Here is a 144,179-nt window from a genome sequence, read left to right as displayed (position 1 = left end):
AATAGCTTAAAAAACTATGAACACAATGATTAGTATTCAACGTCCAAATTACTTACTGCACTGCACTAAACTCAATTAAACAGGACTAATGAACTACACTCTCTTTGTAAGCAAACAGCCCTGTGATGGACTGGCGACCTGTCCAGGGTGTTTCCTGCATTCTGCCCAGTGACTGCTGGGATAGGCTCCAGCACCCTTGCGACCCAGGAGGATAAGCGGCTTAGATAATGTGAGTGTGTGTATAAGCAAACATGCACTTGGAAAGTGTTTTTTCAGTACTGATTATATCCACAATATGATCAGAAAAGCATACTGTGACATGTTGTGAGGTAATTTATCATGATGACGATAAATAGTTATATTGTCCTGCTACTACTGAAGGAAACTGCTGAAATATTTCTACCTGTATAGTTCACATTCTACTTGCTTCTCAAATTTCTCATTTAGTCAATGTGCAGTTCAGTTTTCTGTATTTAAACACCTGCTGTTACATATTTAGAGTCTAGTCTAGCAAATGTCACCTAAAATACCACAGCCAAATTCATAGTACTGGATTGCGCCATGTTGGTAGGTGAGCTGTAACTCTGTGCTCTGATAGAGCTTGTCTCCTCACCATTACTGCAGATACAGCCCTGCAGGTGGATAAAAAACAAGTAAAATAGACCAGAATGGCCATTAAAAACATGAAAAGACATGCGGACACTTTAGATGCATCTCCAGAAAAACGCTACAAGATTAGCTAGACTGGTGGACTGGATCCGTTTAACCTGCACATCTCCAAAGTTCAGAAAATTCCAATCTGTGAGATTTTACAAAAACGAATAAATGTAGCCTCCAAAGCTCTTAAATAGTAAACTCATACACAAACATACAGCTTAAGTCAGCTTCTTATTCACTAGCTTCTCATCTGAATTTTCCATTACACCTTAAATAGTGCTGCAGTTACACTGAGGCACCTTAAACGTAGAATGAATTACGAAAGTTGGCGAATACAAAGCCAGCATCAGCTTAACTCAGTAAATGCATTAATTTACCTCAATAAATGATCCTTAATCAACAAATTCCTCAAACTTTCACAGCAGAGCAGCTGTTGAACGGGCCTCACTGGCTGATCTAACCCTGCATCCCAAACCACACACTTCTGTACTTCACCTAATACACTAATGAGTGCACTCTCTAATAGTATAAGCACTATTCTTACACACTATTTAGTGAGCTAGTATGCAGTTTAGGATGGAGCACTAGTAACACAGCGAGAAATCTCAGCTTTCATTTGTTATCACTACAGCAACAAATCAAATAAAGTCAAAGCAATATACTCAAATATATGCATTAATATGCTTTAAAAATGGGATTAAACGTGTTTTACTGCCTTTGCTGGATCTGTTATGACTTTATTATCTCATTACAAACGGCTGCAGCGCTGCAGAATGAACCTGATGTTGCCTTCCAAAATGGCGGCAGCACAATTGTGACGTCACTGGAATACTGTCAATTGGAAATGATGACATTACAATGGACAAACCAAAGTGTTCTAATCACGTGAAAGGGGCCACTCAGTTTACTGTGAGTGCTGAAACCACCAACTCAACCCACACACACAGACCCCAAAATGGTCCTGACGCGTGCACAAAGAGCACGCAGCGAGCAAGTACGCAGAACACAGCGGCCTCTAGGCCGCAGAAGGCCCAGACATGTCCGGGAATCAGGGAACGTCCCAACAAGGAGGCGTAACCAGTTGGTGGGGAACAGACTCCAGCGCAGACCTCTCTTACAGAACCCTGACCTCATCCGCCGGCCCAGTGCAAGGGCCGGGCGACGGCTACAGCCTCTCCTCGCACACCGGCGCTTGCCAAGGGCCCGAAGACGCTTGAGAAAGGAGAGGACATGGCGGAGGCTGAGCAGGATCCCTCAAGTGAAGAGGTTTTCTGCTGTGAGCAGAAGAGTGCCCACTGGACAGCGGAGGGAATAACACTGCAAGTGAGGTAGCCAGCAGTTGTGGGAGAGTGGACCACGGCTGCTTTGTAGACCTCAATAAAAGTCCTGAAATTCTGCTCTGTAGTTCCGGACACTTTTGTGTAATAGAACAAGCCCAACAGACACATACAGGTCTGTCTGCATAGAGCAGGGGTGCACAACTCCGGTCCTAGAGGGTCCAGCACAGTTTGGTACTTCCCCTTCTCAAACACACCCACTAAATCTGGCAATTAACAGATGAGTGTAATCAGGTGGGTTTGAGCAGGTAAATCATCAAACTCTGCTGGACATCAGCCCTCCAGGACTTGAGTTGTGCACCCCTGGCACAGAGTATCAGGATGCCGGGCCATACATACATACGTCCACATCACACAGGCAGACATGCACAAACACCATCAGAGTAACGCAATATTACACTAGACTAAACAGGGAAGTAAATCTAAAAGAATCAGTGTTTGTCAGCTTGATTCTATTAAACATTAACGTTTTTGGTCATTACACAGCTAATAGAAAGACAATGGCTGACCTAGAGGCACTCATTAACGCTAACACATTTTGGGTCTGTTAACCAGACACTTTAAACTGAGAATTAAACAGGAGTTTTATAGGGAACCTACAGTGAATGTGTAACTCACTGACTAAATGCACGCACATGCACACACACACACACCTGTAGGTCCCTATATGTAATAATGACATGCCCTGAATGTATTATATATATTTAAGGATATATATAGTAATGAATATGCCCCATATATCACACATCTAATCTATATGCATGTATCATTAAAACCACCTCCTTGTTTCTACACTCATTGTCCTTTTTTTCAGCTCCACTGTCCGTATAGGAGCACTTTACAGACTGTAGTCCATCTGTTTCTCTGCATACTTTGTAAGTCCCCTTTTACCCTGTTCTTCAGTGGTCAGGAGCCCCATGGACCCTCACAGACCAGGTATTATTTGGGGGTTGGATCACTTTCAGCACTGCAGAGACACTGACCTGGTAGTGGTGTGTTAGTGTGTGTTGCGCTTGAACGAGTGGATCAGACACAGCAGTGCTGCTGGAGTTTTTAAACACTGTGTCCACTCACTGTTCACTCTATTAACAACTCCTACCTTGTTGGTCCGCCCTGTAGATGTGAAGTCATAGACGACAGCTCATCTGCTGCTGCACAGTTTGTGTTGGTCATCCTCTAGTCCTTCATCAGTGGTCACAGGACGCTGCCCACAGGATGCTGTTGGCTGGATGTTTTTGGTTCTCAGTCCAGCAGCGACAGTGAGGTGTTGAAAAGCTCCAGCAGCACTGCTGTGTCTGATCCACTCATACCAGCGCAACACACACTAACACACCACCACCATGTCAGTGCTGAGAATGACCCATCACCCAAATAATACGTGCTCTGTGGTGGTCATGTCCCCCACATGACCGTTGAAGAACAGGGTAGCAAAGTATGCAGAGAAACAGATGGACTACAGTCTGTAATTGTAGAAACACAAAAACAATCACACACATATTTCACCAACATTTATCTTTGTTTATTTAAACCATAAAAGCAAACCAACACATAAGCCAGTCTTAAAGAAACAACTATTCAGAAGACATTATTATCCTCAGATAAACATGTAAAATGTGCAAGACGACTCTAGAGGAGCAGTCGATTAACAGGGTGATTATTAACGACACTGATGATACTGATTCATTTAGGCTTTAGACTCTTTTAAGCCAAGGCATTACAAGGCTTCATCACTGATAAACTGCAGACTCCCTGCCGTCTGCTCTTTTCTAGAACACCAGACCAGTTTTCTTATCAGTAAAAACCCTCACTGGACTAGATCTGATCAAAGCATTTACCTCTTTCACCTTTCAGGTGCTAAATGGCTCAAAAAAATCTCTTAGTGTTTGAGGAACACAGGTTGACTCGAGGGAACATTAAAAGTATGCAAATTGTACGTTAACACTTCAATATGCATCGACTGCACACAATCATTCCAGAGACGTGGACGCAACAGGACAAAACGGGATTACAGGCTGATAAAAACATACGTTTAAAGGGATAGTCCAGTCAAACAAATCTTACATGGCTAACAGTGAATAAAACAGCAATGACTGAAGTATCCCTTTAAAAGTTATTTGCTGTTGTGCCTCAATGCAACCACTAGAGGTCACTACAGTCACAAAAACGATGACAGTACACTTACAGTTAGACACACCAGCTGTCTTAAAGAGGCAACATGTACCTGAAAAATAAAAACTTATCATTTGTGCACTAAAATCATAGCTTTAAAGCGATAGTTTGGCAAAAACTAGCAAAACAGCCAAAACACTTGCTCCTTTAGTTTTGCACTGGAGGCCAATAACAGTAATGGAAGCTTTACCCCACCAGTTAAACAGCATTGTCCAAACTTGCCTCAAACCATGCAGAGGTGGTAAATAATCTCCAATAGATTTGATCGTGTGGTTTCTGGCACTGTATGATACTCTGTTATCTATAAACATGGACTAAATTCTGGCATCAAACTGGTTGCTACTGTTTTTGTCCATGCCCTGTATTTTTGTCAGTTTTCAAACCTCTAACTTAAAAGTTCTGAGGAATCTGAACGATGCTAATTGGTGGGATATAAGCTTCCATGTCTTGTTAGCTATATTAGCCTCATAGCTTCATTGCTAAAACTAAAGAAGCAAGCTTCATTTTCACCAAACTACCACTTTAAGACAAATGATATGAAGGGAGAGAAAACAGTTGACGCGGTCAAGTCCAGAGAGATGGTTAAACAGTGCTTGTATAGATTCTCTCACATATTAAAATTCACTTACAGCACATCCCATTGGCCCTAACGGGCATCAGTACATGTTAAATATTGCTATAGAGTACAATACTGTACAGGAACACTTCTTTAGCAGTATGAATACAGACCCTGTCTCTAAGCCCCACACACACACACAAACACGCACACCCACTCTTTTTCGTCCTCATAAGCCGCTGCCGCCCGCCCCCACGTCCTCTTCTCCCTTCTTCAGTCGTTTTTTGGCTCTAATCTCGTTCATGGCCTCCTCGATGGAGCGCGTGTCCCTCTTGTTGGCCACAGGGACTGTACAGGTAAGAAGAGATCAGAAACATGTAAGAAATGGACAAAGAAAGTAGGTCAAATATTGTCTTTTGGTTTATTGAGGTTAAAGCTGCACTGTTTTGGTTGAAGCATCCTTACTAAAGCAGGAGAGTAACAACAGGCTAAAATATGGGGAGTGTGCAGTGCTGCGAGTCGCCCTGTAAAGCTTGCAATAATCATTTAATAGTCAGAGGCATCAGATTGGGAGTTTTTATATATTAACATCATACACAGTGGCTCAAAAAGAAGGTCATATTCTATATTTCCATCTTAAAACCCTGTAGTGTGGGCCAGGCGATACGTTTGCTGATCAGCTGTGTTGGGGGGAGAGCCTACATGATTTCGTTTTAGTGTGTGAAGTCGTACCGCAGCCGTAAGCACGGTTAGCCTCCAGTGTGTGTGCAGCATCTTTAGCAGCAGATGTGCCGATCAGGTGGCTGTATTTGTCTCTGTAGTTGGAGCTGGGGGACGGGGGTCTCTTCTGAGTTTGACTTGTGGCTTCCTCCTCCAGTGCGGCCTGTTCCTGAGATACGACACAGCAGAACAGGAATGAGATCACTGCATGTAAAACTGCACGACCAATAGGAAAGACACTGGCACAAAAAGAAGGTTGTATTCAACATTTCCGTCCTAAATCCCTGTAGTGTCGTCCAGGCAATACGTTCGCTGATCAGCTGTGTTGGTTGCTGCATTGGAGCCTGGATAAACTTTTTTTTCATTGAACCCCCACGTTAAGATAGGGTTTAGGGCTGGTGGCTACATGATTTTGTTTGTGTTAGCACGTGAAGTCGCACCACAGCCGTAAGCGCAGTTGGCCTCCAGTGGGTGCGTGTTTTAAAAGGTTTTTGCTTCTCATTCTACTCTTTTGGAGGTGTGTATATACATGAAAATCATAAACAAAAACACCCCAGTTGAATTCCACGTTTTATTTATTTTCTAAGTGTAAATAAGTTAACACATCCTCTACAAAGAACTCACTTAAATAAGCCATTTTTCTGTACATTTTTGTGCACAATTTCTACTTTTGCTGAGTTTAATATATTGGAAAGATTATTTTATTATTTATTCCCCCCCAGTATGTTAAATTTAGTAAATAAACAATAATTGTGTATTAAAATGTGCAGAAGTGTACCTCTGTAGAGGATGTGTTCACTTATTTACACTTAGAAAATCAATACAAACCTGCAATTTGACCAAGGGTGTATGTACGCTTTTATGTATGTGTGTACACAGGCACAGTTCCAGGAAAATATTATACTTATAGAACGTCATGATAACAACAACAACAACAATAATAATAATAATTAATAATAATGACACATGACCTTTGCAAAGTGATGTGTAAGTAATGAAATTATGAAACAACTAATATGAAATCACAACTAAATATTGGCCATATGTGCATGTAATGTATGCAGTTCCTTCCGTAAAGTTTATAAGTTTTAGTGCTGTGTTTTTCACCTTCAGCTTGCGTCTCTCCTCGGCTTTCGCCACGTCCCACTCCTCTCCTCTTCGATACGCCTCCAGTTCCTCATCCGACGGGGCAAATTCCTTTATACACACGCACAGGAACAAACACGGTGGGAGAAGATAAACCACGAAGAACTCTAAACTATCAGTAAATTGGCTAAAAGCCATGTGGTTTCCATGGTAACATGTCAAGGTTTTCGAAGCTCCCATAACTGCTGACCTTCTTGAAGAGCATGACGTATCTGCTCTCTTCATCTTCTCCGAACGAAAACGACGTCAGCCCTGCCACCTCAGCCACATCATGCCTGAGAGAGAAGAGCATAAACAGTGAATACAGGACTTACACATATACATACTTACACTACACTCCATCCCCAACAAAGTGGAGAGGTTACTATGAAGGAAAAACTCATTTTCAACACAAGTTAAAGGCGCAATGTGTAAGATTTAGTGGCATCCAGCGATGATTTTGCAGATTGCAACCAATTGAATCACCTCACCCCTCCTTTCCCAAGCGTGTAGTAGAACCAACGGAGGCTGTCACGTTTTCTGCTTCTTCTTGTTTTCTCTTCTTTGACAGAGAGGATTCACCCTCCCTTGCTTTTTCTTGTTCCAAATAATAAATATGATCCTCCATTTGTCAAAATTTGGGTTCTCAAACTTCTCACAACACAGAACGGCCAGACAGCACCAGCACCAATCACTGATTCTTCTTTCTACGTCTCCCAACTGAAGCTACGGCGTCACCAAATTCAAGCTGCTGCTTCAGTGTAAAAACACGGCAGAAACATGGCAGCGCAACATAGCAGCCTCTGTTGTAGGAGGGGCTGCTCTCTATGTAGATATGAAGGGCTCATTCTGAGCTAACAAAAACACAACGATTCGGAATTACAGGTTATTATACACTAATGAAAACATGGTTTTGTTTACTATATTCAATTTTTTTTTTAATAGACCCTCCCCTAAATCTTACACACTGCACCTAGGATCATTTCTATTGTTCCGTTCATCAAGATGTTTTGACACAATGTAAATAGCACTCTGTGTTTTTATTAATTATGTAGGGAGGAAAAAACCTACAAAAATTGAGACACAACGTTTTGCTTCAGTATTGTATGCAGTCGTATGCAAAAGTTTGGCCAAACCAAATTCCACATTTCTCTAATTTTTGAGTTGCCATTTATGGACATTTACAGCAGAACAAAAAAAATGTGGTAGAAGTGAAGTCTGAATGTTTCCAATCAGATTTATTTTAGGCCTAATTAGTTTTTTAGAGCATTTATTTTCCAAGGTAGGTCAGTCTTATTGTTATAAATGGACTGAGTACACTGACACAGGCCATCTGTCAGTACACATTAAGGGTGGTAAAGGCAGTAGGTGCTGTGCAAACTGCTGTGTGGTCTGTCTAGATGCATTTTGTGTATCTTCACGTACAGGATGCTCCTCTCTATCTTCCCCATTGGTTCGTATTTCTTCTTCTGCAGAGCGCTGTCCTGAATAAAATCATTCACCTCCTTCTCCATCTGACAAACACACAGCAGAGAGGAGGAAAAAGAATAAACACCAGCAATAGGATGCTTTCTAGGAAAACTCTCAGCTCTTAAAAACAGAGAGAATGCCTGTTAGACTCTCTTTTACATGACAGAAAATGCTGTACATGAATAATAATAATAATAACAACAACAACAACAACAACAACAACAACAACATTAATATGCACAGGAAGCACAAGAACGTCACAAAAGTAAAAAGGGAAAAAACAATATACAACTGAATATACTAATAAAGTTCAGTATCAAAGGGGATTTCCACTGATTTTTCCAAATTTCTACATAATTAAATGGATAAGACATAAACAGAGTCATCCAGAGTGGTTTAGTGTGAAAAGCTCAGTTCTAAAGAAACTTACAGAGTCAGAATTGTTCAGTGGTGGTGATAGGAACCAGACGTCCACCTCTAAAAGCTCCCTCACAGAAAGTTATTACATGAAATGGTTATGAATTCACTGCCTGATGCCTGAGACATTGTTTTACAGTAGTTTTAAGATAAATGTGTGGTGGAGAGATACATGCAGGATGTTGTGAGGCGAAATAGTCCCCCCAAAAAACTTATATTTATTACTGTACCATTATGAACATTATATAAAAATCCAGAAGACACAAGCAGGGTCACTGGTGGTTTTGGATAGTAAATAAAATCGCCGTATTTGTGTGACCTCTGGTTCCTATCACCACCCCTGTAAAGAAATCTGAACCATTTCATACTAAACCACTCCGAATCACTCTGTTTACATCTCAAACACTGAAATACTCAGAAATTCTGAAAAATCAGTGGAATCCCCTTTTAACAAACAGAAATCGGGGCTAAGCTAAAAATGTCAGACTGATTAATGTGATTATAATGAAAGAACCAAGACCTTTTTCCTGAACTCTGCTTTCTTCCTCTTCTCCTCCTCCTGCATCTTCTTCAGACGGGCCTGCTGCTCTGTTAAAGCGAACCCAAAAGGTCAAAGTGGGACGCACTTACAGAACCAACTCCAGGACATTAAACTAGCTTCATTTTAGTGAAGATGGAAAATGATCAGACTATAATTTGATGGATGTTTACCGCTCTTGAATTTATCAGTTAAAGTTGTCATAAACTACAGCTGCCAGACGAGCATATGAATTAACCACTAAATAATGTATTAAATCTTAATAATTATTATTATCTTGCTTTACTAACTACTTTTTAATGTATTAAGTAATAATACATATTAAAAGACAATATTTTATTTACTTTTTAATGTTTTAATAATTGTATTTAAAAATTAAAAATAAAATATAATAGTAATTATATTACAACACATTTACTATTTTTAAATGCATAAAATATTAATCATGATTATGTTACAATATCGGTTTGCAGATAGTGACTTGAGACCTGATCCAATGAGCGCCGCCCGCGGCTCCCGCAACAGCGAATCAGAATCGAGTACGGCGCTGACGTCAGCGACCCGAAACAATTTCTCGGGTTACGATTGGATGGTTTATTATTTTATCATTATTTATTTATTTTAAGAGCGAGCGCCGCAGAGGGCAGCGAGGTAAACAACAATAACAAACATCGACCCTCGCAAATTCACATTCAAAACCAAACTGAAGCCTAAAACGAGACTAAAAATGGGGATTTTCAGCGCAGAGTTAGCATTAGCACTGAGCTGCAGTGTAAACTCGGGGTTAATCCGGGTTTGGGGAATCGGTTCAGAGTGTTTCTCGGTTTGTTTCGACCCGAATAAAGCTGTTACAGTGTTTGTACCTCTGGCCTTCCGCCGGCTCTCCTGATCGCCGACTGTTGGAGGCTTCTCCATGGAGCTGAGAATGGAGCCTAGCAGGTCCGCCATGCTGAACACTCTTCTTCTGCGCCTTCTCCTACAATAACACTGCAGACCGACTGCAGAGCAGAACCCCATACCGCCCCTAGTGGACAACAAAGACCCCTACACTCTTAAAAAAGATGATTCTTCAAGGGTTCTTTAGTAAAGGCAATGGATCTATACAGAACCACAAGTTCTGTATAGAATCATTTCATGCTTAAATGGTTCTTTACAGACTGATGGAGAATGTGTTGTATATGGTTCTGTGTAGCAGCAAAAAGGGTTCTGCTATTGTGATGATGTCAGGCTTGCAACAAAAATAAATGTTCTGTATAGAACCATGTACAACACATTCTCCATCAAGAACAATTTCACCATGCAAAGAAGAATGAAATTAAATGATTCTATACCGAACTCATGGTTGTAAACAGAACCATTTCCTTTACTATAGAACCCTTGAAGAACTATATATATATATATATATATATATATATATATATATATATATATATATATATATATATAACTAGAAAGCATTCCCATTCAACCAGCAGTTACAATCTGGAGCCTCAGGCATCAAACCTGCAGCACCATTTAAGGTGGACTGGAAAAAATTCAAAAGAGAAGCTGGCGAATAGCTGACTTCAGCTTTTTATCACTGAAGAATTAGACGTGGGCGATAATAAATAATCGCTGTATCCTCCTCTTTAAAAGCAAACGATGCCCCAAATGCAACTAAAGCCCAGTAGCGAGGTTGCTGACCTTTACCCTCCTCTGCTATCACTGCAGACTGGCAGGGTCGCCTACAGAGAAGCGCTGGTAGCTGTTAATGAAGTAATGTTCTTTTTTATTGGAGGGTCCCATTTCGTAGGGAAGATTTTAACCAATACCCCTTGTAACTCAGTTCCAAGGGGCATGGTGACACTCGAAAACAAGGGGTAGGGGTAAAAAAAAGAAATGGGATTGGGCCTAAGTCTCCACCCATTTGTAAACACACAATATGTTAACCTACAGGAGGTTAAGAAAAAACTACTGCCACAAGAGGGCATCTTACTCCCGCACCTCAGACTGAGCATAGAAGATATGAAAAATATATCCATTTTTCAAAGCATAATGTGCTGTGTGTAAAGCTGGAAGTGTGTTTTAGTGATGAAATGAAACAAAATGTATTGGAAAAATACATTATATTCCCGTACGGCACATATTTAGAAAATAAGGCACACAAATGTCCAAAAGCTATTACGTGAGATGTTAGGATTGTTGTTTACAAATAAACAAAATAAATCGTGTTTGTCCAGTCTGTCGGAGGTGAAACTCAATTGTAGCGACATTTCCACAGTGAAACAAATAGAAAGTTTACTGTTCACCGGTTTTAATAATCTGCAGCACCAGTTTACACAAGTTCAATGAACAATGTCAAATAATAAAGAAAAAAAACACCAACACGCAGGCAGAAAAAAGATTTAATCCTCTCTTTTACATCATGAGAGCTACAGATATCACTGTACGGGTGGGAGTTGTACACTTACTCTGAACCAGCTCTTCATCAAAAAAAAAAACTGATTAGGAGAAAAAAAAACACTAATTCTATTCACCGAGCAGCTAAACTGAGAAAACACTATCAGAAGACCTCTCCACTGTACGAACCTCCGTCAAAGTCAAAAGAGTTGATGACCACAGAACATCTAACTGTGTATTATCTGTCAGTGAATCCCACAGGAATGGAGGAATAACGCTAAGATGGAAATTCAATGCCAATAACACCATCAAACCAAAGCACACACTTAAAAAGATGGTTCTTCAAGGGTTCTTTAGTAAAGAAAATGGTTCCATATAGAACCATGAACACTCAAAGAAACCTTTTCATGATTACAGGGGTCTTTGTTCTTTGAGAAGAATATGGTTCTATACAGTTCCATAGGGTGTATATGGTTCTATATAGCACCAAAAAGTGTTCTTCTATTCTTACGATATCAAGCTTGTAAGAATAGGAGGACACTTTTTAGCGCGATATAGAACCATATACAACAGACTGTCCATCAGGAGAACCCATTTTACTATGCAATCTGTTGTATATGGTTCTATATAGCACATTTTTGAAAAGGGTTCCATATAGCACTAAAAAGGGTTCTTTCATTGTTACAAGCTTGACATCGTAATAATAGAAGAACCCTTTTTGGTGCTATATACCCTGTGGAACCCCATGGAACTATATGAACACTCAAAGAACCCTTTGCATGATTAAAAGGGTCTTTGCGTGGTAAAAAGTGTTCTCCTGATGGACAAACTGTTGTATGTGGTTCTATATAGCACCAAAAAGTGTACTTTTATTGTTACAAACTTGATATCGTAGTAACAGTAGAACCCTTTCTGGTGTCATATAGGACTCTTTCCATAAAGGTTCTATATAGCATCATCTTCAGCACATTATCCATCAATCTGAATAACCCTTTCACTATGCAAAGAACCCTTTAATCATGGGGTTCTTTGAGTGTTCATGATTCTATATAGAACCATTCACTTTAGTAAAGAACCCTTGGAAAACCTTTAAGTGTACAGTAAATGTGAGGTAAGAATTAAAAACTCTAGTTTTTAAGACGTCACTCAAAATGCAGCGAAACTGTTTTTAATGAAAGTACAGTATTTTATGTGAACCGTTTTATCATTTTCACAGTTATTACTGTCATTAATGTCATGGCTGATAATAAAATCCGTGCTTCTTATGGATCAATAATCATAACAATAATATGTAATACACTCTATTAATTAGCTTTTAATTTGTGCTTGGAGTCCCACATTCAGTACGGAACGTCTCTGCTTCAGATCTACAGTTTACTTATATCATGTTCTCAATTTGATCAAGTAAAAATGTTATTAGTACGACTGAAATTGAAAAGGATTAAGAAAAATTTAATGTCAATGTTCAAATGTTACTAGCATGAACTGTATTTTAGTTCTAATAAGTTCTGTTTTTGACTACTGAGAAAACGAACATGTAATAATGACATATTTAGCTTCTACTTCTGAACTAACTGAATTAATGTTTTCAAATTTAGAATTTGCACTAGTGAAAAAAAACATCTCATCCCATTAAAGCAAACCAGGAAAACACCATAAACTGAAATCTCACATTAGAATTCATTCTTACAAGTAAATTTCATTTACTAGCATTGATGACCTCATCATTTTACCCTGAGGTCAAGAAACTGAATTAAAAGTTAAAACAGCTTCACACGATTCCAAACAGTTACAATCTTCAACAAAAAGTAGAGGAGATGAACGAGCTCATCACACAGCGAGCTCAGTTATTATAGATACAGTGGACCACACTGTATCACATGATTTGGAGCGGAACGACTTAGAAAGACAATCTCTTGTGTTCTCCAACCTGAAGTCGGCAGTGAACGCAGCACAAAACCACGTGTGCTTGAGTTAATGTCAGTAACAGATGGAGAGAAGGAGGGAAAAAGAGAGAGAGAGAGAGCGAGAGAGAGAGAGAGAGAGAGAGAGAGAGAGAGAGAGAGAGAGAGAGAGGTGGAGCGATACTTTTGTTTGCTCTTGGGTTTAATGTAAATGTTTACTGTCTGAATCTGCCTAAGTTTTTAGAAGGAAAAAAAAAACAAATCACTCAACTAATCTGTAAGTAAGCATGTAATGATCAGTGGTGGCCATCAGGGGTCGGGTACATCGGGTCCAGTCTGCTGGTCAGTGCGTCAGTCGGTTGAGTTTTGTTTGTGTTTTGTGTGTTTTTGTTTTCTATCAGAGTCCAAACGTCTGCCAGTTTGCCAAATGTAGCAGACGGACGGGACCGGAGTCCCTGAGGGTCAGCGCAGATGCTGGGATTTAGTCCAGCACTTTATCTGAAACTGCGCCCGCCAGCACACACAGGCAATGGTGACACAAGTTCACATCGATTGATCTATAAAGCTCCGCCCACTTTCTCAGCTGCTGTGAAGAGGTTGGAGAGGCTTTACAGCAGGCTGGAAAAATCCTCCCATTCAACCGAATGCAAAAGCGTAGCACACAGCGCTCAACTTGTTACCAAAATTAGTAAATTTAGAGCTGAAATTAATTGCAAGAAGATATTTATTTTGTATGTGAGTGAAGGATTTAGATAGATGGGGTAGTTTTTTGTTGTGTAATCAAGTTTTATTTTGTCTTGTGATCTTGAGATCATGACTTAATTATCATGACTTAACAATGTTATCTTGACATCATGACTTAATTATTCTGCGATCTTGAGATATAAGTTGTGATCTTGAGATCATGACTTAATTATCCTTTGATCTTGAGATAAAAGTTGAGATCTTGAGATCATGACTTAATTATCTTGTGATCTCACGATAGTTATCTTCAGATCAAGACTTAATTATCCTGTGATCACACGATAAATTTATCCTGAGACCATTATTTACCTGGTGATCTCGAGATAAAAGTTGTTATCCTGAGATCATGATTTAATTATCTTGTGATCTTAAGATAACGATATGATCTTAATATCTTGACTCGATTATCTTGTGATCTTGAGATCATGACTTGATTATTATTACAATTAAGTTGTTGTCTTGAGATCACAACACAATTAAGCTGTGATCTCAAGATAACAACCCAGAAAATTATAGCCACAGCTCATGGCCTCTTCAGACTTCAATAATGGAGACAAATAAAGTCAAAATTTAAATTGTATACCATAAAAAATCTCTATAAAAGAGCAAATGATTGAATTTTTTTTATTATTTGGCTGAAAGGGATTTTTTACCAGTTCTCAGTGAAGCTAGTCAAACCTAGCAACAGTTGCTATGAAAGAACACTTTCACGGACGAGTCATGTGATGCTGGCTGGCACAGTCAGACGGTAATCATGCGCAAACTGACCCCTCTGGACCTGGTCCAGACCTCCACCGGCCCAGCGTGAGAGGGTTTCCATGGTAACCTATGAATCCAGGAAGTAGATCCTGTAGAACTTGTTCATCTGCTCGAGGAAGATGAAGGTGAGCACTGTGTGTGGGCCGAGCCGAGCGTAATACGGAGTAAAACCTTTCCACAGGCTGAAGAAACCTTCGTTTCTCACCACTTTCACCAGCACATCCTGGAGAAAGAGAATTAAGTTTGTTGATCACCTGGCTAGCAAGATATGAAATATGTATCTGACTTGCCTGATTAAGTTATATAATAAGTTATATTATTTACATGTGATGTAAACTAAGGTAGTCATTAATGAGATTAAAAAAGTGAAGGTAGCTATTACAATGTAGTACTAGTAGCATATATAGTATTGTTTTAAAGATATTGCTCTAATAATAATTATAGTAGTAGATAGTAGTACGATAATACACAGTCTACACACAGTATAATACACAGTCTACAGTGCAGATTCTTTATATCGCTGCTGTCGGAACAAAACTTCGTATCTCCAAAACGGTAACTTTAGAGGAAAAGAAAAAAACGTACTTTACTTTTAACTTAATTATCTTGTGATCTCACGATAGTTATCTTCAGATCAAGACTTTTTTCCAAGACATTTTGGGTTGTTTCTATTGGCCCATTCTTGAAATTTACAGACAATGTAAAGGGCAACAAATTAAATCAAATTATGCCAAAAACTGAAAAACAACAAAAATGGAAATACAAGGTTTTCTTCCAACACCAGCAATATTTTTAGTTATATTCGTGTTAGACAAAAATGCGTTAGATAAAATACATGAACATAAAAGGAATCAGTCATCTATATTTAGCACTTGCTGACACAGATAATGAAATTGCACTGTCATCCTATACAGGCTACAAGCAGGACATTTAAAAATGTGAGAAATGGCAAAAGTAAAACAGGTGAGAGTCTTTTTCAGAGCTCCTTTGTGATTGCTACCATTTCCTTCACATGGTTCTACAAATCTACTCACGAGTCCGTTCTTGTACTCTGGCTTGCCGTCAATCATTCTCATGTTTTGAATCCTGAAATGGACAGAAAGACGCAAACATGAGTTCAGGCTCTGTACACAACACAGTCAACACCTAATGAGTCAGTGTGCAGTTAGTCTCAACTCCAGAGGCTCAGTGTTTGCACACAAAGCTAGACACAACTCATGGGACTCAGTCAGTTACATTGGCTATCCGCACATCCATGTATGTGCGCCCCCATGCAGTGATTTCATAATTCAGACGGGAAACAAAGTTTTGTTTTTCCGCTAAGTTCTAGTCAGCAATAGCGAACAGCTGCCTGCACTGGACACTGTGTGGAAAACATTAGCCTTTTAATGCAATATGTCTACACTCAGTGTCCATTTTATCAGCTCCACTGACCATATAGGAGCACTTTGTAGTTCTACAATTACAGATGGTCAGGACCCCTACAGGACCACCACAGAGCAGGTATTATTTGGGTGGTGGATCATTCTCAGCACTGCAGTGACACTGACGTGGTGGTGGTGTGTTCGTGTGTGTTGCGCTGGTGCGAGTAAACCTTAAAGTGGGAATGCAAAATTCTAAATTTCTGAATAATTTAGTGTTTGAGATGTAAACAGAGTGATTTGGTCTGAAAGGGTTCAGATGTCTTTACAGTGGTGGTGATAGGAACCAGGGGTCACCATGACTACAACACAAATTTAGCACTTATTTACTGTCCAAAACCACCAGTGAACCTATACGTGTCTTCTGAGTTTTATATGGAATGTTGATGATGGTAAAATAGTGCAAAATCTAAAATAATATGTTTTCTTTGGGGACTATTTTGCCTCACAGCACCCTGCATATTACGCATTATGTATAAAATGAAATGGGTTAAAACACATTTTTAGCTAAAACTTTATCATAAAACTATTATGAAACAGTGTGTCGGATATCAGGCAGAATATGTCTAAAACTTTATGTGAGGGAGCTTTTAGAGGTGGACGTCTGGTTCCTATCACCACCACTGTGAACAGTTCTGACTTGGTAAGTTTCTCTAGAACAGAGCATTTCACACCAAACCAATCTGAATGACTTCATTTGCATCTCAACCCTTTAATTATGTACAATTTAAAAAAAAAAAAGGGTGGAATTCTCCTTTAAGGCAGTTTCGCACCAAAAGTGATAAAGTGAATAAACAACACAAAAATGCTATATTTTTTCGCATCAAAACTACACACACTGGACATTACCCAATTTTTGGGGAAATTAACCTTCTTGTTCGTGTTGTGAAAAAAGACAGAATATCTATCAAAAGGTCATTTGCCTCTCACAAAACAGGTGTGTTTCCACTGTGATTCTCTGCCTCATTCAGAAGCTGAAACATGAGTTCTGTCACTCACATCTCTGCTCTCTGTAACTCAGTCTGAGCTGACTGTAGAGATGCAGCTCCACAGGAGATGGAGCACAAAACAAATGGCACAAAAGTGCACATAAGATCTCCTTCACTCCTTACAGAAGAAGCGAATAGTGACCCTGGGCTACTTTTTATTTTGGACAAATGAAAATAGCACAGGGGCTTTACTGCATCATTTAGGAGCTGGAACTGAGTGCTTCCACATGTCTGTAGCCCAGTCTGAGCTGCTTTTGGAGATTCTGATCCTTATGACATTTGCAAAAAAGTTCTTTTCATTGAGACACAGCCAACTTGTCATCTTGGTTATCGCCATGTCAACACTACGGACAACTGTGATTGGTGAAAGCGTTTGCAAAAAAACAGATAGACGGTGAATAAAAGAGCGTTGCATTTTCACCGTACAAGTGTTTGGTGTGCAAGATCTTCAGTTATACATGTGAATTAATTTACTGCTCTGTGTGCAAAGGCCTTTACAGATACTCGGAAATCAAAATGAGCCAAAACACAAATCCCTAATGATAAGATCAATAAACCAAAGCACAGGTCTGGATCTTTGAAGAGATGAATGCAGGCTTTACCTGGTTTTGGCGATGTCTACTGGCATGGAGGCTGCAGTGGTCACTAACCCACTGATCATACTGGCACAGAAATGAAGTAAGATGTTATCTGAGAAATACCCTGTAAACACAAACATGCACAGTCTTCAGTACAACTGGTATTGTGTCACAAACTGCAGCATTGCACCCACATGAGGCCATTCACTGCCATAAGTCTATTACAGCTAATATCCAATTACAACACTACTATTACAGCAGATTAGCATTCAGGGTCACATTTTTCTGTTTGGCTTAGCCTGCTTACTACTTCGAAATAAAGAAAGGCATTTAAATCAATAACCTCTCATAAAAATGGCCACGTAACACCTTTTACAACTCAGATGACAACAACAACAACAACCTGGTAATTCGCTGCAGGTTAAAAAATGAGAGTTCAATCCTACAGATCAGAAAGTTCTTACAAGTTCAACTTTGTTCAAAGAAGCACTGAAAATATTGCTCAGCATATTTTTCTGTACATTTATCAGATTATTGTCTTTCCTAATCTTTCTGAAGGGTTAAGGTGCAGCACTTGCAGCCTTCAGGGACTGACGAGATAAGGTGTAGGTGTAAGTAAGAACGATAAGGCTGTGAAGAAACTCACCAGTTTCCATAAGAGCTTGTTTGGATTGAGAATATGAAGCCAGCTGTGCTGCGTTCACTACTACTGCACGGGCCATAGTGGGTATACAACCCTGTGAATCAGGAAACACGAAAAGGGAACAGTTCATGTAGAATGGTCAGAATTTCGCAATAACAGCATGCCTATGATACACTCATATACTGGGGCTGTAGACATCAATCAATCAATCAATCAATCAATCAATCCTAATTTAAACGCAGAGTACCCTGAGGGTGACACTCATTTACAAAGTAGCTCAGATTATGCAGAAAAGTAAAAGACTGTAAAAACATACCAAAAGCTTTGACAAAGACATATCAAAGAAAAAAAATTAATAATAATAATAATAATAAAAATTAAGGAGAAAAAAAATAAAAATAAAAAAATTATCAAATCTGAATAAACCAACAAAATAACAAACGACAAATCAAGCCAGGATAAAATAACTAAAATATTTTAGCATTTTATTTTATTTTTGTTATTTTTTAAACTCTATTGAATAAAACTTCTCACCTTAATAAGTAAAAAAATGCAGGTTTTGTTGTTACTTGCACTGCAAATATTCTATTGATTTATTTTTCTTTTTAATAAAATTAAAATAAAATACAGTCATTGATAATTATTTTCATATCAAGCTGTATTAAAGTGTTGAACTTGGAAAGCAGAGGAAACAACATATTTTTAACCACCCTCAGTGAAAACGGGAGTGCTGAAGGCTTTTAATCTGGTCAAACACTCTTTATTCCAGAGCTTGTGATAACCTCAGTCATGTGGTCTTTTCTACCTGGTACAGTCAACTACAACTAGCCAACATACTCTCTCATTCTTGGTAATAAATGCAATATATGCAATATATCACATAAGTGCTTTTTGGTCACCAGATTGCCACCATGAGACCTAAATAACACCATTCTAACAGCTCTCCTCTTCTTGTGCTGGGGCTGAATCTCAAATCACTCCCTGCTCCTTACATAGTGCACTACGTAGGAATTTAAGTACTGGATCCTGCAGCCCAACAGTGTAAATATAGCTAAGAAATAGTCGTTTGGGACTTGCCACATCCGTACTCGATAAACATTGCACTGTTTGGCTGTAAAGGCTGCAATTTCGAAACTCTGTACTCCCTAAATACTTACAGTTCAAGACTCTGAACTTGACATGTCTGACTGAAACATGGACATCTGAAGCGTGTAATCCATTCAACTGACATTCTTTAGTCTTTTATACTGCCGTTTTACAGTGTATTATATCATGTGTCCCGTGGAGGATAACACCAAAGCACAGGACGATGTTAAAAATGTTTTAGAATGTTTTCGGGACAGCAATGTTGCATACATTACCCTTAAACCATTAATGCAGAAACTTTTAACCAATGATAAAACAGCTGTCACTGTAAACTGAAAAATTAAAATACCAAGTAAATGAGAAATGAAGTAACATATTTTATTAGCTATTTGGGAACTTTATTAAACAATTAAAAGCCATTTTTTTTTTATTCAATCATACTTTCGATTTAGCAGATAAAAACAAAAGTAACAACAAAAGCAATTTAATATTTGGCATGACAAGTAATCATTAGGTGCAGCCCTATCAAATTCCTGCCGAAATAATAACTCATAATAATAATAATACTGTGCACATTATGTAACTTAAATTATTGTCATTGCAGCCCTTAATGATGTGTTTAACGTGATATCTAAAAAAAATGATTAATCATGCAGCCTAAACTACAATATAACATGGGAAAATATAATAATTACACAACCCTGCCACTGTTTCTCTTTTCCAGCCCCTGTAAAACCTTACAGATCGGCCTCTGAGAAACAGTAAATGCTTGTTAGCTCGATTCTGATAAATATTAACACGCTGTGTTCATTATACAGCTAATAGAGAGACGATGGCTGACCTACAGACTCTCATCAACACTAAAACGATCTTGCTCTGTTAACCAGACGCATTAAACACGATTTTTAATGGGGAATCCACAGTAACTGTAACTCACTGACTATTTAACTAACACATACTCACCCTCCACAGAGTTGTGACTCCCTCCTCCCTGGTGATTCTGAAGAGGGCATTGAAGACGTTTTTATAACCTCTCCTCTGGTCTGGGGGCAGACTGAGAGAGAGAGAGAGAGATAGAGAGAGAGAGAGAGAGAGAAGAAAAATTGAAAAATAACACTTCACACAACAATAACACGACAAAATGGGACGTTTTTCCATCGCCACCTCATGATTCAATTAAAAATTATGCCAACGTAACGAGCCAAGGCATGTTTGGTGTCTGAACTTTGCTTCTGTTGGTTTAGTGCAGGAGCTTTGAGGCTAATTTAGCTAACAAAGCATGGATTACTAATTACACCAGCCTCGAAACTAAATAAGCTCAGTCACGAAACTAAATAAAGGGAGAGAATGAATATGAGTTTTCAGTGAAACATTACTTTAAAGATGAACGATTTCAGCAGCCTTCAGTTTTTATACTGCATTCTGCTGAATGTGTCTTCATCAGCAGCGGCCGGGCTGATCCCAGATCAAGACACCAACTCACCGTCCGTCCGAGGTCATCCGGATCAGCGCCACCTCGGCCGGGGTTCCCACGAAAGCTCCGGTCGCTCCGGCTGTCATTCCGATCACGGCTTTCATGAAGAAATTCGGCGGGGTTCCGTCCGCTTTGGTCATTTTCTCGAATAGGACTGTGTAAATACCCAAACGAGTGGTAGTGTAGGTGGCCTGTCTGAGGAGACCGGCTGAAAGGCTGCAGGAAGAGAGAGAAAACAAGACGAAATGTAGAAAAAGAGAGAGAGAGATAGAAAGAAAAACACAAGACAAAAGAAAAAGAGAGTGAAAGAGTAAGAGAGAAAGAGAAAAGGAAGAGGAGACAGTTGGCAGAGGGGGAGAAAAGAGGGAGAGAGTGAATGAGAAAGAGAGAGAGAGAGAAATAGAGAGAGAGTAAGAGAGAGGGAGAAAAAGGGAAGAGGAGACAGTTGGGGAGAGAGAGAGAGACACACACAGAGAGAATAAAAGAGAGTAAGAGAGAAAAGGGGAAAAGGACATAGTTGGGGAGAAAGAGAGAAAGTAAAAGAAAGTAAGAGAGAGAAAAGGAAGAGGACAGTTGGGAGAGAGAGAGGGGAGATAGTTGGAAGAGAGAGAGTAAAAGAGTAAGAGAGAAAAAGGGAAGAGGAGACAGTTGGAGGAGAGTTAGAGAGAGAAAAAAGAGGAAATAGTTGGAGGAGAGACAGAGAGCAAGAGAGAGAGAGAAAGAGAGCAAAAAAGACAAACAGAAACAAGAGAAGCAAAAAATGCGAAGAGAGAGGGAGAAGGCAAAAAAACAGAAGTGAAAGAAAATACGAGAGTCAGAGTGAGAGAAAGGAGAGGGAAAGGGAGAGAGAGAAAGAGTAAATGATCACTGTTATAATTGATTCTAACGTTCCAAAATCAGTTGATTCAGTTAAATGCATCACAAAACACTAGAAATATAACTCTGTACTGTTCTGTATCGAACTGTATGAAATTGTACTGAACTGTATTGAAGCATATTGTGCTGTATTGTGCTGTATTGTGCATGTAAAGTTGTGGCTAACGTGTTAACTTAGGGCTAATATATTTGTAGATTGCAACACTAAAGCACACCCTTCGGTAAAAGCATTAGACTTTTATAAAGTTTACATAAATGCTCTAATAAACTGAAAATGAAAACATATACTGTGAGGCAAGTTTCCAGACACCACCGTACATCATCAAATTACATTATGAATTTTTATTATTATTTATTGCACCCCTAATAGTCACCAAACTGTTGCGGACAGCACTCGATTAAAGCATCTGTTTAAAAGTATTTCACCCCCCTCACCCGGTGTAGATGCCCCGGATCCCCTCGTTGCGGAGGATGCTGACCACAGCGTGCAGGCTAGTCTTATACTCCCGAGCCCTTGAACCCTGACCGCTCAGCTGCATCCTGTTCTTGACCAGGTCCAACGGCTGGACAAAGACTGTAGCACCCATACTGGGAGGGAGGGGGAGGGGGAGAGAGAGAGAGAGAGAGAGAGAGAGGGAGAGAGAGGGAGAGAGAGAATGAATTCCTTTCATATTATTTTGACACTTGGAGATTTTCACTATTTTATTTACTATACAACACACTGGTGGTTTTGTATAGTAAATAAAATGTGTATATTTGTGTTGAAGTCATGGTGACCCCTGGTTCCTATCACCACCACTGTAAAGACATCTGAACCATTTCACACCAAACCACTCTGAATCACTCTGTTTACATCTCAAACACTTAATTATGATGGAATTTGGAAAAAAAATGGTGGTGGACCTCCTCTTCAACCTTGTTCTGTTTGAAGTAGATTCGGCCTTTGGTTTTATGTGTTTTGCCAGATGTAATGGGGAGCGCAGAACAAATACTCACTGCAAAACCTCCAAAATACACAAACACACAGTAAAATCAATACCACTGAGTCCTAATGGTGCAAAAGTGAACATCACAGACCGTCTTATCTCACCACAGACTCGGCATTCTCTTTGTACCAGCAGTCAGCTGGACAGTGCAATACTACTGCTGTTATTATTATTATTAGTAGTAGCAGTAGTAGTACTATTATTATGTGCAGCCAAGTATATTCCAACTCCAATACTTTTAATGTTATTATTATTGTAATAATAATAATTACTACTATTACTATTATTATTATTTCTATTATTATGTGCAGTCAACTGGATTCCACCTCTTGGTGACCATACGGGTATTGTCCGGTCTTCTGTTTGGGTCTTTATGATTCCTCTGATTGTGTTCAACCATCTTGTTGATGGATGTTGTCTTTCTTTTCTACCGTCAACTCATACAAGCATAATTGTCCTTATCAGTGAAAAGGTTCTTCTCACAATATGTCAAAAATAAGAGCTTCAGTGTGGAAATCTGGGCTTCGAGTGAGTGGCTCAAAAATACTATACTATGGATACTAAACAAAATGTCTATATTTGTGTTGTAGTCATGGCGACCCCTGGTTCCTATCAGCACCACTGTAAAGCAATCTTAACCCTTTCACACCAAACTACTCTGAATGACTGTTTACATCTCAGCCACTGCAGGAATTTTGAAAAAATGGTGGAATTCCCCTTTAACTTAGTGGGGCAAAGAAGGCCCGCGTGTTCTGCATTTAAAGACATAGCTTTCCTGCTCCACGGGGCACAGAGTGTACTATTATCTGTGCGTTTTGGGGAGCAGGCCATTCTTAGCATCTTTGACATTTGCTGCAGCAGCTCAGATTGACACGCATGCCTGGGCTAGTCGGGGCCAGCTAGCCCTCAAAGCTAGCCTAGCTAGGGCATCAAAACTACAAAACAACACTTACATGAAAGCCCCAACAACATCCAGAGCTTACAGCTGCGTTTAAATGCTAACTGCTTTGGTGTGGAGGTCAGACTCCCCAGCAGGAGAGCTGTGACCCTCTTACACGCTGAAGGTTCACCTTCCCCGGCTGCAGGGCTAGCTAAACTCCCGCTGCTGGTCAGCCAGCTAAAGCTCCGCTAAACCTCATTTCTCCGGTACCTACCCAGCCAGGCCGCCGAACAGGAACTTTATAGACTTAGGGGATGTTTTGGGCTTGGCTGTGTCCGCCGGGGCCGCCATGGCTCTGCTGTTTCTCCGGTCCTCCGCCGCAGCTTCAGCAAGGTGACACACACTGGCGACGGGAACGAATCGCTCGTGTCATTCAACTCATTTTAGTGAATCATTCGAGCCGATTCGCAGGTCCCAAATGAATCGAAGTTGTTTGCAAAAACCCATAATATAAAGAACCACACTGTAGAGTATTAAGAACCTTGAATGCAAAGCATGGAAAGGAGCTATAGAAATAGCAGTGATGACGATGAGCAACCTTATAATAATTTGCTGCAGACTGCCAGTAATGCAATATGTATTTTTGTACATTTATTTATTTATTTTGTAAACTGTAATTATCTATTTTGTAAACTGTAATTATCTATTTTATAGTCATTTCTTGTCCAAGAGTTACTATGAATAGCAATGTGATTAGTAAGATATGGTTGCTGCTTTTCAATTATGAGGCATTCTGGGTATTCATTTTACTTTACGTTCATTCTCGAAGCTGCACAGCCTTCACCACTATCGTGGAATCCCCAGTTCCGTTCATCGCAATTTTTAATATAAAACATTTTTACATTTTTCACAGTTTTCAACACATTGTTTGAAACCTTCAGATTATTAGCATCATATGAAACATTTATGAACGTGTCTCCTACAAAATATGTTTAATGTTATTTAGTATTCAATTTGTGTGCTGTGTAGATTTTTTAACATCGCCACTGAGATCCGACTAATCATGGGATCGAAAATGAATCGCTTGAATTGGACTGTCGATTCTTATATTCGATTCGGAAAGTTCGAAAGAATCGGTTCAGTAAACAGAATCGAACTCCCCATCGCGAGCCCAAACAGAGGAGCGCGCACGTACATACGGGTAACGACTCAGCCAATCAGGCGCGAGGATTCAGTCACAGGAACGAGCCCGTACACGACACGCGTTTTTCTTAAAGAGACACGCACACACATACTGAACTACCTGGGGGACAGAAATTACCCAGCTGGTCACCTACTGTGATCAGGGAGGTGGGTTTCAAATCGAGCTTTTTTTAAATTGTATTTTATAACATTACTCTATATTTTGTTACCAAAATACTTCGAAAATACAAGTTTTTAAGAACATGAGAAATTATAACGTTATATATATTATTAACATAAGTTTGTTCTGTCACTGGGTTAGGGGGGTTGGGATTAGGATAACTGCTGGGCCAAATCAAGCCCCCTTATTGGCCTCACTTTGGGCATTTATGATTTTATTGTATTATCTTATGGTGCTTTGGATTTCTCAGTTTGGTCTGAATCCAAAAAGCTGGTGTGAAAGATGCCTTGGACCATATTGATCAGACCAAAGTTTTATGTATATATAGGTGTGTGTATGTGTGTGTGTGTGTGTGTGTGTGTGTGTGTGTGTGTGTGTGTGTGTAAATTTGATCCAATCAAAAAGTCTAACGAAAAGTGCTGTCCAGTACATATACAGATACACAGAGCATTGGTAAATGTGAAAGTTTAATCATCTGTAAAATGCGCCCCAGAAGACAAATAAAAAGAAACGCCCTCTGCACAATACATGGGTCATTCTTTAAAAAGTAGACAATGGCCCCAAACCTTCCAAACACTTTTAAGATCACCAGCCCTGGTAAAGGGGAGTTCCACCAATTTTTCAACATTCCAGCACAATTCAGTTCTGAGATGTAATCAGAGTTCTTCACAGTGGTTTGGTGTAAAATAGTTCAGATTTCTTTACAGTGGTAGTGATAGAAACCAGGGGTCACCATGACTACAACACAAATATTGACATTTTATTTACTATCAAAACCACCAGTGAACCTACACGAGTTTTATATGGAATGTAGATGAAGGTAAAATAGTGGAAAATCTGAAATAATAAGTTTTCTTCTGGGACTATTTTGCCTCACAACACCCTACATGTATCCCTCCACCATGGATAGAGTGTAAGGCCAAAATCTTCTCAAAACTGTCATAAAACAATGTTTTAGACATCAGGCAGTGTATTCATAACCATTTCACAAGTAATAACTTCCTGTGCGGGAGCTTTTAGAGGTGGACATCACCACCATTGTGAACAATTCTAACTCTGTATTTCACATGAAACCAGTCTGAGTGACTTTACATTTTAACCATGTAATTATGCAGAAATTTTGAAAAAAATGGTGGAATTCCCCTTTAGCTAATCGTTGGTAACCAAGTTGATGGTAACAGCATTTAGGTTTGTATATAATATATATTATATATAAGAGAGCTGATGTGTTTGGCTTAACAACCCTATTCATTACAAGCAAAACGTCTGATAAAAATACAGGTTGTTCACATTAAACCATCTTTTTCATCAGATCTAATGATGTCATGTCCGAGTTTTAGAACTGTGTGGATTTTTTTAAACAGACTGATACACTTCCAGTAACAGGACTGACTTACAGTTAGGGACACAACAAAGTAATGTTATTTTACAAATTTCTCAAATTATACTCAATATTACTGTTGATTTAAGTTTTTTAAAGTAAAAGAGAACAATTTATTACATTTGGAAGCAGTAATAGAGTTTGACTAGATTGAACATTAGCCTACAAATATTCCATTAGAAGTTCTTCTGGATCTGAAGGGCAAATCAGCGATCAGTGAAATCAGTGAAATCAGTGTTATCAGTGTAAATAATCTCTAAATGCATTTATAAAAAATAAAAAAAATTTATAAAAAATTTAAAAAAATTGTCAGACCATGTGTTTTAAAGCTAATTATTAAAACACACACTACTGTGCAAAGCACATTGTTAAAACGGCAGTGTGTTTTTAAAAGCACCATATCAATAGAACAAATGCAAATAAACATAATAAATGCAAAAAAATATATTTTCTAAAAAGTACTTAAAATCTTTTGAGCTAGTCTAAAGAAGAAAGTTTGGTTCTAGATTTCTCCTAGACGCCTCCAGCCAACACATGGATTTATTACATTCTATCAGCAATGCTAATTACATAAAGCAGGTATTGAGTGATAATTATAAATAATACCCAGGTTTGGAAATGGTAAAATGAAGACTTTGCCGTATGTAAAATCAATACTTATTGTGTTACTTTCACACATACTTCATTTGTGCCACGTAGCATTTTGTTGCTTTGGTTCACTTCTTTAGAGTTTACAAGGAAAAAGAGATTTAATTAAGACAAGTATATATATATATATATATATATATATATATATGTATATATGTATATATGTATATATATGGGTCATTCTACAGAAACGTCCACTTTTTTATCTGTCCATAGGCGTCACTAGTGTTACCAATCCTCTTTGGTGTTACACATAAGAAAGGTAACACCAGAGACATTTTCATAGAAAAATGCATTTTACAAAATAACTGCTACAGAACATCAAACCACATGTTGTCAGTCATGCTATATCCACTAAAATATGTTTTAATCCATTTGTATTCTATCTTTTCACAATTACCTAAGAATAAAGTAGGTCACACCAGTGACTTCAACTAAAAGCTTCATATGAAATTATGAGCTAAATGAGAAAATCTCTGATAACTGAAAGACACAGTGGACTCACCATGAGCTTTTCTTCATAGATCCTCAGAAAATAGGTCAAAAGAATCAAGTGATGTCATCAGTGTGATTTTTACTTCAAAATAAGAGATTTTTTGTGACACAGTAACACCAGTGACACAATTCCTGGGAACGACAACTTTCATTATATATTTTATGATATTTATTTGTTTTCTTCATGTCATTTAAATCATAGATTTTATAGTCATGTATAGATTACTGCAGTTAAAACTGCAAAAAACATGTTTTTTTACCTCAAAATATGGCCTCACCCTTTACACATGATGCTCACCCTTTACACATGAGGACGCGCACTTCTGTGGTGCTTGGAATTCTAGATAATTGATTTAAAAAACAATATTGATAAATTGAGGCTCAAGAAGGTGTTATTATTACAATAACATTGATTTGTTTTGAAATATAAGTAAATCGTAACCCTAAAATGTTTTTCAAGTGTAATATATCTAGGGACACAAAAATCGACATTTTGGAAAATGACATGTATACATCTGAATGAGTTCAAACTGCGCTCCCACAGTAAAAAAGAGCTTAGATATTTACAAGGATTATGTTCTGATCTATTTAAACCTAAGGCTTTATTAGAGATAGTAATAAGCTAAATATATACAAAATCATCATTTATAGGGTGCTTTCTTTTGGGAGGTGTCTGACCCAAACCCTACATTTACACTTCTGAAAATCATCCTAAAAAAAAAATTAATTGCATTTTTGTTTAATTTTTTAAAATAAAAAGTCTCATGTCTTCATGTCAGCCTTATTTTTTAGCCACACCCCTGCATTTTAGAGCAGGAAGTGTCCGTGCCCCTGTCCATAATGGCCACTTGGTGAGCAGTTAAAGCCCATTGTTTTTTTGTTTTACTGAACTCTCAAATGTGACAGGCGATTTTCGTTCTTCAAAACAAAAGAAGACAATATATTACATTCAAGCTGTGGGAGCATAAATAGTATAAAATGTCCAGTAAAATTTAGATAAATGGATCTGAAGGACAAATCAACGATCAGTGAAATCAGTGTTACCAGTTTCAATATTCTCTTAACTTTTAAAACATTTATAGTTTTATGATTGTTTGATATTGACAAAATGGAATGTTTTATAATTTGTTTTAATAAAATAAACATAATTAAGAAGAGTCACTCAAATTATTTAAAAAATAAGAATCTGCTTTACCAAATACAGCTCCAATTGATTTATGATAATATATGAATTATATGAATTGTTTATTTGCTTAATGCTTATCAAATACAGCTTTTACGGACATTGTCCATGACAGTTTTGTGAGTACTAAAACAGCTGCTATGGAGCGAGTCATGGACAAACATCGCCAGTTTCAACTTCCAATCAAAGAATTCTTTCACGATTTGAGGTTTTTGTCTACTGCAGCCTGGTTATGGCAAAGTGTAATCCTCCCTCACCTGAATCTAAACTGGTGGAAACTACAATTAAATAAACATAAAAATGAATGAAAATGTCAGAGCTGTAATGATCCTGTTTTGCTCTTTATTTGGCTGGGTCACACAGGTTAACTGATGATCCCAGATAAACCCAGAACCCAGCATAGAGAGGCTGAGTGAATGTGGTGTGGACGGTGTGTAGGAGGGTCATTGTGTCAGAGACGCTGTAGAAGGACAGAATTCCTGCACTGTGATCCACATACACTCCTATTCTGGAGGGTGACTGACCTGAGATTAGAGTCTTAACGTTATTGTGTTGGAGAGACGGAGAGGAAGGACACCACAGACTCCAGGACTGATCATTATATCCAAACACACACTCGTTACCCCGTCCTCTCCTTTTGATTCCTTTATATGAGACTGATATTAACACTCCCAATTCCCCTCCGTTCAACTCGACTTCCCAGTAACAGCGTCCACTCAGACTCTCCTTACACAACACCTGAGGTGTGGAATCAAATCTCTCCGGATGCTCAGAGTGACGGTATAATCCCCCTCTCCACCACACCTTTCTGTTGTCCATAGACAGGCCGAGGGAATGATATACTGTGTTGGGATCCAGAGTCAGCTGATGCCAGCCTAAAAAAAAAGAAAAGAAATTTGTTTTTTTATCCATAAAACATTTAATAAATAACAAACATTATAAATCCTGAGAAATACATTTGTACTGACATACTTTCACACCTTAATCATTTCTATATTTTATATTTTACAGTTTATCTAGCGTCTACCAACGAACACTGTCGGGTCAGCGGTGAGCATCGATGACCGACTATCATTTGTAGCTTGGGCGGTGTGCTGAACCATTGCTCTAACCAGCATTTTAAGCATGAGAGAAACGAAAGAGTACAAAGGGCACAAAGAGTAGCCTCATTTTTCAACGGCAATACGGATGTTTTATCACCAGGGGAGGCCATTTTAACTATTTTTAACAATATTCAAATGTCTAAATTTTTAAACAAGCAGTATTTGAAAGTCATATTCTTCACAAGAAAATATTTAATATTGTTACAAATAAACACAGAGTGCTCTGATAACACACTAACATATAAAGCATAAGACACTTATTTTCATGAACTTTCACGTGATATAGTTGTAAACCTGCACCAACCATGCATGTTGTTTCACTGTTTGATTTACAAAATATTCACTATTAAACAGACTTTTTATCCAAACATCAGTGGTTTAGCTTCACTTTTACACACAGGGTTTACAACCCCATTTCCAAAAAAGTTGGGACACTGTGAAGAATGTAAATGAAAAATGTGCAAATCACTTAAACTCCTTATTTAACTGAAAATAGTTCAAAGACAACATACCAAATGTTTAAACTGAGAAATGTAATTATTTTCAAAACCTTTATGCCCATTTTGAATTTGTCGCCAGTAACACATTTTAATAACGTTAGGACAGGGGCAATAAAAGACTGGTAAAGTTACGTAATGCTAAAATAAACAGCTCACAACTAATTAGGCTAATTAGCAAGAGGTCAGTAACATGATTGGGTATAAAAAGAGCATCCCAGAGAAGCTGAGACATTCAGAAGTAAAGATGAGGAGGGGTTCACCACTCTGTGAAAGACTGAAGAGCAAATAGTGCAACAATCCAGGAATAACGTTTCTCAAAGTAAACAAGCAAAGAACTTTTGCTTTTCATCATCTATGGTACATAATATCATTAAAAGATCCAGGGAATCCAGAGAAATCTCTGTATGCAAGGGACAAGACCGGAAACCAATACTGGCTGGCCATGATCTTTGGGCCCTCAGGCAGCACTGCATTAAAAACAGACAAGATTCTGTAGAGGAAATCACTGCATGGGCTCAGGAAAACGTCTGATAACCACTGTCTCTGAACTCAGTTTATCGCTACATCCACAAATGAGGCAAAGTGGAACAATAAATCAAAATTTGAAATTATTTTTTGGAAATCATGGATGACAAATCCTCCGGGCTAAAGAGGAGAGGGACCAGCCAGCTTGTTATCTGTACACAGTTCAAAAGCCAGTATTTTTGTTGGTATAGTAGAGCATTAGTGCATTGGTGACTTGCAAATCTGTGAAGACACCATTAATGCTGAATGATGTATACAGGTTTTGGCATCATATGCTGCCGTCCAGACAACGTCTTTTTCAGGGAAGGCTCTTGCTTATTTCAGCAAGAAAATACCAAACCACGTTCTGCATGTATTACAACAGCATGGCTCTGTGGTAAAAGAGTCTGAATGCTAAACTGGCCTGTCTGCATTCCAGTCCGGTCACCCATTGACAACATTTGGCACATTCTGAAACAGAAAAAAATACGATACAATAGGCCGTGAACATGTAAGCATTTCACTTTCAAATTGAGGAAAAGTTTTTAAGTTCGGAAACAAGGTTGTAACTTAAACTTGCATATTCTTTACTTTGTATGTTTCGGTTTTTAAGGTTTTATACATTACTATGTTGTTCCCTTTCACACTGTCGCATTAAAGGCCCACATTTTAAGTTTTATTTCAGCTGTAGTCTTTGCGCTGATTTCACAGGAGACGTGAGCTGATGGTGAACTGTCAAAAGGCAATCATCAATCGGCTATTGTCAGCACCAGTTCTTCCTCCCTAACTTTGTGAGTCTGAGCCGTTAAATGTTTGACAAGATCATCTTTATGTGTGTGTGCATGTGTGTTTTGTACATACACTGCAGAAATTGTATTCTGGTCTTTGGCTCTGATGGTAAATTTCGAAACGCAGCAGCTGAAACAAAAAAGGTCAAAATGAGTGAATTAGGCTCACATTCTCCACCCAAAAAGAAAGAAGAAGGCAGAAGATCTACAGCAAAGCAGTGGCAGTGGTATGACTGCCCACGCAGAATGAGCATTCAAATTTCTTCAACACAAAAACAGAAGGTATGTTGCACTACTAATTTATGAGCGACAAATCCTGAAAACACTGTAAATCTGCAGTAAAACATGAATGGTTTAGTTTTCACAGCTCCATTACATCACTTTACCACTACAGTTGCTACAGCATCAGCTTTCTTTCTGTTAACAGCTCCAGCATATTTTGATATAACCCCAGTTCCAAAAAAGACAGAACACTGTGTAAAATGTTATAAAAAAAAAAAGAATGCAAAGATGTGCAAATCATTTAAACCCTACAAACACACACACACACATTTTCTAAGCTGCTTATCCTTCTGCATCACAGGGATTTAAACCCTTATATTTAAGTGAAAATAATACAAAAACAACATATTAAATGTTGAAACTGAGAAATTTTATTGTTCTTTGAAAATGACATATGCCCATTTTGAATTTGATGCCATCATGTTTACAAAAGGTTAGGACAGGGGCACGTTTACCACTGTGCTGCATCACTTCTTCTTTTAACTGTGTAAGTGTTTGGGAACTGAAGAGATCGACTGCTGTAGTTCTGCAAGTTTTGAAATTTTGATTTGTGGGACTACAGGGCTTTTCCACTTCGTTTTAGTCCATCTTAAATTAGCTCAGGCCCAGAGAAGGCGGCAGCGTTTCTGCATCCTGTTTATATGTGTTTTCTTCTTTGCATGGTAGAGTTTTAACTTTCATTTGTGGATGCAGTGTTGTTTTCACAGACAGTGGTTTTTGGAAGTGTTCCTGAGCCCATGCAGTGACTTCTACTGCAGAAGTGACTTCCACCATCTGAGTGCCCAAAGATCATGGCCAGCCAGCATTGGCTGGTTTCTCCGGATTCTCTGGTGATGAACTCCCCAAGTTCTTTGCTGTCTTACATTGAGAAACATTATTCTTGACTTGTTGAACTATTTGCCCATGCAGTTTTTCACAGAGTAGTGAACCCCCTCCCTATCTTAACTTCTGAAAGACTCAGCCTCTCTGGGATGCTCTTTTTATAACCAGTCATTGTACTGAGCTGTTGCCAATTAACCTAATTAGTTGTGAGATGTTCCACCAGATGTTTATTTTAGCATTACATAACTTAACCAGTTTTTTGTTACCCCTGTCCTAACATTTTTAAATTGTGTTGCTGGCATCAAATTGAAAAAATGGGCATAATAAGCTCAAAAAAACAATACAATTTCACAGTTTTAACATTTGGTATTGTTTGTTGTGTTTGTACTATTTTCAATTAAATATAGGGTTTAAATGATTTGCATGTCGTTGTGTTCTGTTTTTATTTACATTTTGCACATCTTTTTTCATCTGTTCTGGCATTTTTGAAAGCCCGATTTAGGTTTGTGGTGGCATTTGAATTGAAAAATGAAACTCCCATTCTTACGGTGATCAGGCTAAACCACTGACAGAATGCAAGATGCATTACTGTTGGCACTGCCTTTAATAATTATTTAAAGGGCCCATTTCACACCAAATTTCTGATTTTTAAAAAAATTAACTCTTTTTAACCTTACAGCTGATCATAATTCTGACTGTTGGAGCTAACTAATTAGCTGTCCAACTTTAACTGATTTCATCTTCATCAATATCCTTGCAAAGAGTGCAAGTTTTATAAGGAAGTGTTGCATGGTTGTTGGGTTTATGTTAACCCATGTTCTTGTGTGCATAATCTTGTAATGGTTTTGTTTTTACTTCAATAGCGTACTGGAATATGTAGAATGATGAACTCATGCCATTGCTGGTCAATATGCTATTAGCTTTAAGGAACGAGGAAATGTCAACAAAGTTATCTTCTTTCTGAATATACCCCACTTATTCACACTGAAGTTGTAAGGAATGTTTCAACATGGAATGCTTTTTGAATAAGGCACAATACAGGTAGCCAGTCAGCTCTGTTGTATCTACTTACATCAGTCCTAAAGGCACAGTAGGGGATAGAGAGAGAATGGATGCATCAGTACCAATACTGGTATCGGGTATCAGTCTGATATCATGTTATTTTGCTCAAATTCATACTCATAAAAAATGCACCAATACTAACATCTGATTCCACCCGACAACATGTAGCGTAAACTGCGTGAACGCTACCATGCTAATAGACAAACAACTCAGGCTGTGTGGACGAGGCTCTGTTCACACAGAGTAGTGTTGCTACTGCTGTGGAGGTCGGACACAAATTCTCGGTCACTTTAAATATTCCGCCTTGGCAGATTCCCACCAGACATACACTAAGCAATTTTAGCCCGTATTTAAACACATACAAACATTTCCCCATATGGTTGGAGGCATGTAGGCTAGCTAAACTGAAGCAAAAAATTCTGGAGACATCTGCAGAACCAAAGTCCGTATATGCTGACTTTACTCCGCTTGACTGAATAGAACAAAATTTCTAAAATCACAGTGTATGTCTGGCTTTAGAAGACATTCAGCTCCAGCTCAACCAGCCGATCAGCCAAAAAGACTTCAGAAGTAAAACTGGAAGCATGAGCTCCTCACATGTTAGCCTCAGATGTAATTCCTGCTGTCACTGTGCTGCTGCTGAAAGAGACAGATGAGAACCAAAACTATGAAACGTACTTTACTTATAGCTGTACCAAAGCGCTTTTCTGTGGACTAAACCCACTCTTCTCCGCTGCAGCGCTACTCCATCCAAGCTAACTAATGTAGCATAGCTAGCTAATGCACTTCATTTAAAATCAGCTACATTTTAACAATTTATCTGTTAAAGAACATTGCGCTCATTTACGCATTAATAAGTGCTTAGTTCTAAGTAGTTTACTCAGTATGGTATCGTAACTGGTATCGGCAAGTAATAAAAACATGTAGTAGTACTCAGTCTGATAAAATTGGTATTGATGCATCCCTAAAAGAGCTATTGGAAAATGGTCATGTACAAATAAATTAAGGCTGACTGTGGTACATAAACCCTACTCAAATGCTGTAAGTGGACCTAAAATACAAAATGATATATAAGCCAATTAATGAATGAAACACTTATGGTGCCTCTATCACCCCACTCCCCCTAAATGGTGACCCTCTCACTCTCACTCTTTGATTAAATGTTGTGCGCTTTATTATGATTTTCTTTAGTCTGTCAGTGATGAAGACTTCCATCCTTATGTTTCTCAGCAGGAAGCTGCTCTTACCCTGTTCAGTGAATGCTTTCAATTTCTCTAGGTTACTTCTCAAGTCAGAGAAAAATTGGGAAAATGGAAATTTCTTTGATCCAGCAGAGACACAGAGAGTCTGGAAACTCTACACAGAGAAAAAAAAAACACAAAATGAATAGAAATAAAGGTAAACAAGAGTAAAAAATAGACTATAAAGTGCCTTGGAAAGTATTCAACCCCATATCAGATTTGTCTGGATTTCTCTTGACACTGATACTTTGTACTGTTTCATATTTTATTTTAAAAGACCTACCCTCAGAGTTAATTAATTTAAAGTGATATAGGTTTTATGTAAGAAAACATTCTGTGACAAAAATGATTACCTGAAAAAAGTTTGACCGGTCATATTTAATTTTGTGTGTTAATGACATCAGTGGGTGCAATTAGAAAGTCAGAGACACATCTTCACATATTACAGCCAGGGTTGGGATAGCTACTGAAAAATTAGTAGTTAGCTACTTTGTAGCTACTTTCCCAAAATGTGTAGCTAGCTACAATTTAGCTACTTTTCCAGAAAAAGTAGTTGCTACTTTTTAGCTACTTTTTGTAAAGTAGTGCATTACTTTTTAGCTACTTTCAAAGCACGATTGTCAGAGTGTTTGTTGTCTCTACCTGACACGCCAAACAAGCCCAACTGATAGTGTGAACAAGACACTGCATTTAATCATGAGCCAGAAAGAAACTTACAATTGAAAAGCTGCAAATATACAAAAAAGTCACCAAAAAGTGAGTTTAAATGTAACCAATAATCAAACACAACTAAAGGTGTGATATCCAACAAAAATTTAGACTAATGGCAAAGTCAATCATTCCAGGTTCAAATCAACAAAAATAACTGAATAACAATTTAGTGCAAAGCATTGTCAACTGTTGAAATAAAACTGATCCAATTTACATTTTACATTTTACATTTCAGCAAGATATTTACAGAATGACATTCAGACATGACGCTTTGGATACTATGAGTGTTGAAGTCTGATTGGTTGGTTGTTTTCAATATTGAATGAATAATAATGAATAATGAATAATAATAATGAATAATTTGCAATAAAAATACTGGCTGGAACAATCTGTGTAAGTGTCATTTGTAATCCAGACGAATCGGATGACTTTTTAGTCGGTTGAAAATGTTTGCAAGGCACTGTAATGTATATCTGACCACATCAGATGAGTGACAGTTACCTGGAGGAAACGGATGTGATCCTCAGTTTGTGAAAGCTGCTCCACCTCAGTGTCTCTCCTCTTTAGATCAGCGATCTCCTGCTCCAGGATCTTCAGCAGTTCATTAGTTTTACTCAGTTCAGCCTTCTCCTGAGCTCTGATCAGCTCCGTTACCTCAGAGCGCTTCTTCTCGATGGAGCGGATCAACTCAAGGAAGATCTTCTCATTGTCCTCCAGTGCTGCCTGAGCAGAGCGCTGTTAGGACACACAGAGAGAAAGAGAGGGGGAGGGGTCCATTTAAAGATCAGCTATCACTCTCTTACTGTGACTGAAGATCACTGTTTCTTAACACACCCTCTGGAACCTCAGCCAGTTTTTTGCTCCAACCCAACTCTAAGAGAACCAAACTCTTGACCTGTCCCAAAGTCCACACCTGCAGTTTGTGGTTATGCTTAAGGGCACACTAGGGACATGTCAGTTGGACCAAGTGTTTTTGTACAGTGAGTATAAAAATCATAGGCTTTGACTTTAAAGGACATTCAACTACAACTCAATCAGCTAAAAAGACTTCAACAAGACGTAAAACTCATAATGCAAGCTCCTCAGATGAGCCTAGGGTGCGATTTCTGCTGCCCCTGTGCTACAGAGACTGTTGCTGAAAGAGACAGATGAGGATCAAGCATATGAAACGTGCTTTACTTACAGCTATACAGCAGTGCTTTTCTGATGTTTAATAACACCTGCTCTTCTCTACTGCAGCACTAATACACTTCCATTAAAATCAGCTATATTTGAAAGATTTAATTGTTAAGGTACATTGCACTCATTTACGATAACAACAACAACTTAATTTAAGTAGGTTATGCACACTAACGCAATATATATTTTTTTAATTATACAACATTTAAGATGGCACAATCTGTTGGGAAGCACCCAGCCGTACTGACGTACAACTTGGCTCCAGCTCCCCCTGCAACCCAGAAGGATAAGCAGCTTAGAAAATGTGTGTGTAATTTTCTCTTAAATATGTTTTCTGTCTTTTTTTCCCCTGAAACTGAAAAATAAACTTAATGTATTAAAGTACTGAATGTACTTGAATGGAAATAAAATAAATTAGAGGTAGCCTCTGACTTTTTCACAGTACTGATTGATGACTTTTCATGCATTTTAAGTGTGTGAAGTTAGTGCTTTCAGATGTGATGTGACATTATTGAGCACTTTGTTGAACATTACAGAACACAAGTTCTGTAATCTCACAGATCTGCAGCTCTCTGCTCACGACTCACCTTAATAGTGTTCACAGCTTCCTTTAGCTCCTGCAGCTTCTTCTCCTTCTCCTGGAGTCTCTGCTGAAACCCTCTCTGTAGCTCATTTAGCTCAGTCTGAGGAGAAACACATTATACTGCATATAGTATCTTTTAAATATGTTGTTTGTAGCAGATACACAGAGGTTGGTAGTAACTACTTCTATTTACTCAGTTCCATGTACTCAAGCTGGTTTGCCAACTCTCACCATTTTGGCAGGTTGGGGACTTTAAGGGGTGTGTGGGGGTGGGGGGTGATAGGGGGAGGTATTGGGCTTTGGCACACAACGTTTTATTTAATTTTAGGAATATAGAATTTTTTACAATTCCATCTCAAATATTAATATAGTTGTTCATTATGCCATGCTCAAATCTGATCTGTTTCCATATTAGCACTACATATGTGAATTTAATATGAACAAATATTTTTAAACATGTTAATATATAAAACATAATTTAGTATTTAATACAAATATAATTTGATTCTTGCTAAACATACCCATAAAATAATACTCTGTTTCACTGACTTGGTGAAGACTGATAACATTAAAGCCTTCAGAGAAGCAAAGACAGAATGGTGGTAAGTTCTGCTATTGTTCAACACTGATAATTTGATATTAGCTCTCTGCTGAACTGATCAGCCTAATCTAATGAGGGAAAAATATAGTCCAAGTACAGAGAATATAGCATATAAACTAGTTAAAAAGAGTTACTTAACGGTAACCAGTGGTACTGTCCACCCACATTTATCAGTGGCCCACCCAAAAAGATGTTCAAGTTCAGTTCCAATATTAAAGTTTTATGAATAAATAAACCAAAAACACAAAGTCAGTGACCTCACAAAATATCTAACTTATTCAAAATTACATTTTAACATTAACCAGTCAGAATTTCAGTTTAATAAGTAAAAATAAGGGGTTTATAACAAAGTCGCAAACACCTAGCTACAGTTTCCAGTGCATCTAAGAGCTTCTTATCACTCTGGTAGCAGAAGTATGAGTTCATGGAGCCCAGCCAGCTGTGATACTGTCAGCATTTTGGAGATGAATGTGGGAAGGACTGTTATGTTGATTTAGAGATTAGAAGCGTATGAACATGACCTGTTTGAAGCACAAAGGTAGCCAAGCACAGCATAGCAGTAACATTAAACAAAGTACTTACAAATGATCATCCATTGTGGCCAGGGGTGTTGCTAGGCCAGTTTTAGTGGGCTTTAGCCCACCTAAATATTATTTAACCCCCCTTCCCAAATAAATGTACATTACTAGTTCAGATCATCTATAGTTTATTCTGATTTATTCTTCATTATCCAACTGTGCCATTCTGTCTCAAAATTCATAATATTCTGTGATAGCAGGGAGCGACCTGGGGGAGGTGCTGCTGCTGCTTTAATGCAGCGCTACCACTGCTGCGCTACCATTCATGTTAGACCTTGTATGTTGTAAGCTAATGTAGACAATTTACACTCATAACAGGTATGCAAGTGATATATACTTTGTAAGTTGCTGTATTCCAATAATTACTTCTTTAACGGCTTGAACTTGAACTCTGTCTTTTATTATTGCCGCGTAGCCAGATAGCTTTCTGTTGACGTGCTCAGCATTCTCTAGGGAGGGCAGAATATGTCTAGTTATAAAAAGAATTTGAAGTGTAAACCAGAGAGCCTGTTAGCAGCAAGCAGTGATGTTCAGCTGCTTGGGGACAAATTTCAACAATAAACATCAAGAAAAACATTAAGAGCTCTGCACTTTCTTGAGAGGTTTATGCTCGTAAAATTTCTGTTCTTACCGCATTTGTTCTTTACTTGGCTGTAGTGACAGCTACAAACTGAACGTTATCCCAGGATGACTCAGAGACATTTAATGCAACATAAAACAATAACTTAAAGACCAAGCACACTTTCTTTAACTTCACTAAAACAGTAATAAACAATATTTTTGCCATGATCTTACAGTGTTCATGTGAAAAACGTGAAAAGATGGATAGAAAAACCCTAAACTGCTACTTTTGTGCTTCTCCTCAAATTGCTTTAGGAAAGGTACTTTTGCTTTTACTTTTAGGCTACTTGACGCCTCTGCTAAAGAGTAAAATTTTACTCTGTTGCTCTAAAGACAGGTAACACTGCTATGTAAGCAAAGCAAAAATAAAGGGTATTAAAAAAGGGTGGTCTTGTTCTAGGGCAGGAGTATCTGTTCTTTTGCGGAAAGGGCTGGTGTGGCTGGAGGTTTTTCATTCCAAATATTCTGGAGCTACCTGATTCCATTTGTTTACTGAAATGGTCTCAATCTTCAAACAATAGATCATGTACACTCCTGTTCTAGGGCAAACCTTTAACTACATCATGTATGCATTCTTTAAACTTTAAAGATCCATCCACTGAAAGGTTCTTTAGGGAACCAAAAATGGTTCTTCTATGGCATTGGTTCAAAGAACCCTCTTGCACAACCTTTATTTTGTTAAATAACACTGTACTGTAAAATCCTGTAAGATGGGTGTTGGCTGGTCAAAAAAAATTGTTGGCTAGTTTGACTCGTTCGACTTGTTCAGTGCTAAGTGATGACACATTTATGTAACGACTCATTATACTAGGAGCAACACATATATTTTCATGCTAAATACAATTTTTATTATACGGTCAAGATTCCTTTGGATTTTCAATAACAAAATAAGCCTTGAACTTGTAACTCTTAATGCCAGTATACAGTACAAAATGCATCTATAACATCTATTAAGACTTTCAACATAACGCAGATTTATCAGTATGAGATGAATAAAGGTTAGGTAACAGACAATTATCATTTCTCAGTTTACCCTATAGACTATAGACTAGCTGCCTTTCTTGGTGTAAATTTCAAGCCACATGTGATCTGCTATGGTCAGGCCTGTACAGTGAGATATTTTTTGATTGCATTTGAGACTAAATTGTATTCTGTGAAAAAGATTATTTGCATTTTTTTGTTAGTTTTGCTTAATCAGGGAGAAAAATAAACATTACCTATGTACTAATCAAAGCGCTGTAACAAGAGACAATATACTAACTTACTGTATATTATGTTACTGTCATTTTTATGCTAGTGTCCTGCTATGAAGCCTGCTGTTGTCCTGCTGTTGACAAGGGCATGATGTCAAGGAAGTGCCTAAAGTAACTTAGTGCAGTTGTTTCTCTAGCTCAGCTAACAATGAAGTGGAAGAAAAGAGTAAGAAACCATGAAAAGGTATTTTTCAGTTTTAAAAGTTACCTTGGCAAGTCAACATCTTGGCACATCATCCACCGTAGAGAAAAAAGTAACATTTCATTGCTAGGCCTGGGTGATAAGGCAATGTAACTGGACATTGTCGATGATGGACAAGTAACCCAATGGCAGTAAAAAGCGATAATTGCCATTTTGGTAAAAGAACTAAGAGACAATTTGAGAGGACTGCTTTACCATTATACAGCTTGAAAAATACATTTTCACATTTAAGAAGTGTGGAGGCTCGCAGACCAGTGATTAGTTTCTGAGAAGGATGGGGAGAAGGAGGGAGAGAGGTTTGTTAAGAAACTTCCTGTGTTGTTTCTCCCTGCTGCACATTCTAATGCTAGCTTTACTGCATGGATTCCCCTTAATTTGCTTTGTGTGAATGGAATCGAAAATGAATGCCGACGTGCTTTGGATCTTCAGCTCCCCTCAAAGTGACTCGCTGACTGGATATTAGCATAGAGCGGCTAAGTAAACTCCAACCTGGAGAGACAGTTCCTTCGATCCTCATCTACGGCCAGTGTTCACAGAAAAAGGTAATAACTAATATTAAATAAAATGTAAAGTTTTGTTAAATAAAATGTAAAGTTTTATATACTTTTAACCTTAAACACTTTTTGTGGTCTCAGTCTGGGTTTAATGTGAAGTAGTAATAGTAAAATGCTGAGTAGTATAATGTGTTGCTCAGAGAAACTGAACAGTGCTGGAAGTCGCAGAGTGGCAGCGTACATCTATGCTGAATAGTGGGATGCTGCTGGATTTGCAGTGGCCTTTAGAATTTATAAGTGGCTTCAGAAAGATACCTAGTTCTGATCAATAAAAGTTCATTTTTTTGACTTATTACTCTTACATTCCAGTCCAGCATCATAATCAGCAAGAACCGAGTTAGCTCTCACCTGTTTCTGTATTCTTTCTGCTACAGCTGCAACTGTATCGTGACCTTTGTGTTCATGCATCGTACACAAATAGCAGATACAGCTCTGGTCGGTGCGGCAGTAGATCTCGATCAGTTTGTCGTGTTGAGAGCAGATCTTCTCTTGTAGCTGATTGGATGCCTTGACCAGCTTGTGCTTTTTCAAACCAGGAACTTCATAGTGAGGTTTAAGATGATCTTCACAAAAGGAGGCCAGACACATCACACAGGATTTGACAGCTTTGAGTTTTCTCCCAGTGCAGAAATCACACTCCACATCTCCAGGTCCAGCAGGAGAAGTAGCTTGACCTTCTATCTTCTTCAGTTTCTCCAACATTTCAGCTATGAAGTAGTTTCTGCGTAGAACAGGCCTTGGAGTGAAAGTCTCTCTGCACTGGGGGCAGCTGTAGACCCCCCTCTGATCCTCCTGATCCCAGCAGCCATTAATGCACACCATACAGAAACTGTGTCCACAGGGAACGGTCACTGGATCATTCGGCAGATGTAGACAGACTGGACAGATGAACCGGTCCTGATCTCCTGAAATACTGGCTTCTGCCATTTTCCTGAATGTTCAGACTAAGAGGGGGAGAGAGAGAGAGAGAGAGAGAGAGAGAGAGCAGCAGTCTGAGATCAGTTTCATTTTCTCTGAACTGAGAAACTTCCTGGTTCAGTGTTTTGTAAACTATGAAAGAAAGAAGGAGAAAGAGGAGGAGGAAGAGGAGGAGAAAAAGGATGAGAAGGTGGAGATATGGCAAGCAGTTTCACCTTTTAATCCACAATTTCCTGATGTCAGAAATTAGTATTAGTGGAAGCACGAAATTTGACACAGAAATCAATTTAAAATTCAACTTTTACTGGAAGGAGTTCTTTTTGAGCTTGTAAGAACTCAGTTACTACTATAAAGAATTCATGGCTAAAATCATGGGAGGAGCAGTTTTTACTGGTGTGAATTAGATTTTACCCCATGGTAACTCAAGTTTTATAATTAAAGATCAACTGTGACATGTTCAGATTGATAGAGAAAATTCAATTGTGTGCAGATTGAATTATTTCATGTAAATATAGAAAGTTTTATATGTACCAATTTAGTTTTCACTGGTAATAAATCTTGGAATAATTGGTGCAGACAAAACAGAATACAAATATTAAATAAATAATACAAGTAAATCTATTTTTGCATGAAACAACAAAGCAACGCTCACCGGTCCATCATCAAATATTTTAATTCATTTGAAGCTGAAGAATAGTATGTACTCCTGTGACTAATAATGTATTTTTTATAAATAATCCCCAGTGGCTCTTTGTTAGACATATTATGCACTGTTTGTGGACATAAGCCAGTATTTTAAGACCAGTGTAAAGCACTAACCTGCTAGAAAAATCAGCATGGACTGATGTAGTCAGACACCACCAAAACTGACATGTGTTTTGAAAGCTGGTATGTTGGTCAATGAGAAAAAACAGCTTAGATAAGCATGGAATTCAAAGTTTTTAATTTTTTTCAACTGTAATCATACCTAACCACAGCTATGTTGGCATCATGGAGCAATAGCTAGCCATGCAAACTTTGTAATGCTTTTTTTTTAATTAAAGTTTGATCATAGCGAACATCAATTCTGTGAATTATTGCTTTATTTGGCTATTAACAGTGATGAATTGCCTTTATTTATTTAATTTTTTGCTAGCCTTTAGCATGTTAACCAGCAGGCTAGCAGAGTGAAGTGATGAAGTTGTATCAGAGCCTGTTTATGAGGAGCCTGATCTCTTCTTATTTCCTCTGTTATATAAAAAACAGGACTGCAGATTGCTAGAGGGAGCCCTCGAGCAACTCCTAAAAGAATGGGAGTAAATGGAGCTCAATGGCTAAAAACTAAAAGTTGAAATAGTTTCTAATCACTTGCCTAGAACTTTCCTTTAATTGTAGAAAGTAGAAGGATGTATTTCACTAAAATAGCAAAGAAAACTTACCTGTATGTTTCCATTTTTCTACAGCAAACAGGTTTTGGGCAGCAGGACACTAATGTCACTGCTACTGAGTGCTGATTGATTGGCGAGCGGAGCAGCTCAATGGCTGTTCGCACTCACAGACGTCACTGACGTACATGAGGCGTCGTTTTAAACTCCTATAACTCGAGTTTAAAAATTAAAAATGTTTCAGCATTTATAAACTATGATATTGCTCGAACGTACCATCATAACCCATTGATTTTGGACTCGCTCAGGAGCGCTCTAGCGTTTGAGAAACCCAGAATACATTGCAGAGTGGTAATTCTCCTCTCTACAAGGTCTCTGGTTTTCTCAACATGTATAAAAGATGTTGTAGTTTGCTACCTGAAACCCAGTGTGAATGGTTTTTAAATATGAAGTATTTTGAAGTAGTTTATCGCTTGAGCTTATAAACAACTTGGTTCAGGCTTGAAAACAAAACTGTGTGTGGTCACAATGGATTTCCAGGCAAACTTCTGCACAATTAAATGAGAGTGGTTTGGTGTGAAATGCTCTGTTTTAGAGAAACTTACCGAGTCAGAATCGTTCACAGTGGTGGTGATAGGAACCCAACGTCCAACTCCCCCACAGAAAGTTATTACGTGAAATGGTTATTAGTACGTTTCCTTTATAGACACGTTTTGACAAAAAGGAATTCCTTTTTAAAGTGGAGAAACTTTCTGAAGTGTTAAACCAGTTAAAGCAGTCACTTCAAATTACCTTATGCATGAAACACTGCACACTACACACTGACATCTGCTGGTCAATAATCAAAACACCTAAAACCAAACGAATAGCTAGTGCACATATTTTCACTAAAACGTTGTCTACAGTGTCCTGAAATAAGCAAACCTGAATGTGTCTAGAATGTGTACGCCTTCATAGGCAGCTCTTTATTCCCTGCTAGAAAAAACAGCATAAACCATATAGCTGCCCTGATAGTAGGAGGATAGTGGACCACTGTTGGCCCAATAATGGCAAAGCAGGTGGTCCACTGGTGTTTTGCTCAGTGTTTTCTGGGCGGCCCACTGGTGTTATTAGACAAAAGTCCACTTATCATTGCTCATCCACTCACAGTCCAATTTACTTATTTTTCCTTCCTTCCTTTCTTTAGTTAAACTTTGTAAATTAGTTTAGTAAATAATTTAAAGTAATGATAATTTAAAAGTAAATCATTTTAAAGTAGCACAATGTCAGCAACAACATTTTATATAAAATCATTTTATATCAGGCCTAGTCATTTTTTTTTTCTTTTTTAAAAGGCTGCGTGCATTTAAAATCTGTTTGAGGAGATTAAAAACTAGTTAGAGCTTGTATGCAGGCCAAAAATCTGGGTGGCCTGAGGGTGGACCAGCAGTGGGTGCTGACCTTATCAAGCCAGTGGACCGATACATGCTCGCTGTCTGGGGGTCACCTGCAAAATCAGCACATGTTGTGTTTTTGGATGCTGGTAAGCTGGTCAGCAGCAATGGAAGCTGTTATGCTGATCGCCAACAAAACCAGTATAATTGTGTTTTGGATGCTGGTATGGCGGTCAAGTAGCATGACCTTGCTGGGTGAACAGTTAAACCAGCACCAGATTGGAATGCACGCTGGTATGTGCAGTTTTTTTTTCAGCAGAGATGGTTCATATTAGAGGAACTGCAGAAAAGCTAGAATTACTAACTAATCAGTCCAAATCGCTCCAATAAGTCAGTTAGTATGAACTGAATTTATGACAACTGGTTTGACATCAGTAGTTGTTGTATATTTGCCAGAGGTTTGCCTTGAGGTTGTCGTCTGATGGACAAACACCAACGGCCTATCCCAACATCGACACTTTGCAGTCCTGCTTAAGTACACACTAAAGTGACATTTTTTCAAATTTATCAAAAGTGTGTGAGCACTCTTTAAGACCGTGAGGGTAAGGATATAAAACCAGTCCCAAAGGCTGCGCTGAGCCCTGCAGTCCTCCTTAAAGCCCACACCTTGTTGACATCAACATTATGCAGACTTATAGATCTGGGGCCTTATTACATAAACTGAAATCTGATCTGTTTAGTCACCATGATAACTTCAGTAGGACTGAATTGCAGAATTCAGTTCATAATCTTATCATTAACTCCAGATAAGAAAACAGTATTACAGAAACATCCAAACTAACTAGACTAAATCTCCTAAATACCATCCTAACTTTAGGATAAACCCCAACAGTGTCCTAACTTCTATTTTAACCGATCGTTTCTATTGTTTTTAGGCAGCTGTGTCAGCTGTGTCAGGCAACATAGTTCACTACAAGCATAATGCCGCTACATTTATTTATACTGTAAAATGCTCCTTTCACTTGTGAGATGTTTTTCTTCTTTAACTCTGCATTTTAAAAATCTCAGACACTGCAATCACAATCTCCACCGTCCCGAATAAGAGAATGAGAAAAGACAAAATGTGCCTACACCTCTTTGTACCACTTCATAGGAAATTATGCTGCCTTCAAGTCCTTCCCAGAAGTTCCTTCTTACAACTTCGGAGGTCGTAAATACGACTTGATTTGTGTTCAAGTGATTTTGGTTGGAAATAAGATAGATGCACTGCAAAATAATGTTTTTGGTTTCCTTTAGTTTTTCTGTCACCAAAAAGAGTCTGTCTATTTTGTGTTACTGCAACAAAGTAAAGAGCTGTAGATGCTTGTGAGCAGAGTAATGTTTTATGCAGTTAGATGTATCACATAATGAGCGCTTACATCTGTATTTCCATGTTTGGATGGCTTTATCCTGCAGTGTTAAGGTTGTGGGTGATAAATAACTGAAATAGAGTCAGTTTATCAGTTATCAGTGGCTATCATTACTTTTTTGTCGCACGCCCTCAATTCAGAAACTCAGGACACATTGAAAAATCCAAGTTTCCAACTAGTAAATATGACATTGTGGTGGCGTTCATGTGCATTTATCTCGTAAATCTGATCATTCCGACAGGACTTGAAGGCAGCATTAGCTGTGGTAAAATGACAAAGCTATGGTTACATTAGTTAGCTGAATAAAACTAACTAACTACATTAATCCAAAATAACTAATAAATTCATCAAAGCACAAATGAAACATAGGCTGTGTTCAAAACCACACCCCACCACACTGAGAGATATACACTATACTAACGAAAGCTCTATTTAGCATGACAGCGAGCGTTTTAGGACAGAGCCATAGCGATTCAAGCTACCTAGCTAGGTAGCTAACATTACCTCAGAGTTTAGCTATCGCCCAAGCCACTTTATATGCAAATAAAAGAAACCGGCATCTCTAGTTAGCTAACGTTAAATTCACTACATAAAATAAAGCTCACAAAGAACAAAACACAAAAGCAAATTCTATGTTAAATATTAGAGGTAATGTTCAGTAGAGCCAAATAAGTAGATGTAGCGTTAGCTAACTTTACCTAGCTAGCTACACTAACAGCATTTAACCTAAAAATGTAGCTGAACACTAATTACACTATACATACACACTTGTTCTTAAACAACACACGGGTTGCCTATAAAGGGACAATTTTAACCACCTAAATTAGCTTGAAATATTAGTCACCTAACAAACCCAAACTTGTTGGGCAGCTAGGTAACTAGCTAACCATAGCAGGCTAAAGTTATGTGATAACAGTCTTCAGTTGCGTCACTGATACGCATGCGCAGACGCAGCGGGAGCAGGAAAGCAAACCAAACTGAAAATTTCAATCTGTTTAAAAGGACTAACAAAGACAACTGTCTTTTCTGTCTATTCTGTCACCTGTTGTGCTCGTATGACACTGTAAGTAATCGTTTACTTCAGTTTTTATATTTATAACTGTTAACTTAGTAGCTCATCGCTCGGCTGTGTAACACTCATCACTGGTGTTCTGGCGAATTGTGCTACCTGGCCAAAATGTCCAACTGTGGCACATATTTACATGTAGAGCTCTACATAAAATTGTAGGTAGGATATTTTAATAGCTTAAATCACACAAAGCTTCTTATTCTCCATCTTGTTCAAATTTTCCACCATTTTCAAACGTCCCACCTTAAAGGGTGCAGCGGTTGCATTCTGGTGCCTCAGGCCACTGAGGCATTCAGGCAGCATTTAAGGTGGAACTCATTATCAGAAAATATTACCAGCATTAATAGAATAATAGTGTCACTGAGAGCTGAAATTCACTGCTTATTGGATTGTTTACAATTCTGCTGACGGAACATCATTAATTGTAATTCACCTGGCTATTTCCTACTTTTTTCATTATTTTATGTGTCCATGTAATGTTACTAGAATATTATTAATACTGTCTTTTCATTTAATTATAAAAATGGACGTAGTTTATGTTCATTTAACTTTAGGTGGTGATTCTGAATAAGTTTTAGAGAAGAAAGGAACATAGAATAACCTGTGTGTTTGGTCTTTCAGCTCCCCTAGCATGTTTATAAGCCATGTCCCTTGTTCTTGTTGTGTGATATCTCATGTTTCATTGTCCCTGCTTCTCTGTGTATTGTCCCCAGGCTCTGATGACTGGATTGTCCCTCACAAACCTGCTTGAGACCGTAAACTAGTGGTCTCGGTCTCGACCTCATTTGGACTCGGTTTTGTTTCTGTGTTTGGGGTAAGGTGAACTCAGAAATTGTAGTCGAGGCCAGCCGAGTCCGGTGCCCCTATCTGGGGTAACTGGAAGCTGAATCATTATTGAACTTTATCAAAACCAGGATAAACAATTTAAACAGTGCTTTCTCTGTGTACTAAACTCTCCACTCTACGTTGCTCTTTAGCTGTGTCACTAATACGCTCATGCAGACACGTTGCTAGGATACAGACAGAAGCCACGGTGCAGGACAACAAACAAAACTTAAAGTTTCAATCTCTGTTTAAAAGGAGTAAAAAAGACAACTTTCTTTATTCTGTCACCTGCTGTGCTTGTGTGACATGGTAAGTAATCGTTTGTTTCAGTTTTTTATATTTATAACTGTTAGTAACAACAGTTATTTGCACAGTTTAGCTCATGAGGAGGGGTTCACCACTCTGTGAAAGATTGCACGATCAAATAGTGCAACAATTAAGAATTAAGAATAAAGAATAACGTTTTTCAACATAAAATAGCAAAGAACTGTTGCTTTTCATCATCTACAGTACATAATAACGTTAAAAGATTCAGAGAATCTGGAGAAATCTCTGTGTGCAAGCGATAAGGCCAAAAACCATGATCTTTGGGCCCTCAGGCAGCACTGCATTAAAAACAGACATGATTCTGTAGTGGAAATCACTGCATGGGCTCAGAAACACTTCTAAAAACCACTGTCTGTGGAAACAGTTTGCCACTGCATCCACAAATACCTATCAAAACTCTAAAACGCAAAACAGAAACTGTACATAAACAGGATCCAGAAATGCTGCCACCTTCTCTGGGCCCGAGTTCATTTAAAATGGCCTGAGGGAAAGTTGAAAAGTGTCCTGTGGTCTGACGAATCAACATTTGAATTTCTTTTTGGGAATCATGGATGCTGTGTCCTTGCTTATGTCAGCAAGACAATGCTAAACCACATTCTGCATGTATTACAACATAGAGAGTCCTGGTGCTAAATTGGCCTGCCTGCAGTCCAGACCTGTCACCCACCGATAACATTTGGCGCATTATGTAATGAAAAAAATATGACCAAGGAGACCCCGAACTGTTGAGCAGCTGAACGCCTTTATTAAAGAAGAATGGGAAAACATTTCAGTTTCAAAACTACAGCAGTTGGTCTCTTCAGTCCCCAAACGCTTACAGAGTGTTGTTAAAAGGAGAGGTGATGAAACAGAGGTAAACATGCCCTGTCCCACTTTTTTGGAACGTGTTGCTGTGTTCCTGGCATCAAATTCAAAATGGGCATATATTTTTCAAAAAACAATAAAGTTTCTCAGTTTTAGCATTTGAAACATTGTCTTTGTACTGTTTTCCTTTAAAAAATATGGTTTACATGATTTGCATTTCATTGCATTCTATTTTTATTCATATTCTGCAGAGCGTCCCAACTTTTTTGGGAAAGGGTTGTAATATAATATAATATAATATAATATAATATAATATAATATAATATAATATAATGTATACATAATAATAATAAATGTACAATTAATTACAAACAAATTTCTTTTTTTTTCTGAAAAAAAAATCTTAATCTGGTCTCACTTTTGACTTGGACTCAGACCTAGCAGTCTTGACTGCAACATATTTACAACAACCATTGGTTGTTATGTTTCTGTGACAAACCCTTTTGGCAAACAGATCTAAAATCACTTATTGTGTATTGAGACCTTCCTTTAAAGTTTTAGTTTGAAAAAAAAAAATGCTTTGGTTGAATTTGAATTAATCAAGGTGTATCCTACTAAACCCAAGGTTGTAATATGTTTGTCAGACGGGTGTCTGTACACTACAAGTGATTTTAGATCTGTATGTCATTTGAGACGATATATATTAATAAGAAAAAGTAATTAAAATTCAACCAAGACATATCCTACCAAACTGAAGATTGTAGTATATTCATCAGTCATGTCTCTGTACATTATAAGTGATTTTAGATCTATATATCATATGAATGTGTCACAGTAGGAATTTATCACATATGAAAATTTATTAAAATTCAACCTAGGAATATCTTACCAAACTAAAGGTTGTAGCATGTGTATCAGATGTGTCTCTGTACTTTATAAGTGAGTGTAGATCTGTACAGCATACAGATGTTTCACAGTAGTAATTTATTTATTTTTTTAAAAATCATTAAAAATCAACCAAGGCATATCTTACCAAACTGAAGGTTGTAGTATATTTGGCAGATCTGTGTCTGTACAACGCAAGTGATTTTAGATCTGTATGTCATATGGTTAAGTCACAGTAGGTATTTATTACAAAGAAAAAAAAATTAAATTCAACCAAGGCATATCTCACTAGACTAAAGGTTGTAGTATGTTTGTCTGACGTGGCTCTGTGCACTATAAATGATTTCACATATGTACGTAATTTGGATGAGTCACATAAGCATTATTGCTTATAAAAGTTCATTAAAATTCAACCAAGGTATAACTCACCAGACTTAAGGTTGTAGTATGTTTGTCAGACATATCTCTGTGCCCTACAAGTAATTTTATGTCTGTACGTTGTAGTAACGTGACACAGTAGCACTTTATTGCTTATAAAAATTGCTACATGCACATGCAGAATGCCTAAACTGCTAAAAATATCCATTTGTTAAAACTGAGGAAGTTGTTAAAGTTAGTTATTGATTTGTGTCTGCTCTGTTTTATGTATTTTAATAGATGTGCTGAACTGTAATGTGATTTTTAATGCATTGTTGAAACTTGACTGACGACAAACCTAAAAACTGATAAAGTAGAACAAAACATGACCACAAATCAGTTTTTAAATGAGAGGAATAGTAGATGTAGAAGAATTATACAGAAATTTGAGCAGTTGTCTAATCAGGTTTTGTAGTCTAACCGTCTAAGCGATGGCCTTACTGTCAGGAGATCACGAGTTAAATCCCTAGCGATGCCACAGCCATCCAGGAAAGCATCTCTCTCTACATTTTCCTTTCAATAGAGAACTTCCATTCAGAATGCTGTGTAATCCAGTAAATAATAATTGTCCTCACTCTCTACCGAGTGGGTAGAATGGTCGTCCCTCTCCACCCACCACCCAGCACAATGCTGGCCAACACGGGAATCTGTTAGGTGATGTAACAAAATTGTCAGTTGGTGTTCTCCTCCAAGCGTGTTAAGCTGTGTTAGAGGTAAATTAAAGATGTGGTGGTGCTAGGCCTGGTCGATATCTAAAAACATTTAGCGTGATGTTTTCTAATTAAAAAATTCGTGGTTATCAATCAATTATATTGACCCCCCTCCACAAAGCGAATACATGCACTCTGCTGCAGCTTTGACCTTCTTTCTATTCTTATTAGATTTTTTTTTGGACAACCGTTTTAATTAAAATCTCTAATATAACTATAATTTCGTAGTTAAAACTTAGTGTTATAAATCAACACTAGCAAGCTAGGAGGGTAAAAGTTAGTATCCACTCTGAGATAAGTAAAGTGCAATTAGGCCTGGATAATAGGGCGATGTAATCAGATATACAAATACAAACATTACTCACTGTACAAATAATACAAGTAATACAAGTGACCTGTTAGCAAAGCAGAGATAGAGAGAGATTGCTAACATGCTGCCTGTAATTTATCTCTCTGTATTGCCCAATTTACCTAACCCACGGCTCTTTACCTTCTACTTGTTTTACTTCACATCAAGTTTATCTGAAGTGCATGAAGCCAAAAATAAACGCTGACAGTTTGGAGCTTCAGCTTGCTTCAGTGTGACTAACTGCAGTAAAACAAGTAAAACAAACTAACCTGGAGAAAAACATTCTCTCCTCCTTTGTCCGGCCCTGTCTATAGCTGGAAAAACAGGATAAGAAAACGGTAACAAATAATATTTAAAAATATGCACACAATGTTTTATTCATTTTTATTGTTAAAACATAAGGTTATTATAAGACCTTTAAAAGTCATTAGGCAACACTAGAGTAAATTCCACACTATCTCTGCTGTGTGTAACTCAACCTTATTGTCTGAGTAAAATTTGCAGTATTTTCTGTACAGCTTAAGTGGCCTGGTGCTTAGTTAAATTATGAAAACTCTGCAAACTATGAAATTAAAATGCTGCACTATAACTGTGAAATCATAATACTACCAAAGGCAACTATAGTCGAACACTGTGACTCCACAGTAATGAAGGAAATATATATATTTTTTTAAATGTAATATACATAGGCACGATTTTAGAAACCACTGTTTTGGTGGGTGGGGGGTCGATATAATCAACAACTACAATGTTTAATTGAAAAAACCATCATGCTAAATATTTTTAGATATCAACCAGGCCTAGCTCCACCACATCTTTTAATTCTGCCACTAACGGAGCTCAACACGCTCATCGGAGAATACCAACTGCCAATTTTGTTACATCAGCTAACAGATGCCCGTGTTGGCCTGCATTGTGCTGGGTGGAGGGAGAGAGGGAAGACCATTCTACCCACCCAAGAGTGAGTGAGGACAATAATGATTTACTGGATTACACAGCATTCTGAATGGAAATTCTCTATTGAAAGGAAAATGTAGTCAAAAACTATGCTTAATTCCTGACACCAAACCTGCACGTCCACATCAGACAGGTTGCTTGTAATACTACAGATTAATTGTGCTTGTAATGTTAAAAGACAAACCATTCATACAGATTTTCTTTATTATTCTTTTTCATTAGTCATACTACATTTTTAGTTATATTAGTCACTTACATTTCTTCATGATCCTTCTATTTCTACTATTTCTCCCATTTAAAAACTGATTTGTGGTCATATTTTCTTCTGTTTTGTCAGTTTTTAGGTTTAATGGCATTCAAGATTCAACTATGCAGCAAAATCACTTTACAATTCAGTACATCTATTAAAATATATACAACGGAGCAGACACTTTCACTGGATGAGTTATATATTGTAAGTGGAATGCCATACTGAATAAGTTTGATTTCACATTTGCATAATCAAAATTGTTAATGTAATTGTAAATGTAATTGTAAATGTTATTCAAAACGAAACACTGTACAAGCTATGAATAAAATCCCTTTGAGTGCTCTCAAGAGCAGATTTATAAAACGTGTTTCACTACACTGTTGTGGAATTGCAAAAACAATGTATGAAAATTATGCTGTACATTTACAGTACAATACAGCACTTCATACTTTAAACTCGTGAAAATATCACAGTAGTCATTAACACAGTGATGTTCATTCAGTTATTCACTCCTTTTTGCTCTTTGCTGAGGTCCTTCTGCAACATTTACGGAAGAGCCAAGCACACGATTTCACAAAGATGAACGTGACCAGAGCGACTATGGACAGCAAAAAGGCAGCGACGTCCAGGCAGTGGTACTGGTACCAAGTGAGGTCATGGGCCGCCACCCTCAGGTGCTTGGCCCCCTTGTTGCGCATCACAAACTCGATCCAGAAGACAGCCTGGTCCAGCGGCTTCATCGGCTGATCATGGTGGATTCGGGAAAGCCTCATGATGCTCTCTTTGTACCTGACAGAAGAAATGAAGTGAAACTGTATGTCAAGTGAACAGAGAGGTATTAAGCTTTTTGTGCCAGTTTTAGGGGCAAATCAGAGGCATTCAGACAGGGTGTTATGTACAAAACACAATCCTGAACATTCAGTTTATGGGCCAGAGTGTGGAAAAACACAAAATGTGCCTCTCTCTCATATGCATATGCATTTGAAGGAGAATCACGCAAAATGTGAGATCAGGTGTTGAATGGGTGGAGCTATTGAATGTGAACCTGGTTACTCTGCTTGGTCTACTCAATTTTGAGCAACTAGTGGTGGCTCTTTTTTACACATTTTTCTCTGCCACTTCGCTGCAAAGATTAAAATAAAGACTTCATAAATAGTATTCAGGGACTTTTATAGCCTTAAACCACTGTTTTTTCTACTAAAGGCATTTTTAAATTTTTGCCATGGGATATCATTTCATTTGCCTCAACATGAAGAAGTTACAGTACTGTTAAGTTACAGTACTGTTACACTGAGCACCCTTAAAATAATCTCCATCTTAAAGCATCTGCATTTAAGGAAAATACAAGCACAACTTACGACGGATTATTAATAACTTCGGTGAGAGCGTCCTTCAGGTCTTTGGTCTCCATTTTGTTGAATTCAAGCAAAACAGCTGCTCCTTTAGTTTTCATGTGGAACAGATTATCTGACTGGTCACCAAACAGTGGAATGCCCACCATTGGGACACCATGATAAATAGCTTCATAAATTCCATTAGTCCCACCATGAGTGATGAAGGCCTTGGTTTTAGGATGTCCTGTCAGAGACAGATCATTATAAATCATCACTTCAACAAACTGGTATAGTATATACAAGACCAAAAAACAGTGTATATTAAGGTTCCATGGATTTGCTGGCATCGACAATAACATCTATTTAAATGTTTTGTACAAAAACCACATTCAGGAATGTAACACCATTCTGAACAACCAAACACGCCACGCTAAGAGAACTTTTTCTTTTGAAAGTTCAACATTGAGAGTTCATGTTATTTGCTTAGATGGCATTTTCTTTATTTATACTACTAAAGATATTTCCCCTGCTTTGGTCCAGCTGTTATTTGAGATACTGAATAAAAACTGACAGCTGGGGGGGACTAAAGATTGATTGAAAATATTGGAATCTGTTTCATTTCTATCTTAAAATATTATTTTGGAAGATATAGGACAAATCAGTATGACGCCATGTGAACTTGACACTGGTAGCACTGCATTTACATTCATGGCATTTGGCAGACACCCTTATCCAGAGTGACTTACAATTTTTGATCAATTTACACCAGTAGGCGAAGGTAGTTTTAGGAGTCTCGCCCAAAGACTCTTATCGGTATAGTGTAGGGTGCTTGCCCAGGCTGGGGACTGAACCCCAGTCTACAGCATAGAAGGCAGAGATGTTACCTATTACACTATACCAACCACTGCATTGGTAAAACAAACTTAGTAACTGAGTAATACTGGAAAAACAGAATGTCTTCAATGATCTCATAATTATTTACTATTTTTATTTTAGTAAGAATAATTGCACTTAAAGCTGCACTATGTAGATTTTAGGGATTTTTAATTCGTAAATGTGTCACTGCACGTGACATTCAGAAGAAAATTTTGTAATGTCGTTTTTGTTTTGGACCCCTTTTCCAAGCGATGAATCTGATGAATGTGAGCGCATTAAAAGAGCCTTCAAAGAGAACTCAGTCGATTTTTGGACAGGGACGTCTTCTGAGGATTACAGTGATTTATCTGCTATTGTCATCTTCATCAGTATAGTGTTCTTTTTCCATCTGAGACTTTTTTTAAGCCTATGTGTGTGACATTAATACATGAAGACATATGACCCCCACAGCATATGACCCCCATGAAATCCGACACCTCTGACTTTTAAATTATTATTTCAAGCTTCACAGGGCGACACACCTCGGTATCTGTGACAAGCTTGTCATATTGTTTGGGCCCTAAAACACACTTAAATGACAAAACTGTACCTTACCTAGTAAATCATTCTGGGGAATCCAGTCATAGAGTCTTGTATTTGGAGCAAGAGTGTCTGGTTTTTCTCCCATATACCGCCACAAGACCTGTAATTAAACACAGAAGAAATGATAAAAAGGGAAAACTAGTGAGGCTAATGAACCATCACACAAAAACTTTTTTTCTTATAAAGAAAATAAGATCAATAAACTTTACTACATGTAAGTGATGTGGATGGCACTTTGCTTACAATATTTAAGTGCATAGTACTTGTAGAGTGCACTACCAAACTAGAATCATATATTTTATGGATGGAACAACAAACACTATACTATGAAATCAAATATCTGCAGGGTTGTTTGTTTAGTCTATTTCTATTTTTTTTTAAGGAGAATAAACACGAGTCGAATTCAATATGAATCAGCCTTGTATCAAGATGGCTTGTACAACTTGTACGGCTGGAATATTGATTTTCTTTTTGCAGATATAAACATTTCATAGAGTAATCTCAGACCTTTTGTGGGATCTGCCCGAGTGCTGAAGCGATGGTGTTGGCTCTCTCTTTGGGGATTTTCTTTACTATGGAGCCCAGGGAAAACACCACAATGCCATCATCTCCTGAGCTCTGAACAAACTCCTCCATCTCCTACAAAACCAAAAAGCAAAGACAGATACATGTTAGTTCTATGATCGTGTTCCTTAATAAGCTGATTAAATGCAACATAAGGGAGTAGTGACATCCAGCTGCAGCCCCACAGACCAAGCCTCAGGCTGGGCTGAAGGTAGCCAACTGGCTGACAAGCTACTTAAGTTAGCTGGCTGGATGAAGTGTTGCTGAGGCAGCTCACATTAATGTTAGCTTTAAGGTTTGTCAGCACAAATAAATTGTTTTAGAAAAGGAGTTTCCTGAGGAAAAAAAATCAATCTTGTCCCAGACTGCTTACTTGTTTTCTGCAGTACCAGCAGATAAACTGATAGATAAAACCTGTAGTAAGGTTTAGGGTCAGGCACTTAACCTTTGTACATTCAATCATTTTCCGAATTTTGTGTCAATTCTTAATGTGTAACTCAAACATGACAATGTTCAAAAAACGTCCTGACTGCCATAACGGTGATCTTACTTTTGGAAGTGGCTTTGCAGGCTTGCAGTGCAGCCCCCCGACAAATTTGAAGTTCGGCAGTAACGGTCGTGGATACTCAAAGTCCCAGTAAGTTCTGATTAACCAGATGTCCACATTCCCCCAAGTGTCACACATTGTTGTGGGTTTGCCTATGAAGTAAAGTAATCACAAATATGTGATACTAGGTCAGTTTCCTGCATAATTACTTTAATATTTCATATAAAACATTAGAAAAAGTGGCGCTATTTTTTTCTGCTCCTAATTTTCGAGTACAATGGAAAAAAAGCAGCGAGCGATGCTGAATTCAAAATTTTTCCGCCCTAATATGAGCTACGAGCACAAAGTAAAACATTACAAAAACTAAAGGAGGCTTTGGTGCTCCCTTACCCATAACTCTGGTGTAATACTTATCAAACACGAATATCATTTGCAGTTTAAATATTGTGAGCAACATATAACAGCACATTCTCTAACCGCTCTATGAAGTTCATGTGATCAGTGAGATGCCTTTGGGTGGCAACAGTGGGCACGTACAACAGTGGTGCTGGCAACTGACCGCACAATCTCTCCATACTGCATGCCAAAGACAGTCGAATAAACACCAACTGGGGTAAAAAGCAGAATTCCTTCAGCTGCTGCTTCAAAAATAACTCTCAGACTCACGTTCTAAAACAACATCAAAGTCCGAATCCCAGTGACGGGGTGGGCGCAGGTTCGCATTGCCTCGAATCTGTCCATTAACTTGCAAAACCACTGAGGCTTATAAGTACAGTGCTGTGAAAAAGTATTTGCCCCCTTCCCAGTTTCTTCTGTTTTTTGCATATTTATCACACTTGAATGTTTCAGATCATCAAACTACTTTTATTATAAGACAAAGACCAAGTCAACACAAAATGCTGTTTTTAAATAATGATTTCATTTATGAAATAAAATATGCTGTTCAGCCCTACCTACCCCTATGTGAAAAAGTATTTGCCCCCTTAGCTACTAAATCAAACAGTTAACCAAATTCAATTGACTACTGCATTCGATTTAATTAGCCACATCCAGCCAGACCTGTTTAACCTTAATATCACTTAAAACAGAACCTGTCTGGCAATGTGAAGCAGGCTAGCTGGTCTCAAAAGGCAGTATGTGATGCCTCGTTCTAAAGAGATTCAAATTGGACCACACTGAGAGCCATTATTCACAAATGGAGAAAGCTTGGAACAGTAGTGGCCTCAGGCCTCACTTGCCTCAGTTAAGGACAACGTAAACGATACCACAGTAAGAAAGACGCTGGGCAAAAATGGCATCAATGGGAGAGTTGCAAGATGCAAACGACTACTGACCAAAAAAAGACACAAAGGCTTATCTTGCATTTGCCAAAAGTCTGATGAGTCAAAGGTGGAACTTTTTGGAAGATGTGGGTCACGTTACATCTGGCTTTGGAGTGGCTGGGTCAAAGTCCCGACTTTGGACTGTGGGCAAGACCTTAAACAGGCAGTGTGTGTGCTCAAAAGCCATCCAGTGTAGCGAAATTAAAACGATTGTGCAAAGAAGCGTGGGCAGTTAGGTTTAGGTGGGGAGTTACTTTTTCAAATGGGTGATATAGGTTTTAAATAAATCTTAATTTTCAATAAATACAATGATAATTTAAAAGCTGCATGTTGTCTTTATTTTATGTTAGAAATTTGTTGGATGATCTAAAACATTTAAAAGGTGACAAATTAGCAAAAACAGAAGAAATTGGGTGAAGGGCAAATACTTTTTCACAGCACTGGATAAGCTGATCAGTTTTTCCAAATACTGCTCTTAGACGGAAATTGAGGCTATAAAAAAACTTGCTAGATAAGCACTTAAGACCTTGACACTGTAGGGTCAATTTATGAAGCCATTGTGATGTTAATCGTGCTAGTCTTTGAAGATGATTATCACGGGCTGTTTAAGGTGACTGTGAGAAAGGTGCCTCAGGACTTGGCACAAATAGGGCCTGACCAAGTTGGTGCTCATGGTTTCTCAAGACTATTTAACAATATGTGAATTAATTCAAGTTTAAATCAGTGCAGACATCTGTTAAAATAAACAAATAAATAAACTTGGGTGCAAAAAAGGACCTTGGTGCTGCCTTACCTCTTATTTTCGTGTAATACTTATCAAACGTGAACATCATTGACACTTTGTATATCGCTGTGACAGCAACATACAACAGCACATTCTCTACCCGCTCTATGAAGTTCATGTGGTCAGTGAGATGTCCTTGGGTGGCAGCAGCGGGCACATACGACGGTGGTGTTGGCAACTGACCGCACAGTCTCTCCATACTGTATGCAAAATGCAGTCTAAAAGACATCACCCGGGGCAGGTCGAGGATCTCTGCCAACAGATCAGCGCCTGGCGTCACAGGATCAAATAGAAGTACATCAAAGTGTGACTCCCTGAGTGAAGCTATGAGCTCCTGATTGAGCAGCATTTCTTCACATGCTGATACGCCATGTTTATCTATTTCAGACATCATGTTCCAAAACAACGAGAAAACCTGAACCATGTCGAAGGTCTTACTCATCGAAAAGTTAATCAAGTTCTCCCACATGGTCTCAAAATCTTCTTTTTCCAAGCTGACCTTAAAAACAATGTATTTGAAGTTCTCCTTTTGCGTGTAGTTAAACGAAGGTGTCGCTGAGCTAACCAGAACAGTTACACTGTGATTCCGAGCGACCAGCTCATCCACGATTACGCGCATGTTGTACCAGTGACTGTAATAACCAGGGACCACCAGTATGTTACCACTGAGAGTCATTTCAGACCCGCTCAGTATCAAAGCTACCAACGGGAGAAGATGTCTGTATATCATGGTAGTAAGGTAACTGACAGCTCGACTACTTGTTGGCTCCACCGTTCAGCTCACACAGCCCTGAAAACCTCACTGAACTCTGGTTTAGGTGTTACTGAACTGGGACAAAGGGAGCGGGGCGGAGCTCGGTAACGTTGGGTTGATATTGAATATTTAGCGGATATCCGCGTTTCGCCCCTCCTCTTGCTCACAAACAACGTCCTGAAATACCTCAAATTACATTTTATAAGTTGTGGTGAAACAGAAGAACAAACCACAATCATTATATTCTGTCAAAGTTCTCGATGTTTCCATTTGGCCGAGTACATCTGATCAAAGTAGCCGGAATTACTGCAGCAGACGCGCGAAGGGGTGAGGGACCGTCTGAAAAGTGCGGCTACTGTTTAAAAACGTAAAACATTCACAGCGATAATGAACCTGCTGGTGTTACTTAGAAACTATATGCTTGAAACCTACTGAAAGTGCTACTGTGAGACATCCGTAGGACATATAGATCTAAAAATCATTTGTAATGTACGGAGATACGTCTGATAAGCATTCTAGAACCTTTAGTCTGGTAAGATACGCCTCGTTTGAGTTGTAATGATTTTTTTCTAAAAATAAATTGCTACTGCAACCCATCCATTTGACCTACAGATTTAAAATCATTTGTCATGTACAGACACTCCTCTGATAAACATCTAACAGGCATTATGCGGTTTACGCAGTTCATTAAGTTCTTTTGACTACTTTAAGAAGAGATCTTGAAAGCCTGACCAAGGTCTATGAAGATGATAGGCCTTCTGAGGATCTCTTCTATTGTATCTAGAGTGCTCCAGTAATCAAGACGTAAATGAATGAGTGATTTCATCATTTGTGAGAAAACTTCACAATCTGAAGGTCAAACACATTCTGTCCATAAAATATGAACTCTTCACCACAACCTATGATCCTACTCAGCTGAATTAGCACTAACACCTACATCTGCATTCAACAAATTCAACTAAGCAGAGTTGTAAAGGTTGTGGTGAACAATTTATAGTTAATAGTCTCAATGTTCACAAATGATGAAAACTAGAAATTACTCATGAATTTACTTTTCTATCATTGAAGTTCTCCAGATATGATGAGAAAGATCTCCAGGCCTTTTATCTTCCATGAGACTGCAGTCCCATCTGCAGCAGAGGATGACACTCCAACACTATCGGCAGTTGAGGACATCACTGCAGCCCTGTTGACAGTTGAAGATGTCACCTGACGATGTCATGAACTCATCATCCCAGCTGTTCCTTTCCAGGTCCATGGGCAGCTCCAATGGTAGCTCCACGTGTCGCTCCACTGGCTTCCCTGTTGCCTGCTACTCCAGGGGTCCCAGTGTCCTGCTCAGCTGGCCTCCGTCACTGACCAGCTCCTCAAGTCGCCCTCTGTTTTGCTCTTCATCATATACTCTCATGTTTGAGATCGGCCCACTCTGACTCCACCAGTCCATTACTACTCACATTTGTGACCTGTTTCCAAAACTGATTAACTCACATAAAAAGTATTGCGGACATTTTGAAAGCTATTTAACTGGGCAGTAAGTGAATATTTGTGCAGAAAAAACACTAACATTAGAATAAATACAAACAATATTAATACAGTACATAGTGATTTTATGTATGCCAGTGTGCTCTCTTAGCCATTTACAAACCTCTCCTTGTGGAGGCCCAGTATTACTTGTGGTCTGCATTCAACACTGGGTTTGCCTAATCAACCCCTCAGCAATCCATGCACGGGATCCAAACTTTGTTCTTCTAAACCAGCTCACAACATCTCAATTACATTCTCAGATATAAGAAATTCTAGTTACATTTTACTGTATTAATGGATTTATTCTAGCGTTATATGGCGTTATCACAAGGAAAATCAAGCTTACAACCAAGATAAATTCTTTTAAACCTTTTGCTTCAGTATCTAAGGCTTTCTGACAGTACTGCATACCTGTGTGTTTGGTCTTTTAGCTCCCCTAGTGCATTTATTAGCCGTGCCCCTTGTTCTTGTTCTGTGATATCTCATGTTTTGATCCTCTTTCTGTTTCATTGTCCCTGCTTATCTGTGTACTGACCCCAGGCTCTGACGACTGTAAGTGTCGCATTGTCCGTCACAAACCTGCTCGAGACCATGAACTAGCAGTCTCGGTCTCGACCTCATTTTGACTCAGTCTTGTCTCGGTCTCGGGGTAAGGTGGAATTGTTGTCGGGAAAAGCCGAGTCCCGTGCCTCCATCTGAGGCAACTGGAATCTGAATCATGACTGAGTTGTAACAAAATGAGAATATACAATATAAACAGCGCTTTTCTCCGCTCTGCGTCTCTCTGCAGCTGCGTCACTAATGCGCTCGCGCAGACGCGTTGCTAGGATACAGACAGACGCAGCGGAGCAGGACAACAAACGAAACTGAAAGTTTCAATCTCTGCTTAAAAAGAGTAATAATAAAAACAACTTTCTTTATTTTTATTTTTAATATTTATAGCTGTTAGTAACGACGAATTGTCCTACCGTAGCGCGTATTTACAGATAGAGCGCTACATAAAACTGTAGGTAGTGTGTTTTGATAGCCTAAATCACACAAAGCAGAAGTCAGCTTCTTTTTTGCCAGCTTCTTGTTCGAATTTTCCCGTTCCACCTTAAATGGTACGGCAGTTACATTCTGGTGCCTCACTCAGGCGACACATAATATAATATATATATATAGGTAATGATGATAAATGTACAATTAACTACAAACATATTTCATTTTTTTTTCTGAAAAAATCTTAATCTGGTCTCAGTTTTGACTTGGACTCGGGTTGTAGCATGTCTGCCAACTCTCTGCCTGTACAAAGCAAGTGATTTCAGATCTATACATCATACGGATGTGTCACTGTAGTAGGTACTATAGTAGGTAATAAAAAATCATTAAATATCAATCAAGGCATATCTTACCAAACTAAATGTTGTAGTATGTTTGGCAGATCTGTGTCTGTACAACGCAAGTGATTTTAGATCTGTACGTCATATGAGTAGGTCACAGTAGGTATTCATTACAAAGAAAAAAAATTTAAGTTCAACCAAGGCATATCTCACTAGACTAAAGGTTGTAGTATGTTTGTCCGACGTGGCTCTGTGCACTATAAATGATTTTATGTATGTACGTCATTTGGATGAGTCACAGTAGCAATTTATTGTTTATAAAAATTTCATTAAAATTCAACCAAGGCACATCTCAGCAGACTAAAGGTTGTAGTATGTTTGTCAGACGTGTCTCTGTACACTACAAGTAATTTTATGTCTGTACGTCGTAGTAATGTGGCTCAGTAGCACTTTATTGCTTATAAAAATTCTCTATATGCACATGCAGAATGCTTAAACTGCTACAAATATCCATCCATTAAAACTGAGGAAGTTGTTAAAGTTAGTTATTGATTCATGTCTACTCTGTTTTATGTACTTTAATAGATGTACTGAACTGTAATGAGATTTTGCTGCATAGTTGAAACTTTAAAACTGATAAAGCAGAACAAAACATGACCACAAATCAGTTTTTAAATGAGAGGAATAGTAGATGTAGAAGAATTATAAAGAAATTTGAGCAATTGTCAAATCAGGTTTTGTAGTCTAACCTTGATGGCCTTACTGTCAGGAAATCGTGAGTTAAATCCCTTGCGATGCAACAGCCATCCATGGACGGGAAAGCATCTCTCTCTGGGTGGGTAGAGGGTCCTCCCTCTCCCCCACCACCCAGCGAAATCTATTAGCTCATGTAACAGAATTGGCAGTTGGTGTTCTCCTCCAAGCATGTTAAGCTGCATTAGAGGTAAATTGAAAAGATGCGGTGGTGCTAGGCCTGGTCAATATCTAAAAATATTCAGCATGATATTTTCTAATTTAAAAATTGTGGTTATTGATGAATTATATCGCTTTCACAAAATGAATACATGCACTCTGCTGCAGCTTTGACCTTCTTTCTATTCTAATTTTAGTTTTTTTTTTGTACAACTGTTTTAATTAAAATCTTTAATAAAACTATAATTTCACAGTTAAAACATTGTATTTTTATAATATAGAGTTTTTATAATTCAGCAAAGCACAAGGACACTTAAGCTGTACAGAAAATACTGCAAATTTTACTCACACAGTAAGGTTAAGTCACACACAGGGGCGACAGAGTGGAATTTACTCTAGCATTGCCTAATGACTTTAAAAGGCCTCATAATAACCCTATGTTTTAACAGTAAAAATGAATTGTGTATGTATTTTTAAATATTATTTGTTACCTTTTTTCTTATCCTGTTTTTCTGGCTATAGACAGGGCCGGACAAAAGAGGTTGCTCGGTAACAGACATGGTCAGGTGCTAGGTAACAAACATGACAGTTGATGGTCGACTTTGATCGAGGAATTAAGAGTTCCTAACTTAAGATAAGAAAAGATGCTATAAGATAAGATAAGATTCTTAAATTAAGATAATATTTGCTTCTGTAATATGAATTTGTGAAAAATCTTATCTTGACCTGTCAGATCTTAAGTTAAGACTAAAAGATAGGAAGTTTCTGTAATCTGGCCCCTGGTTAGAGTCAAGTTGTTTTACTGCAGTTAGTCACATTGTGTCAGCATTTATTTTCCATTTCATGCACTTCAGCTAAACTTGATGTGAAGTAAAATAAGTAGAAGGTGAAGAGCTTTGGTTATGTAAAACTGGCATTACATAGAGATAACTAACAGACATCTTCTTCACAATCTCACTCTATCTCTGCATCACCATCAGGTTGCTTGTATTACTTGTATTACTTGTAGTGTGAGTAATGTTTGTACTTGTCTATCTGATTACATCACCCTATCGCCCGGGCCTAAGTGCACTTCACTTGTATCAGAGTGGATACTAACTTTTACCCTCCCAGCTTGCTAGCATTGAATTAGGACACATAGCTATCGGGTGGAATTTGCATGAATTTAATTTATAAGAAAAAGTAGGTAAAAAGAGAAAAGGAAAGAAATGAATGTGCTAATCGACCGCATGCTGCAAATCTGGCAGAGACTAGGATTTAAACAGTGGAGTAGTCCCAGAGAAAATTATGTTACTGGTTACATTAGTGATGTATATATGCTATCAATCCTGATGCGTAGCACTGTCATAATAACAGTGCCAAGGTGACATGATTTTGAAATTGACTAGTTTAAACTGCAGAGAGATGTGTGTGGCTGTCCAGTATGTGTATATGCATTGAATGTCCGCTGAGAATGAGTGCAATATAACTACCACACTAACTTTACTACTGACATCTCATTTTTGATTTAACCCTAGAAATCTTCTGTATATGACTGAACAAGTAATGTGACTTCCTCAAGTGATTTCCAACATAAGTCTAATAGTTTAACTTCCTTCTTTCAGAACGTAACTCAAAAAATATCTCCTTACTCAATACAATCCTACTTTTACGCATTGGCAGTCATTGCTATACATAATGCTGTCAATATTTAAAGGTGAATTTAGACCTAAAACTAGCATTTAATATGTTATTTGTCTTATGTAATACTCTACAGTGCAGTATTTTATCCATCAGCTTCATCAGTTTGAAAGAATTAATGATTTTGTATACTTTTTGTGTTTCCAGCCATCAGTGTTCTCTCACTATAGTACCCAGCATGTTACTGATGTAGAAGCTAATAAATACAGACATGGTGTTTAGCGTCCTAACAGTATCGTTAGCCTTCCAGCACAAAAAATCCCTCCCAAAAGTTGTAGTTTTGTAATTTTCTTCCACCTTCAAGATATATCATCAGAAGAGGGTTTTCCTAGTCTTTAAAGAGGAAAATCTCACTCTGGACTCTACTGTGGCCTGGCTGCAGAAGGTGAGTATGTATTTTCACAATAGACAAAGCAATGGCTAAAGTTTTCATTTTGGCCAGACTGCCCCTTTAAGCTGGCAACAATTATTTTCTACAGTTGTTAGCTTTCACAGTCATATGCGTACAGAACACAACAGAGGGTGAATTAGGTTTGTCAGATAGAGGCAAATGTATGAAAATAAAAGAAAATGCGATTTCCTTATGTTGGAAGTCATGTAACTTGTTCAGTCATATACAGGAGATTTTAATGGTTAAAACCAAAATGAAACATCAGTAGTAAAGTCAGTTCAGTAGTTGTATTACACTCACTCAGTGCACGTACACATACTGGACAGCCGTCTCTGTACAGTTTAAACTAGTCAATTTCAAAATCATGTCACCTTGGCACTGTTATCATGACAGCCCTACATCCTAATCTCTGCCACTTCTGCAGCATGTGGTCGATCTTTACCCAATTTTTCACAAATTTTACACAAATTCCACCTCATAGCTAGGTGTCCTAATTTATTGCTATCAAGCTAGGAGGGTAAAAGTTAGCATCCATTCTGAGACAAGTAAAGTACAACAGTGACCTGTTGGCAATGCAGAGATAGAGAGAGATTGTTAACATGCTGCCTGTAATTTATCTCACTGTAATGCCAGTTTTCCCTAACCCACGGCTCTTTACCTTCTACTTATTTTACTTCATGTTAAGCTTAGCTGAAGTGCATGGAGTAGCTAAGTTAACTGGGAGAAAAAGTTTCTGTTTTTTCTGGCCCTGCCTATAACTGGAAAAACAGGATCAGAAAGAGGTAACAAATAATATTAAAAAATATGTACACAATGTTTTATTCACTTCTACTGTTAGAACATAGGGTTATCATTAGACGTTTAAAAGTCTTTAGGTAATGCTAGAGTAAATTCCCCTCTATCTCTGCTGTGTGACTCAACCTTAGTGTCTGAGTAAAATTTGCAGTGTTTTCTGTCCAGCTTAAGTGACCTGCTGCTTAGTTGAATTCTAAAACTCTGCAAACTATGAAATTATAATACTACATTATAACTGTGAAATTATAATATTATCAACGCATCTATAGCTGAACCCCAGAGTGACTCCACTAGGTGTCGGAAAAGACCGTTTTTATTTTTTTTTGGTAACATACATAAGCACAGTTTTGGAAACTGCTTGCAGTCTGAAGTTTCTTCAGGAGGGAGTGCTATTACCACACAAGTTGCAATGAACCTGCACCAGAAGGAGTTCATGAACACAGCAACAGCCAATAAAAGGACAGATAGTTTTCAAAAGATGTTGAGTTATTGAGTATTATAATATTTAATGTATTTATTTAATTAATATGTATTAATCCTAAAAATACAAACTAAAATCATAATAGAAAATAGAAAATATCATGTTAAATATTTTTAGATATCAACCAGGCCTAGCACCACCACATCTTTTAATTGGGCCACTAACAGGGCTCAGCGCGCTTAGAGAACACCAACTGACAATTTTGTTACATCAACTAACAGATGCTCGTGTTGGCCAGCATTGTGCTGGGTGGTGGGGGAGAGGGACGACCATTCTACCCACCCAAGAGAGAGTGAGGACAATAATGATTTACTGGATTACACAGCATTCTGAATGGATTCTCTATTGAAAGGAAAATGTAGTCCAAAACTATGCTTAATTCCTGACACCAAACCTACACGTCCACATCAGACAGGTTGCTTGTAATGCTACAGATTAATTGTGCTTGTAATGTTAAGAGACAAACCATTCATACAGATTTTCTTTATTATTCTTTTTCATCAGTCATATTACATTTTCGTCAGTTTTTAGGTTTATCGGCATTCAAGTTTCAACTATGCAGCAAAATTTCCATTACAATTCAGTACATCTATTAAAACATATAAAACAGAGCAGCCACTTTCACTGGATGAGTTATATATTGTACCTAATACATTAAATAAGTAGAATGCCATACTGCATTTAAAAAAATAAGTTGATTTGACATTTGCATAATCAAAATTTAATGTTATTCAAAACAAAACACTGTACAAGCTATGAATAAAATCCCTTTGAGTGCTCTCAAGAGCAGATTTATAAAACGTTTGATCACACTGTGATGGATTTGCTGAGAATCTTGGATTAAATACCTGAGGAATGTATGCTGTACAATTACAGCACAATACAGTACTTCAGACTTTAAACCAATGTGAAAATATCACAGTAGTCATTAACACAGTGATGTTCATTCAGTTCTTCACTCTTTTTTGCTCTTTGCTGAGGTCCTTCTGCAACATTTACGGAAGAACCAAGCACACGTTTTCACAAAGATGAACGTGACCAGAGCGACTATGGACAGCAAAAAGGCAGCGACGTCCAGGCAGTGGTACTGGTACCAAGTGAGGTCATGGGCCGCCACCCTCAGGTGCTTGGCCCCCTTGTTGTTCATCACAAACTCGATCCAGAAGACAGCCTGGTCCAGCGGCTTCATCGGCTGATCATGGTGGATTCGGGAAAGCCTCATGATGCTCTCTTTGTACCTGACAGAAGAAATGAAGTGAAACTGTGTATGTCAAGTAAACAGAGATGTATTAAGCTTTTTGTGCCAGTTTTAGGGGCAAATCAGATGCGTTCAGACAGGGTGTTATGTACAAAACACAATCCTGAACACACAGTTTATGGGCCAGAGTGTGGTAAAACCCACAATGCACCTCTCTCTCATATGCATATGCATTTGAAGGGGAATCGTGCAAAATGTGGGAGCATCAGGCAAGTACAATTACTCTTTATTTGCTGAGTTTAACATACTGTAAAAAAAATTAAACGTGGCCTGTGCAAAAAAAAGAGGAACGTGTTAACTTACTTTCATTTAGAAAATCAACAAAATGTCAGCTTAGCAGGATGGCCCAAATTTTTTCATACAAGTTTGCCAATCAAAAACGGGGTTAAACATATATATTGTATTGCTGAGGAGATCAAAATAAAAAGTTCATAAATAGTATTCAGGGACTTTTACAGCCTTAAACCACTGTTTTTTCTACTAAAGGCATTTAAGGAAAATACAAGATCAACTTACGACGGATTATTAATAACTTCGATGAGACCGTCCTTCAGGTCTTTGGTCTCCATTTTGTTGAATTCAAGCAAAACAGCTGCTCCTTTGGTTTTCATGTGGAACAGATTATCTGACTGGTCACCAAACAGTGGAATACCCACCACTGGGACACCATGATAAATAGCTTCATAAAGACCATTAGTCCCACCATGAGTGATGAAGGCCTTGGTTTTAGGATGTCCTATCAGAGACAGATCATTAGAAATCATCACTACAACAAACTATTATAGTATATACAAGACCAAAAAACAGTGTATATTAAGGTTCCATGGATTTGCTGGCATCGACAATAACATCTATTTAAATGGTGTCTACAAAAACCACGTTCAGGAATGTAACACCATTCTGAACAACCAAACACACCATCAGATGCTACATCGAAAAAATGTTCAAAGAGAACTTAGTCAACGCTTGGAGAAGGACGTGTTTTCTGAGGTTGTGAGTGAATGATTTACTATTATCATCATATCTTCATCAGTGTAATGTTGATTTTGTATTTGAGGCCTAAACATTGAGCCAGACCTTCTTTTTGAGCCTGTGTGTGACATTAATATGTAAAGACATATGATGTGGTTCAAAAAACCCCCATGAAATCTGACCTCTGACTTTTAAATTATTATTTCAGACTTTGCAGGGCAACTCGCTGCAGCACACACACCATATTTTGGAGTGTATTTTCCTCTTTGCTTAGTAATGCTAATTTTTTCAATTTTTTTCACTTTATTCCAAAGAAAATCGTGCATAGTGCACCTTTAAAATTAGTATCGGTATCTCTGAAAACATTGTCATGTTGGCTGGCCACTAAAAGACACTTAAATGACAAAACTGTACCTTACCTAGTAAGTCATTCTGGGGAATCCAGTCATAGAGTCTTGTGTTTGGAGCAAGAGTGTCTGGTTTCTCTCCCATATACCGCCACAAGACCTGTAATTAAACACAGAATTCTGAAAAATGAACACAAAAACTTCTTTTTTCCCCATAAAGAATATAAGATTAAACTACTCTATGGATATGCTATGGATGGCACTTTGCTTACAATATTTAAGGGGATAGTATTTGTAGAGTGCACTACCAAACTAGAATCAGATATTTTATGAACAAGACAATGAACACTACAGTGAAATCAAATATCAAATATCTGCAGGGTTGCTTGTTTGACTATTTCTAATTTTCATGGAGAATAAACACCAGCTGGATTCAACATGAATCAGCCTCATGTCAAGATGGCTTGTAGACCATCAGACAACTGGAATATTGATTTTCTATTTACAGATATAAACATTTCATAGTGTAATCTCAGACCTTCTGTGGGATCTGCCCGAGTGCTGAAGCGATGATGTTGGCTCTCTCTTTGGTGAGGCTTTTCACCATGGAGCCCAGGGAAAACACCACAATGCCATCATCCCCTGAGCTCTGAACAAACTCCTCCATCTCCTACAAAACCAAAAAGCAAAGACAGATACATGTTAGTTCTATGATCGTGTTCCTCAGGAAGCTGATTTAAATGCAACAGAAGTGAATAGTGACATCCAGCTGCAGCCACACAGACCAAGCCTTAGCCGTCTGGCTAGAGTGTTGGTGAGGCAGCTCACATTAATGTTAGTGTGACAAATAAATTGTTTCAAAAAAGGAACATCCTAAGGAGAAAATCAATCCTGTCCCAGACTGCTTACTTGCTTTCTGCAGTACCAGCAGATAAACTCTGATAGATAAAACCTGTAGTAAGGTTTAGGGTCAGGCACTAAACATTCTGTGTCAATTCTTAATGTGTCACTCAAGCATGCAAATGTTCAAAAGACGTCCTGACAGCCATAACGGTGATCTTACCTTTGGAAGTGGCTTTGCAGGCTTGCAGTGCAGCCCCCCGACAAATTTGAAGTTCGGCAGGAGTGGTCTTGGATACTCAAAGTCCCAGTAACTTCTGATTAACCAGATGTCTGTTTTTCCCAAAGTTTCACACATTGTTGTGGGTTTGCCTATGAAGTAAAGGAGCAAAGATGATGTGATACTAGATCAATCATATTACACTGGAAGATAGCAGCGAACAATGCTGAAATTCAAACTTTGAATTTTGACATAAAAACTGACATTACCAATCACAGGAGCTGGACCTCAGCCGATGCTACAGGCTGGTATATTAAGGGTTGATTTCTGGACAGGGATTAAGCCTAGTCCTGGACTACATTTTTCTTTCAGTAGATAATCCCCATCAATGATGCTGTGTAGTCTAAGACTAGACTTAATATCTCTCCAGGAAAACAACACTGTGTCAGTGCCTACAAAAACACGTGTTCTGTCCTTCTGAGATTTAAGTTATGCAAGGTCATTCATACAGTTGATCCTGATGAGGGCACTGAGGTGTCAGTTGGTGCTCAAAAAAAACCTAGGTACAAAAGAAAAGAGGCCTTAGTGCTGCCTTACCTGTTATGTTGGTGTAATACTTATCAAACGTGAACATCATTGACAGTTTGTATATCGCTGTGAAAGCAACATACAACAGCACATTCTCCACCCGCTCTATGAAGTTCATGTGGTCAGTGAGATGTCCTTGGGTGGCAGCAGCGGGCACATACGACGGTGGTGTTGGCAACTGACCGCACAATCTCTCCATACTGTATGCAAAATGCAGTCTTAAAGACATCACCCGGGGCAGGTCGAGGATCTCTGCCAATAGATCAGTGCATGGCGTCACAGGATCGTATAGAAGTACATCAAAGTGTGATGCCCTGAGTGAAGCTATGAGCTCTTGATTGAGCAGCATCCCGTCACATATTGATCTGCCATATCTCTCAATTTCAGAAATCACGTTCCAAAACAACAACAAAGTCTCAATCCTGATGACGGTCTGGTTCATCGAAGAGTTAATATAGTTCTTCCACATATTCACTGCATCTTGTTTTTCTATGTTGATCTCAAAAATAATGTATTTTAAGTTCTCTTTTTCCGTGTAGTTGACCGAAGATGACGCTGAGTGGACCAGAACAGTCACACTGTGATTCCGAGCGACCAGCTCATCCACGATTACGCGCATGTTGTACCAGTGACTGTATTCACCGGGGACCACCAGTACGTTACCACTGAGAGTCATTTCAGACCCGCTCAGTATCAAAGCTACCAACGGGAGAAGATGTCTGTATATCATGGTAGTAAAGTAACTGACAGCTCGACTACTTGTTGGCTCCACCGTCCAGCCACAGCCCTGACAACCGAATCAATGAACTCAGGTTTAGGACACACTGAACTGGAACAAAGAGGGCGGGCGGAGCGGTAAACTCGGACTGATGTTTCTTATTCAGCGGATATCCGCGTTTCGCCGCTCCTCTTGCTCACAACGTCCTAAAATCTCTGAAATTGCATTTTCTAAGTCGCGATGAAACAGAGAACAAACTATAACCATTATATTCTGTCAAAGTTCCCGATCTTTCCATTTCATCGAGTACATTTGATCAAAGCAGCCGGTATCACCACAGCAGGCGCTAAAGGGGATGAGGGACCGTCTAAAAAGTTCAGCTACTGTTTCAAAACGTACAACATTCACAGCGATATATATATTTTGGATATATATATATATATTAGCAGTTTAGGCATTCTGCACGTGCATTTACGGATTTTTTTTAGTCAATAAACTACTACTGTTACTACTACACATGCATATGACATACAGATCTAAAGTCACTAATGTACAGAGACATGTCTGACAAACGTGAGATATGCCTTCGTTGAGTTTCAATGATTATTTTCTAAAAATAAAATAAATAAACATCTAACAGGCTTTATACAGATGGGATCTTGAAAGCTAGACCAAACTCTATGAAGATGATATAGGCCATCTGAGGATCTCTACTGTCATATGTACAGTGCTGCAGTGATCACTAAGTAAATGAATGAGTGATTCATCATTTGTGAGGAAAACTTCCCAATTTTCACACTTGTGACCTGTTTCCAAAACTGATTAACTCACATAAAGTATTGTGGAAAAGTTTAAGCCACCTAAGAAAATTCTCTATCGAAAGCTATTTAATTGGGCAGTAAGAGATGATTTGCTTAGGAAAACACTTACATTAGAATACATACAAATAATATTAATAAAATACATATGGAGTGTCCCAATACCCAGAGAGCTCTCTTAGTAGCCGCTGTCTTCATAGGCAGCTGTCTAAGCGTCATCTAACCTTATAAGACATAAAGAAGGCGAATTTACCCATTTACTGTTAACACCTGTGTTCTAATAATGTGTCCTATTCCTACTGAGCATGCGCATGTCATTGCTATAGTGTTGTAACTTCATGTTTCAAAAGTTTTGTGTTTTTAATGTTAATTCAGTACAGACTCAGTTTAACATTATTACTTACTCCCTGATAAGGTGATTTAGGAGATCAAAGTGTCCGACTACTCAGTTGTGATTTTGAAGTTAGGAGCAGAGAAAACATGAAAAAAATGGTAAGGCTTCGTGTTCACATGTGTAAACATACTGCGGGCTGTGGATAGGGTTAAGTCTCGTTTCATTCGTTTCATTTCAGCTTGTTTTTTTAACAAGCTCTCAGTTTTATTTACCTAGATAACTGTCTTCCTCGCCTCTCGCTCACTGATCAAACTCCTCAAATTCTGCCTCACGGACGCTGCGAAGGACGCGCTCTACCAAGCAACGGTCCTCTAAATGAGACCCACTGCATAAACTAGGTCTCGACCTCATTTGGACTCGGTCTTGTCTCGGTCTCGGGGTGAGGTCGGCTCGGAAATTGTTGTCTGATGCCTCCATTTCAGTTTTGTAACTGTTAACTTAGCTCGTCGCTCGGGTGTGTCAGAGTCAGCACTAACCGGTGCTCTGGCGAACTGTGCTACCTTGTCAAAATGTCCAACCGTAGCACATATTTACAGGTAGAGCTCTACATAAAACTGTAGGTAGGATATTTTTTCTGCCTTAAATGGTGCAGCAGTTACATTCTGCTGCCTCAGGCCACTGAGGCATTCAGGCAGCATTTAAGGTGGAACTCCTTATCAGGAAATATTACCAGCCTTAATAGAAGAATAATGTAACTGAGAGCTGAGATTCACTGCTTATTGCATTGTTTACAAATCCTTTGATAGAGCATCATTAATTGTTAATACTCTCTGGCCATTTCCCGCTTTATTTATAACTATTTTAATTATTTCATGTGTCTGTGTAATGTTACTGACTTCTCCCTACATCAGTCGTAGTTACAGATTATTATTACTGTATGTAATGTTTTCATTTAATGATAAAATGGATGTAGTTTATGTTCATTTGACTTTAGATGGTGATTCTGAATAAGTTGTAGAGAAGAAAGGAGCATAGAATTAGCTCCCCACTGCTTCCAGTTACAATGCAAAGTTTGACTAAGTCTATAACATAAGACTATAATATAATAATAATTAATCATGTTTTATGCTGTATATTATTTAGTTATATTTCACAAAATATAAAATGTAACATTATGTATTAATCATGATAATGAAAATACAATACACTACAAATTCATTTCATTTATGTATATATGAATTTTTTATTTTGAAAAAAAAAAAATCTGGCCTTAGTCTTGGTCTAGGTCTCTGCCACAACTCAGACTGGATTACTAAAAGTCTTGGTCTTGACTTGGACACAATGTATCCCAGTCTTGGTCTTCACTACAACAGTAGTAATTAGTCAGGTGATGATGATTTGGAAAAAAATCCCTTTAAGTGAAGTCGAGAACAGTGAAAATGATTTAGAAAACGTGTTCAAATATAGTGTCGTGGAATTGCTGAGAATCTAGGATTAAATAGCAAAAAACCTGAGGAATGTATGCTGTACATTTACAGTAGAATACAGCAATTCAGACTTTAAACCAATGTGAAAATATCACAGTAGTCATTAACACAGTGATGTTCATTCAGTTCTTCACTCTTTTTTGCTCTTTGCTGAGGTCCTTCTGCAACATTTACGGAAGAGCCAAGCACACGATTTCACAAAGATGAACATGACCAGAGCGACTATGGACAGCAAAAAGGCAGCGACGTCCAGGCAGTGGTACTGGTACCAAGTGAGGTCATGGGCCGCCACCCTCAGTTGTTCATCACAAACTCGATCCAGAAGACAGCCTTGTCCAGCGGCTTCATCGGCTGATCATGGTGGATTCGGGAAAGCCTCATGATGCTCTCTTTGTACCTGAGAGAAGAAATTAAGGTAAACTGTGTGTCAAGTGGACAGAGAGGTATTAAGCTTTTGCGCCTGTTTTAGGGGCAAATCAGATGCGTTCAGACAGGGTGTTATGTACAAAACACAATCCTGAACACTAAGTTTATGGGTCAGCGTGGAAAAACACAAAATGCACATTTCTCTCATATGCATGTGCGTTTGAAGGAGGATCAGGTAAAAAATGGGTGGAGCTATTTAAAGTGCATGCTTGGTCTACTTAATTTTGAGCAACTGGTGGCAACTGTTTTTTTTTATACATTATATACAATATATATTATATACATTATTCTCTGCCACTTAAACTAGGCACAAATTAGCAGTAGCATCTCAAAGACATGCTGTTGAAACACTTCCTTTAAAAACAAGTGACACAAGCCTCCAAGGTGAGCTGTAAGAATATTTACTAATTAAGTTATTTCAGCTCTCAGGATCAGATTTATATGCTGTTTATGAGAACGTTTTGGCGTCGCTTTTGTAGTTACATGTTTTGTTGATTCTCTAAGTGAACATAAGTCAACACATCCTCTACAGAGAACACATTTTAATGTACAATTTTTGTTTATTTGCTGAGTTAAACATATTGTGATACAATTAAAACATTAAATGCGACCAGTGCAAAAAACAAACTTAAATATGGGATGTTTATCCGCAAATGTTACTCCACAATTTCTACTTATTCACTGAGGTTGGCATATTGGGGAAAAAATGCAATAAATTTAAATGTCTTTACTTTTGCACAGGCCACATTTTAAGTTTATATGTTATATTCAGAAAATAACGAGTGATTATGCATTAAAATGTGCAGAAAGGTGTTCTCTGTAGAGGGTGTGTTAACTTATTTTCATTTAGAAAATCAACAAAATGTCAAAACTTGCTAATTAAAAATGGGGTTAAATAAATTTACTGCATTGCTGAAGAGGTTAAAATTCAAATTTCATAAATAATATTCAAGGACGTTTATAGCCTTAAACCACTGTTTTTTTCTACTCGAGGCATTTTTTAATGTTGCTATGAAATGTCATTTCATTTGCCTCAACATGAGGGAGTTACAGTACTTTTAAGTTTACACTGAGCACCCTTAAAATAATCTCCATCTTAAAGCATCTGCGTTTAAGGAAAATACAAGATCAACTCACAACGGATTGTTAATAACTTCGGTGAGAGCGTCCTTCAGGTCTTTGCTCTCCATTTTGTTGAATTCAAGTATAGCAGCGGCTCCTTTAGTTTTCATGTGGAACAGATTATCTGACTGGTCACCAAACAGTGGAATGCCCACCATTGGGACACCATGATAAATACTTTCATAAAGTCCATTAATCCCACCATGAGTGATGAAGGCCTTGGTTTTAGGATGTCCTATCAGAGACAAATCATTAGAAATCATCACTACAACAAAAAAAACTGCCTATATTAAGGTTCCATGGATTTTCTGGAATGGGAGATAACATCTATTTAAATGTTTTCTACAAAAACCATATTGAGGAATGTAACACCATTTTGAACAACCAAACACCATCAGATGCTAAGGTAATCTTTTATTTTGAGTATTCATATTGTTTGCCTAGATGGCTTGTTCTTTATTTATACAATTTAAGACATTTCCCCTGCTTTGGTCCAGCTGATTATTTGAGATATTGAGTGAAAACTGACAATTATATTTGACAAGTAACAGTTGGCAAGCATATCAGTCAGTAAAGCACTACACACAGCATTGAAAATATTGAAATCTGTTTCATTTCTATCATATAACATTATGTTGGTCCATACAGGACAAATCAGTATTATGTCAAGACAACAATGAACCAGATAACTCCAGCAGCATTGCATTGGTACAACAAACTTATGAGTAATACTGGAAAAACAGAATGTTTTCGATTATATTATGAATATATTGTATGGTGACTTTTGTATTTGAATATTAATAAAAATTGCACTCAAAGCTGCACTTTACAGATTTGGGGAATTTGTAATTTTTAAATATGCTATTGCACATGACATGTGGGAGAAGATTTTGTAATTCCGAAGTGTTGAATCTGATGATTGTAAGCACATTGAAAGAGTATTCAAAGAGAACTTGGAGAAGTACGTGTCGTCTGAGGTTGTAAGTGATTTATCTGCTATTGTTATCATGTCTTCATTTGAGACCCAAACATCGAGTTGGAGCTTCTTTTTGAGCATGTGTGTGTGACATTAAAACGTATGACCCCCACAAAATCCGACCCGACACCTCTGACTTTTCAATTATTATTCCAGGCTTTACAGGGCAACTCGCAGTAGGACATGCACACCATATTTTAGTGTGATTTTTCCTCTTCACTTAGTAATGCTAATTTTTTCCGTATACCGCCACAAGACCTGTAATTCAAATCAGAATTCTGAAAAATGAACACAAAAACTTTTTTTTTTCCATAAAAATTATAAGATTAACCTGATCTATGAATGGCACTTTGCTTACAACATTCAAGGTGATAGTACTTGTAAAGCACGCTACCAAACTAGTATCAGATATTTTATGGACGGGGCAAAGGACACTACAATAAATCAAATACCTGCAGGGTTGTTTGTCTAGTCTATTTATAGTTTTTTATGGGGAATAAAGACAGGACTTAACATGAATCAACCTCTTATCAAGATGGCTTGTAGACCTTGAGACGGCTGGAATATTGATTTTCTTTTTGCAGATATAAACATTTCATAGTGTAATCTCAGACCTTTTGTGGGATCTGCCTGAGTGCTGAAGTGATGGTGTTGGCTCTCTCTTTGGTGAGGTTCACACAATGCCATCATCCCCTGAGCTCTGAACAAACTCCTCCATCTCCTACAAAACCAAACGCAAAGGCGAATACGTGTTAGTCTTCTGATTGTGTTCCACAAGAAGCTGATTTAAATGCAACAGAAGTGGATACTGACAGCCAGTGGCAGCACCACAGACCAAGCCTCAGGCTGGGCAGAGGTTGGCCAACTGGCTGGCAAGCTACTTAATTTAGCTGGCTGGCTAAAGTGTTGGTGAAGGTTAAAAGTTCTTCAGCACAAATAAATTGTTTCAGTTTTTTTTCTGATGAGAAAATCTACCCTGTTCCAGACTGCTTACTTGCCTTCTGCAGTACCAGCAGATAAAGTCTGTGAGGTAATAATCTGTAGTAAGGTTTAGGGTCAGACACTAAACCTTTGTACATTCAATCATTTTCCCAATTCTGTGTCAATTCTTAATGTGTCACTCAAGCATGCAAACGTTCAAAAGACGTCCTGACAGCTATAACGGTGATCTTACTTTTGGAAGTGGCTTTGCAGGCTTGCAGTGCAGCCCCCTGACAAATTTGAAGTTCGGCAGGATCGGTCGTGGATACTCAAAGTCCCAGTAAGTTCTGACTAACCAGATGTCTGTTTTTCCCATAGTGTAACACACTGTTGTGGGTTTGCCTGTGAAGTAAAGGAGCAAAGATGATGTGATACTAGATCAGTTTCGTGTATAGTTACTTAAATGTTTCACATAAAATGTTAGAAAAGTGAAGCTATTTTTTCTGCTCCTGTTTTCCTAGTACACTGGAAGATAGCAGCGAATGATGCTGAAATTCAAACTTTTTCAGCACCAACATGAGCTACGAGCACAAAGTAAAACATTACAAAAACAAAAGGTTTTGCTGCTCCAAAATCAAATTAGGGCTTTTAACTTTGTTAGAGAACAGGTAAAGAGATTAAAAGACCCAACAATATTCAACTAAAACTTTAAATAGATTAGGAAAGTGCTTAACCACACAAGCAAAGCACTTCTACTTACTTTTAAAGTTATGATTCACTAATGGTATGCATGACTAAGTCACTGGAGTCCAGTCGTGTTTCGCAGAGTGTGGCTGCAGGTTTTCATGATTGTTTTTCCTGATTAAGATTAATCAGGTGAGCTCCTGCTTGTTTCCAGTGAAAATCTGCAGCTAAAGCCGCCCTTTATGGATAAGATTGGACAGGCCTGATCTAAATGGTGAACCAACACCCTAACTTTCTTACTTCGTAGCTGACAAAGCAGAGTTTTTCTCCCTGGTGAACAGCCTCTCTCTTAATATAAGCCTTTTTGAAGGCTTTGAGCACTGATCTGGTCCTTACTATTTAGCAACTTACAGAAAACACCATATAGCCCTCATTATTCTACTAAATTATTCAAGAAACACAAGAATGGGTCAACAATTAGATAACGTTTGACAAAACCAAGCACTAGTTAAGCTACTTGGTTATTAGTCAGCAAGTTTGTTAGCCAGCTGGCTATTTAAAACAGTAACGGATTTTGAGACTTCACTGTCATAGTCACTGACTGACCTAAATTGCAAACCATAGGCTATTTGTGCACCTTTGTGACAAGAAAATGAATAAAATACCACAGAAAATCAGAATAACTTACATTTAAAGATGACTTCATCACTTGCTGGGCTGTGTGACTCACTGCTTCTGCCTGGCATTTTCAAACAAAAGTTACAGCGTGTTGCATCACAGGATTGTCTTAGCGGCTGAGGAAGCATTTGGTGCCCTCTTGATTTATTGATTTATTGATCATTGGAACATTATTCAAAATTATACTTTGATACATATTTAGGTTCCCTGGGACCTCAAGCTAAAAATAAACAAATATTACTCACCGCCTCCCTCTAAAGATATTATTAACAAACATCAAATAAATAAACGAGAGAAAACTGTGCTGAACAGCTGAAAGCAGCTCACTTTTCCATAACATGTGGGAGAAAACACAGCAGAGAAAGTAGTAGAGTTATTTTAGGCCCGCTTAGCAGCAAAGCTACAACGGGAGAAGGTGTCTGTATATCATGGTAGCATCATTGAAATGACTGAATTGAGGTTTAGGTCACACTGAACTGGGACAAAGGGAGCAGGACGGAGCTCAATAGTGTTATGCATGTGTCACATATTCAGCTGATATCCGCGTTTCGCCCCTCCTCTCGCTCACTAACAACTTCCTAAAATCTATGAAATAACATTTTGTAAGTCGTGGTGAAACAGAAAACAAACTATCATCATTATATTCTGTCAAAGTTTCTGATTTTTCAGTTTGGTCCAGTACATTTGATCAAAAGTAGCTTCATCTTACTGTGTCTGCGTGGGTTTCCTCTGGGTGCTCTGGTTTCCTCCCACAGTCCAAAGACATGCAGTCAGGTAAATTGGAATGAAACTTGCAAGGTATAGAGACATTTTCCACAAACTTTCCAACCTGCAGGCCAATGCATGTTCTGTCCATTAAATGGGAACTCCTCACCACAACCTCTATGATCCCACGCAGATGAATTAGCCGCATTTAGCACAAACACCACAAACAGATTGACCATCTGTATTCAACAAATTCAGCTGAGCAGGGCTGTAAAGGCTGTGGTGAACAATTTAAAGTTAATAAGCTCAATGTGCACAAATGATGAAAACTAGAAATGACTGATTAATTTACTTTTCTATAATTGAAGCTCTCCAAATACAATGAGAAAGATCTCCAGGCCTTTCTTCTTCCTTGAGAATGCAGTCTTGTCTGCAGGAGAGGATGACAATCCAGCCCCGTTGGCAGTTAAGGATATCATCGCAGCCCAAGGCCTTCAACACAGACCTATTGGCAGCTGTTCCTTTCCAGGTCTAGGGCAGCTCCGATGGTAGCTCCAAGTTGTAGTATTGTTGTAGTATGTTTGTCAGATGTGTCTCTGTACATTACAAGTGACATTAGAATTATACATACTGTGATGTGTCACGGTAGTAATTTAAGGCTTAAAAAAATTCCCTACATGGACGTGCAGAATGCCTGAACTGCTAAAAAAAATATCCATCCATTAAAAATGAGGAAGTTGCTAAAGTCGTGTATTGATTTTCACATCATCTGTGTACATCAGTGGGTTTCAAGTCTTTATAAATAACACCAACAGCCCCCTTATCTCTGTGAATGTTTTACGGTTTTAAACGGAAGCCGCACTTTTCAGACGATCCCTCGCACCTTTCAGCACCTGCTGCAGCGATTCCAGCTGCTTTGATCAGACGTACTCGGCAAATGGAAAAATCGAGAGGTTTGACAGGATGTAGTGATTGTGGTTTGTTCTCTGTTTCACCACGACTTAGAAAATGTCATTTCAGAGATTTCAGGACGTTGTTTGTGATCAAGAGGAGTGGCAAAACGCGGATATCCGCTGAAATATCAACCTAAGTTTACCGCTCCGCCCCGCTCCCTTTGTCCCAGTTCAGTGACACCTAAACCAGAGTTCAGTGAGGTTTTCAGGGCTGTGTGAGCTGAACGGTGGAGCCAACAAGTAGTCGAGCTGTCAGTTAGTTTGCTACCATGATGTACAGACATCTTCTCCCGTTGGTAGCTTTGATACTGAGCGGGTCTGAAATGACTCTCAGTGGTAACATACTGGTTCTTCCTGGTGAATTCAGCCATTGGCACAACATGCGCGTAATCATGGATGAGCTGATCGCTCGGAATCACAGTGTGACTGTTCTTATCCATTCAGCGTCACCTTCGATCAACTACTCGCAAAAGGAGAACTTCAAATACATTGTTTTTAAGATCAGCGTGGAAAAACAACACGCAGAGTTCGTGTGGCAGAACTTTATTAACGTTTCGATGAATGAGACGACCACCGGGATTCGGACTTTGTTGTTGTTTTGGAACATAATGTCTGAAATTCAGAGTTATCTCTTATCAATATGTGAGGGAATGATGCTCAATCAGGAGCTCATAGCTTCACTCAGGGAGTTACACTTTGATGTAATGCTGTACGATCCTGTGATGCCATGCAGTGATCTGTTGGCAGAGACCCTCGGCCTCCCCCAGGTGATGTCTAATAGACTGTCTTTGGCATACAGTTTTGAGAGACTGTGCGGTCAGTTGCCAACACCACCGTCGTATGTGCCCGCTGTTGCCACCCAAGGACATCTCACTGACCACATGAACTTCATAGAGCGGGTAGAGAATGTGCTGTTGTATGTTGCTCACACGGCATTGTACAAACTGCAAATGATAACGTTTGATAAACATTACACCAAAATAACAGGTAAGGCAGCACCAAGGCCTCCTTTCTTTAACAGCTAAGTTTGTTTTTACAGATGTCTGCAGTGATTTAAACCTTAATTATTCCACATGTTGTTAAATAGTCTTGAGAAACCATGACCACCAACCGACACCTCAGTGCCCTCATCTGGGTCAACTATAAGAATGACCTAAATATACCTAAATCGTGAAAAGAAAGAACACAAGTGTTTTGCTTCATTTTTACTGAATATGAGAGATCAAGTCTAGTCTTGGACTATACAGCATTGTGGATGAGGGTTATCTACTGAAAGAAAAATGTAGTTCAGGACTAGACTTAATCGCTGTCCAGGAAATCAACCTTTAATATACAAGCCAGTAACCTCAGCTGAAGTCCAGCTCCTGTGCTTGTTAATGACAAAATTGGAGTCTTTTCACACCTAATCACCGTGTTATCTGGCATGGTGTGAACAAAATTTGGTCAGTCCTCATCCTGAACAGCCTCTGAATATAAACTTCAAAGACGAGCAAGATTATCATCATAGATAGATCCTACAGTGTTCTTTGTCCAGTGGTGCTTGCTCTTTTCTGCCTAAATTATTGAAGATCTTAAGTGGTGCTGGAATTTTAAAAGTTTTATCTGGCAAGTTTTTGTATTGGCTCAATTTCTGTGTAAGAACAATGTTTGAAAAACTGATCAGCTCATACTTATGAGCCCCAGGGGTTGTGCAAGTTCATGGACTGACCAGAGGTGATGCATAGCGCAGACAGTCTGGAGAACCTGCACCCACCTCATCACTGGGATTCCGTCTTTGGCGTTGTTTTGTTAGTTTGAGAGTTATTTCAAGGCAGCATGTAAAGGAATTCTGCTTAATCAACAGCTCATAACTTCGCTTATGGAATCACACTTTTATGCATTTCTGTATGATCCCATTATGCTGTGCAGTAATCTATTGGCAGAGACCCTTGGCTTGTCCCAGGTGGTGTCTATTCGACTGTCTGTGGCATACAGTATGGAGAGACTGTGCAGTTGCCAGCACCACTGTCCTATGTGCCCACTGTTGCCACCCAAGGGCATCTCACTGACATGGATTTCATAGAGCAGTTAGAGAACGTGCTGTTATAAGTTGCTCACACAGCAATAATCAAGCTACAACTGATAGTTTGATAAGTATTACACCAGAGTTATGGGTAAGGGAGCACCAAAGCCTTTTGTTTTTGTAATGTTTTACTTTGTGCTCATCACTCATGTTGGTGCTGAAGTTTGAAATTAGGAGCAGAAAAAAATGGCTCCACTTTTAATAACGTTTTATATATAACATTTAAGTAACTATGCAGCAAACTGATCTAGTATCACATCATCTTTGCTCCTTTACTTCACAGGCAAACCCACAACGCTATGTGACACTATGGGAAAAGCAGACATCTGGTTAATCAGAACTTACTGGGACTTTGAGTATCCAAGACCACTCCTGCCGAATTTCAAATTTGTCGGGGGGCTGCACTGCAAGCCTGCAAAGCCACTTCCAAAAGTAAGGTCTCCGTTGTAGCTGTCAGGACGTCTTTTGAACGTTTGCATGCTTGAGTTACACATTAAGAATTGGCACAGAATTGGGAAAATGATTGAATGTATAAAGGTTTAGTGCCTGACCCTAAACCTTACTACAGATTATTACCTCACAGAGTTTATCTGCTGGTACTGCAGAAAGCAAGTAAGCAGTCTGGGATAGATTTTTCTTCAGGAAAATTCTTTCCGGAAACAATTTGTTTGTGCTGACAAACTTTTAACCTAACATAAATGTGAGCTGCTTCACCAACACTTTAGCCACACAGCTAACTTAAGTAGCTTAACCTCGGCCCAGCCTGAGGCTTGGTCTGTGCTGTTGCAGCTGGATGTCAGTATTCTGTTGCATATAAATCAGCTTTTTGAGGAACATGATCAGAAGACTAACATGTATCTGTCTTTGCTTTTTGGTTTTGTAGGAGATGGAGGAGTTTGTTCAGAGCTCAGGAGATGATGGCATTGTGGTGTTTTCCCTGGGCTCCATGGTGAAGAACGTCACCAAACAGAGAGCCAACATCATTGCTTCAGCACTCGGGCAGATCCCACAGAAGGTCTGAGATTACACTCTGAAATGTTTATATCTGCAAAAAGAAAATCAATATTCCAGCTGTCTCAAGGTCTACAAGCCATCTTGATATGAGGCTGGTTCATGTTTAAACTGACTGGTGTTTATTCTCCATAAAAACTAGAAATAGACTAAGGGACCGTTTTACAGAAACTTAAGTCTAAAATCTTATCAGTTAATAGTTCTTAATTTCATCTCAACGTAACTCCAGATAAGAAAGCAGTATTGCAGAAACACCCTAACTGGACTAAATTTCCTAAATACTGTCCTAACTTTAAGATAAACCCCAGAGCTTCTTAACTTCTGTTTTAACCATGTGTTTCTATTGTTTTGTGCCGTGTCAGACAGCATAGTTCACTATAACTGGCATAATGACGCTACGTTTACCTACATTGAAAACTCTGACTTGAATTGTGAGGGTTTTTCTCTCTAACGGCGTTTTAAAACCCCAGACACTGCAGACTCGATCTCCACCATCCCCTCTTATTACCTTTGTGTGTTAATGTTGATGGAAACTCGTCAGATGAAATATTACAGTGATGGTGGTGAATAATGAGGAGACAGAGCTGAACGTGTGTCTGTTTATTAGGAGGAATAACATTAGCGCGCTCGGCTAAAGCGTTTGGGAAATTAAGCTGAAACTGGAGAACAGTGACTCTGATAATCAGCACAAAGCACTGTCACAATATTCTTAACTTTCAGTTTATCGCGGTTCAGTTCTGTTTGGCGTATGGTCGGTTGCTCGGTAACAGACATGACAGTTGATTGTTGACTTCGATTGAGTATATTAAGATTTTCTAACTTAAGATAAGATGCTGTAAGATAAAATTCCTAAATTAAGATTTTATTTGTTTCTGTAATACGTATTTGTGAAAAATCTTATTTTGACCTGTCAGATCACAAGTTAAGACAAAAAGATAGGATGTTTCTGTAATACGGCCCTAGACAAACAACCCTGCAGACATTAGATTTCATAGTACTGTTCTTTGCCCATATCTATAAAATATCTGGTTCTAGTTTAATAGTGTACTCTACAAGTACTGCCACCTTGAATGTTGTAAACAAAGTGCCATCCATAGCACCTGCATGTAGTAAAGTTTATTAATCTTATTTTCTTTATGGAGAAGTTTTTGTGATGGTTTACTTCATTGGTCTTACTAGTTTTTACTTTTTATCATTTCTCAGAATTCTGTATTTAATTACAGGTCTTGTGGCGGTATATGGGAGAGAAACCAGACACTCTTGCCCCAAACACAAGACTCTATGACTGGATTCCCCAGAATGATTTACTAGGTAAGGTACTGTTTTGTCATTTGAATTTGTTTTAGGGCCCAAACAATATGACAATCTTGTCATAGATACCAGTAGTAATTTTAAAGTTGCACTATGCATGATTTCCTTTGTTAAAATTGAAAAAATAGCATTAAGAGGAAGTAAAGAGGAAAAAACACTCTTATATATGGTGTGTGTGCGCTGCTGCGAGTTGCCCTGTAAAGCCTAAAATAGAAATAAAAGTTGGAGGTGTCAGGTCGGATTTTGTGGGGGTCATACGTATTAATGTCACAAACACAGGCTCAAAAAGACAATCCAACTCGATGTTTGGGTCTTAAATGCAAAATCACCATCATACTGTTGAAGATATGATGAGAATAGCAAATAAATCACTCATGTCCTCAGAAGACACACCCTTCTTCAAGGTTTGACTGAGTTCTCTTTGAGTACTTTGAATACAATCATCAGATTTGTTGCTTGATGTTCCAAAATCTTCTTCCGCTGGTCACATGCAATTACACATTTACAAATTACAAACCCCCAAAACCTACATAGTGCAGCTTAAAGTGCAGTTATTATTATTATTATTATTATTATTATTACTACTAAAATAACTGTTGTGATGTAATGCTGATTTGTTCTGTATCGACCAAAATAATGTTGTTTGATAGAAATGAAACAGATTCCAATATTTTCAATCTTTAGTGCCTTACTGACTGATGTGCTTGCCGATTGTCACAAGTCAAATATGATTGTCAGTTCCCAGCTGTCAGTTCTCACTCAATATCTCACATAATCAGCTGGACCAAAGCAGAGGAAATGTTGTAAATAGTATAAATAAAGAACAAGCCATCTAAGCAAACAACATGAACTCTCAATGGTGAACTCTCAAAAGAAAAAAGTTACCTTGGCATCTGATGGTGTGTTTGGTTGTTCAGAATTGTGTTACATTCCTGAATGTTGTTTTTGTAGAAAACATTCAAACAGATGTCATCACAGATTCTAGCAAATCCATGGAACCTTAATATATACTGTTTTTTTGGTCTTGTATATACTATACCAGTTTGTTGTAGTGATGATTTCTAATGATTTGTCTCTGATAGGACATCCTAAAACCAAGGCCTTCATCACTCATGGTGGGACTAATGGTCTTTATGAAGCTATTTATCATGCTGTCCCAATGGTGGGCATTCCACTGTTTGGTGACCAGTCAGATAATCTGTTCCACATGAAAACTAAAGGAGCAGCTGTTATGCTTGAATTCAACAAAATGGAGACCAAAGACCTGAAGGACGCTCTCACTGAAGTTATTAACAATCCATCGTAAGTTGATCTTGTATTTCCCTTAAATGCAGATGCTCTAAGATTATTTTAAGGGTGCTCAGTGTAAACTTAAAAGTACTGTAACTCCCTCATGTTGAGGCAAATGAAATGACATTCTATGGCAAAAATTGAAAAATGCCATGAAATGGGAAAAATGAACAGCGGTTTAAGGCTATAAAACTCCTTTAGCACTATTTATGAACTCTTTATTTTAATCTCCTCAGCAATACAGTATATGTTTAACCCCATTTTTGATTGGCAAACTTGTATGCAAAATTTTGGGCCACCATGCTTAACTGACATTTTGTTGATTTAGTTAACTAACTTCTGCACATTTTACTGCATGATCACTAGTTATTTGCTGAATGTAACATAAAATAAATAATGTAACAAATAATAAACATGGCCTGTGCAAAAGTAAAGACACTTAAATTTATTGTATTTGGTTTTGTTGGCAATATGCTAACCTCAGTGAATAAATAGAAATTAAAAAATAAAATAAAAAATCCCATATTTTAGTTTGTTTTTTTCACAGGCCGCATTTATTTTATTCTTAATGTTAAATTCAGCAAATAGCTTGTCTCCTGTTTTTTTAAAGAAAGTGTTTCGACAGCATAAATAACTTGGCTTTTAACTGGTGCAAAAAGCTTAATACCTCTCTGTTTACTTCACATACAAAATTTTACTTAATTTCTTCTGTCAGGTACAAAGAGAGCATCATGAGGCTTTCCCGAATCCACCATGATCAGCCGATGAAGCCGCTGGACAAGGCTGTCTTCTGGATTGAGTTTGTGATGCGCAACAAGGGGGCCAAGCACCTGAGGGTGGCGGCCCATGACCTCACTTGGTACCAGTACCACTGCCTGGACGTCGCTGCCTTTTTGCTGTCCATAGTCGCTCTGGTCACGTTCATCTTTGTGAAAACGTGTGCTTGGCTCTTCCGTAAATGTTACAGAAGGACCTCAGCAAAGAGCAAAAAAGAGTGAAGAACTGAATGAACATCACTGTGTTAATGACTACTGTGATATTTTCACATTGGTTTAAAGTCTGAAGTACTGTATTGTACTGTAAATGTACAGCAAACCTGCCTCAAGTTTTTTGCTACTTAACCCTAGGTTCTCACTGATTTCAACATAAGTAATCAAACACGTTTTACAAATCATTTTCACTGTTCTCGACAGCACTCAAAGGGATTTTATTCATATCTTGTACAGTGTTTTCTTTTGAATAACATGAAATTTTGATTATGCAAATGTCAAATCAACTTATTTTTTTAGATTATTTGGGGCATTCTGTGCATATATAACTGATCCAGTGAAAGTGTCTGCTCTGTTTTATGTATTTTAATAGATAGACTGAATTGTAATGTGATTTTGCTGCAGAGTTGAAACTTGAATGATGACAAAAACTGACGAAACAGAACAAAATATGACCACAATGCAATTTTAAATGAGAGGAATTATAGATGTAGAAGAATCATAGAATCAAGAATCAAAGAATTTTAGCGTAATACATGAGTAATGAAAAAAGACTAATAAAGAAAATACATATAAATGGTTTTCGTCTTTTAACGTTACAATAGAAATTGTCTCAGATATTTTGAGCTAATTTGATCATTGTTGGCTGTCTGTGAGTGAAATGTTGGGACTTTTGTGTTGAGCTGTGAGTGAGCAATGAGGGGTGACTGGGGAGGACCCTCTGCTGTGAAAACAATTCACACCTCTTCACAAAGACTACTGTACCGAGATAAAACAGACAACCGTAGCTTTTATAAAATAACTGTTTACAACTGTGTGATGATGATGACTGTCAGTGGTGAGCTAATTCTCTGTTCCTTTACCTTACTCAGAATTGCCATCTAAAGTTAAATGAGCATAAACTACATCCATTTTATCATTTAATATATTATTAATGCTGGTTATGTTTTCTGATAAGGAGTTCCACCTTAAATGGTGCCTGAATGCTTCAGTGGCCTGAGGCACCAGAATGTAAATGCTCCACCATTTAAGGTGGAACGTTTAAAAAAGGTGAAAAGTTTGGAAAAGAAGCTGGAGAATAAGATGCTTCGTGTGATTTAAGCTATTAAAATATCCTACCTGCAGTTTAATGTAGAGCTCTACATGTAAATATGGGCTGCGGTTGGACATTTTGACAAGGCAGTACAATTCGTCTGGACACTGGTTAGTGCTGAACCGACAAAAAAACAGACATGCAGTCTGCTGCAGCTTTGACCTTCTTTCTGTTCTAATTTTAGGTAGTTTTTGTTTTACACTTTTTCAATGAAAATCTTTAATAAAATTTACATATTAAATAATATAATAGTGAGTAAACCAACATCTTTTGAAAACTACCTGTAGTTTTATTGGCTGTCGCTGCAAACACGTGAATTCATGAGCTCCTTCAGGTGGAGGTTCGTGGCAACTTGTATGCACTCCCTGCTGGAAAAAGTTCAGGCTGCAAGCTGTTTCCAAAACCATTTTAAAAAAACACAACGTGTTTTCAATCATTGCTGCAAGTCACTCTGGGGTTCGGCTATAAATGCCTTTGGTAGTATTTTAATTTCCCAATTATAATGTAGTATTATAATTTCATAGTTTGCAGAGTTTTCATAACTCAACTAAGCACCGGGACGCTTAACTTGTACGGGAAATACTGCAAATTTGACTCACACGGTAAGATTAAGTCAAACACAGCAGAGACAGTGGGGGATTTACTCTAATGTTGCTTTAAGGCTTTTAAACATCCCATAAAAACCCTGTAAAATTAATTAAAACATTGTGTATGCATTTTTAAATATTATTTATTACCGTTTTGTGATCCTGTTTTTCCGGCTGTAGACACGGCCGCAAAAAGGAGGAGAGAAACTTTTTCTCCAGATTAGAGTTAATTTAGCAGCTCTAGGGTAAAACCCAGTCAGTTTAGCTTGGTTGTTTTAGTGCAGTTAGTCACAGTGAAGCAAGCTGAAGTTCCAAAGCATCTGCATTTATTTTTGGTTTCATGCACTTCAGCTAAACTTAATGTAAAGTAAAATAAGTAGAAGGTGAAGAGCTGTGGGTTATGTAAAACTGGCATTACAGTGAGATAACTAACGGGCAGCTTCTTGACAATCTCTCCCTATCTGCATCGCCTTCAGGTTACTTGTATTACTTGTACAGTGAGTCATGTTTGTACTTGTATATCTGATTACATCACCCAGGCCTAAATGAACTTCACTTGTCTCAGAATCGATACTAACATTTACTCTCCCAGCTTACTAGCACTGAATTAGGACATCTGGCTATCAGAAAATTTGGGTAAAAATGTCAACAAAAGTAAAAGAAATTAATGTGCTAATCGACCACATGCTGCAAACATGGCAGAGATCAGGATGTAAAACAGTGGAGTATTCCCAGAGAAAATTATGTTACTGATTACATTAGTGCTGTATATATGTTATCAATCCTGATCTGTAGCGCTGTCATGATAACAGTGCCAAGGTGACATGATTTTGAAATTGACTAGTTTAAACTGTACAGAGATGTGTGTGGCTGTCCAGTATGTGTGCGTGCATTGAGTGTCCGTTGAGAATGAGTGCAATATAACTACCAAACTGACTTTACTACTGACATTTCATTTTGTTTTTAACCATTAAAATCTTCTGTATATGACTGAACAAGTTCTATGACTTCCTCAAGTGATTTCCAACATAAGTCCAATAGTTTTTCTTCCTGCTTTCAGACTCAATACAATCCTACTCTTCAAGATCTTCAAGTATCTGCCCCAAAAGTTGTATACACACTTAAGAAAGATGGTTCTTTAAGGGTTCTTAAAGAATAAAGAAAATGTTTCTAAATAGAACCATGAACACTCAAAGAACCCTCTGCAGGTTTAAAGAGTTTTTTGCATTGTGAAAGTGTTCTTTAGCTTGATGGAGAATGGAGAACCCTTTTTCAAAAGGGTCCCGTATAGCAACAAAAGCGATTTTTCTATTGTTACAGACTTGACATCAAAACACTAGCAGAACCCTTCTTGGTGCAAATAAGCTTTTTATCATTCCAAAGCGTTCTTTGAGTGTTCATGGCTCTAGATCGAACTCTTTACTAAAAAAAACTTGAAGAGCCATCTAGTGTTTCAAAAGTTGCTCCCACCTTCAAGATACATCATCAGAAGAGGGTTCTCCTAGTCTTTAAAGTGGAAAATCTCACTCTGGACACTACTGTGGCCCAGCTGTAGGAGGTGAGTAGGTATGTGCAAAATAGATAAAGCAATGGCTATTTTTTTCATTTTGGCCAGACTGCCCCTTTAAGGTGAGGTGGGTTTATTGCATAGAGGCAAATGCATGTAAATAAAAGAAAATGCATTTATCAAGACATGTTAAGTTTCGCCGTTAGAAGGTGGCAGTGAGTAATGTTTGTTTATTTGATGGTCATCAAAAACACCTTTAGAGGCCAGTAGTCAGTAGCCAGTAGTCCCAGGGAACCTAAAGCTGTATTTTCTTTCTAATTATGCAAATGTAATCCTCGCAGGCAAAAAGTAAACACGTACTAAGTACACCCTTTAAATAATGTTCCATTGACCAATAAATGACCGATATATTTCACCATATTTCTCATCTCAGTGTAAACTGGGTGGTCCTAATCATAGTAACGCTTACGTAAGCATTCCCTTACCAATCATAAGGCTGAAGTCTCTTGCCCCGCCCTCACAAAACAAAAACAAAACAAAAAGCAAGCTAAAGCTAACCCAGCATAACCAAAAGCTAGCAAGCTAGACCAGCTTTCCATACCTCGGAGGAAAAATCAGCCAATTTGGGGACTTGCATTTTAATTGTATTTGTTTTATACTGTGAATTAAAAATCAATTAAATTGTTGATTATGATTGAATGGCAATTAATTGTCAGCTAAACTTTTATGACTGTGACAAAGCACATAAGTATAAACACATTAAAATATGTCTTGTTTTGAAGAGTTATATATACATTTTATGTTATGTATTATAGAGCAATCTTGGGTCTGAGAAAGGTGCTGTAAAAATAAAGATTGTTATTGTTACTATTATTATTACTATTATTATTGTTGTTTGGCTGCTTCTGTGCATGCTTTATTATGGTGCTACAGCAGTGACTATTTAACAAAACAGGTTGATCAGTGTGGCTTGTACCCTTTCAGCCGGCCACTCCTTGCTATAATAAAATGAAAAGTGTATTTACAGGGGAATTCCACCAGCGTTTTAAAATTTCGTCATAATTCAGTCAGATGAGATTTAGAGTGGTTTTATGTGAACCACTTCATTGTGTACAAACTTACAGACTCAGACTTCTTTACAGTGGTGATAGGAACCAGGGGCGAACCAATGCAATTTCTAAGTTTTTATATGTAATGTAATGATGATGATAGAATAGTGGTAAATCTGAGAATCATTTCTTTGAAGACTACTTTGCCTTATAAAACCATACATGTACCTCTCCATCTTGAATTAATTTAAAAATACATATTAGAGACGGTCCTAAAACAATGTCTCAGACATCAGGTAGCAGATCTGTAAACATTTCATGTAATAACTTTCGGTGAGGGGGTGTTTAGAGGCATTAAACTATTCAGACATCTGGTTCCTGTCTCCACCACAGTGAATAATTCTGACTCAGTAAGTTTCTCTAGAACAGAGCATTTCACACCAAACCACTCTGAATACATCATCACAATTGGATTTTGCAGAAAATTTGAAAGTTGGTGGAATTCCCCTTTAATGCGAATGTGCTAGTTCATAGTCCAGAAACTCACAATGATAAGACTTGAGTCATAGTGTGCTTGAGTAGTGCTACAGTCAAAGTCTAAAGGTTTATTCAAACTGGCACAAATATAATAAAGTTTCAATACAATAAAATTTTGATGTCATATTCTAAGGATTCCACAAGTTGGCACATCATTAGTACCTTCATTATACAGCAAAACAAACAGCTTTCTATGTGTTTCAGGACAGAAAAGAAAGGATATTAAAATGTTATGCTGTAAGAAAGGAACTCTCAGCTGCACACGGTAAATGATAACTGTTGAAAAGTAACCACTTAAAGTACAGACAGGAACTCTTCAAGGCTGTCTGAGCTTCTTTCAAAGGACTTGCATGTGTTGTGCACAAGAACGCTCTGTATCTGTGTTTATAACAGTGGATTACAGCTCCTGCTAATAACCAGCGAGCTGTAAATGTATCTCCAGTCACATTAATTAAAAGCATTAGTTAAAACTGACTGATGAATGATGCGATATTGATAAAGTGGGACACATTTAACACTTTTCAAAGGGGAATTTCACTGTTTTTTCAAAATGTATAATTACATAATTCAGTCACTGAGATGAACAAAGCCATTCAGGGTAGTTAGATGTAAAATGGTTCATTGTAGATTTCTTTACAGTGGTGCTGATAGGAACCAGGGGTCACAATGTCTACAACACAAATATAGCCATTTTATTTACTATCCAAAACCACCACCGGCACCTACACAGAGAAGGTATTATTAGGGTGGTGGATCATTCTCAGCACTGCAGTGACACTGATGTGGTGGTGGTGTGTTAGTGTGTGTTGTGCTGGTATGAGTGGATCAGACACAGCAGTGCTGCTGTGGTTTTTAAACACTTTGTCCACTCACTGTCCACTCTGTTAGACACTCCTATCTTGTCAAAGTCAGAGACAGTAGCTCATCTGTTGCTTCACAGTTTGTGTTGGTCATTTTTTAATCCTTTATCAGTGGACACAGGATGCTGCCCACAGGACGCTGTTGGCTGGATATTTTTGGTTGGTGGACTATTCTCAGTCCAGCAGCGACATTGAAGTGTTTAAAAACTCCAGCAGCACTGCTGTGTCTGATCCACTCAGACCAGTGATATCCACATTTCGCCCCTGCTCTTACCCACAGACAACGCCCTGAAATCTCTCAAATTACATTTTCTAAGTTGTGGTCAAACAGAGAACAAACTACAAACACTATACTTTGTATTTATATTTTGCTCCCAATCTTTCTATTTCGCTGAGTACATTTGATCAAAGTAGCCGGAATCGCTGCAAATATTATTAACAAATATCTTGTAGAAAATAACTGTTGCCAGCTTAAAGGGGCAGTCTGGCCAAAACGAAAACTTTAGCCACTACTTTATCTATTGTGAACATACCTACTGTAATTCCGGCAGACACAAGTGGTTCTCTTGCTGGTTCATTTGAAGGCTTTTCTCCAAATCCACCGTGAAAACTAAACACAGTATTGATGTGAGACCATGTTAGCTTAACATAAACAATAGCATGCACAGCATGTGAAATAACATTTTACTAAAGTAAAATACAGACAAACAAACAAACAAATACCTTGTTGGCTGCATGCTACAAAAGGGGAATAAGCTTAGAGTCTTAGATTCCCTTTTAACCATTCACATCAAATTAAAGTCTATTGTGACTATAAACTCTCACTGGAGCTTAAAAGAAGTCCAACTTGCTACTAATTTGGAGATATTGTTAAAGAGTCTTACTAAAGCGAGAGCTGTACAGCGAGGCCTGAACATAACTTTGAGCTTAGACTTCAAAATAACAGTAGCATTGCTTGTGCTAAATGAAATAATGTATAATAATGAAACTTAAATGAATTCTAAATGATGACACTGCTGACACTGATGACAATGCTGGGTATTGTAGTGAGAGAACACTGATGGTCAGTGACAGAGATTTTGAATAAATATTCTATTAATCAGTAATCAAATACATTAGATGTTGTAATCAATAACCAAACAGAAAGTATTGCTTAACAGAGAATATTAATTCAGACAGACTAAGGGAAGGCCTTAGTCTGTCTGCATAAGAGATTCTAGACAATGGAAAGCAGCTGGGTTCACAGAGAGGCCTGTGTGTACCTACTGACCCAGTGAAGAGAGGGGCAAGTTGACCTTGAAAGGTAGAGCGGACTGGTAAAAACCTGTTGAAGCCAGTTTTGAGGAGTGAGCTCATCATGCGATGGCCAAATTGATGGACAAAGAGATGCACCTATTAGAGAACGAGCTAATATCAAAATTTGAGAAGTAAGGCGGGGGGATATCACATTACCCAGATAAATGGTATATAAACTGTTGTTTGGAACACTGTATTTGTGCAGTTGGGGTCTCTCGAGACCCTGTGCCACCTGATGCTGAAATAAAGAAGAAGCCTTTTTCTCCCTTCCACAGGAACTCAGCGGCTGAAGTCTTTTATTCTACTTTCTTTTATTTTTGGTTGAATATTCTTTTTATTTTTGTTCATTTTATTTTTGTTTATTTTTTGTAAGTGATTAAGACAATAATTAGAACAAACCACAGCACAGAATATTTTAGATTTTAAAAACCATCATATGTCGGGGCTTTAGGCAAGGTAGAAAACAGCTCTTGGTCCCAACATCAGAAACAAAATAAGGATACAAAATCCTTAATACTGTCAAAGTGATGAAGCTGATGGATAAAATGCTACACTATAAAATATTACATAACATGACAAATAACATATTAAATGCAAGTTTTAGGTCTAAAATTCCCCATTAAATATTGACAGCATTATGTACAGCAATGACTGCCAGTGCATGTGAGTAGGATTGTATTAAATGAGGAGATAATTTTTGAGTTACAGTCTGAAAGAAGGAAGAGACACTATTGGACTTATGTTGGAAATCACTTGAGGAAGTCGTAGAACCTGTTCAGTCATATACAGGAGATTTTAATGGTTAAAACAAAATGAAATGTCAGTAGTAAAGACAGTTTGGTAGTTATATTGCACTCATTCTCAACGGACACTTAATGCACATACATATACTGGACAGCCACACACATCTCTGTACAGTTTAAACTAGTCAATTTCAAAATCTTGCCACCTTGGCACTGTTATCATGACAGATTGATAACATATATAAATCACTATTTTGACCAATAACATCATTTTCTCCAGGAATACTCCACTCTTTTACATCCTTTGCCATATTTGCAGCATGTGGTCAATTAATTATTAATCATTTAATCATCAATACAAGTACAAACATTACTCACTGTACAAGTAATACAAGCAAACTGACTGTGATGCAGAGATTGTTAAGAGAGAGATTGTTAAGAAGCCGCCTGTTAGTTATCTCACTGTAATGCCAGTTTTACATAACCCACAGCTCTTCACCTTATATAAGTCCACCTACTTATTTTACCTTTCAAGTTTAGCTGAAGTGCATGAAACTGAAAATAAATGCTGACAATTTTGAGCTTCAGCTTGCTTCATTGTGACTTACTGCAGTAAAACAACCAAGCTCACCTGATGGGGTTTTACCTTAGAGCTGCTAAGTTAACTCCAACCTAGAAAGAAGTTATCCTCCTTTTTGCGGCCCTGTCTATAGCCAGAACAACAGGATCAGAAAAAGGTAACAAATAATATTTTTTTATAAAGCACAGTGTTTTATTCATGTTTACTGTGAAAAAAACAGGGTTTTTATGGGGACTTTAAAAGCCGTTAGGCAATGTTAGAGTGAATTCCCCACTGTCTCTGCTGGGTGTGACTTAACCTTACTATCCCAGTCAAATTTGCAGTACTGTCTGAAAACTCTGCAAACTATGAAATCATAACACTACATTATAATTGGGAAATTATAATACTACCATATAATTATAATACTACTATTATAATACTAATATATAAGGCGTTTATAACCGAACCCCAGAGTGAAGCCACTGTAACAACGAAAAACACCTTTTTTTTTAAATATGTAGAATACATGACCATGGTTTTGGAAACCGCTTGCAGTCTGATGTTACCACACCAGCTGCCACAAAACTGCACCAGAAGAAGCTCATGAAAGCAGGTGTTCGCAGCAGCAGCCAATAAAATCACAGGTAAAGTAGTTTTCAAAAGATCTTGTTTTACTCAGTATTATATTATTTAATCTGTGAGATTTATGAAATATTTTCATTAAAACAGTTCAGAACAAAAAAGACCAAACTAAAATTAGAATAGAAAGTAGGTCAAAGCTGCAGCAGACTGCATGCCTTTTGTCTGGGGGGGGGGGATTTTTTGAATTTTTAATTCAAAATATCTTGCTAAATATTTTTAGATATCGACCAGGCCTACTATCATCGCATCTTTTGAATTTGCCAAACTGTTTGCTCAAGACTTGCTAAAAAATTGTAAGATCATTTGCAGAAGATAAAGGATGAAGCTGGAAGCTGAATCATTTCAAATGTATTAAAGAAACATTTTAGTGCATTCAATCTAATGTCTATCTGAAACACCTGCCCACTGGCTTCTATTATAAGCATGTTTTCAGAGAACGGCACTCAACATGTGTGTCCATATAAATTCTTTCCCTGGGGATTATGAAGGTAAGTGCACACTTTATCATTTTTCTTACATTACTTTAGTTACAGGGTAAGATATACATATACTGTCCGTCTCTGTAGCCTGATGTGTTTTTAAAAGTGAAAGTATGCACGACTCACTCAGACATGTTCACTCGCTTCTCAGCGGCATTTAGCCAGTTTGTTCAGAACTTTATTCTAAGTTGAATGCTCAGTCTTTCTTTGATGGGTTGTGACACAGCACGTCGTGCATTTCCTGAAGGAAACACGGAATCGTTGCGCAGCGGTTATTACAATGTCCCAGGTTACCTAAAGTGTTGCTAGGCAGTTGCTATGGTATCCCAGGCCATTGCTAAATTACTGCTAGGCATTGCCATGGTGTTTGGGGTGTGTATTTAGTTTTTCGTAGGAAGTTACCTAATGGTAGCTTTGAGTTGTTTAAAATGAATGGGAGACTATGGGAGGAACAAGGGATGAAAAAAATGACATAAAGAAGAGTGTGGGTCAGTATGTCTGTGGATTAGAGCTTGGGGACCTGCCATGAGTGAGTACATGTAGTTTGGTGGCTACTGGGAAAAAGAAAGATAAGGGCTTTGTTGGGGCCGAAAATGAATTGGCCTCTATGGGATGAACGAGGGATGAAAAAACGACAAATAGAGGAGTGCGGGTCAGTATGGCTGTGGATTAGAGCTTAGGGAACTGCCCTGAATGAGGACATGTACTTTTGTGTCTGTCGAGAAAAAGACAGATTGGGGCTTTGTTACGAAAGTAAATGAATGGGACTCTACGGGAGGAACAAGGGATGAAAAAATGACATATAGATATATATAGACATTGATATAAGCAGAAAAATAAGAATATGGGCAACTATATTGTTATCCGATTTATATTCTTCTTCTTCTTCTCTTTTATTATTATTCTTATTTTTCGGCCGGATTTTCGCCGCGTAACTCGTCCCGCAGTTTTCGAGATATCAACACCGCTCCACTTCCAGATTGTCCGGCCTGATTGCAACCATAATTAGCAGTTTTATAGTATTTGAGACCGGTCTTGGTGACGAGACCATAAACTAGCGGTCTCGGTCTCGACCTCATTTGGACTCTTGTCGGTGACTGGGGTAAGGTGGACTCGGAAATTGTTAGTCCACTGCCTCCGTCTGGAAGCTGAATTATTATTGAATATTAACAAAACCAGAATAAACAGAATAAACAGAAACTCTCCGCTCTGCAGACAGAAGCAGCGGAAAAGGAAAACAATTAAACCTCAAGTTTCAATCTCTGTTTAAGAGGAGTAATAAAGACAGCTTGTGCTCGTATGACACTGTAGGTAATCGTTTATTTCAGTTTTTATATTTATAACTGTTAACTTAGTAGCTCATCGCTCGGCTGTGTAACACTCATCACTAACCGGTGTTCTGGCGAATTGTGCTACCTGGCTAAAATGTCCAACCGTAACACATATTTACACACAGAGCTCTACATAAAACTGTAGGTAGGATATTTTAATAGCTTAAATCACACAAAGCTTCTTATTCTCCAGCTTCTTGTCTAAATTTTCCACCTTTTTAAAACAGTCCACCTTAAATGGCGCTGCAATTATATTCTGGTCCCTCAGGCCACTGAGGCATTAAGGCACCATCTAAGGTGGAACTCCTTATCAGGAAAAATATTACCAGAATAATCTTACTGAGAGCTGAATTTCACTGCTCATGATGTTGTTTACAAATCTGTTGATAGAACATCTTTACTTATTATTATTTTCTGCTGCATTTTTAGCTGTTTTCATTATTTTATGTGTCCACGTAACGTTACTAACTTCTCCCTACAGCAGTCCTAGCTACAGAATGTTATTACTATCTTTTCATTTTATAATAAAAATGGATGTAGTTTATGTTCATTTAACTTTAGCTGGTGATTCTGGATAAGTTTTAGAGAAGAAAGGAACATAGAATAATCTCATCACGCTTCCAGTTACAATGCAAAGTTTGACTGAGGCTGTAATATAATAATGATTAATAATGTTTTAGACTATATACCATTGAATGTTATATTTTACAAAATATATTTAAAAATGTAAGATTATTTATTAGTATATTTAAAGTATAATATAATATCATATTATCATATATCATGATAATAAACCACAATTAACTACAAACAAATGTCACTTATTTGTTTTATTTTTGTATTTTGAAAACATTAGACTCATGTGAAAATATCATAGTAGTCATTAACACAGTGATGTTCATTCAGTTCTTCACTCTTTTTTGCTCTTTGCTGAGGTCCTCCTGCAACATTTACGGAAGAGCCAAGCACACGATTTCACAAAGATGAACGTGACCAGAGCGACTATGGACAGCAAAAAGGCAGCGACGTCCAGGCAGTGGTACTGGTACCAAGTGAGGTCATGGGCGGCCACCCTCAGGTGCTTGGCCCCCTTGTTGTGCATCACAAACTCGATCCAGAAGACAGCCTGGTCCAGCGGCTTCATCGGCTGATCATGGTGGATTCGGGAAAGCCTCATGATGCTCTCTTTGTACCTGACAGAAGAAATTAAGTCAAACTGTGTGTCAAGTAAACAGAGAGGTATCAAGCTTTTTGTGCCAGTTTTAGGGGCAAATCAGATGCGTTCAGACAGGGTGTTATGTACAAAACACAATCCTGAACACTAAGTTTATGGGTCAGTGTGTGGAAAAACACAAAATGCGTCTCTCTCTCATATGCATATGCATTTGAAGGATGGTCAGACAAAAAAAATGGGTGGAGCTATTAAAAGTACAGCTGATTACTGTGTTTACTATGGCAGCTGTTTTTTTTTTTACACATTTTTCTCTGCCACTTAAACTAGGTGCAAATTAGCAGTAGCGTTTCAAAGACGTTCTGTTGAAACACTTCCTTCAAAATCAGATGTACATGCAGTTTATGCAAAGATTAGATAGTGTTAAATTAGATAGTTTGGGCGTCCCTGGTGTAATCACATATTTTGTTTCCTTTCTACGTAACCATAAGTTAAAACATCCTCTACAGAGAACACACTTTAAAGTACAATTACTGTTTATTTGCTGAGCTTAACATATTGTAAAAAAATAAAACTTAAAAGTGGGATTTTTTCTGCAAATGTTAGTGCACACAAGTTTCTACTTATTCACTGACGTTAGCATATTGGAAAAAAACTAAATGCAATAAATATAAGTGCCTTTACTTTTGCACGGGCCACATTTTATGTTTATATGTTACATTCAGCAGATAATGAATTAAAATGTGCAGTAATGTGTTCTCTGTAGAGGATGTGTTAACTAAATCAACAGAATGTCATTTAAGCAGGGGTGCCAAAAGTTTTGCATATGAGTTTGCTAATTAAAAATGGGGTTAAACATATATCGCTGTTGTCGGAAGAAAACCTTGTATCTCCATAATGGTAACTTTACAGGAAAAGGAAAAAACCTACTTTACTTTTAATGTAAGTCAATGGAACTAGACTTCTTCAAAATAACTTAGGGCTGTTTCTTTTGGTCAATTCTTCATGAAATTTACACACAATGTAAAGGGCAACAGGCACACACACACATCATCTAAATGGCTTATCCTTCTGGGTCGCAGGGGAATGCTGGAGCCCACCATAGCCGCCATGAGGCGGAAGGCAGGACCAGGCATTTTCAAATTATGTCCAAAACTGTAAAATACAAGGTTTTCTTCCGACAGCAGTGATATTACATTGCTGTGGTGGTTAAAATTAAAATTTCATAAATCAAGTACTTTTATAGCCTTAAAGCACTGTTTTTTTCTACTAAAGGCATTTTTCAATTTTTGCCATGGAATATCATTTAATTTGCCTCCAACACGAGGGAGTTACAGTACTGTTAAGTTTACACTGAGCACCCTTAAAATAATCTCCATCTTAAAGCATCTGCATTTAAGGAAAATACAAGATCAACTCACGACGGATTGTTAATAACTTCGGTGAGAGCGTCCTTCAGGTCTTTGGTCTCCATTTTGTTCAATTCAAGCATAACAGCGGCTCCTTTGCTTTTCATGTGGAACAGATTGTCTGGCTGGTCACCAAACAGTGGAATGCCCACTATTGGGACACCATGATAAATAGCTTCATAAATTCCATTAGTCCCACCATGAGTGATGAAGGCCTTGGTTTTAGGATGTCCTATCAGAGACAGATCATTAGAAATCATCACTACAGCAAACTAGTATAGTAACAGTGAATATTAAGGTTCCATTGATTTACTGGAATCAGCAATAACATCTATTTAAATGTTTTCTACAAAAAACACATTCAGGAATGTAACACCATTCTGAACAACCAAACACGCCATCAGATGCTAAGATAACTTTTTCTTTTGAGAGTTCACCATTGAGAGTTCATGTTATTTTCAATTTGACTTTTTTTTTAGAATTTTTATTTTTTAAAATGATAATAATAATAGTAATAATAGGAAGAAGAAAAAGAAGAAGAAGAAGAAGAATTGCACTTTAAGCTGCACAGTGTAGGTTTTGGGGGTTTGTAATTTGTAAACATGTAACTGCATGTGACATGCAGAAGAATATATTGTAACATCATTTGTGTTTTGAACTCCTTTTCCAAGTGATGAATCTGATGACTGTAAGCACATTAAAAGAGTATTCAAAGAGAACTCAGTCAAACCTTGGAGAAGGACATGTTTTCCGAGGATGTGAGTGATTTCTCTGCTATTGTCATCATGTCTTCATCAGTATAATGCTGATATTGCATTTGAGACCCAAACATCAAGTCAGATGTTCTTTTTGAGCCTGTGTGTGTGTGACATTAACCTCTGACTTTTAAATTATTATTTCAGGGCGACTGGCAGCTAATTTTTTTTTAAATTTAACAAAGAAAATCATAAGTATTGCAGCTTAAAAATTAGTATCAGTATCTGTGACAAGATTGTCATATTCGTTTGGTCCTAAAACACACTTAAATGACAAAACTGTACCTTACCTAGTAAATCATTCTGGGGAATCCAGTCATAGAGTCTTGTGTTTGGAGCAAGAGTGTCTGGTTTCTCTCCCTTATACCTCCACAAGACCTGTAATTAAACACAGAATTCAGAGAAATGATAAAAAGGAAAAAAAAACTAGTAAGGCCAATGAAGTAAACCATCACAAAACATCTCTTTTTTCCATAAAGAATATAAGATCAAACAACTCTACAATATGCAAGTACTATGGATGGCACTTTGCTTACAGCATTTAAGGTGATAGTACTTGTAGAGTACACTACTCAACTAGAATTAGATATTTTATGGACGGGGCAAAGAGCAGTACAATGAAATCACGTATCTGTTCTATTTATAGTTTTTATGAAGAATAAACACCAGTCAGCTTCAACATGAATCAGCCTTTTATCAAGATGGCTTATAGACAATGAGACGGCTGGAATATTGATTTTCTTTTTGCAGATATAAACATTTCATAGTGTAATCTCAGACCTTTTGTGGGATCTGCCCGAGTGCTGAAGCGATGGTGTTGGCTCTCTCTTTGGTGACGTTCTTCACCATGGAGCCCAGGGAAAACACCACAATTCCATCATCCCCTGAGCTCTGAACAAACTCCTCCATCTCCTACAAAACCAAAAAGCAAAGACAGATACATGGTAGTTCTCTGATCACATTCCTCAAAAAGCTGAATTAAATGCAACAGAAATGAATAGTGACATCCAGCTGCAGCCCCACAGACCAAGCCTCAGCCTGGGCCGAGGTTAGCACAACTGGCTGACAAGCTACTTAAGTTAGCTGTGTGGCTAAAGTGTTGGTGAGGCAGCTCACATTTATGTTAGGTTAAAGGTTTGTCAGCACAAATAAATGGTTTCAGAAAATAATTTTCCTGAGGAGAAAATCAATCCTGTCCCAGACTGCAGATAAACTAGTACCAGGAGATAAACTCTGTGAGGTAATAATCTGTAGTAAGGTTTAGGCTCAGGCACTAAACCTTTATACATTCAATCATTTTCCCAATTATGTGTCAATTCTTAATGTGTAACTCAAGCATGCAAACATTTAAAAGACGTCCTGACAGCCATAACGGTGACCTTACTCTTGGAAGTGGCTTTGCAGGCTTGCAGTGCAGCCCCCCGACAAATTTGAAGTTCGGCAGGAGTGGTCGTGGATACTCAAAGTCCCAGTATGTTCTGATTAACCAGATGTCTGCTTTTCCCAAAGTGTCACAAATTGTTGTGGGTTTGCCTATGAAGTAAAGGAGCAAAGATGATGTGATACTAGACCAGTGTCCTGCATAGTTACTCAAATGTTTCACATAAAATGTTATTAAAAGTGGGGCTATTTTTTCTGCTCCAAATTTCCTATACATATATATATATATATATATATATATATATATATATAAATGCTAAAAGTAAACAATTTGACAAAACTATGAACTGTATCCTTCACAAAAATGTACAATATAAGGAATTATAAATAAATAAAAGCAAAAATATTCATAATGTAAGGATATTTTACCTGAATTTCACATAGAGTATTGCACACGAGGTACTGATTTATGTTACACATGTGATGGCGAGGAGTTAACAAAATAAACATTATAAACAAAAAAGCAAAAAGTCTTTACACTATAGAGATATTTTACAAGTATTCCACATGGAGTATTGATTATACTGAACACAGGAAATGGTGATGCATTCCACAGGAAATGGTGATGCATTCCACAGTTTATGTTCTATAGGTGTGTGAGGTCTAATGGGGGGGTAAAGGAGGGTTCTACTGGGAGCAGTGCTGGTTGTACAGTCTAACAGCAGCAGGAAGGAAGGACCTATGATAGCGCTCCTTCACACACTTGGGGTGAAGCAGCCTGTCAATGAAGGAGCTGCCCAGAGCTGCCAGAGTCTCATGCATGGGGTGGGAACTGTTCCCCAGCATGGATGCTAGTCTGGCTAACATCCTCCTGTCTCCCATCGCCTGCACTGGGTCTAGGGGGCTTCCCAGGACAAAGCTGGCCTTCTTAATGAGTCTGTCAAGTCTCTTCCCGTCTGCAGTTGAAATGCTGCTGCCCCAGCAGACCACTGCATAAAAGATGGCTGATGCCACAACGGTGTCGAAGAAGGTCCTCAGGAGTGCCCCCTGCACTCCAAATGACCTCAGTCTTCTAAGCAGGTAGAGCCTGAGGTCATTTGGAGTGCATGTTATCAAACATGAAAATCATTTGTAGCTTGATTATTGCTCTGTGAGCAACGTATAACAGCACGTTCTCTAACTGCTTTATGAAATCCATGTAATCGGCGAGATGTTCTTGGGTGGCACATATGACGGTGGTATTGCTCAAACTGTTTACGCTATGCATCGCCTCTAATCAGTCCATGAACTTGTACAACCCCCGGGGGCTCATAAGTATGAGCTGATCATTGTTCCTACACAGAAATTGAGCCTATACAAAAACTTGCCAGACAAGCACTTTTAAATTTCAGCACCACTTAAGATCTTCAAAAACTTAGTCAGAAAATAACAAGCACCGCTGGACAAAGAACGCTGTAGGCTCAATCTATAATTTTAATCCTGCTCGTCTTTGAAGCTGATTATGACAGTCTGTTCAGGATGACTGTGGGAAAGGTGCCTCAAGATGTGGCAAAATGAGGACCTGACCAGTTGACCAGATTTTGTTCACAACATACCAGATAACGCTATGATTAGATATGAAAAGGCTCCAATTTTGACATAGACTTGAAAATTGATATCAACAAGCACAGGAGCTGGACTTCAGATGATGTTACTGGCTGGTATATTAAGGGTTGATTTCCTGGGCAGGGATTAAGCCTAGTCCTGAACTACAATTCTCTTTCCATAGATAATCCCCTTCCACAATGCTGTGTAGTCCAAGACTTGATCTCGAGTATCTAGTAAAAACGGAACTGTGTGTCAGCGCCTACAAAAACACACGTTCTTTCTTTCTGCAATTTAGGTTGTGTTAAGTCATTAATATAGTTGATCCAGATGGGGGCACTGAGGTGTCAGTTGGTGCTCATGGTTTGTCAGACCTTTTAACAATATGTGAATTAAGTAAGGTTTAAATCAGTGCAGGTACAAAATGAAAGGAGGCCTTGGTGCTGCCTTACCTGTTATTTTGGTGTAATGTTTATCAAATGTTATCATCTGCTGCTTGTACACTACTGTGAGCACAACATACAACAGCACATTCTCTACCCGCTCTATGAAGTTCATGTGGTCAGTGAGATGTCCTTGGGCAGCAACAGCGGGCACATACGACGGTGGTGTCGGCAACTGACCGCACAGTCTCTCCAAACTGTATGCCACAGACAGTCTACTAGACATCACCTGGGGGAGGCCGAGGGTCTCTGCCAACAGATCACTGCATGGCATCAAAGGATCGTACAGCAGGACATCAAAGTGTGACTCCCTGAGTGAAGCTATGAGCTCCTGATTGAGCAGCATCCCGTCACATATTGATAAGAGATAACTCTGAATTTCAGACATTACGTTCCAAAACAACAACAAAGTCCGAACCCCAGGGACAGCCTCGTTGATCCAAACGTTAATATGATTCTGCCACATGTTCTCTGCATCTTCTTTTTCCACGCTGATCTTAAAAACAATGTATTTGAAGTTCTCCTTTTGCGTGTAGTTGATCGAAGATGACGCTGAGTGAACCAGAACAGTCACACTGTGATTCCGAGCGACCAGCTCATCCACGATTACGCGCATGTTGTACCAGTGGCTGTATTCACCAGGAAGAACCAGTATGTTACCACTGAGAGTCATTTCAGACCCGCTTAGTATCAAAGCTACCAACGGGAGAAGATGTCTGTACATCATGGTAGTAACTAACTGACAGCTCGACTACTTGTTGGCTCCACCGTTCAGCTCACACAGACCTGAAAACCTCACTGAACTCTGATTTAGGTCTCACTGAACTGGGACAAAGGGAGCGGGGCGGAGCTCCAACAACTTCCTTAGATCTCTGAAATTGAATTTTCTAAGTTGTGGTGAAACAGAAGAACAAACTACAATCATCATATTTTGTCAAAGTTAATCTTTCAATTTCCCCGAATGCATTTGATCAAAGCAGCCGGAGTCGCTGCAGCAGGCGCTGAAAGGGGGTGAGGGACCGTCTGAAAAGTGCGGCTATTGTTAAAAAAAAATGTAGAACATTCACAGAGATAAGGAGCCTGTCGGTGTTATTTATAAAGGCTTGAAACCTACTGAAGTACAGAGATGACGTGAAAATCAATAACTGACTTAATCAACTTTCTCATTTTTAAAATATGGACCTTTATTAGCAGTTTAGGCAACCTGCATGTGCATGTAGGGAATTTTTGTCAGCAATGAATTACTCCTGTGACACATCCATATGACGTACAGGTCTAATGTCACGTGTGGTGTACAGAAACACATCTGACAAACATACAACAAACTAGTTTGGTAAGATGTACCTTGATTAAATTCAATCAAAGCATTTTTTCCCAACTAAAGCTTTGTGAGTATGTCTGAATACACAAGTGATTTTAGAACTGTTTGTCAAATGGGTTTGTCACAGAGCAGCAAACCACAAACAAGCATCAAGTGATTAAGAATATTCTAGTCGTGGTCGAGACTGGTACCAGCCTCCACTAGAGTTTCTCACAGTTTGCCCAAATGGCTGCTTGGGATAACTGAGTTCCTTTAAATTGACTGGGATGAGCTATCCGTTTTTATGTCAGCAGTGGACACGGCAGAGCTGAGGATGTCTGGACTTGGCGGACAGAAGTTTGCTGCCCCCGACACCAAGAAAGTACGCAAGCACTGTGTTTTGGGGTAAATGATTTGAAGGTGCCACCTATACATGCTGGAACAATCAACTATAACTTAGCTAGCCTGGAGCTGGCTACTTAGCTTTCTAATGACCAAAAATACAACTTACAAATACATCTTGGGTAATGTCCTCATACTGTCCCTCAGTTAACGTTGGCTTTGTTAACTTTAGGAAATGGTTGAAAGTGTCTGGATTTGGTCCCAGTTCGTCTCACAGCTACAGGCAACTGAGTTCCAACTGTTACCTTACTGGTTTTGACAGTTTTCACCAGTTTTAAGAAGAACGCACGACAGCCGCCTTGATCTGATTACCATTTTAAAATGAAAATTAAATATGCTGTTGCTCATCACTAATGTGGACGTATATTCTAGTAGAGTTCAAATGGGCGGAAAGAGAATGGCGTACTTGGCTCCAACCTAAACCAAGTGTCCAAATACCCCATGTTCTACAAGGTAAAACACATAAAAAAGCAGACTACTGACATTTTGTGCATCCAGTGTGGGTGGTAGGTCAGTAACACCTGCTGAGGCATCATCTCAACATTTTAGCAAATGAATGAATGAATGAACGGATAATAATAATAATAATAATAATAATAATAATAAAAATGTTTTTCCAGTAATGTAGATTCAATACAAATGAAAAAACACAAAATGTTTATCAAAAACCCACATTTAATTATATATATATATTTTTTTCCAACAAAGGTTTCTGCAAGCATCTTCAGACATCCTCTGGATTGCAGTGTCATGTCTGTAGATGTCTATTCATATCCAGGTAGTAATATTGCGTGTTTGCAGAAAACTTCTACCTGGATTTTCACTGTCAAAACTTAAGAGAGCAGCTTGAAGTCCAGAAAAATGGACAGTGATGGTTCAAGGATGTTTGATGAGGAGCATTCAACGGTCTTCAATGACGAGGGGTGCAGCAGATCAACAGGACAGAAATATTCTGCAAACTGGAGAGAAATAAGTCACTTCATAAAAGAAACACCTACATATAACTACATACAACTTGCCACAACTGAGCCGCATTAAAAAGGCTCAAATGTAACACAGCACATCACAAACAGTAGGGAAGAACATGATTTGTGGAAACTAGAGGCCTCGGTCGGCAAAAACCGGCCGCTTCGTCCGCCGTGTTGATCAGACCGGAGCGATGGAACTCTCGGCCGGTGAACAGTATTGTGGGATTGCCTTCACCGACAAGGAAACATGTGATGGTGCCTTCAGATTCGGTCAAAATAAGGCACCTTAGAAGGCTGCCTTCCGAATGGGACAGCACTTGTCTCGGGAGCGCGCAAATGCTGCCTTAGAATGCTGCCTACTTAGACCGCTGCCTCCCGATTGAAACGCGCTATATATTTCAATCCAAGATCAACGTAAAATTCAATGAGCTGCTTCATGTCTGAGCTTAAGCAAAGCACAGTTGCATCGTAACGCAATACATTTGCGAGGGAACGCAAAACATTTGCGAGGGAATGCAAAACCTTTCCGAGGCAAAGCAATGTCGTTAACTTTTTTTTTTTTACCCCAAAACATGCAACGGATGTAATAAATATTCCTGGTCATAATTTTTCAGTACTTGTGTGAAAGTTGAACCCCGGTGCACAGACAGATTAGAAAGCCATTTAGAACGAAGAGAACGAATGAGCGCGCGAGTCAGCCGCCTCGTGACTTAAGAAGCCTTTACGTTTGGAATACGTTGGTGAAGGTTTTCAGGGACAGATGAGGAAAAACAAACTTTGAAACTTGTTGAATGTTTGACTGTTGATGTGATAAGTATGAGCTGACCTCATTATATATTCTGACCGCTTCAGAGCTGTGGGCTAGCCAACAAGTTAACCGTTAACAGCGAGTGTTCTCCCACATCACTGCGTGGAGCTCAGCTGTATTTTTGCGGCTCTTTGCTTAGTTCAGCTTAGCTCAGAGGTTATTATGACTTTAACGTTACGTTAACTCTTCGGGAGGACACTGATGGTTTCTGCCAAGCACTACTGCAGCAAATGCGAATGTTAACTTACATTAGACGACATTAATTAACAGCTAGATTTGAGTGATCTCTCTCTCTTTTCAAAAGAAAACATGTCAACATAAATCAGTAATATTAAAAACATAGATCATATTTTTAAATGCGTACCTCGTCCAGCTTACAGGCCACTCATACCACACACAAATGCACTTCTTTACCTTTACAAACGGGCAATTGAGGCCTGTGTAGCCGACTAAAACATCCTTGGCGGCTGGCTAAACATCCCCCCGCGCAGGCCATGCATAACAGCAGGGGAACTGCGTTATAGTTACGTAGAAAACGTCCTAGGAGGTCTTATGTGTGCTGAAATTGAAGCCTTGAAAACTGAAGACACATTTTTGCCTTTTTTCACAAGATTCACACCTCATGTTGTGGCTATTTTACATTGAGTAGTTTTGTTGTTACTAAATTGTTTTCATTTCCGTCCTTCATTGTCGTTACCCTTATTTTGTAAATTATGTATTTCAAGGCACTAGCAAGAAGAAAACGTCAAGCTGAAACATGCCACATGGGGGGAGAACAAGTCTTACTAGACTTACTAATTATTATTATTAGTAGTAGTATTAGTATTGTTATTATATTAGTAGTATATAGTATGTTTTTGAAAATGCTATTGAAGTAAGCAGGCAGCGATTAGAAAAATGTCAGGCTGCATTCAAACGGCAAAAAGTACAATATTATTAAATGAACCAATGTTAAAATAATTATTCACTATTCAGAGTAATTTTAGTTGTTATTGTTTTTATTTAATATAACTTAAAACCAACAACTCAAAGTGGCTTACAACCCTAAATATAATATAAAAGAGCAAAAATGACACCAAATAAAATAATATGAAGGGGATAAACCCTGAAAAAGCTGAATTAAAAGAAATGAAAGTATGTAAAATTAAGTTAATTCTTCGGCCAATAGTGTAGTTCATTAATAGTGGGATATAGTTGTCAAGCAATACAGTAAGCAGCTGTAGGGCTTCTTTGTGTCAGCCTTTCCCACACAAGTTATGTGGTACCACCGTGTACAGTTGTCACACTGGATCTGTAATCAAGATCACATGTATATTTACAACATTATAGATGTTCAGAGTAAATGTTCATGTAAAATGTCCTATGTATGTGTTCTATGTGCTCTTAAAGATTTGTCCTAAATTTCTTACACAGTAATAATAATAAGAACGACAATAATAATAATATTTATTATTAATTATTATTATTAATTATTTTTATTATTAATTCTTCTTCTTCTTCTTCTTCTTCTTCTTATTATTATTATTATTATTATTATTATTATTATTATTATTATTATTATATTCAGTCAATTGAAAAAATTAGGTTGGACTAACTAATTTCTATGGAGATGCAGTACAGTCATATATTCTGACAGCAGCTGTCAGATTTGGTGACCACTATGCCAAGGCCCATCTGTCCACTCCAGTTATGAATGCTTTCTTTGGCTAACAAGGTAAAGGGATGTTGAGTCACCTGAAAAGATTTGGTTGGACTTTAACTAATGTTTGTGGAGATGCAGTGCAGTCACTAATTCTGACAGCAGCTGTCAGATTTGGTGACCACTATGCCAAGGCCCATCTGTCCACTCCAGTCATGAAGGGTTTTTTTGGCTGAAAATGAAAAGGGATGGTAAATCTCTTAAAAGAAATATCTGTGGAGAGGTCACACATTCTGATTATAGCTCTGATAACTGATGACTCTTGTGCCAGGACTTATGTGTGACAACCCAGCCATTCCATTATTCTCATTTAAAACTTTCATAACTGGGGTTTCAAGACAGGACCTGGCAAATTTATCACAATTCCATCATCTGGCATGAGAATGTACTATTCCACTGTAACACAAAAAAACAATAATAAAATGATCAAAACCTTTGAGGAGACGAACCATCTTTCAACATTTCAGCCAAAAGCTATTATGACCCCCATCTGAATGAAGCCCGATTGAGAGTAGCCTTTAATGGTACACCTTATCTATTTAGCACGAACAGGCGCGAGGGGTGGGAGGATTCTTCTCACAGCTTTGCCTCTATTTATGGAAGTATTTTGCTTCATGGACAAAACGAAACTTATCATTCTGACTGTTCCTCGATGCTTTTAGTGTGTGTGTGTGTGTGTGTGTGTGTGTGTGTGTGTGTGTGTGTGTGTGTGTGTGTGTGTGTGTTTTATTGTGCCTGGCGTTTCCCTTTTCAAGCAAAAAAATCCTGCTATTGTCTGGCGAAGACATTGTCTATTTTTCCTACATATTAAAGATGTAGACAATGTGTAATGAAACATTTGTGTCCACTAATATATGTGTGATTAACAGACAATATGAAATGTAATTACACGCATTTCCCATCGTTAGACTTACTGAAAGCAGCTGAACGAGAAACGAAAGCGCGTCGGCGTGGCTTACGCAGTCTGCGTAAAACGTTCGTGCATGTGAACAGAAACTGCGAAATAGTGCCCTAGAACTCGACGGTAACAGAACTCGGCTGCTTTCATCAGATGTATTCGGGGAAACTGAAAGACAGACTTAGAAATGTTGTTGGTTGTTTAGGAGCAAGAGGAGGGGCGAAACGCGGAAATCCTCTGGATATGCAACATCAGCCTGTTCACCGAGCTCCGCCCCGCTCCCTTTGTCCCAGTTCAGTGTGACCTAAACCAGAGTTCAGTGAGGTTTTCAGGGCTGTGGCTGGACGGTGGAGCCAACAAGTAGTCGAGCTGTCAGTTAGTTTACTACCATGATATACAGACATCTTCTCCCGTTGGTAGCTTTGATACTGAGCGGGTCTGAAATGACTCTCAGTGGTAACATACTGGTTCTTTCTGGTGAATTCAGCCACTGGCACAACATGCGCGTAATCGTGGATGAGCTGATCGCTCGGAATCACAGTGTGACTGTTCTTATCCATTCAGCGTCACCTTCGATCAACTACACGCAAAAGGAGAACTTCAAATACATTGTTTTTAAGATCAGCATTGAAAAACAACAAGCAGAGATCTTGTGGCAGAACATGGTTGACGTTTCGGTGAATGAGACCATCACCGGGATTCAGACTTTGTTGTTTATGTGGAACATGATGTCTCAATTAGATGAATATCTCGGATCAATATGTGAAGGAATGCTGCTCAATCAGGAGCTCATAGCTTCACTCCGGGAGTCACACTTTGATGTACTGCTGTACGATCCTGTGATGCCATGCACTGATCTGTTGGCAGAGACCCTCGGCCTCCCCCAGGTGATGTCTTTTAGACTGTCTTTGGGATACACTTTTGAGAGACTGTGTGGTCAGTTGCCAACACCACCGTCGTATGTGCCCGCTGCTGCCACCCAAGGACATCTCACTGACCACATGAACTTCATAGAGCGGGTGGAGAATGTGCTGTTGTATGTTGCTGCCACAGCAGTAAGCAAACTGCAAATGATGATGTTTGATAAGTATTACACCAAAATAAGAGGTAAGGCAGCACCAAGGCCTCCTTTCTTGTGCATCTAAGTTTTTTTTATTTTTTTTTATAGATGTCTGCACTGATTTAAACCTTAATTAATTCACATATTATTAAAAGGTCTGACAAATCATGAGCACCAACTGACACCTCAGTGCCCTCATCTGGATCAACTATATTAATCACTTTCCATAACCTAACGAGAAAAGAAAGAATATGTGCGTTTTTGTAGGCACAGACACAGAGAGTGTCATTTTTACTGGATAGAGATCAAGTCTAGTCTTGCATTGTGGATGGGGATTTTCTACAGAAAGAAAAATGTAGTCCAGGACTAGGCTTAATCCCTGTCCAGGAAATCAACCCTTAATATACAAGCCAGTAACATCAGTCCAGCTCCTGTGTTTGGTGATGTCAATTTTTCAAGTCTTTGTCAACATTGGAGCCTTTTTACATCTAATCACAGCATAATCTGGCAGGATGTGAGCAAAGACGAGCAGGATTATAACCATATTTGATCTCACAGTGTTCTTTGTCCAGCAGTGCTTGTTCTTTTCTGCCTGGTTTATTGAAGGTGTTAAGTGGTGCTGAAGTTCTAAAAGTGCTTATCATGTATTAAGTTTTTGTATAGCCACAATTTCCATGTAAAGAGGGAGCTTGAAAAAAATGATCAGCTAATACTTATGACCCCCAGGGGTTGTGCAAGTTCATTCAAACTGCAAATTATATTCATGTTTGATATGTATTACACCAGAGTAAGGGGTAAGGGAGCACCAAAGCCTCCTTTTGTTTTTCTAATGTCTTACTGTGCTCGTAGCTCATGTTGGTGCTGAAAAAGTTTGAATTTTAGCATCTTTCACTAGTATCTTCCAGTGTACTAGAAAATTAGGAACAGAAAAAATAGCTCCACTTTTTGTAACATTGAAATAGTATCACATCATCATTGCTCCTTTACTTCATAGGCAAACCCACAACAGTGTGTGACACTTTGGGAAAAACAGACATCTGGTTAGTCAGAACTTACTGGGACTTTGAGTATCCACGACCGTTACTGCCGAGCTTCAAATTTGTCGGGGGGCTGCACTGCAAGCCTGCAAAGCCGCTTCCAAAAGTAAGATCTCCGTTGTAGCTGTCAGGACGTCTTTTGAACGTTTGCATGCCTGAGTTACACGTTAAGAATTGACACAGAATTGGGAAAATGATTGAATCTTTAAAGATTTAGTGTCTGACCCTAAACCTTACTACAGATTATTACCTCACAGAGTTTATCTGCTGGTACTGCAGACAGCAAGTAAGCAGTCTGGGACGGGGTAGATTTTCTCATCAGGAAGTTCCTTTTCTGAAACAATTTATTTGTGCTGACAAACGTTTAACCCAACATTAATGTGAGCTGCCTCACCAACACTTTAGCCACACAGCTAACTTAAGTAGCTGGTCAGCCAGTTGGCTAACCTCGGCCCAGCCTGAGACTTGGTCTGTTTCATTTTGTAGGAGATGGAGGAGTTTGTTCAGAGCTCAGGGGATGATGGCATTGTGGTGTTTTCCCTGGGCTCCATGGTGAAGAATGTACCCAAACAGAGAGCCAACACCATCGCTTCAGCACTCGGGCAGATCCCACAGAAGGTCTGAGATTACACTATGAAATATTTATATCTGCAAAAAGAAAGTCAACGTTCCAGCCGTAGACATGGACTAGGGGCCCATATTACAGAAACTTCTTAAGTCTGAAATCTTATCTGTTTAGTCACCATGACAACTTCAATTAGAATTGAATTTAGGACAGTAGCTATAACAGAACAACAGTTCTTAAGTTCTTAATCTTATCCATTAACTATTAGAAAACAGTATTACAGAAACACCCTAACTATACTAAATTTCCTAAGTACTGTCCTAACTTTAAGATAAAGCCCAGAGCTTCTTAACTTCTGTTTTAACCGTCTGTTTCTATTGTTTTATGCAGTGACAGACAGCATAGTTCACTATAACTGGCATAATGACATTACATTTACCTACATCGAAAACTGTGACTTGACTTGCGAGGGTATTTTTTTCAAACAGCGTTTTACACACTTAGATCGCGCTTTAGTTTTGTTTGACCTTTTTTAAATCAGTAACGGTAGCTCTGACCTGTCAGATCTTAAGTTGAGACAAAAAAAGGATGTTTCTGTAATACGGCCCTAGACAAACGACCCTGCAGATATTAGATTTCATTGTAGTGTTCTTTGCCTCTGCCTATAAAATATCTAATTCTACTTGAGTAGTGCAGTCTACCAGTACTATCACCTTAAATGCTGTAAGCAAAGTGCCATCCATAGCATCTGCATGTAGTAGAGTTGTTTAATCTTATATTCTTCATGGAAAAAAGAGAAGTTTTTGTGATGGTTTTCTTCATTAGTCTTACTATTGTTTTTTCCTTTTTGTCATTTCTCTAAATTCTGTGTTTAACTACAGGTCTTGTGGCGGTATACGGGAGAGAAACCAGACACTCTTGCTCCAAACACAAGACTCTATGACTGGATTCCCCAGAATGATTTACTAGGTAAGGTACAGTTTTCTCATTTAAGTGTGTTTTAGGGCCCAACCAATAAGATAATCTTGTCACAGATAATGATGCTAATTTTAAAGCTGCACTATGCATGATTTTTTTGGGGAAAATTGAAAAAAATTAGCATTGCTAAGTTTAGAGAAAAAAACACTCTGAAATATTGTGTTTGTGCACTGCTGCAAGTCGCTCTGTAAAGCCTGAAACAAGTCCCCATACATAATAGTTAAGATAATTGAAGGCATTCTGTTTTCCAGTGTTACTCAACCTTTATCCGGTTCATTGCTGTTGTGACGTAATACTGATTTGTTCTGTATCGACCAAAATAATGTCGTATGATAGAAATGAAACAGATTCCAATATTTCCATTCTTTAGTGCCTTACCGCCTGATGTGCTTGCCGATTGTCACAAGTCAAATATGATTGTCAGTTCCCAGCTGTCAGTTTTCGCTCAATATCTCAAATAATCAGCTGGACCAAAGCAGAGGAAATGTCTTAAATTCTATAAATAACGAATAAGCCATCTAAGCAAACAACATGAACTCTCATAAGAAAAGGTTATCTTAGCATCTGATGGCATGTTTGGTTGTTCAGAATTATGTTATATTCCTGAATGTGTTTTTGTAGAAAACATTTAAATAGATGTTATCGCAGATTCCAGCAAATTCATGGAACCTTAATATACACTGTTTTTGGCCTAGTATATACTGCATCCGTTTGTTGTAGTGGTGCTTTCAATGATTTGTCTCTGATAGGACATCCTAAAACCAAGGCCTTCATCACTCATGGTGGGACTAATGGAATTTATGAAGCTATTTATCATGGTGTCCCAATGGTGGGCATTCCACTGTTTGGTGACCAGTCAGATAATCTGTTCCACATGAAAACCAAAGGAGCCGCTGTTATGCTTGAATTGAACAAAATGGAGAGCAAAGACCTGAAGGACGCTCTCACCGAAGTTATTAACAATCCGTCGTGAGTTGATCTTGTCTTTTCCTTAAACACAGATGCTTTAAGATGGAGATTATTTTAAGGGTGCTCAGTGTAAACTTAAAAGTACTGTAACTCCCTCGTGTTGGAGGCAAATGAAATGACAAAAGGCAAAAATTGAAAAAAGCCATGAAATGAACAACAGGTGGTTAAAGGCTATAAAAGTCCTTGAGCACTATTTATGACCTTTTTATTTTAATCTCCTCAGCAATTCAATATATATGTTTTACCCCAGTTTTAACTGGCAAACTTGTATGCAAAATTTTGGGCCACCATGCTTAAGTGACATTTTGTTGATTTAGTTAACACATTCTCTACAGAGAACACACTTCTGCACATTTTAGTGCATAATCACTAGTTATTTGCTGAATGTAACATAAATAAATAATGTAACAAATAATAAAAATGTGGTCTGTGCAAAGGCACTAAAAAATAAATTTGGTTTTGTCGCCAATATGCTAACCTCAGTGAATAAATAGAAATTCTGCAATAACATAAAAAAATCCCGTATTTAAGTTTGTTTTGTGCACAGGCTGCATTTATTTATTTACTTATTTTTAACATTAGGCTAAGCAGAGTAACCAGCTGCACTTTCAATAGCTGCACCCATATATTGCCTGATAACACCCTGTCAGCACGCACCTGATTTGCTCTTAATACCTCTCTGTTCACTTGACAAACACAGTTTGACTTAATTTCTTCTGTCAGGTACAAAGAGAGCATCATGAGGCTTTCCCGAATCCACCATGATCAGCCGATGAAGCCGCTTGACCAGGCTGTCTTCTGGATCGAGTTTGTAATGCGCAACAAGGGGGCCAAGCACCTGAAAGTGGCAGCCCATGACCTCACTTGGTACCAGTACCACTGCCTGGACGTCGCTGCCTTTTTGCTGTCCATAGTCGCTCTGGTCACGTTCATCTTTGTGAAATCGTGTGCTTGGCTCTTCCGTAAATGTTGCAGAAGGACCTCAGCAAAGAGCAAAAAAGAGTGAAGAACTGAATGAACATCACTGTGTTAATGACTACTGTGATATTTTCACATTGGTTTAAAGTCTAATGTGCTGTACTGTACTGTAAATGTACAGCATACATGCCTCAGTTTTTTTACTGTTTGTGGGCCAGTGAACTTAAATCCTACATTCTCAGCGATTCTAACACAGTGTAAAGTAATTACATGTTTTATAATTTTCACTGCTCTAGACAACAAAGGGATTTTATCCATATCTTGCGTGTTTCGTTTTAAATAAAATGAAATTTTGATTATATAAATGTCAAATTAACTTATTTTTTAGATTCTATATATAGATAGACTGAATTGTAATGTGATTTTCCCGGATAGTTGAAACTTGAATGACAGTGAACCTAAAAACTGAACAAAAGAGAACAAAATATGACCACAAGTCACTTTTTAAAGTGTGAGGAATAGTAGAAGAATCATTAAGAAATTTACGCCTAATAAACGACTAATGAATAAGAATAATAAGAAAAATCTGTATAAACTGTGTTTGTCTCTTAACATTACGAGCACAATTAACCTGTAGCATTTCAAGCAACCTGCCTGATGTGGACATGTAGGTTCAGTGTCTCTGTCAGGGATTAAGCATAGAGTTGAAATACATTTTTCTTTAAATAGAGAATCTCTATTCAGAATGCTGTGTATTCCAGGACTAGGCTTAACCCCTTTTTGCAGGCCCCTTAGTGGCCATTCCACTGGTGGAATAGAAATTGACTCAGATATTTTGAATCATTTTGATTAAATGAAATGTTTTCTCTGTAACTCTGCTATCAGATTAAATAGGACACTGTTGGCTCTCTGTGTGTGAAATATTGGGACTCTTGTGTTGAGCTGCTAGCTAGCAATGAGGGGTGAATGGGGAGGACCCTCTGCTGTGAAAACAATTCACCACTCTCCACAAAGACGGCCATACTGAGATAAAACAGACACCTGTAGCTTTCTTCATATCAAACAACTGTTTACAACTGTGTGATGATGACTGCTCCCAAGCCATCATCACCAGACTAATTACTAGAGTTGTAGTCAAGAGCGCTAGAGCTGAGTCTGAGTCAAGAGTGAGACCAGATCAAGTTTTTTTTCTGAATAAATGAATAAATGAAATTTGTTTGTAGTGAATTGTACATTCGCTATCATGACTTATAAGTTATTGGTGAAGCCCCAAAGCGTCAGCATTTACTTTCAGTTCTATGCACTTCGGCTAACTGAATATAAAGTAAAATAAAAAGAAGGTAAAGAGCCGTGGGTTAGATAAAACTGGCATTACAGTGAGACAGCTAACATACAATCTCTATCTCCGTATCTCCATCAGATTGCTTGTATTACTTGTATTGTGAGTAATGTTTATATTTTTATATCTGATTACATCGCCCTATCGCCCAGGCCTAAGTGCACTTCATTTATCTCAGAGCGTATACTAACCTTTACCCTCCCTGCTTGCCAACATTGAATGAGGACACCTAGCAATCGGGGAGAATTTGCAATAATTCAGTTTAGGAAAAAATGGAATAAAAATTTCAAAAAAGAGAAAAGGAAAGAAATGAATGTGCTAATCGACCACATGCTGCAAATGTGGCACAGATTAGGTTGGAAAAGAGTGGAGTAGTCCCAGAGAACATTATGTTACTGGTTACATTATAAATATATATATATGTTAGCAATCATGATCTGTAGCGCTGTCATGATAACAGTGCCAAGGTGGCATGATTTTGAAATTGACTAGTTTAAACTGTACAAAGATGTGTGTGGTTGTCCAGTATGTGTACGTGCATTGAATGTTCCTTGTGAATGAGTGCAGTATAACTACCAAACTGACTCTCCTACTGACATTTCATTTTGGTTTTTAAGTGATTTCCAACATAAGTCCAATAGTTTCACTTTTTAGAATGCAAAAATATCTCCTCAGTTCTACTCGTATACATCCTTGGCAGTCATTGCTATACATAATCCTACATAGTGGAATTTCAACACTTAGCATGTTATTTGTCATGTTATGTAATATTATGTAGTGCAGCATTGTACCCATCAGCCTCATCAGTTTGATAGAATTTTGCATCCTATTTTGTGTTTCTGACCATCAGTGTTCTCTCACTATAATACACAGTATGCTACTGATGTAGAAGCTAATAAATACAGACATGGTGTTCAGCTTCATAGCAGCAACATTAGCTATCTGGCTTCCTTCTGCATTAGCCATCTAGCAGGAAAAATAAATAAACAGCCCATCTTCAAATGTCCCAAAAGTTGTATACACACTCAAAACGATGGTTCTTCAAGGGTTCTTTAGTAAAAATGTTTCTATATAGGACCATGAACACTCAAAGAACCCTTTGCATGTTTAAATGCTTTACATCGTGAAAGATTTCTTCAGATCGATTGAGAATGTGCTGTCGACTGAAACACTAGCAGAACCCTTTTTAGTGCAAAGAGCCTTTTAATCATGCAAAGGGTTCTTTGAGTGGTCGTGGTTCTGTTCAGAACCATTTTCTTTACTAAAAAACCCTTGAAGAACCATCTTTTTTAAGAGTGTAGTTTTTCAAAAATTCCTTCAAGATACATCATCGGAAGAGGGTTTTTCGACTATTGTGGCCCGGCTGTAGAAGGTGAGTAGATATGTTCACAATACATTTAGCAATGGCTAAAGTTTTTGTTTTGGCCAGAGAGCCCCTTTAAGCTGTTATTTTGCACAGGCATATGTTCACAGCACAACAGAGGGTGAATTGGATTCGTTGAATATTGGCAATTGCATGTAAATAAAAGAAAATGCATTTATTAAGACACATAATGGTTTTTACCAAAACAACAAAAGTTCTAACTCACAGTTAGAAGGCGGTTTGATGTTTGTTAATAACACCTTTAGAGGGCGGCAGTAAGTAATGTTTGTTTATTTTTAGCTGAATGTTCCAGGGAACCTAAATCTGTATTTTCTTAATAATTATTTTAACATTGTTCTTGCAGGCAAAGAGTAAACATGTACTAAGTATACTCTTTGAATAATGTTCCAATGCCCAATAAATGACCAATTACTTCACCATATTTCTCTCCTCTTACTGTAAACTGTGAGGTCCTAATCATAGTAACGCCTACATAAGCATTCTCCTGACCAATCACAAGGCTGATGTCTCTTGCCTCGCTCACACAAGTGAGCTGAAGCTTACTCACAGCACTGCTGTGTCTGATCCACTCAGACCAGCGCAACACACACTAACACATCACCACCACGTCAGTGTTACTGCAGTGCTGAGAATGACCTACCACCCAAATAGTACCTGCTCTGTGAGGGTCCTTGGGGGTCCTGACCACTGAAGAACAGAATAAAAGGGGGCTTACAAAGTATGCAGAGAAACAGATGGACTACAGTCTGTAATTGTAGAACTACAAAGTGCACATTGTCCTAAAATGGACAATGAGCGTAGAAACAAGGAGGTGGTCATAATGTTACGCCTGGTCAGTGTATATGTGCTCCAGACAAGAAGGCTGTCTCAATTCTTAAATACCTGAACTATGCTGCCCACTAGGGTATTTCATTCTGATCGAATATCGAGAGAGCACTGAATGCTTCCTCAGCCGCTAAATCAATCCCACAATGCAACTTTTGTTTGAAGATGGCGGGCAGAAGGGTGTGGCAAACATCCTGGTAAGTGATAGTTTGCTCTTAAGTTCCCTGTGTTTGCATACACAAGCTGTTTCCACTCTTTCAGTGACCAGATCAGCGCTCAAAGCCTTCATAAAGGCTCATATTGAGAGTGAGGCTGCTCACAGGGGAGAACTTTATGCTGTATTGTGTAACTGTAAATGTATTTATTAAAATGTATAGTTGTGTATGTCATTGTTCTGTTTGTTTAACGCAAGTTATCCGCAATTGTGTGTGGTGTATGTAGATTTTAATTTGATGTATGTATTAATGTGTATGTTGTATGTAAATATTCAGAACAATAAAACAGTATCTGTTTTTTAAAAATCATTATTTGTTTAACTGGCAGCTAGGTGATTAATGAATCTTGTTTGTTGAGGATAAAGGGTTTACTGTTGTTTTCCCTCCCTCCGAGTGCTTAGAGGAAAGTTTACCCTTGTAAATTTTAACCGTTCAAGAGCAGCAAGTAGCGCTCAAATTCATTTCAGCGTCTGACCACAACTCCTGTCTATTCTGCTGTTTCATTCAGAGCAAATAGGCCACCAGATCCTAATATAGGCCACCAGAGCAGGATCCATGGTGGTAAAATGCTGAGGTAAACGCCGGCCATGTGCAGAGGGGCGATGTCATTCCAAGAGAGCAAATGATGTGCGGTTCATGGAGCGCAAAACAGGGTGAATCAAGACAACAGGACTGACTGTTGGGATAGAACTGAGGAGCTGGTCAGTGACAGAGGCTGGCTGAGCAGGATACTGGGGCCTCTGGAGTAGCAGGGAACAGGGAAGCCAGGGGAGTGACATGGGGAGCTACCACTAGAGCTGCCCATGGACCTGGAAAGGAACAGCTGGGAACAATGTCTGTGGTGACCGCCTTAGAGGCCAACTGGGCTGTGGTGACATCCTCAACTGCCAACAGGGCTGTGATGATGTCCTCAACTGCCGACAGCGCTGGAGGGTCATCCTCTCCTGAAGACGGGACTGCAGTCTTTAGTAAAATAATTAATAAATTAATTAGTAAATTAATGAGTAATTTCTAGTTTTCATCATTTGTGAAAATTGAGCTTATTTACTATAAATTGATCACCGCAACGTTTATGACCCCAATCAGCTGAATTTGTTGAATACAGATGGTCAGTGTAGGTGTTTGTGCTAAATACTGCTAATTAACCTGAGTGGGATCATAGACGTTGTGGTATAGAGTATATTCATATTTAATGCTTGGTCAAGCTTTCAAGATCCCATCTGATCTGGCCTGTTAAACGTTTATCAGATTTATTTAATTTACTTTTAGAAAAAAGCATGAAAACCAATATTTTACCAAACTAAAGGTTGTTGTATGTTTGTCAGGCATGTCTGTGCACGTTTCACGTGATTTTATATCTGTATGTGACATGGATGTGTCACAGTGATAATTTTTTGCTTATAAAAACTCCCTACATGCAAGTGCCTAAACTGCTAAAAACAATACCTATCTGAGAGCAAGTTGTTAAAGTCAGTTATTGATTTTCACATAATCTCGGTACTTCAGGAGATTTCAAGTCTTTATAAATAACACCAACAGGCTCCTTATCCCTGTGAATGTTTTACGTTTTTAAACAGTAGCCGCACTTTTCAGATGGTCCCTCACCCCCTTGAGCGCCTGCTCCGGGGTCCTACGTATTCCTGCAGCACAGGAGGCTGCAATTTCAGGACCGCAATTCCAGGACCATATGTTTTTGCGACACTGCCCCCTAGCGAAGTGGATGACCAATGCTCCTTCCTGTCTACCTAACTACTTACAGTTTTAAAGGCTTTTTCCACCCGAATACTACAACTTTATCTAACTTACAGTTTTAAAGGCTTTTTCCACCCGAATACTACAACTTTATCTAACTTACAGTTTTAAAGGCCTATTCCACCCGAATACTACAACTTTATCTAACTTACAGTTTTAAAGGCCTATTCCACCCGAATACTACAACTTTATCTAACTTACAGTTTTAAAGGCTTATTCCATCCGAATACTACAACTTTATCTAACTTACAGTTTTAAAGGCTTATACCATCCGAATACTACTTTCTCAGAATTAAACTTGTTTATTAAGAGTTGTATTTTGTGTAATTGTGTAAAAATAAAGATACGATCAATTGCACATATTGCTTTTACAGTCACTAAATCTCAACCAGATATTTGAGACACAAGAAAAGCTTTGGTGCCATAATATTTAATATAATATATCAACAATAACAACCAACAAGATTCAACAAGGAAGATATAATCCTTCTCAATCACACACAAAAAAAAGCAAATGGGTTAAAAAGGGACATTTAAAACTGGGATGTTTCTCAGTGACTCCTGCAAGAGAGTGAGATGCGAGAAAACCTAATGTTATTGACATTTGATGTTTGAATTTCAATACTCAAACCCCACTTTGTGAATTAGGTTACAGCACTACCTACCAATGGAATGGTCTCCCTTCTTTCTTCAACTGTTTATCTATCACTCTGTTACATTCCTCCACTTCACTGAAATAGTAAAAAGACAACACAATCACTGCTCGCTTAACAGAAATAACTTTAAAAACTGGTACATTAATGGACGTTACTACTTTTTAATTTAAAGCATTGGCCAATATTTTATGGCATTATGTAAAAACAATTACATTCTCTACTTTTACCTGTGGTGATAACCTGGAGCACAGAGGAAGACCTGCTCAGCCTGCTGTATGGCTAAAATCTTCAGCACAGCTAGGCCATATATGATGGCCTACCAAAGGAAAAAGGATCATTTTTAGACAATATTTTTTAAATATACGGTTATACCGATACAGAATACAGAACAGCAGGTCTTTGTACATAGGTCTGCAAACACCTTTTGACATAATGACTATTAAGAATGAACACCACGTATAGTGGGGTAAACAGACAGTCAGAACAGTTTAATTAGTAGGATTATTTCAACTTAATTAAAATGGTAGAACAGTAAGTATCAAGTATTTACACTGCAGACAAAAAGCTACGCTGATTTAATGCAGTGGACAGACAGATATTATACGGACATTCTTTTATCGTCTTTTGAGTTCTAATTAATGTGCTGGGTGGAATTCATTATCATAACCGTTACGGTAATAATTAGTATATGATGCATAGCTAGTTAGGCTTGCCAAAACGGCGCTACGGTTCCAAAAAAGCAGGCTAACAGTTCGTTTTGAAGCAATCTATAACAGATAACTGCGTATAGTGCCTTGACTACGTAGTTTGCTAGTTAACGTTAACTTTGCTGTCTAATTCAAAACACCAGAACGTTTTAACGTTAACTGTATGAAACTTGATTCACGTTCTGTGCTCACACTCCGACTGTCATCATCCATCTTCTCCACGCGTTAAAGGCGGTCCTTTATATATCTACTTCGCTAGGGGGCAGTGTCGCGAAAACATAGGGTCCTGGAATTGCGGTCCTGGAACTGCTGCCTCCTGTTCTGCAGTCAGACCCTACTCGTCCTATATATTCCGGCTGTTTTGATCAGATGTACTCGGTGAAATGGAAAGACTGAGAACTTTGACAGAATATAACGATTGTAATTTGTTCTGTGTTTTACCACGACTTAGAAAATGTAATTAGAGATTTTAGGACGTGGTTTGTGAGCAACAGGAGGAGCGAAACGCGGATATCCGCTGTATATGCAACATCAATCTAAGTTTACCGCTTCGCCCCGCCCTCTTTGTCCCATTTCAGTGCGTCCTAAACCAGAGTTTAGTGAGGTTGTCAGGGCTGTGTGAGCTGAACGGTGGAGGCAACAAGTAGTCGAGCTGTCAGTTAGTTTACTACCATGATGTACAGACATCTTCTCCCGTTGGTAGCTTTGATACTGAGCGCGTCTGAAATCACTCTCAGTCATGCAAAGGGCCTGAAATATACATGGGTTTTTATTTTAAAGCTGATCTTTTATATTATGTATGGCCAGGAGCCAGTAGCCTATCAGCGGCCTTCGTGGGCGGGGCTAAGCGAGCGCTGTGCGAGAGAGAGAAGACACGAAAGCTGCTCCGTTTTTGAGTGTTTTTAAGCTCATATTTTCTGTTGAAAACCTTAAGGACTTAACAGTTGAGCTGATAGCGTTGTTCTGCTGGGTAGTCTTATTCCCAGCCGTAGTGAGGGAGGGTGTTCGCTCTGGAGCTGAGGAAAATGTGTTTGAAAACCTCCGTTTTCTGTGGAGATGACTGTGGACTGAGAACAGCCGCTCGTGAGTTCAGCCTCGTGTTCAGTCATAGCCATAAGTTTAAAGTGAAGTACATCTGATTGTGCTGTGAGAAGCAGGGAAAGCTTTTTTCCTTGACTTTTTCTTTTTGTGAAGAGACTGTAGACTCAGAGAATCCAGCCTAAAGCATTAAGCAGTGCGGGTGTGTGTTTCTCCACTAATAAATGTTGGACAATATCACTGTTCCAGTGCAGAGTCAGCGAGTTTCGCTCTGAGTTTAAAACCGAGCTCAGCGTTTTTTGGGCATTTTTAAGCTCTAACGGACGGTTCATTTTTCCACGGACACTGGAGAGGGTTCGTGTGGGGCGTTGAGGAGGTTTGAGTGCTTTGAGGACATTCCGCGCGTGGCTACTTAGGACTGAAAGAGAAGCGAGTTGCAGCGGGCGCCTACGGAGGACCAGATTTGCCAAATTGAAAAATAAATAAAATTTAAAAATAAAAACCCAAATAAAGTATATATTGCTTATTGTGATTGTAATTATACACCTATTTCCTTTTTCTGCAGTTATATATTTCTCAGTTTATTTATTTCTGTATTATTTATTTTGTTTTATTAATGCCATTTTTACATTTTTTCCATATCTATATTTTTAACAATTGTTCACTTTATTCATTGATTCATGTATTCATTTATTTATTTTTTCATTAATTCATTTATTTATTTCTGTATTTCTTCTTTTATATGATAATGAGGGGGCGTGTTTTTCACGTTCAGGCTTAGCGATCAAGACCAGGAGGAGAAGAGCTGATTAAACTGTTCTTTCACTCCATAAAGAGCTGCAGTGCCCCAGACAGACAAAGCTGCTGATACTCCACAGGCAGTGTGTGAGAAGGGTGTCCAAATGTCTGAGCGATCTGAATGTTGCAGAAAAAGACGATGAATCTCCTCCTCCACAGCTTTGAACACTACTGGTCGACCTCTGTATCGGCAGAGGCAGCAAAATGAACCAAACTGTCCCCGCAGCCTCCACAGGAAAGAGTGAATAATCCGGACCTGCATTTTCAGCCAGATCAGCCGAGACTCTCAGATCTCTGACTGTCTGCTGCTGTAAACAGCCACTACTGTACTGTCTCGTCCTTAGTTACCGCTGAGAGAGCAAGGCGTGTACTATCGATCTCCAGAATCTGACATCGATCAACCAACAGGAATATTAAGACTCTGTGACATCATTGACTGACAGCCTCTTTATTAGCATAAGGACAAGGAAATACAGAAATAAATAGAGCAATAAATAAATATAGAAATTAATAGTTATGGAATAAATTAATAAAATAAATTACGAAATTTACAAACAATAGTGAGAAGGGGAAATTACTAAATAGACATATAAATAAATGCAGACGTTAATTTATGTAAGATTTATTAATATATTAATTGTTATGTATATTTATTTTTAGATTTATCATCATTATTCTTTGCAATTCTACTTCATATATTAATTTACTAAGTCATTTATTTTTAATTTTATTTATTTTTCATTGTGGCAAATCTGGTCCTCCATAGGCGCCGTTTTCTGTGAGCATAACGCGGACATGTGATGCGCCGCACTCTCTTCAGCTCTGTTTAGGAGGAGATCTCCCTGCCATTCAAACACATCTTCCAGCGTCAATCCCTCTGCTTCAGACTGGTAATTGAGTTCCATTTTCTACTTATTATCACAGACTGAATCACTTGCTCTGTTGCATAGAAGTAAAAAGGGTGATATTTCTGCTTATTGGTTGTATAACTGTTAAGAAGAGTAGTTAACTGTTCATTCCCTTTTTTAATCCAAATCATTTTACAAGCTAAAAGGGTGAAAGAGAGTTTTTTTTTCTAACTTGTAAGCTCTTTATGGTTAATTCTAACAGTTTTGTTTGCTGTTTGAATTTGGTCTTATTTTGAAAGAAGAGAAAGGATAATACTGTATAACACATTGAATCCACAAGCCTTATATGGTCATTGCCGCCTGTTACCTCGGATTTTGGTATTGATCACACAATTTCATTTATTGTTTATTTATTTATTTTTTCCCAAAAAGAAAAGTGAGCTGAAACTAAGAGAATAAGCACTTATAATTCATTTTTTAAAATAAATATTACTCTTTTTTTTTTGGTAATCGCTGTCTATCTCTAATTTTACATTTATTTAGGAGCAGGGGCGTCTCACCTGTCAATTTCCATGTTAGAACAGTGATTGGAAAACTAATCAGCTCATTTAGTGCTGTGAAAAAGTATTTGCCCCTCACCTGATGTAATCTATTTTTGCTAATTTGTCACATTTAAATGTTTCAGATCATCCAACAAATTTTAATATGAAATCAACATGAGTAAACACAAAATGTGACTTTTAAATGATGATTCCATTCATTGAAAATAAAGACTTATTCACAACAATTATCACCCGTGTCAAAAGTAATTGCCCCCTAAAACTAATAACTGGTTGTGCCACCCTTGGCAGTAACAACTGCAATCAAACGCTTGCGATAACTTGCAATGAGTCTTTTACATCGCTGTGGGGGAAATGTGGCCCACTCTCCTTTGTAGAATTGTTTTAATTCAGCTACACTAGAGGGTTTTCAAGCACAAACTGCCCGTTTAAGGTCTTGCCACAGCATCTCAATGGAAGGCAAGTCAGGACTTTGACTTGGCCACTCCAAAAACTTAATTAATTTTTTTTTTTTTGAGCCATTCAGAGGTGGACTTCCTTGTATGCTTCGGATCATTGTCCTGCTGCATAACCCAATTGCGCTTGAGCGTTAGGTCACAAACTGACAGGCGGATATTCTTCTTCTCACTGTGGTTCGCTGGAGTTCCGGAGCCTTAGTAATGTTTTTTTTTAACCCTTTCCAGACTTGCATATTTCAATAACTTTTTTTTAAATTAGCATGTGGCATCTCGTGCTGCTTTTTGAGACCCTGTAGCCAGCTTCACATTGCCAGACAGGTTCTATTTAAGTGATGTTTCGATTAAACAGGTCTGACAGTAATCATGCCTGGGTGTGGGTAGTGAAACTAAACTCAATAGTCAATTGAATTTGGTTAAATGTTTGATTTAGTAGCTAAGGGAGTAATTAGTATTTCACATAGGACGAGGTAGGACAGAACAGAAATTGTCCTTCAGTAAATGAAATCATCGTTTAAACACAGCATTTTGTGTTTACTTGGGTTTCTTTGTCAAATATTAAAAGTAGTTTGAGGATCTGAAACATTCAAGTGTGACAAATATGCAAAAACATAAGAAATTGGGAAGGGGGCAAAAACTTTCCCACAACATTGTACTTAGGATTGTGCAAGTTCATGGACTGATTAGAGGCGATGAGTGGAGCAAACAGTCTGGAGAACCTGCACCCACCCTGTCACTGGGATTCAAACTTTGACGTTGTTTTGGAAGCTGATGTCTGAGTTGGAGAGTTATTTTGAGGCAGAATGTGAAGGAATTCAGCTTAATTAACAGCTCATAGCTTTACTTATGGAATCACACTTTGATGCACGTCCGTATGATCCCATTATGCTATCACCATCATATGTGTCCACAGTCTCCCTGATGACACGGATTTCATAGAGCGGTTAGAGAATGACCTGTTATACGTTGTTCACACATCAGAGTTATGGGTAAGGGAGCAGCAAAGTCTTTTGTAATGTTTTACTTTGTTTTACTTTGTGCTCATAGCTCATGTTGGTGCTGAAAAAGTCTGAATTTCAGCATCATTTGCTGCTGTCTTCTATTGTATTAGGAAAATAGAAGCAGAAAAAATAGCTCCACTTTAGCTCAAAGTTTTAGGTGAAAGATTTAAGTAACTATGCAGGAAACTGAAATAGTATCACATCATTGCTCCTTTACTTCATAGGCAAACCCACAACAGTGTGTGACACTTTGGGAAAAGCAGACATTTGGTTAGTCAGAACTTACCGGGACCTTGAGTATCCACGACTGTTACTGCCGAACTTCAGATTTGTCGGGGGGCTGCACTGCAAGCCTGCAAAGCCACTTCCAACAGTTAGGTCACCGTTATGGCTTTCAGGATGTCTTTTGAATGTTTGCATGCTTGAGTCTGCATTAAGAATTGACACAGAATGTTTAGTGCCTGACCCTAAACCTTACTACAGGAGTTTATCTGCTGGTACTGCAGAAAGTAAGTAAGCAGTCTGGGACAGGATTGATTTTCTCCCCTTCTGAAACAATTTATTTGTCCTGACAAACTTTTAACCCAACATTAATGTGAGCTGCCTCTCCAACTCTTTATCCAGCTAGCTAACTTAAGTAGCTTGACAGCCAGTTGGCTAACCTCGGCCCAGCCTGAGACTTGGTCTGTGAGGCTGTAGATGGATGTTAAGCCTGACTTCTGTTGCATTTAAATGAGCTTCTGTCTTTGCATCTTGGTTTTGTAGGAGATGGAGGAGTTTGTTCAGAGCTCAGGGGATGATGGCATTGTGGTGTTTTCCCTGGGCTCCACAGTGAAGAAAATCCCCAGAGAGAGAGCCAACATCATCGCTTCAGCACTCGGGCAGATCCCACAAAAGGTCTGAGATTAATTAACACAGTTGCTTTAAGACAACGATTATTTTGAGGGTGCTCAGTGTAAGCTTAGTGTAAACTTAAAAGTACTGTAACTCCCTCATGTTGGAGGCAAATGAAATGATATTCCAAAAATTGAAAAATGCAGTGAAATGGAAAAAAAAACAGGGGTTAAAGCCTATAAAAGTCTTTTATCTCGTCAGCAATACAATATATATGTTTAACCCCATTTTTGATTGGCAATTTGTAAGCAAAAATGTGGGCCACCCTGCTTAACTGACATTTTGTTCATTTTCTAAATGAAAATATGTTAACACATCCTCTACAGAGAACACCTTTCTGTACATTTTAATGCATAAGCACTAGTTATTTGCTGAATGTAACATTATATATATATATATATATATATATATATATATAATGTAACAAATTATAAAAATGTAGCCTGTGCAAAAGTAAAGGCACTACAAAATATATGCTAACCTCAGTGAATAAATAGAAATTCTGCAATAACACAAAAAAAATCCTATATTTAAGTTTGTTTTTTGCACAGGCCACATTTGGTTTTTTTTTTTATCTTTTTAACAATATCTTAAATTCAGCAAATAGCTTGTCTCCTGTTTTTAAAGGAAGGGTTTCAACAGCATGTCTTTGAGACACTACTGCTAATTTGTATAATAAGTTGGCCAAGCAGAGTAACCAACTGCACTTTCAATAGCTCCACCCATTTTTTGCCTGATAATACCTTGTCAAAACGCATCGGATTTGCCCTTAAAACTGGTGCAAAAAGCTTAATACCTCTCTGTCCACTTGACAAACACAGTTTACCTTTATTTCTTCTGTCAGGTACAAAGAGAGCATCATGAGGCTTTCCCGAATCCACCATGATCAGCCGATGAAGCCGCTGGACCAGGCTGTCTTCTGGATCGAGTTTGTGATGCACTACAAGGGGGCCAAGCACCTCAGGGTGGCCGCCCATGACCTCACTTGGTACCAGTACCACTGCCTGGACGTCGCTGCCTTTTTGCTGTCCATAGTCGCTCTGGTCACGTTCATCTTTGTGAAATCGTGTGCTTGGCTCTTCCGTAAATGTTGCAGAAGGACCTGAGCAAAGAGCAAAAAAGAGTGAAGAACTGAATGAACATCACTGTGTTAATGACTACTGTGATATTTTCACATGGGTTTAAAGTCTAATGTGCTGTATTGTACTGTAAGTGTACAGCATACATTCCTAAGGTTTTTCACTGTTTAGTCCCAGATTCTCAGTGATTTCATCACAGTGTAATCAAAACACGTTTTAAAAATCATTTTCACTGTTCTCAACAGCACTGAAAGGGATTTTATCCATATCTTGTAAAGTGTTTTCTTAAAATAAAATTTTGATTATGCAAATGTTAAAAAAAAAACACATTTTCTCGATTCCGTAGGGCATTCTACTTATATATAATATAGTGAATTGTAATATGAATTTTGCTGCATAGTTGAAACTTGAATGATGATAAACCTAAAAACTGGGGAAACAGAACAAAATATAATTACAATTCAATTTTTAAATGGGAGGAATAGTAGAAGAATCATAAAGAAATTTAAGCATAATATTTTGACAAATTCAAAAGAATAAAAAAGAAAATCTGTATAAATTGTGTTTGTTTCTTAACATTACAAGCACAATTAATCTGTAGCATTATAAGTAACCTGCCTGATGTGGACGTGTAGGTTTGGTGTCCCGGTCAGGGATTAAGCTTAGTTTTGGACTGCATTTTCCTTTGATGACTTATCCCAAGCCATCATCACTATTAAGTAGTTGAATCCAAGACAAGACCAAGACCAGATTAAGATTTTTTTTTAAATATCAAAAAAAAAAGAAATTCATTTGTAGTTAATTGTATTTTAATTATCATGACTTATACATTATACATAGTAATACATCATATTACATTTTATTATATATTATGAGAAATATAACATTAAATAATATACAGCCTGGAACATTATTACTTATTATTATATTATAATATAATAATAGTCTTAGTCAAACTTTGCATTGTAACTGGAAGCAGTGGGGAGGTTGTTCTCTGTTCTTTTCTTCCCTACAACTTATTCAGAATCACCACCTAAAGCCAAATGAACATAAACTACATCCGTTTTATCATTCATTACGAAAACATAGTAATATTAATGTACTGTAAATACGACTGCTGTAGGGAGAAGTTATTAATACATTACATGGATGCATAAAATATTGAAAATAGCTAAACATACAGAAGAAATAGCCAAAGATTAATTACAATTGATGTTCTATCAAAAGATTTGTGAACAGTGCAATAAACAGCGCTCAGTGACATTATTATTCTATTAATGCTGGTAATATTTCCTGATAAGGAGTTCCACCTTAAATGCGCCTGAATGCCTCAGTGGCCTGAGGGACCAGAATGTAACTGCTGCCCCATTTAAGGTGGGACGTTTGAAAAAGGCGGAAAATTGAACAAGAAGATGGAGAATAAGAAGCTTTGTGTGATTTAAGCTATTAAAATATCCTACCTACAGATTTTTACAGTGTAAATATGTGCCACGGTTGGACATTTTGGCCAGGTAGCACAATTCGCCAGAACACCGGTTAGTGATGAGTGTTACACAGCCGAGCGATGAGCTACTAAGTTAACAGTTATAAATAGAAAAACTGAAATAAACGATTACTTACAGTGTCATACGAGCACAGCAGGTGACAGATGAAAGAAAGTCCTCTAAGTCTTAAGTTTTCTAAGTCGTGGTGAAACAGAGAACAAACTACAATCATACTATTCTGTCAAAGTTCCCCATCTTTTCATTTTGCTTAGTACATTTGAACAAAGCAGCCAGAATCGCTGTAGCAGGTGCCGTTTGTGGTGTTTAAAACGTAAAACATTAACAGCTTTAAGGAGCCTGCATTTCGTAAGCAACCGCTTGAAAAATACCTTTTTTTCTTTTTAATTCTAACAAAATCAAATGGCCAACAAAAAATGAGGAATGATAAATAAATCAATAAATAAATTTATTAATAAATACATTTATTAATAAATAAATAAATGAAAGAAAAGACGTTGCATTTGACGCACTGAGTAAGTATATCAATACAGGTAAAAAAAGATTTTGACTGACTCAAGTAATGTACATTCAAAAAGATGGTTCTCCAAGGGTCCTTTAGTAAAGACAGTGGTTACATATAGAACCATGAACACTCAAAGAACGATTTGCGTGCTTATATAGTTCCTTGCATGGTGAAATATTTTTTTTCAGATTAAAGAAGAACGTGTTTTATATGGTTCTATATAGACCCTTTCTGATGCTATGTAAAACTACAAATAACACATTCTCCATCAATAAAGAACCATTTCACCATGCATTTCACCAGGACAAACTACCAGTTTGGCTTTGTTAGACATTTATAGTAGAGACATCATCAGGGGGTCCAAATGAGCAACTACGCTGTAGAAAGAAGCCCGAAATACGCGTGTTATCCACGTTTCGTGAATATGTCCTCTCTTTCAGAACTGGAAATACCAAATTTGGACCCCAGTTAGTCTCACAGCTACAGCAGGCACCTGATTTTCAAATGATACCTCGCTGGTTTGGACGGTTTTCACCGCAGCTCCCTATAGATGGCCTATAGCCTGAGTCTTATGAAGAATGCCATTTTAAAATGAAAATTAAGTATGCTGTCCCTGATCACTAATGTGGATGTATATTCTAGAAGAACTTAAATGGGTGGAAAGAGAATGACGTACCTGGCTCCACACTAAACCAAGTGTTCAAAAATTCAATATTCTACAAGGTAAAACACATAAAAGAGCAGACTACTGACATTTTGTGCACCCAATGTGGGTGGTAGGTCAGCAACACCTGCTGAGGCATCATCTCAACATTTTAGCAAAAGAATGAATGAATGAACGGATAATAATAATAATAATAATAATAATAATAATAACATTATTATTATTATTATTATCATTATTATTATTATTATTATTATTATAATTATTGTCCGTACTAACATTATTATTATTATTATTATTATTATTATTATTATGTGTGCTTTTCCAGTAATCTAGATTCAATACAAATGAAAAGACACAAAATGTTTATCAAATCGCCACATTTATCTATATGTATGTTTTTTTCACCAAAGCATTCTGCAAGCATCTTCAGACATCCTCTGGACTGCAGTGTAATGTCTGTAGCTATTTATTCATATCCAGGTAGTAATATTTCACATACATGTTTACAGAATACATGTTTACAGAAAACTTCCACATGGATTTTCACTGTCAAAACTTAAAGAGAGCAGCTTCAAGTCCATAAAAATGAATAGTGATTGTTCAAGGATGTGCTGATAAGGAGCATTCAACAGTCTTCAACAATGAGGGGTGCAGCAGATCAACAGGACAGGAATATTCTGCAAACTGGACAAAAACAAAAGAAATAAGTCACTTTATAAAAGAAAGAACTACACATGACTACATAACTGAGCCACAGTAAAAGGTTCAAATGTAAGTGACATCACAAACTGTAGGAAAGAACATGATTTGTAGAAACTAGAGGCCATAAAATCAGGGTAAAATGAAGCATGCAGATTCAATATACATCATCCTGTGGGATTCAGGAAATATATTATCTTCCAGCATTTCTTGATTTTTTAGAAATGGTACTTTAACAGATATACAGAAGAGGTCTACAGTCCACCTATCAAACCTACAGTCAAGCTACAGTATTGTATCAACCACTGCTTTCAGTCTTCTCTCTTTTTATTAAAGAAAATGGTGTGGCTTTGTTGTGTTTCCCCAGAACATGAAACGGATGTATTAAATATTCCTGGTCATAATTTTTCAGTAGTTGTGTGAAATTTTAACCCCTGTTTGTAGACAGAGGAGAAAAGCATCTAGAATGAAGAGAATGAATGAGCGTGTGAAGGTTTTCAGGGACAGATCAGGAAAAACAACCTTTTAGTATGTGTTGAATATATGACCTTACTGTTGCTGTGATAAGGTATGAGCCGACCTCATTTTACATTCACTCTCGAAATGAACTGCTGGCAAGCTTTCTTGTCATTATATAGGCCTAACCGCTTAAGAGCTGTGAGCTAGCCAACAAGTTAACTGTTAACAAACAACGTCGGAACCTAACAGAACACATCACTGTGTGGAGCTCACCTGTATTTTTATGGCTTTACCTTGTAAATGAGAGGTTATGTAACTAATATAGAATTATCAGGACAGCAACGTTAAATCTTCAAGCTGACACTGATGGTTTCTGCCAAGCACTACCAGAGCCGGTTTATGAGGAGCGTGGCCGCTTCCTATTCCCCCGTTATATCAAAAACAGGACTGCCAAACAGCAGAGGGCGCCCGTGAGTGAGTCCTAAATGAATGGGAGTAAACAGCGCTCAACGGCTAAAAACAAAAAGTTACCTATATATTTCCTTTTTCTACAGCAAACGGGTTTTGGGCAGCAGGAGGCGGGCATTACTGCTAGAGCGTTGTGAATGATTGGCGAGCGGAGCAGCTCATTGGCTGTTAGCCCTCACTGACGTCATGGATACACATGAGGCGCCGTTCTAAACTCCTATAACTCGAGTTTAAAAGCTCTTAAAAATATAACAGCGGTGTTAAAATGTATTATGCTGTTACCGTTTTATGTTTTATGCTATTAAAAATGTTTAAGCATTTATAGACTGTGATTTTGCTCAAATGCTCCATATCAATCCATTCATTTTGGACTCACTCAGGTGCGCCCTCTAGCGTCTGAAAAACCCGTAGGACATTGCAGAGTGGTAATTCTCCTCTCTACAAGTTCTCTGGCACTACTGCTTGTTAACCGCAGCTAAGGCTAATGCGAACTTACATTTGCGAGCTGAGGTTAGATAACATAAGCTAACATCTAGATTTGGGCGATCGCTGTCTCTTCGAAAAAAAAAAAAAACATTTAAACATAAATCAGTAATATTAAAAACAGATGATATTTTTAAATGTTACCTCTTCCAGCTTGGAGACCATTCACACCACACACAGATGCACTTCTTTACCTCAGATAATGCTAATCAGACACTAACGTTATGCTAACCATACACTAGAGGACTTTGAAAAGACGTTTGAAAGAGTCCAACACCGAAACACGGACATCAGCTGAATATGCAGTATCAACCTAGGTTTACCGCTCCGCCCCGCTCCGTTTGACCCAGTCCCTAAACCTTTCCTGCTTTGAGGTTGTCAGGGCTGTGTGAGCTGAACGGTGGAGCCAACAAGTAGTCGAGCTGTCAGTTAGTTTGCTACCATGATGTACAGACATCTTCTCCCGTTGGTAGCTTTGATACTGAGCGGGTCTGAAATGACTCTCAGTGGTAACATACTGGTTCTTCCTGGTGAATTCAGCCACTGGCACAACATGCGCGTAATCGTGGATGAGCTGGTCGCTCGGAATCACAGTGTGACTGTTCTTTCCCACACTTCGTCAGCTTCGGTCAACTACACGCAAAAGCAGAACCTCAAATACATTGTTTTTAAGACCAGCATGGAAAAACAAGATGCAGAGAACATGTGGCAAAACTTCATTAACATTTGGATGAATCAGGACGTCACCGGGATTCGGACTTTGTCGTGGTTTTGGGAGGTGATGAACGTGATGTCTGAATATGAGAAATATCTCGGAGCAGTATGTGAGGGAATGATGCTCAATCAGGAGCTCATAGCTTCACTCAGGGAGTCACACTTTGATGTACTGCTGTACGATCCTATGATGCCATGCAGTGATCTGTTGGCAGAGACCCTCGGCCTCCCCCAGGTGATGTCTATAAGACTGACTGCGGCGTATGGTATGGAGAGACGGTGCGGTCAGTTGCCAACACCACCGTCGTATGTGCCCGCTGTTGCCAGCCAAGGACATCTCACTGACCACATGAACTTCATGGAGCGGGTGGAGAACGTGCTGTTGTATGTTGCTGTCACAGCATTATTGAGACTGCAAGTGATGTTCACGTTTGATAAGTATTACACCAACATTACGGGTAAGGCAGCACCAAGGCCTCTTGTCTTTTTGCAAGTAAGTTTGTATTTTACAGATGCCTGCAGTGATTTAAACCTTAATTATTTCACACATTGTTAAAAGGTCTGAGAAACCATGAGCACCAACCGACACCTCAGTGCCCTCATCTGGGTCAACTATATGAATGACCTTAATATACCTAAATCGCAGAAAGAAAGAACATGTGTGTTTTTGTAGGCGCTGACACATAATGTCATTTTTACTGGATAGAGATTAAGCCTGGTCTTAGACTACACAGCATTATGTATGGGGATTATCTACTGAAAGAAGAATGTAGTCCAGGACTAGGCTTAATCAAACCCTTAATATACCAGCCAGTAACTTCAGCTGAAGTCCAGCTCCTGTGATTGGTAATGTTATTTTTTTCAAGTCTGTGTCAAAATTGGAGCCTTTTTCATATCTAATCACAGCGTTATCTGACATGGTGTGAACAAAATTGGGTCAACTGGTCAGGTTCTTACTTTGCCAAGTTACAAGGCACTTTTCCCACAGTCATCCTGAACAGCCTGTGATAATCAACTTCAACCTAGATGTTTTTGGCAAATGCAAGAAATGCAAGGGCCTTTGTGTCCTTTTTGGTCAGCAGTGGTTTGCACCCTGCAAGTCTCCCTTGGATGCCAGTGTCTTTCTTATTGGGGAATTGTTTACATTGACCTTAACTGAGGCAAGTGAGGCCTGCAGTTCTTTAGATGTTCGTCTGGGTATTTTTTTTGTGACATCCTGAATGAGTTGTTAATGCACTCTTGGTGAAATCATCTTTGCTCCTTTACTTCATAGGCAAACCCACAACGCTGTGTGACACTTTGGGAAAAACAGACATCTGGTTAGTCAGAACTTACTGGGACTTTGAGTATCCACGACCGTTCCTGCCGAACTTCAAATTTGTCGGGGGGCTGCACTGCAAGCCTGCAAAGCCACTTCCAAAAGTAAGGTCGTCGTTATAGCTGTCAGGATGTCTTTTGAATGTTTGCATGCTTGAGTTACACATTAAGAATTTACACATAATTGGGAAAATGATTGAATGTACAAAAGTTTAGAGCTAACTTAGGAAGCTTATCAGCCAGTTGGCTAACCTTGGCCCAACCTGAGGCTTGGTCTGTGGTGCTGCAGCTGGATGTCACTACACACTTCTGTTGCATTTAAATCAGCTTTTTCATGAAACACAATCAGAGGACTAACATGTATCTGTCTTTGCGTCTTGGTTTTGTAGGAGATGGAGGAGTTTGTTCAGAGCTCAGGAGATGATGGCATTGTGGTGTTTTCCCTGGGCTCCGTAGTGAAGGACCTCCCCAAAGAGAGAGCCAGCACCATCGCTTCAGCGCTCGGGCAGATCCCACAAAAGGTTTGAGATTACACTATGAAATGTTTATATCAGTAAATAGAAAATCAATATTCCAGCCGTCTCAAGGTCTACAAGCCATCTTGATATGAGGCTAGTTCATGAGTCCAACCAGTGTTTATTCTCCATAAAAACTATAATTAGACTAGACAAACAACCCTGCAGATACGTGATTTTATTGTACTGTTCTTTGCCCCTACTTATAAAATTTCTAGTTTAGTTGTGCACTCTTTAAGTACTATCGCCTAAATGCTGTAAGCAAAGTGCCATCCATAGCACTTGCATGTAGTAGTGTTGTTTAATCTTATATCCTTTATTGAAAAAGAGATGTTTTGTGATGGTTTACTTCATCAATTCTGTGTTTAAGTACAGGTCTTGTGGCGGTATACGGGAGAGAAACCAGACACTCTTGCTCCAAATACAAGACTCTATGACTGGATTCCCCAGAATGATTTACTAGGTACAGTTTTGTCATTTAAGTGTGTTTTAGAGCCCAACCAAATGCCAATCTTGTCACAGATACCAATACTAATTTTAAGGCTGCACTATGCATGATTTTCTTTGTTAAAATTTAAAAAATTAGCATTACTAAGTTTAGAGGAAAAATCACTCTAAAGTATTGTGTGTGTGATCTGCTGCGAGTTGCCCTATAAAGCCTGAAATAATAATTTCAGAGGTCGGTTTTCGTGAGGTTTTGCAGACCACATCATATGTCTTTACGTATTAATGTCACACACAGGCTCAAAAAGAAGGTCAAAATCTTCAAATCAAATCAAATCAGACTCAATGATCAGGTCAGACTCAATGTTTGGGTCTCAAACGCAAAATCACCATTACAGTGATGGAAGATGACAACAGTAGATCATTCACTCACATCCTCAGCAGACACGTTCTTTAACAAATTTTTATTCTTGCAGGAAGTATAGTTCTCTTTGAATACTCTTTCAGTGCGCTCACAGTCATCAGATTCATCGCTTTGGAAAGGGGTCTGAAACACAAACAACATTGCAAAATCTCTCATGGAATTACACATTTATAATTGCTGTTGTGATGCAATACTGATTTGTCCTGTATCAACCAAAATAATGTTATATAAGAGCAATAAAACAGATTCCAGGATTCTCAATCTTTAGTGCCTTACTGACTGATGTGCTTGCCGATTGTTACTTGTCAAATATGATTGTCAGTTCCCAGCTGTCAGTTTTCACTCAATATCTCAAATAATCAGCTGGACCAAAGCAGGGGAATCGTCTTCAATTGTATAAACAAATGGTAAAATCTCAAAAGAAAATCTTATCTTAGCATCTGATGGTGTGTTTGGTTGTTCAGAATGGTGTTACTTTCCTGAATGTGGTTTTTGAAGACAACTTTTAAATAGATGTTATTGTGGATGCCAGCAAATCCATGGAACCTTAATATACACTGGTTTTTATCCTAGTATATACTATAGCAGTTTGTTGTAGTGATGATTTCTAATGATTTGTCTCTGATAGGACATCCTAAAACTAAGGCCTTCATCACTCATGGTGGGACTAATGGTCTTTATGAAGCTATTTACCATGGTGTCCCAATGGTGGGCATTCCACTGTTTATTGACCAGCCAGATAATCTGTTCCACATGAAAACCAAAGGAGCCGCTGTTTTGCTTGAAATGAACAAAATTGAGACCAAAGACTTGAAGGACGCTCTCACTGAAGTTATTAACAATCCGTCGTGAGTTGATATTTTATTTTTCTTAAACGCAGATGCTTTAAGATGGAGATTATTTTAAGGGTGCTCAGTGTAAATTTAAAAGTACTGTAATTGTTTTTTCACAATATGCTAACCTCAGTGAATAAGTAGAAACTGTGCACTAACATTTGCACATTTAAGTTTGTTTTTTGCACAGGCTGCAGTTGATGATGTTATTTTAAATATGTTAAGCTCAGCAAATAAATAGTAATTGTACTTTAAAATGTGTTCTCTGTAGAGGATGTGTTAACTTATATTCACTTAGAAAATCAGCAAAGCATGTAATCACATCACATTCAAGGCTTGCGTCTGCTGTTTTTAAAGGAAGTGTTTCAACAGAGACACTACTGCTAATTTGTGCCTATTTTAAGTGGCAGAGAAAAATGTGTAAAAAACCAGTCGCTGCTAGTTGCTCAAAATTAAGTAGACCAAGCAGAGTAACCAGGTTCACATTCAATAGCTCCACCCATTTATTATCCGATCCTCCCACGTTTTGTCTGGTCCTCCTTCAAATGCATATGCATATGAGAGAGAGGCACATTCTGTGTTCTTCCACACTCTGGCTCATAAACTGCATGTTCAGGATTGTGTTTTGTACATAACACCCTGTCTGAACGCATCTGATTTGCCTCTAAAATTGGTGCAAAAAGCTTAATACCTCTCTGTTCACTTGACAAACACAGTTTACCTTTATTTCTTCTGTCAGGTACAAAGAGAGCATCATGAGGCTTTCCCGAATCCACCATGATCAGCCGATGAAGCCGCTGGACCAGGCTGTCTTCTGGATCGAGTTTGTCATGCGCAACAAGGGGGCCAAGCACCTGAGGGTGGCGGCCCATGACCTCACTTGGTACCAGTACCACTGCCTGGACGTCGCTGCCTTTTTGCTGTCCATAGTCGCTCTGGTCACGTTCATCTTTGTGAAATCGTGTGCTTGGCTCTTCCGTAAATGTTGCAGAAGGACCTCAGCAAAGAGCAAAAAAGAGTGAAGAACTGAATGAACATCACTGTGTTAATGACTACTGTGATATTTTCACATTGGTTTAAAGTCTAATGTGCTGTATTGTAGTGTACAGCATACATTCCTCAGGGTTTTCACTGTTTGTAGCAGTGTGGGCCAGTGAACTTAAATCCTAGATTCTCAGCGATTCCAACACAGTGTAAAGTAATTACGTTTTATATATCATTTTCACTGTTCTCGACAACAGTCAAAGGGATTTTATCCATATCTTGTACCGTGTTTTGTTTAGGATAAAAATGAAATTTGGATTATGCAAATGTCAAATCAGCTTAATTTTTTGATTCTTTAGGGCATTTATATGTGCATTTAATTCATCCATTGAAAGTGTCTGCTCTGTTTTATGTATTTTTAAAGATAAACTGAATTGTAATATTAGCTACATAGTTGCAGCTTGAATGACAACAAACCTAAAAACTGATAAAACCAAACAAAATATGACCACAATTCAGTTTTTAGAAGAATCATAAATAAATTTAAGCATAATATACCACTAATGCCGTTCTGTGAGCAGCAGAGCAGGCTGGGAGTGTAGGACAAAGAGCTGTCAATCAAGCTGCTCGTTAGCCACGCCCCTACAGTTCTCAGATAGGTCAGTTCAGTGTTTTTAAGCTGTTCTATCATAGTTACATCTTATGTTTTTTCATTCAACCTTTGCTTTGAATCAAAATTTCTTCATAAGTCAGTCAGATGAGTAATCAAAGTCATACAGAGTGGTTTGATGTGAAACGGTTTATTGTAGGGAAACTTACAATAAACCTCAAATTTCTTTACAGTGGTGAGAGCAACCGGGGTGAACCCAGAGTTTTTATATGTTATGGAATGATGATGATAGAATAGTGGTAAATCTGAGAATAATTTTTCTTTGATGACTATTTTGCATTATAATGCCCAACATGTACCTCCCCACCTTGAACTGATTTAAAAAATACATCTTAGAGCAAAAAGAAAAAAAACCTTTTCAAAACTGTCCTAAAACAATGTCTCAGACATCAGGTAGTAGATCTGTAAACATATCATGTAATAACTTTCTGTGAAGGAACTTTTAGAGGCATTAAACTATTCAGACATTTGGTTCCTATCACCACCACTGTGAATAATTCTAACTCTGTAAGTTTCTCTAGATCAGAGCATTTCACACCAAACCACTCTGAATTACTTTGTTTACATCATCACAATTAAATTATGCAGAAATTTTGAAAAGTTGGTGGAATTATCCTTTAATGTGAATCTGATAGTTCATAGTTCAGAAACTCACAATGACAAGACTTGAATCTTAGTATGCTTGAGTGTCAAAGTCTAAAGGTTTATTCCAAATATAATAAAATTTCAATACAATAAAATTTTGATGTCATATTCTTAGAAAGGATTCCAAAGGTTGGTACGCCACTGGTTACTTCATCATAGACAAACAGCAAAAAAAGAAACAAACAGCTTTCTATGTGTTTTCAACACAGAAAAGAAAGGACATTAATGTTATGTTGTAAGAAAGGAACTCTCAGCTGCACACGGTAAATGATAACTGTTGAAAAGTAACCACTTAAAGTACAGACAGGAACTCTTCAAGGCTGTCTGAGCTTCTTACAAAGGACTTGAATGTGTTGTGCACAAGAATGCTGCGTATCTGTGTTTATAACAGTGGATTACAGCTCCTGCCAAAAACCAGTGAGCTGTAAATGTATCTCCAGTCATATGAATTACAAGCATTAGTTAAAACTGACTGATGACTGATGCAATATTGATGAAGTGGGACACATTTAGCACTCTTTCTACATTCTCAAGCATTTTTTAAAGTCAAATTACACCAAGTTTTCAAAAGGTATGCATAATTCAATCATTGAAATGTAAAAAGAGTCATTCAGAGTGGCTTGGTGTGAAATGGTTCATTGCAGAGAAAGTTAGACTTTACAGTGGTGCTGACACGAACCAGGGGTCACAATGTCTACAACACAAATATGGCCATTTTGTTTACTATCCACATGTACTCTGAGTGTTTATATGTAATGCTCAGGATGGTAAAAATAGTAATGCATCTTTTGCTGTAGAAAAAAGGAAACACACAGCTGAGTTTTCTTTGCTTTTTTAGTGTAGTTTTTCCCAGAACAGGGGTCGGCAACATGGCTCTGGAGTCACATGTGCTCTTTTACTGCCCACTTGTGGCTCCACAGCAGAATCAGATAACTGAAAAATAAATGAATCCTCCTAAGCAGCAAAAATAAAGCTTTGCTGATCGTTCTAACACACAGTTCCAACACAGTTTTAACAATAAAGCATCTTAAACTCTCGAGTATAACTGTGTATAACTGCTAATTCACCCTTTAACCCTGAAGTTTGGGGCACAGCTTGCAGGTCACAGCAACACAGACAACAATCTCACCTAGCTAGCAGTTAATGAAATGGCAAGGAAAAGAAAGATTTAAGACGAACATTGATCATTTAGAGAAGACTTGACAGACTTATTTGCATTTATAAGCACTGCAGCTGGTTTCCTGACACGTTTAATCCATAACGAGAGACTGTCAAACACTAAAAAGGTGCCAGAATGTAACTGCTGCACTATTTAAGGTGGAGCTAAAAAATAAGAAGCTGGCGAATGACAAGCTGACTCCAGCCAGAGCCCATTTATGAGGAGCCTGGCCACTTCCTATTTCCCCCGTAATATCAAAAACATGACTGCAAAACGCCAGAGGGCACCCGCAAGCAAGTCCTCAATGAATGGGGGGGGCGCGAAGGGGGCTAAACAGCTAAAAACAAAAAGTTAAAAGAGTTTCTAATCACTGAACCAGAACTTTCCTTTAATTTTAGAAAGTAGAAGGATGTGTTTCAATAAAAAAAAAAACGCTAGAGGGCGCTCCTGAGCGAGTCCAAAGTGAATGGGTTAAGATGGAGCATTTGAGCAAAATCATAGTTTATAAATGCTTAAACATTTTTAATGTAAAAGAATACAATCATTTCCTGAACACCGAACAGCATAAAACATTTTAACACTGCTGTTATATTTTTAAGAGACTTTAAACTCGAGTTATAGTTCAAGTATAGAGTTCAAAACGGCGCCTCATGTACGTTTGAGCGCGAACAGCCACCGAGCCGCTCCGCTCGCCAACCAATCAGCACTCAGTAGCAGTAATGCCAGCTTTCTGCTGCCCAAAACCCGTTTGCTGGTGAGTTTTCTTTGCTTTTTTTAAGTGAAATACATCCTTCTACTTTCTAAAATTAAAGGAAATTTCTGGCCAAGCAAGAATATTTTAACTTTTCGTTTTTAGCCGTTGAGCTGCATTTACTCCCATTCATTGTCCTGATTTTGATATAATGGGGGAAATAGGAAGAGGCTCCTCATAAACCAGCTCTGGTGATTCTCCTCTCTACAGGTTCTCTGCTCCAGCCTCGTAAATAAAACACTGAGAAACATTTTACTAGAAACTTTCTACTTTTTAGAGCAAAGTAAGTCTGGATTTTCGTTTACATTATTTTTTATCCTGTACTAGCACATTAGCACACACTGAGACATGTTTACAGTAAAATGCTACTCCAATAAAATGGACATAAAATGTTGTGGCTCCCAGGGTGGCTTGATTTTTGTTTCTTCTTAACATTTGTTGTGCCGACCCTGACCTAGAACGAAACACTTCAACACCAAACCGCTCTGAATGGCTTTGTTTCCATCTTAGCGACTGACTTATGGAGAAATCTGGAAAAGTCACCGTAATGGAAAACTGGAATAGAAAGACCACTTCAGCCTCGTAAACCCGAAGGCAGTGCGGTCTGTTACGAAGCAGGGATTGCACTGCGGTCTGCTGTAAAGCGCCCACCTAAGGGGAACTCAACCGATTTTTCGAAAATTCTACAAAATTAAATGGTTGAGCTGTTTGGTGTGAAATGCTCTGTTCTAGACAAACTTACAGAGTCAAAATTGTTCCCAG

The 144,179-nt window shown here is 38.2% G+C and overlaps 9 protein-coding genes across 10 annotated transcripts; 2 read left to right on the top strand and 7 right to left on the bottom strand.

Moving 5' to 3' along the window:
- Positions 1 to 3,491: 3,491 nt before the first annotated feature.
- spag7 (sperm associated antigen 7) lies at positions 3,492 to 9,984 on the bottom strand. The gene is made up of 7 exons (XM_036580618.1): positions 9,853 to 9,984; positions 8,972 to 9,039; positions 7,990 to 8,078; positions 6,776 to 6,860; positions 6,547 to 6,636; positions 5,452 to 5,608; positions 3,492 to 5,067 (listed from the first exon to the last, which is right to left on the bottom strand). The coding sequence occupies exons 1-7, from the start codon at positions 9,935 to 9,937 to the stop codon at positions 4,949 to 4,951; spliced, it is 693 nt and encodes a 230-aa protein (XP_036436511.1). The 5' UTR covers positions 9,938 to 9,984; the 3' UTR covers positions 3,492 to 4,948.
- Positions 9,985 to 11,355: 1,371 nt separating this feature from the next.
- Positions 11,356 to 24,129, bottom strand: slc25a11 (solute carrier family 25 member 11). Its single transcript, XM_036580617.1, has 8 exons — positions 23,983 to 24,129; positions 22,278 to 22,430; positions 20,976 to 21,182; positions 20,456 to 20,546; positions 18,410 to 18,500; positions 17,788 to 17,887; positions 15,810 to 15,861; positions 11,356 to 14,998 (listed from the first exon to the last, which is right to left on the bottom strand). The coding sequence occupies exons 1-8, from the start codon at positions 24,057 to 24,059 to the stop codon at positions 14,843 to 14,845; spliced, it is 927 nt and encodes a 308-aa protein (XP_036436510.1). The 5' UTR covers positions 24,060 to 24,129; the 3' UTR covers positions 11,356 to 14,842.
- Positions 24,130 to 29,098: 4,969 nt separating this feature from the next.
- LOC118814816 (tripartite motif-containing protein 16-like) lies at positions 29,099 to 42,334 on the bottom strand. Its single transcript, XM_036580616.1, has 6 exons — positions 41,711 to 42,334; positions 37,558 to 37,653; positions 36,293 to 36,526; positions 35,087 to 35,195; positions 31,747 to 31,803; positions 29,099 to 29,653 (listed from the first exon to the last, which is right to left on the bottom strand). Exons 1-6 carry the CDS (start codon positions 42,287 to 42,289, stop codon positions 29,121 to 29,123), a joined length of 1,608 nt encoding a protein of 535 aa, XP_036436509.1. The 5' UTR covers positions 42,290 to 42,334; the 3' UTR covers positions 29,099 to 29,120.
- Positions 42,335 to 52,955: 10,621 nt separating this feature from the next.
- LOC118814815 (UDP-glucuronosyltransferase 2C1-like) lies at positions 52,956 to 59,864 on the bottom strand. 2 transcript variants are annotated; one of them, XM_036580613.1, is made up of 6 exons: positions 59,038 to 59,862; positions 56,926 to 57,074; positions 56,319 to 56,450; positions 55,824 to 55,911; positions 54,378 to 54,597; positions 52,956 to 53,808 (listed from the first exon to the last, which is right to left on the bottom strand). In XM_036580613.1, the coding sequence occupies exons 1-6, from the start codon at positions 59,756 to 59,758 to the stop codon at positions 53,526 to 53,528; spliced, it is 1,593 nt and encodes a 530-aa protein (XP_036436506.1). In that variant the 5' UTR covers positions 59,759 to 59,862; the 3' UTR covers positions 52,956 to 53,525. The 2 variants fall into 2 exon arrangements, with proteins under 2 accessions (XP_036436506.1, XP_036436507.1); XM_036580614.1 differs by lacking the exon at positions 54,378 to 54,597 and having other exon boundaries at positions 53,565 to 53,808; positions 59,038 to 59,864.
- Positions 59,865 to 67,400: 7,536 nt separating this feature from the next.
- LOC118814810 (UDP-glucuronosyltransferase 2C1-like) lies at positions 67,401 to 72,177 on the bottom strand. The gene is made up of 6 exons (XM_036580609.1): positions 71,122 to 72,177; positions 70,528 to 70,676; positions 70,003 to 70,134; positions 69,537 to 69,624; positions 68,662 to 68,881; positions 67,401 to 68,125 (listed from the first exon to the last, which is right to left on the bottom strand). Exons 1-6 carry the CDS (start codon positions 71,840 to 71,842, stop codon positions 67,843 to 67,845), a joined length of 1,593 nt encoding a protein of 530 aa, XP_036436502.1. The 5' UTR covers positions 71,843 to 72,177; the 3' UTR covers positions 67,401 to 67,842.
- A 2,342-nt stretch (positions 72,178 to 74,519) lies between these two features.
- On the bottom strand, positions 74,520 to 79,393 carry LOC118815108 (UDP-glucuronosyltransferase 2B15-like). Its single transcript, XM_036581039.1, is given in 9 exon segments — positions 74,520 to 74,772; positions 74,775 to 74,866; positions 76,033 to 76,301; positions 76,983 to 76,989; positions 77,241 to 77,251; positions 77,608 to 77,669; positions 77,672 to 77,714; positions 78,168 to 78,316; positions 79,287 to 79,393. Coding segments are annotated over 9 exon segments (864 nt in total). The 5' UTR covers positions 79,345 to 79,393; the 3' UTR covers positions 74,520 to 74,599.
- A 1,729-nt stretch (positions 79,394 to 81,122) lies between these two features.
- On the top strand, positions 81,123 to 88,174 carry LOC118814812 (UDP-glucuronosyltransferase 2A1-like). Its single transcript, XM_036580611.1, has 6 exons — positions 81,123 to 81,921; positions 83,280 to 83,428; positions 83,880 to 84,011; positions 85,231 to 85,318; positions 86,401 to 86,620; positions 87,324 to 88,174. Exons 1-6 carry the CDS (start codon positions 81,204 to 81,206, stop codon positions 87,604 to 87,606), a joined length of 1,590 nt encoding a protein of 529 aa, XP_036436504.1. The 5' UTR covers positions 81,123 to 81,203; the 3' UTR covers positions 87,607 to 88,174.
- A 10,921-nt stretch (positions 88,175 to 99,095) lies between these two features.
- LOC118814811 (UDP-glucuronosyltransferase 2A1-like) lies at positions 99,096 to 105,996 on the bottom strand. Its single transcript, XM_036580610.1, has 6 exons — positions 105,035 to 105,996; positions 103,003 to 103,151; positions 102,399 to 102,530; positions 101,909 to 101,996; positions 100,876 to 101,095; positions 99,096 to 99,476 (listed from the first exon to the last, which is right to left on the bottom strand). Exons 1-6 carry the CDS (start codon positions 105,750 to 105,752, stop codon positions 99,194 to 99,196), a joined length of 1,590 nt encoding a protein of 529 aa, XP_036436503.1. The 5' UTR covers positions 105,753 to 105,996; the 3' UTR covers positions 99,096 to 99,193.
- Positions 105,997 to 111,417: 5,421 nt separating this feature from the next.
- LOC118815106 lies at positions 111,418 to 140,230 on the top strand. Its single transcript, XM_036581037.1, has 13 exons — positions 111,418 to 112,207; positions 113,155 to 113,303; positions 113,684 to 113,815; positions 114,644 to 114,731; positions 115,490 to 115,709; positions 116,433 to 116,711; positions 129,944 to 130,142; positions 135,395 to 136,133; positions 136,949 to 137,097; positions 137,382 to 137,513; positions 137,883 to 137,970; positions 139,004 to 139,223; positions 139,948 to 140,230. The coding sequence occupies exons 1-13, from the start codon at positions 111,490 to 111,492 to the stop codon at positions 140,228 to 140,230; spliced, it is 3,396 nt and encodes a 1,131-aa protein (XP_036436930.1). The 5' UTR covers positions 111,418 to 111,489.
- Positions 140,231 to 144,179: the final 3,949 nt, after the last annotated feature.

Source organism: Colossoma macropomum, unplaced genomic scaffold (genome assembly GCF_904425465.1).
Source record: "Colossoma macropomum unplaced genomic scaffold, Colossoma_macropomum, whole genome shotgun sequence".
NCBI classification, from domain to species: domain Eukaryota; kingdom Metazoa; phylum Chordata; class Actinopteri; order Characiformes; family Serrasalmidae; genus Colossoma; species Colossoma macropomum.
This window is presented reverse-complemented; position numbering and strand designations above follow the sequence as displayed.

Excerpts from the sequence above, each read along its gene's own strand:
- spag7 (XM_036580618.1), bottom strand. The coding sequence starts at position 9,937 with ATGGCGGACCTGCTAGGCTCCATTCTCAGCTCCATGGAGAAGCCTCCA. Across the intron at positions 9,040-9,852 it reads GAGCCGGCGGAAGGCCAGAG|AGCAGCAGGCCCGTCTGAAG; the intron begins GTACAAACACTG and ends TCGCTTTAACAG. Across the intron at positions 6,861-7,989 it reads AAGATAGAGAGGAGCATCCT|GCATGATGTGGCTGAGGTGG; the intron begins GTACGTGAAGAT and ends CTTCTCTCTCAG.
- slc25a11 (XM_036580617.1), bottom strand. The coding sequence starts at position 24,059 with ATGGCGGCCCCGGCGGACACAGCCAAGCCCAAAACATCCCCTAAGTCT. Across the intron at positions 22,431-23,982 it reads CTGTTCGGCGGCCTGGCTGG|TATGGGTGCTACAGTCTTTG; the intron begins GTAGGTACCGGA and ends CCTCCCTCCCAG. Across the intron at positions 21,183-22,277 it reads ATCCGGGGCATCTACACCGG|CCTTTCAGCCGGTCTCCTCA; the intron begins GTGAGGGGGGTG and ends CTCTTCCTGCAG.
- LOC118814816 (XM_036580616.1), bottom strand. The coding sequence starts at position 42,289 with ATGGCAGAAGCCAGTATTTCAGGAGATCAGGACCGGTTCATCTGTCCA. Across the intron at positions 37,654-41,710 it reads CAGAAAGAATACAGAAACAG|ACTGAGCTAAATGAGCTACA; the intron begins GTGAGAGCTAAC and ends GTTTCTCCTCAG. Across the intron at positions 36,527-37,557 it reads AAGCTGTGAACACTATTAAG|CGCTCTGCTCAGGCAGCACT; the intron begins GTGAGTCGTGAG and ends GTGTCCTAACAG.
- LOC118814815 (XM_036580613.1), bottom strand. The coding sequence starts at position 59,758 with ATGATATACAGACATCTTCTCCCGTTGGTAGCTTTGATACTGAGCGGG. Across the intron at positions 57,075-59,037 it reads GTATTACACGAAAATAAGAG|GCAAACCCACAACAATGTGT; the intron begins GTAAGGCAGCAC and ends TTTACTTCATAG. Across the intron at positions 53,809-54,377 it reads GAAGTTATTAATAATCCGTC|GTACAAAGAGAGCATCATGA; the intron begins GTAAGTTGTGCT and ends TTCTTCTGTCAG.
- LOC118814810 (XM_036580609.1), bottom strand. The coding sequence starts at position 71,842 with ATGATATACAGACATCTTCTCCCGTTGGTAGCTTTGATACTGAGCGGG. Across the intron at positions 70,677-71,121 it reads GTATTACACCAACATAACAG|GCAAACCCACAACAATGTGT; the intron begins GTAAGGCAGCAC and ends TTTACTTCATAG. Across the intron at positions 68,882-69,536 it reads TCCCCAGAATGACTTACTAG|GACATCCTAAAACCAAGGCC; the intron begins GTAAGGTACAGT and ends TGTCTCTGATAG.
- LOC118814812 (XM_036580611.1), top strand. The coding sequence starts at position 81,204 with ATGATGTACAGACATCTTCTCCCGTTGGTAGCTTTGATACTGAGCGGG. Across the intron at positions 85,319-86,400 it reads TCCCCAGAATGATTTACTAG|GACATCCTAAAACCAAGGCC; the intron begins GTAAGGTACTGT and ends TGTCTCTGATAG. Across the intron at positions 86,621-87,323 it reads GAAGTTATTAACAATCCATC|GTACAAAGAGAGCATCATGA; the intron begins GTAAGTTGATCT and ends TTCTTCTGTCAG.
- LOC118814811 (XM_036580610.1), bottom strand. The coding sequence starts at position 105,752 with ATGATGTACAGACATCTTCTCCCGTTGGTAGCTTTGATACTAAGCGGG. Across the intron at positions 103,152-105,034 it reads ACATTACACCAAAATAACAG|GCAAACCCACAACAATTTGT; the intron begins GTAAGGCAGCAC and ends TTTACTTCATAG. Across the intron at positions 101,997-102,398 it reads TCGGGCAGATCCCACAAAAG|GTCTTGTGGAGGTATAAGGG; the intron begins GTCTGAGATTAC and ends GTTTAATTACAG.
- LOC118815106 (XM_036581037.1), top strand. The coding sequence starts at position 111,490 with ATGATATACAGACATCTTCTCCCGTTGGTAGCTTTGATACTGAGCGGG. Across the intron at positions 113,304-113,683 it reads CTGCAAAGCCGCTTCCAAAA|GAGATGGAGGAGTTTGTTCA; the intron begins GTAAGATCTCCG and ends TTCATTTTGTAG. Across the intron at positions 139,224-139,947 it reads GAAGTTATTAACAATCCGTC|GTACAAAGAGAGCATCATGA; the intron begins GTGAGTTGATAT and ends TTCTTCTGTCAG.